Source organism: Gavia stellata, chromosome 16 (genome assembly GCF_030936135.1).
Source record: "Gavia stellata isolate bGavSte3 chromosome 16, bGavSte3.hap2, whole genome shotgun sequence".
In the NCBI taxonomy this organism is placed as follows: Eukaryota; Metazoa; Chordata; class Aves; order Gaviiformes; family Gaviidae; genus Gavia; species Gavia stellata.
In genome coordinates this window covers 4,586,056-4,730,234 of record NC_082609.1, presented here as the reverse complement: position 1 = coordinate 4,730,234, position 144,179 = coordinate 4,586,056, and the positions used below count along the sequence as shown (strand labels likewise).

The following is a 144,179-nucleotide window of genomic DNA, read 5'->3' as shown; positions in this document are numbered from 1 at the left end:
TTTTTGGAAATGCTATAAGTCTATTAAGCTGTTAAAATATGCTATGAGTGTCCAGCCGTGGTTTCCAAAGCAGAAAGACTGTTTTCTAGAAACAGTTTTGCTTGTCCCAACCTGACAAGAGTGTGATGTTGCTTGTGGGTGACAGTGCGAGCTTCGCCCTCACTGGGGAGGGGAAGCCTTGGTGGGAATGACACTGCTTTATATGAACTGTAGGGACTTCCCGCAGGTTGATTTCTGGTGGGTGAGAGCTTACGTGGGAGAGCCCTTGGTATCTTGAAGCTCAAAACTTGACAAATCCAAACCAAAATGAAAAACCTTTGGGAAAACACAACCTGGAGGAAAATCATCTTTCTTATCCCCCTAATCCTTGGAAGGAAAACATAAAATGCAGGGACAAAAGCTGCTTTCCATTGGTTTCAGTAAGTAACAAACATGTGGCCACAATATTTCTTGGTTATTTTCTTCACCTTGCATGGAATGAGCGATGGTGGCAGACCTTTCCATCTGGTCTTAACATGGGAAGGCATTTGCAATGAGACTGTTTCCTTGAGGACGTTGCAGGAGAAACAGCTTAACTTAATAACATGAAAACAAACAATACTGAGACTTTTTCTTCAATTACTTTCCTTTAAGTCATTGAATTAAGGGCTATAGGTTAGTGCAACGTCTCCCATGCTCTACTCCACCTTATTTGTCACTTAAACTAACTGCATGCATGCACTCTGTTTTATCACCCTTCCCCTCCCTCCATGAGGAATTTAATTTTAATCACTGCAGAAATATTAACTGTGATAAGAACAACTCATAGTCTATTAATTTCTTCCTCCGTAGCAGGTTTTCATCACTAATAAGCATTATAGGCAGTTCGTGCAGTGCTAGCTGTAGTAGCCAGCACTTTCCCTGATAAAATCTAGTTTCAGAAGCTTTCCAAATTTGTGAACTTTCAAGTGTTTAGGAGGAAATTATCCACGTGGAACTAGAAACAGTTGTGATTTTTATTGTCAAAACTGAAATATATAGTGGAATTATACCTGTTTTGAGGAAATTTAATTGGGAATTAAAATTGGGCATTTCTCATTTTGGAGGTGGTCAAAAGTAGACAGAGATGGAAGACTGGGAGCTTCAGGGTCAACAACCTTATCCTGATCTGCTCTTTTACAGTCAAATGCCTTGATGTCCATCTGTGATGCATATTTTGGAAACAACCTTTTCTTACATGCATTTTCAATGTCTGAGGCTCTTGCTTTTGTTCCACAGTGGAATGGGGAAATCCTGTGATATTGAAATTACTTTTTACATTGAAATATATACCTCCGTTACAATGATCAGTAGGGTGAGTCCTCCTTAGTAGGTATGAAAGCTCTCACTTCTGCACATTGACTTCATTAGTTGATAGCTGTTTCCAAAAGCCAGTGTTTGAAAGTGTTTCACTGGGTGTGAACTTAGACTTTCTGGACATAAGTTCAGTGCACAAGAGCCTGGTAAACCCTTCTCCTTTTTCCTAATGAAACTGCAGCAGTTCCATTTTTTTCCTCTCTTTTTTTTTATTCAGCAGCTATGTCGTAGAGCTGCAAGATCTGGCCTTTAGGGCTCTGCTGAAGGCTCTAGCTATGTAGTTCAGTAATATTGCTTTATACTCTATAATGAACTGTACTTTTGAGGGAATGAACACACATTTCAAACATAATAATTCAGAGAAAAATGGTTTTTTATGTTTCTTTAATTATAAATGAAACCATCCTCTTTCTATTTGCAATTTTGATCTTAACACAGGAATAATAACTTCAACGAGAGCAACAAAAAATGTTGCTTTACTCCATACTAAGGGAAAAATAAAGTTATAAGCATGAAATGAAAGCTGTCTTGGTCAATCTCTCAGCCAGAATAAATTCTCAAGCTGAAAGAAAATGAGTGAATTACAACTTCTATTACAACTTCCTCACAGGCTTTATCCACATGATTAAAACCAAAACAATCTTCTCAAGAAATGTGTTTCCAATAAATGGTAAGGTTTCATGTTATGAAAAGAGCAATTGGCCACTGAAGTAAGATATTACTGTATGTATTAAAAATTACAGGGTTTGACTTCTTATTCTAAGCTTATGTTTATTTGCATTAGTTAAACAGTCATTTAGTAGCATTTGAAGCATCTGTTTGTAGTGTTCTACCTGATGTACCTAATTCAACTGAGCTTTGTTCCAAAAACTGTGGTTATGCAGACAGGTATTAGAAAAACAGTGCCATCTCCGTCAGCTTTCGCATACCCCCTCTGAGATGAAAACACATCCCTGAAACTCTTGTTTGCCTACGCATAAAGGGTTAAACTTACCTTGCATAGTCAGATGTACCATGGTCAGCTTGATTTTGTAATTGAATTTTCTCAAATGGATTTTTTTATGCTCATTACCCCATGAAAATTAGTGGGAGTTAACATACAATAAGCTGAACAGAAGAATAACTTAGTGTTATTCTAGTCTGCAACAGTTTGGAACTGCCCTAAGAGCAAAAAAGCTGCTATTTTCCTTCATTGCAGTGCCCAGAGAAGCAGAGATGAAGTATGGGGATTTGCTATTTGGATGCCATAAAACAGAAACAAAAGCCAGATCTTTGTAGAAAATACTTTGGGTGATAACATACTAGTTTAACAATATTAGCCATGGAACATTTACATGTATATTTATTTTTTTGAAAGGCTTTCCCTAATCTTTGAAAATAAATATAAACAGAAGTTCACCCCTGTAGGAAAGGAGAGCATTCAGCTGCATCAAAGGATGAAGCAATATAGAAGATCTGCTTGATAATCAAAGATGGGGATCAGCGGTTTTTATCTCCAGCAGGAGTCCATGGGGAGGTGCAGAAACCATCTGCATCCTAACAGTTTTATACAACTCTACACATCGGTTATTTACTCCAAGCTCTTCTTTGATCCTGTGTGTGGTATTACCATTGATCAGAAACCCCCGCTCAGCTCAGGAAGTATTGGACATCTCACTTTCTTCAAAATCAGTCTGGAAACCTTCCCAGGGATGCATCTGCTCCTTTAATTTGCTACGGAGATGAAGACTTTGTGAAGAAAATTAAAGCTGGAATAAACTTTCAGCATCTTGATGCTGTTGTGGTAGAAAATGCATGTAAAAAAAAAAGTGGAAAAACACCCAACAGTTGTGTTACTTTTAACCCTAAACTGTAATTGATGACATGTAAAGGGGACCATTCTGTGTTACAGAAACAATCCTTTGTTTCAATGATTCGTATGCGATAAAATGTTCTTTGGGTGCTATTTGGAAGATTATCGGTTACATTAACTGGGAGAGTACTTGCCTCTCTGAAGGAAGGTTTCCTCACTTTTTTTTGTATTTTACTTTCTATTTTACTTTCTATTCTATATATTGCATACATCCAGAGTCCAACTTTCTGAACTTTCAGAGGCTCTGCTACTTAGTATAGCCAGGGGTACTCAGTAGCAGTCCAAGATACTGTAGTATAAAACAAATAGTGTATGATTCAGTATTGAAGAAATATTTTGCTTGCCTGGGATTTCCTTAAACTCCTTTCTCCCCTGTTCCCTTTGTCCTGTCATCTTCTATACTTTATTTACTATAACCCATCTTTGTTTGGGAAGAGTTCCATTTAGGTTCCTCCGATCTGACGTCTGTAGGTCTACCTCACCTTAGGTTCTTCTGAGTAAAAGTTAATCATTGCATCTTCTTTCCTGAGCAGGGTGGTGCAAGAGACACCTAAATTAGCTCTGCTTTTAGTCCCAGTTCTGAGCTTGCTTGCCTTTTCCTGCACTGCTACAATCCATCTTATTTTTTAAAAGTGCCTAATGGCACTGACAGCCTTGGGTGACAGTGGCAGGGAGCAGTTCCGTGACTGATGCAATAAGCCTTAACCAGCTAACTTGAGCATTAAATCTAGCTGTGGTGTGGACTGCAAACTTTCCACAAGAAGCAGGGGAAATAATCCAGTGGGAGCCTGTACCCAGTTTCATAGGCCCACTGCCAAGGTGTCATTTGAACTTGTGCTACTCGCCTCATCTGGAGCCGCTCGCTCCAGGCTGTGGAGGGAGTTAGCGATCGGATTGTGGCCAGAAATTTATATGCCTCGGGGTGTCGCTGCTTTGCTCTGACAAGGTCTTTTCTTAGTTGCACATATGGGAACACTTTTGCTGAAATTCTCTCTTCCCACTGAGGACATGTTTTGATTCCCTTTCCTTACCCTTTATTTTCTCTATCTCAAAGTCCTCAACTCATTTCTTATTTCCTTTCCTTGTAACTGGCTTGCTGCTGTTCACCTGTAAATCACCAGCCTCCAGAAATTATTTTCTCTGGTTCTCTTTTCAGCCTAACTTATCAGGTAACACTTTGAACAAACAGCAATGTACTTGCTTTGAGTAGGAAATACATGAAATATATCCTTCAGATAGTGGGGTTTTTTTTTTAGTAGTTAGTGGCATGAAAACCAGGATTATTGCAAAAAAATCCTGGAACCTGGCTGTTTATTACTTGCCCTTGACTGCTCCCAGTACAGAGTGGATGAAATTCTTGCTATTTTTTTCACTTTTTTCTCTAACATCAACTACAAGATGTTCAAAAAAGATCTTGGCAAGAGTTAAGATGCTTTAATGCATTTAAAAGAGGAAAAAAAGGTTGTTCATATATGTTCTTTTTTTCTTGTTTTCCTTCCATCTCAGGAAGAAGACCTTTAAAATCAGTTTATGCTCAAAATGATTGTGATGCTGAGTTGTAAGTATATAGTCTGATCTGGAATAACTGTCCTGGGGAAGTGACTGTTTGTAAATGCAGCTGCTGTTGTTGAATTTAATGAAATCTTGAAGGGAAATCAGGGTAAGCATGCCCTCATTCTTTTCTGCAAACTAGATTATTTCATAGTATTATGCAGCTATTTGAAATAGGAAAATTTAATCCCTTTTTCATTACATAGACTGTGTGTGTAGTGGAAGGGAATTGCATTGCAAGTCAAGTAAGTGGCACAACTAGTTACAAACCTATAATCAAGCTCTAGAATATTAAAGCAGTTCTATGCATTATCCACCTCAGTGACCCCAAGAATCAGTGCAGGTTCAACCTGGGTAGCACTGTTTGACAGAAGACATTCATTAAATCTTAGCTTCCTGAGAAAACTTTAGCGCTGTAATCAGGTGAATCAGGAAAAAAACATTTCTCTGTAACAGATTTTGAAGGGGACTAAATATTTCCTAATAGCAGACTGTAGCTGGGGCACTATTACCACATGTATGCCGTATTCTGTATTTTCAGCAATAGAGTTACTACTCATTAAACAGTGTTTTCATGAACCAAGTGCTGTAACCATGAGTATTCTCCATAACCTTGCCCTATCTTCCCAAGAAAATTTGTCACACAATGTGAAATTTCTATAGAGTGGATAATATGAGTAAAAAAGAGGTGGGAACTCAACATTGCAGTTGCCCTTAGAAACTGTATTTTCATCTGACATGTTTTCACGTGAATTTTAGTCTGCTTTGTTTTGTTTCAGTTTTATTTTGTGTTTTATCTTAAAATGATACCTTTCTTGCTCTTCATCCTGTACAAGTACTTTCTCTGGGAGCAGCTTTTGTTTGCAGCTGCACCCACAGCTGTAGCTGCGAATGAAAAGCAGACCAAACATGTCCACTTTCTTGTTTCTGCAACAAAGAGTGAGGATGCACAGAAATGCTTTTATTCAAATTACCACCTTCAGAGCATTTTTTTTTTCTTGACTTGAAGTGCTACTTCCATTTTCACTTTTCTGCTTGAGTGAGAAGATGACTGGTGTGAAGGTGAGCAATGGTGGAACAAGGGTTGACCTCTTGGAAAAATAACTATTCCTTTGCCTGTGTTATTGAAGAGAAAACTTTCAAACACAGTATTATTGTAGGAAAACAAAGATATGAACACCAGAAAATATTTATATCAGTCACTGAAATCCTGGGTCTTGCTGATGGTTTGATATTGTTCTGCCAGTGAATAAGTGCTTTATTTAACAGGCATTTTTTTCACTAAAACTTACTTATGTTTTAAGTCTGGCTCTTGGGGAGGGCAGGGACAAACTTCACAGAAGACAAATCAGAATAGAGTAAAGACAGGCTCTAAACAAAACTTTTTTGCTGTAGAGCTCAGTTAGTCAGAGGGCCGCGAACAAATTGTTGACAACATAGTTTCTTGAATCAAAGAGCACATCCAAAAAATCTGGGTGGGGAAAAAAAAAATCACATTGGTATACATTCTTTTACTTAATACAGCTATAAAGCTAAAACCTCCCTGCAAATCTCCATGTGCCTATTCTGGTTTTACAGCAGGGCAGGAGACATCATGTTCTGGCATTGAAACATGGAATATAGGGGCAAATGTTTTTTCTGGGGAACCGCATAGCTTACAGATGGATAGAGAGGACATGTTCTCACTTGGTTTACAGAGAGTTGGCCTGGCTTTACTAGACAGGCCTCTCTGGTGTTCAGTTCATCTTTCCTTTGGTGCAATCCTGGTTTTCATCTGTAATTATTCTGATTTTTCTCCAGCTATTATAGGGATGTGGTTGGTTCCTGATTTACGTCTAACATCCCATGATATCCGGAATGTACAGAAGCTCTTCAGACTCCATCTCTTCCCTTTTTAAAGGTTTAACTTTCATTTTATGCCTGTGAATTGTTACATGAGGAATAACCATTGGAGGACCCCTAAAAATAACATTCAACTTACCCACTGTCTTCCACTGCAAGAACTTCACTTTTCAAGACCTCCTTTCCCCTTTTTCCTTCTCTTTCCTTCTATATCTCTTGGCTCTTTAAATCTAGCTGTCCACTTTCCACTGGTTCATAAACCTCTCTTTTTCTTTAACAAGTGAATGCCATCATCATCTCAGAGTGGATAAACCAGAAAGGTAATGAATCACTGCCACAGAAATGAAAGTCATAAGGAAGAGGCAGCTTGGATGCTAACTTGCTTTCTAGAGCCTGTGGGAATACTTAAGAATAGAGGCAATACGCTTTTCTGGTTCAGTCCAAGCGTTCAAAGCCTGCCTCGTGTCAGCCTGCTAAAAGCAAGCTGTAGCTTCTGTATGTGCCTCACGTCCCGCTTGGACATGGGGCTTTCTCCAGTGTGTTCAGTGTGTCAAGTCTGTTGCCTACATCTGCCATCCTGCCTGGGTGAGGTCCAGGTGTGGATTGCCTGGATTTAAGGGCTTTCAGCTCCCTCTGTTAGCAGCACCTCTTGCTACTTGGTGAGGGGAAGGGCTTTGCCTCTGGAGACCCTCTCCCCCTCCATCACTGCTGCAGCTACATCCCCTTCCTATAGAAGTGCAAAGCCAAAATAGGAAAATAGGCAGAAGGCTGCAAACTCCTCCTAATCACTGGCTCTGGGAGCAGTGTCTAGGCAATATACCAAATTTTCACTCATGCTGCCTGGGTAATCCACAGGTGGATTATGATCTACTTCATGCCTTCTGGAAAAACCATGCCATGGGCATGCCTAGTCTCTTGTCATTTCAATTTAACATGTGTCATGAGGTGGTAAGAAAAACATCTTTTTACTCCTTAGTTTCCTAGACCACCAACCCTCTTACATCTTTAGTCTCAGTGCGTCTACCCTGAAAGATTATTTATACTTATGCTCTTACTATTTTAAAAACAGTCTGTGCATACACCAAGTTAGAAAAATATTGCACAAAGTGGGATAGCCTTAATTAAACAATTTAGTTTTTGTCTAGTCAGTGTGATTAACTTTTGTCCCCATAACCCCCTGAAATGATAGCATTAACAAATATTGCAAGGCATTTTTAAAATTAAATGAAATGTTCCTTTGATTACATTAACGATAATGCATTTTAGAACTATTCCTTCAGGAGCTGTTTCTCACCAGTGACAGCACCGATCAATTTGCCTTGTCTTTCCCTGCAGGAGTAATCTTTGAGTCTCCTTGAGTCATCATTTGATCAAAGTGCATTTGCAATTGGGTGATTTGAGCAGTCTGAGTCGTAAAGGTCCTAAGGGAAAGAAAAACGAGAGAGAATGTGCTTATGCATAGGGTAATAAATTGATCTGAGTATGTGGATAATTACATACAGGTAGGAAAATCAAAAGGTTTGGGAAAAAAGCCCTGTTCTTAAAAGTCTTGATAAAGAGCTGTTTGAGTTATTATTTTTCCAAGAAAACCAAATCATGACTGCTAATTAGTGCTACCTGCAGGTTTTTGCAGGGGGAAAACAACTCCTGGATACCAAGGGCAGGACAGGTAAGTCCAGTGCTCTTATTTCTTCCACAATTTATAGTTTCTTTGTAAAATTTCCTCCAAAGCAGGAAAGCGTAAGAAGTATTGCCAGTGCTGGTCTGACGAGCAATGGAGGCATGGTTGGTTCATACTCCAGTACAGACATTTGATTAACCAGGGGAAGCTCTGCAGTCCCCTGGGAGGACTTGACCAGAGAGGCAAATACCACTGCTGTCCTCATCTTTAGGGAAGGTAATACTTCATTTGTGAATGGTAATACTTTATTTAGCAAAATCTTGGCTATGCTGAAATATGTCTTTTGCTTCCAGGCCAAACAAGTGGGAATGAGTTTGCATTTACGTTGCTGTAGCTAAAGTTCCTTCCCAAAACCCATACTGGGGAGAGGATCAGTGTCCGCTGAGTATGTTCTTATGGGGCAAATCATGGCTGTAGGGAAAAACTGTTTTCTGGACAAAAGATATATGGCATTAAAAAAAAAAATCATGCCATTATAAATATGTATTTTACTAGTATATGTTAAACAGTTTCTACTTAGAGGGATTTTTGGTATTTCTAAAACAAATAATGGAAAGCGTATTTTGAAGTTATTTATAAAACTTGAAATCTTGATATTCTGTCTCTGACTTGTCTTTTCTTCTTTTCTTTCCCCAAAGATGCCAGAGGCAGATGTTTATTTTTAAGGCGTTCTGAGGTAAAAATAAATAAACAAATAAAAAATTCTTAATCTTGGGACCAGAAGTATGGGAACAGGGTATATATAGAGGGGAAAAAAGGCAGATGTAGGATTATCCAGGGCAATTGCAGACTTGGTATAGCAGCTTATGGTGTGGGTCACCTTGGAGAACATCATACTAAGCTCAACAACTTTCCTGCTGTTGGCAAATTACTAATGAATATTGGGATATAAACTCCTCTAAAGAGCCTCTCAAATATGTCTCAACACTGCTGTTGCACACAAGCAAGTGACTGCAGCATTTCACAGAACAGCACAAAGAATAACTTGCTGAAGAGTCAACAGGATGTCTGCATGAGGGTGTCTTTGAATTCAGAGTACAGTCTAAGAATACAGATGCTATCCCGAAAGCAGGATGGGATTTCCCACAGCTGCAAATCTTGATCAAACTCCAAGAAAAAAACCCAACAAACACCAAAAAACTAAAAGCCAAACAACTTCATTAGCTCCCTTCTCTCCTCCCTGCGCATCCTTCTTGGACTATGTCATCACTAGGAAAGGAAGATATAGATTTAGGAGGTGATTTGGGAATAGAGTTCAATAACAGAAGCATTTTCTACTGCACAACTGCATTTGAGAGATCTTTGGGGGCTATTATAGGACAGCCTTCGTGCAAGGACATGTAAGCCTTCATTTTTCCTGTGTTGCATTAAGCACCTAGGCTTCAAAACCTGTTGCTGTAACAGGGTGAAATAGCCTCGGACCTGCTGCTCCTAACTGACGTTGGGTAGCTCTTTGTGCCAACTCTTACTCACTATGCCAGGCTGAAAGAGGATAGCAGGGCCAGAACCCAGACAGTGTCTTGTAGTATTTGATAAGTTTCATTTTTCTGTGGGCGTTTCTTAATATTTTCACTCATCCTGTCCTTCCCTATCCTAGTCCCCGTTTTTTTGGGTTTATGACTTTTGAGTCAAAAAAACTATGGCAGATAGTTTTAGATTAGCCAGAACCTGGTAATTTGTGTAGATGATATGAAGTCAAGTATATTTAAGATTCATATTGGTTCTGTTGACCATAATTAAAACTGCTAAAATCCTATAAGCCTTGGTTTGAGAATTTTAGCTTTGGGGCTACCAGTTGCCTTCATGATGGAACCTGGATGGAGCCCTTCCTTTCCTACTTTCTTAAATGGATTTGCAGCTTCAAAAGTTGTTAGAAATTAGCGGTTCCATACGGCTTGTCAGCTTCTTGTAATTCAAATGTGCAGTTTCTGAAAATGACTTTCTTCAGTCCTATATTTCAAAATATGCTTTGGCATGTTTAGGAGGAAAGGCAGGACAACTTCATTTATAATTAGAGTTTAGTTTGTAAAGGGTCATTTAAAAAATTGAAATAAAAACACAGGGTATTTCATTTGGGCTGGAGTTCAATGTATGTGAAGAGCAACCCAGAGCAGTTTATTGATTTAGTGCCAAAATATTCATTGACAAGCCAAGCCATTATTTTACTCAGTCAGTTGAGTTATTTTACATGACTGACACCATAAGAACTTGAACTGATACTAGGAGTGAGAAAGACAGCATTTGCCTTACTTTTAACCCTTTCAGCTCTTACTGGTTTGAAAGCTCAGTCCACCTTGGCAGACTCCGTGCATAAAGAATCAGAGAACTTGAGTTTAAAATTACAGTGAGGATGGGAAAAGAATTTTCTGACTACTAGAAGAATGGCTTGTAACAGGTTCTGTTACTCCAGACAGTAACAACAAAGCTTATTCTTCTGCTTTTACTCAACCAAATGTATGATACATTGTGTAATCCCCGAGGTTTTTCTACCTTGGGTAATGGTCATTGCTCTTGTATACTGAAGCCAACTGCAGTAAGTTAATTTACTAAACCTTTGTGTTTTCACTTTATCAGCTTTGAACTTCAAATACAGCTCTGATTAAAGCATTGTGAAATTACTGCTGCTAAGCAAAGGCAAGCTCGCACTGAAGTTCAGGCTGGAAATCTCACCCTCTGTTTGAACACAGAACTTTATTTTTTTTTTTATTCTGGCAGGATGCTATGCTGAGTCTAACAATATTTCAAAGGTTGTTCTAGACACTTACAAAAGTCTCTTTGCGAGCTAGGAATTTCTGTGGACTTTAAATTTAACCTCAAGAGGAATCTGGGTGGTTTTTGGGGAAAAAAAAAAAGGATAAAATGCTGTGCTATGCAATCTGTCACTACATGGTACTTCATTGAAGCCTACTGAAGCTGCAAACTTGCTATTGAAAGAACTTTAAACGTTTTCTGATGTGCTGGGTATCATCTTATTTCACTTATATCCTATGATAGACAGGGTGCAACCTCCAAAAATATGCCAAAAGTTTCATCGCCTGGTAATGTTACTTGCAGTACTTCTGTGCTAATTGCCTGAATTCCTTGTGTTAGTTCTTTGGTTTTCAATATGTTTCCATGAAACCTAGAAATTTTTTTTTCTAATATAGTTTTCTTGAAATAAAACTTTGTATAATAAAAGATAGTTTCTTTGTTTAGTAAGATACATGTTCCAAAGAGGCACAGTCAACAGTTTGGTTTTTTTTTTCTGTGAATTTTCTTAGCCATAAATGAACTTGATAGTAACTTGGAGGTATGGAAATTTTGTATTAAATTATTATTAGCATAATTGATTAACATAAATTTTGTGTAACATTATGTTGGTTTTGATCACAAAATTTAGAAAGAATGCAACTTTTGTGCAGAGCTAACCAACAAAAACTTTAACATCCAAAAACTATCCAGAAAAGCTTTAGAACCCTTTTAGTTTCTTCTTAAGTCTTTCCTTCCTGGACTTCCACAGAAATTAGGTTATTTGAGCAATAACTCAGCCCAGGAATTTTTTCCTTTCTAGTAAGTAAACAATGGTGCCTTTTTCCAATAAAAAAAAAAAAAAAGCTATGATTAAAAACTCTAAGTCAAAGAGCAATTTCCTGAATAATGGGATGTCTGAAAATGTATGCTGCAGTGGTTTCAAATATTGTGGTCATGCAGAGTGAGAGTTTGGTTTCTGTAGATCTGCATTTTCTTACTTAGACATTTGCCTTTTCTTAAATTAAATTACATATATGCAAGATGCTCATTGTAACGGCAAGTATACATAGTATATGTGTGTATAAATCTGTGTGTGTGTATATGTATACTCAGACTAATATATCCATGTTGTTTACGTAATTCCAGTGATAGCTGCAGGGACAGGAGTTTGCTGTCTCCTATCAAACTCTGTTCCCCACCATTCTCAGTCCCCTGGCATGGGACCACAGTCCTGTAATCCAAAGTAGGTGATGTCTCCCCTGTTAAGTGAACCAATACAGGAATCAAAATCTCCTAAGAGCCCTTTTCAGAAGGAAAAGAATCTAGTCAACTCAATTACTGACATTAAATAAGACAATTAAAATGTCAGCATCATTCTGATGCAAAGAAAAAAAAATTAAAACCACATTAGAGAAAAGTAAGGCAGGTTGGTCTGGTATGAGAGGTAAGATTACTTCAAAGCACAAAGGACTTCCCAGCAATAATGCATATTGAACAGAACACGAGAATAGAATTTAAGATGCAAAATAAAAGCCTTTAACAGCTCTTTATAGCTTCATTTTGAATTTACAGACAGTTTTGGGGATGAGAAGTTTAGTATTAAGACTGTAGCTTGACAGATACCAAGGATTTGAAATCTAAAGCTTGAAGTTCTCATAAATCTTTCCATTAAGCTCTTTGACAAGTTCCAGAAATTCAGGCAATTGGATCTGCAGTTATTTATGTGCTACCTGACGGTAGCTAATAAAAGTGTCCTACTTCCTCAGAGGTATATAAAAATGTAAATTGTTTTGAGAATTCTCTAATTTACACATCAGATTTACTGATGTATATTTCACTTTTGCACATTTTTGCTAAATGAGCATTATGGCCTGGAGGGAGGAAAAAAACCCTGTAAAATCCTACACTACTTTATAGATCCAGATAGGCTTTCGGGATGCAATTCTAGCTAATTATTAAAGCTCTCTAACATTGTTCAATATAATACCCAAGAGCCCCACGACTAGCAGAAATTGCACGTTGTGAACATGAGAGCAATTCGTACATTAACTTTAGTTTCCTCGTGCTATGAGATATTTAAACAAATAGCAAACTTCAAGCAGATGAGTAATCCTGTTTAAATCCTGATGCCTTGGTAAATACTTAAGAAAAGCTTTTCACTGAAGGAGAAAAACATGAGTTTTTTAAAATGGAGTACACATTTTCCTTTATGTATATGTTGTGGCTCATTAATTCCTCTCCTCACTTGCAGAGTACAACACAGATGACATTTTGATTATCAGATGCTGCCTTGTGACAAGAAATTGCAGGTTCTCCCCCGAATGCGTTACTCTGTGCTGCAGGAAGGCTGACAGAGCTGAGACTGAAGGGGAATTGTAGAAATTACTCAACCACCTTGAACATTGCAGTGCAGCTTTAGAGTGATCATGATGAAGGGATATATTGAATATTCCTGTGGGAAAACAGCTTTAGAAAGGGCTTATTCTTTGTAACTTACTACATCTCACATTTCTTTTGCCCCTTCCGCACAGGGTGTGATTTCACTGTTGCTACCTGGATATAAGGAACATAGAGATTTTTTCCCAGACTAATTCAGAGTTTCAATTTTTATACTGGAATTTTCCAAGATACTCATGGGATTTTCCTGATGGGATTTAGTCATGTAGTTCCTGTTAAATTACAAAGTAAGTCCTCAAAGTCATTGGATGACTTTCAAAATCACAGGCTTGATGCTCTAATGTCAATAATGATTTCACACAATTGGGTACATCAGTTCCCCATGCAGCATATGTTTTTCTTACCTGGAAAAGGCAAATCAGGTTAACTTTCTTCTATGGGCTGAATTCTGGAAGGCAGATTTGCCTCACAAGATATGACATGACACATTGGAAAAGTTTGAATATGGAAAGCAGTAAACAGAAGAAACTGGACAGGCTGCTGGGTTTTGGTCTTGGGCAGGTATTCCCTATTCCTAAAGCAATACCGATGCATAAATCAAGAAGCAGTTGTATGCTGTTAAGTTGACAACATGTTTACAATGCCTGTTTATAGGATTTTATTCCCCCCTGTTTTCTAGCACAGCGGTTCCAGGTGGTCAGCTATGCATTCACTCTGTGTGCAGTAATCCTCTGCAAGCAGAATTCGTTATGGGAAGACTTTACATATGGCCAATACGAGTAGCAACCAAAAACATGTTTCTGTAGCTGAATCCAGTCACTCCAGCAGGTTTCCCTTGCTGCTGCAACATTTCATGAGGAGGTTAATGCAATTTACAGAAACCCTAAATGCTTTATTATACCCTTGCTCTTAGGAGAGGTGGATTTTGTTTATAGTCAGCCATAAATACAATAGACTAGTACATGTTTCCAACATTGTAGCATATTTTTCTTGGATAAACTAGAGCTTTTTTTTTTTTTTTCAGGAAAAAAATAGGCAGCACAGCTTTCATTGACTAAAAATGTATATAGTCTATTGAAGTACATTCCTATACAATATTGGTTTTATTTTTTTTAAACTGTGGGTAAAGTCCGACAAAAGTAGAATTAATATAAGTAAAGCTGTATTTATCTGCTTGTAGAGGTGGAGGTATTTTCAGTGCCCATGATCTATTTCAATGACAGTTGCAAAATTTAGATTAATGGTCAGATTGTATTCATATATTTGTGCAGATCAAGACTGTTTGGAGTAGTTGCCACTTCAGGGCTGTTTGTTATTTCTGTTACAGAGTTTTACACCAACTAAGTGATATACCTTATTACCTTTTCTTACATGAATAGTCCCCATTGGTCTCACAGTGATTGCTTACAAAAACCCAAGTATTCCTGGCATTGTCACCCACCCCCATCTCTACAAAGGTCAACAGGACTTTGATACATCTCTCACCTGTACACAGGTAATAATCAAAATAAGTTAATTTGTATTGTATTTGTCTTTGTTTATTGACACTAATACAACTGAAGCCAAATTAAAATTTAAAGAGCAATCTCCATGAACGGGATGTGCTCAATCAGTTCACAAGAAGGGGAAGAGATATGCAAGTAGAAAACCTGTAAAAGAGAATGAGGAAAAAATACTGAAAATTCAGTGTGATGATGTCAAATGAGCACTGACTGTTAAACACCATAATACTAAAAAACCCACTTTGTTCATACAAAAAGTAGAGCTGAATGGGGAAAAATAATAAAAAGGTAAAATATAAAGCATTTTTCTTCTTACATAGTTTTGCTACACACTGCGAAAACTCACTCTCAATCTATCCATATTTACTGGTTTCATTTAAATAGTAAAAATCTCACAGAATATGGACAATATTATTGCATTTATGCTGTGTTATGTCCTTTTGGGTTAGATGCCTAAATTTATTATGATGCAAAGCAATTCATTCTGCTTTATTAATGAAAGTCATTTATACAAGCAGTGCCTAAACCTACTCTCAGAGAAATCAGAGAGAATATTCTCCTTGGCTTCAATGCAGGAGGGAACAAGCCTTTACAGTGTTATGCATGTGGAGAGTATAGACATTTCCAGAAAACCTTTTATTTCTCTATACAATGGGGTAAATGAGGAACAGAAAGACTGTGTTCAAGCTTAAATGAAAAACCAGTAGAGAAATATCAATTCAGTTGTCTAACTAGTGGATAGTATTTCTTCCAAACAATCAGTAGGCAGAATAAATGGAATAAAAGCTGAATAAATAAATTTTATGTAGAAAAGATCTCTATGACTGCATCATACAGTATTGCAAACAGCATTGAAAATATGCTTTGCAAAGCAGCTCAGGGGGGAAATATATGTATACTAAAGTAAGCCAATGAAAGGTTGGCTGAATACGAAGTACTGTTTATCTTATGCCATTACAGACTAAAGAAAGAGCATCTCAAAGGCCCCTCTCTGTCCTTACTTCACATACATGTACTCCGTCTTGAGGGCATTAAAACCAGAGGTGTCAGCTCACCTGGACTGGAACGTGACAAACCTCACCTGGGGAAAATCTCTGTCACAGTGTTTCCTACCAGGAAATGTGCAGCTCATGGGTGACCGTTCTGTGATTTATCAGTGGCTCACATCTTTGAGTAAAAATCCTAAAAAACAAACCAAATTCAAGAGAGGGAAACATGGGAAACTACAAGCCTTGAGTAAGAGCCCGGGATCTGCGCATTGCACTGAGCATAGGCTAGTCTTTTCTGAACCTACCTGCTGTTACAACAACTGATGTGAAAACTGACGGTGTTTTCTGTGTTTGTTCCTTTGTTGCAGTTTGGTAAATGTCTTAGTCTTGGCTGTTCTAGGTGTTAGCATAAAATTCCAGAGAAATTACTTGTTTTAATGCTAGACCTTTTCCTACAGCTGTCCATTGTTGGTCGGTCTATCTGTCTAAATGGCTTGCCTCCTTCAAGAGCTCAGGAGATACATTTCAGACCTTAAGGGCTTTGCTAGAATGGACCTGGAGGGAATGAGCGCTATGGTGGCAAACTTTAACCAAACAACTAAAGAAGGTCTTTCCTTCAATCAACACTCTTTGTCCAAAAACAGGCCGAACCAGTTTCACTACATTATTTACTTGTTGCCTGAATTTAAATGGGGGGAAAAAAGTTGCTTTCCAGCATTGTGGAATTACAATAACTTGATATATTCCCTCACCAGAATGTCATATATTCTCTCATCCTGCAATTAATCTTGTAAAAGAGCAAACAATGACATAGAATTAATCAACCACTGTGACAAAAAGATTGTGATGGAAAGATGAACCCAGCTAAAATTAATTTTTTGAGCGACAGCTTGAAGCTTAAACAAGTGGAAAACGTGGTGCAAATTGTACCTAGCTTCAAGAAAGGGATTTTAATGAGAAATGCAATGGCACAGCAATACTAATCAGTTATAAAAACACGATCCACCTTGGACCACTGAGTGAATATTCTCCCCATTCCTGCATTTTCCCTTCTCTTGTACAACACACCGGAGGGAAGCAAAGACTGTGCTGCATCAATCACCCAGAGGAAGCCGCAGAGCTCAAGTGCTGATGCATTTGAGGGAGCAGATGAGTGGATTTGTGCTCCTGTGCAAATGACTGAGGCAATGTCCTTTGGCAAAATCTGTATGATTACTGAGAATGGAAAGTGATTGAACTTTCCTTGTATGCTCTGTTCCTTGCTAGACATGAGATAAGCAGAAAGTGTCCTGTGAGCTGCCTTTATGTCTGTCACACGCTGACAGCTGTAAGGGGAGAAACCCTGCGATCCTCACGCAGGCATCCTTCTGCAGCTGCGGACAGGACAAGCATCAGGGAAATCACATGAATGTCAGCTGGTGTTCAGACCCTTAAGCCTTAGTTCCTGGCTGTAATACAGCAGACACCATCACCTTCTTATATTTAGGGATGTTCACCTTTGTATGTTTTGTTTCTTTGGGTTTTTTTGGTGTGGTTTTGTTGGGTTGTTTTAGAGCTGAGAAGTCTTCTGTGTTCCTTATTTCCTTGAACCTTCAGAGCAAATCAGGTAACCTTTCCCCAAAAATGCATGTTTTCCTGTATTGCCAGGGTTGATGGAAGTCAAGGAGCAGCCTGATTACTCCTCCCACAGGTTACTGGCTGAAGGGAAGTTAACTCATCCCTGTCGCAGCTGAATTTCATCTTTAATAACAAAAGGGGTGGGTAGATCCCAGCTATTTCTCATGTTCTGCTCGACTATTGTTTAGCTGTCCTTACCTCTGCTAGGACTTTCTGAGTAACTAAAATACTGCTGATTTCATAGCAATTAAATAGTATCCTTATTTTTCTTTGTAAGTGTTTTGAAAATACCCTTGTGGGGTTTTTTACTTCCAAACTTTAAGAGCTTGACTGACATGTACAAGGATGCAGTTTTGTTCAAGGTAACTTCCAAACTTTTCCATTTTTGAGGTTAAAGAAGCTGGTTCATTTATTGTTTCAGTTTTTTACAAGTGAAAGTGTAAACCTAGTAAATATTTATGTAGTTGTAGTGATGACAATAACATGATTTCTCTGGGTTTTCAAACCTATTTCAGGATTTGCAAAATCTTGTTTTTAAACAACAAACCCAAGCCCACAAACCTCCTGGCAATAAGCTGTCTTCTTTATCTAAGTTTTGTCTATGTTAGAATTATTCCTTGAAAGAATGCTTGAAAAAAGTATCATGAAAAAGAACAGCTTTAAAACTGTAGGAATAATGAAGTACTGTACTGTGATAAAATATGATTGATTGTCTCAAAGAAGGTTTGCTGTATGCCTCTCTGTCTCAGATAGAAGGTGTGTCTTCAGCTGATTAATGATCATATATTTTTCTATTATTCCTTAGAATGCCAAAAAATGTACTAAAAATGGACCTTTTGTATGGAGGTGAGGATAAGTGCCCGAGATGTGCATGTGATGCATATTGAGAGTGAATATATTGAACCTTACTCCTAAGATAGACTCTAAAAATGGAGATAATCTAGTAGATAACAGAACAAAATGTGACATATGGAGTGATAGGGCTGACTCCCATGCAACACCATACTTAGGCTAGTGAGATTTTACTGACCTCAAAAGAGGTCCCTCTTGGGTACTGTTAGCAGAACAGGGTTTGTAATCAGCTCTGTGCATCTGCAGCTTACTCCCTTCGCTTCTTGACATATTCTTGCTTCCACTGCGTCTTTGCAGCCTTTTTGAGTGATGTTTCATATATACAATTAAGTGACAAAATCTATCTCTTACCCGTCTAAGGTGAGATGAGCCATTACAAAACAATTTCTAAACAAATGTGTCATCATCGTGCTATATTCAGCTTCTAATTTTTAAATCCCAAAATTTGGGAGGAAATGAGACTCGGCTAATTAATGTCCTCCTCCCTCCCTTCCTTCCCAAATGTTAGTTTCTTTATTTTGATAAAAGTCATTATAATCATATGGAAAAAACATTTGTCAAAACAACACATATACTATAGCTGTGGAGAATGTCATGACATACCATTTCCTTTCTTTATCTGAAAGCTACTATTGTTTCCCTTCAAGTCTCCTCTATTACAGGCTAGTTTATTCCGATTGCTTCAAATGCTCACTGTAGGGCATGTTTTCTACTCCTACAGTCATCCACTTTTTTCATTTTTATTTTAAAACGTTGAGAGAGATGAAACAGTATGTTGCAATTGACCGAGACTCGTACACTGACTCTTAGTTAATGCTGGGTAAAAGGGAATTGTTGCTTCTGCCAAGGAATATTCCGGTTTATACATCTGAACATACTGTTACTCATTTTCAACACTGGCATATGTATGATATGAGCCAGCTTCCTACCTTATCTCTGTTACTTCAGAAATTTTGCAGGATGGGTATCTCTTCCTGTTCTTCGCTGTTCCTGCAGCTCATGTACTGAAACTCTAAGAGCGTGATCTCAACCTAACATACCTCAGTTTGGTTGTATTCTGCAAGAATTAAAGTGCTCTTTTATTTTCACTCTTATTTTGGTTTTAGATGTATTCTGTTAACATTCTGATTTTAGTTGTACTGCTTAGACTAAGACAGCATAAGGAAAGCATTTTATTAAGACACAGGAACCCTCTTTTTTAATTGATTGTAATTGCAGAAAAATGCACTCAATTGGATGCAGTTCTTCATAATCAAGGCTGCCTCTAGACTCTCTCACCATAAATAACCAGGTCTGTGAGCCTCAGTACTTCATCTTTCTCCTCCACATCTCTCCCAGGTTGAACAGTTGTACATCCACAGCAAAGCTCATGACACTGTGCACGAAGGTTGAACAGTAACGAAGTTGGGAGAAAGCTGAATTTTTCGGTCTCTATCATACACTGTAAACCATGTTTCAGGAGCGCCACAGAAATGAGTAAGTCCAGTGATACCAGAATGGGGTGAATTATCTGAAACAGTCTAACTTGGGTCAGCTGAAGACAGATGTTGTGGTATATGGAGCTTTTCAGGTTTATAAGGCAAATACAAAGAACCCTGATAGTTCCTTCTGGAGAAATGATAATTCTTCCTTTTGAGAAACAACCGCTGGGTGACTGCTCCTACAAAGTCCTTCCTTAATAAGTACGCCTGTGTTTTCAGTTCAGAAAAAAAAAGACTTACAAAACCCTCTTGATCTTTATTCTCCGAGAAGAACAGGCTTTCCTGCTTCTGTTGGCTAATACCTCCATCCCTTCCGTACCCCACGAGGTGTGCTGGTTAACCTGCCTAACGCTCATGCGCATCTCTTCCCATTCTCCTCTATCTGTCCCCTAATGTTGGCTTGTCAGATGAAGAGGGTGTCTTCTTGTTTTCTCTAATTCTCACTGACAAGCTTTCAGTCATGTGCTATGTCATCTTTATCTAGTGGGGTGAAAATAAGAAACATCTATGAAATTAAAACCATAGTGAGGACGGCTTATAAAGCTTTCAGCTAAAAAAAAAAAAAAATTGAAAATCCAGCAGAAGGAATCTAAATAACTTCTGGAATTGAGAACAAATTTTAGGATGACTAAAATTTGAGTTGAATTTCTACGTTCAAGTTTCTCTCTGGTTTGTAAAACTACTTTGCAGCACAAAAGAGCAACAGATGTGATTATAATCTTCCTGTCAGTTCTGAAACTGAATTTTGCTCCCATGGTTTTATTTTTGTAAGTAAAAAGATGCCATCAATTAAAAATTCTTATCTTTGCTGATTATTTCTGTAAACATCTCTCAGAATTATACTTCAGGTTTACTTCAAAGCTTTAGTTTTTCAGACCTTTCTAGAATTCATCAATAGCCGGACAGAAGTGTGTACATGGTTTCTGGGCTCACAGCTCAGGACAGCCGTCGTAAACGTACCCTGCCCTTCTGAAAACATTGAGGGTTACCAGCTGGCTCAGGAATGGCTACCATCTTCTAGATAGTCCTCACAGTGCCAGATCTGGTAGCACCCTTGGCAGCAAACAGCTGGGGGAAAGGATGATCGGGACAAGATGACCAGATGACTTTGGAGAAAAAAGTTACATCAACATTGTCTGTCCATAGTCCACAAAACCTCAGGACAACATGCAGCTGTAGATCCCCTGTCACTCCAGCAGTGTCAGTAGTTTGGAAGGAGGGAGAGAGAGAAAGAAGGACTGGGACACCCCAGAGGAGCATGAGAAACATCTGCCGCTCTTGTCCCTTGTGGCCCTGGCATATGGACCCTCATGAGTACTGGACTTTCTGGTCTGCTTTTCAACACATATTTGAGACCTCTGGGGGCCCCATTGCTCCGATATGCTGTGGACACCCAGCTGTACATGTCTTCTGCAACAGATGTGCTTTCCAGATGTCCCCAGGACTTAAATGGAAGTATATGTGGAGCAGCAGCCAGCTACAGTCAGTTCCAGAGGAAGAGGATGTTGATAAAAAGAAGGCAGTGCTCCAGGAGCTTGCCCTGATACTGGCTTTAACTTGCTGTTCTCCTGCTGTCATTGAGGCAGACTGGAAGAGTCTGCACTGACAGAGGAGAGACTTTTCCCCACGCCGTCTGTGAGAGCCTAAACACGTCCTATACACTGGTCACCACTAAGCTACGCTAGTGCAACAGAGTGTTGCAGGTCTCAAATCTGACAGCTAGTTACAGGTTGACAGAACAGTGGTTGAGCACCACACAATGCCATTCTCCAGTCCTTTTTTTATTTCCCCCCAAAATTAATTTTAGAGGGGAATTTTTTGGGGGTCAATTATATATGGAACTGAAAGAAAAATCTAAGGTAGTTTTTACTTCCTAAAATAAGATATTCCATGGCAAGCTTTCTTTTGAAATCTGTTGTGAAGCCAGCTAAACACATATTTATTAGTAAAAAGCAAACACAGCTTGAATGCAGTCCATGCAAGGGTCAGCAAACCGGTTACGCAGCTCCCCAGGCGGCATATTGCAGGCCCTTTATTTTGTGTGTAATTGTGAGTACGCTGCTGCTGCACTGCACCCAGGCTCTTCTTGAAGTGACTTTTCCAGGGTCCATTCTCCAGCCTATTAGTATTAATGCCTCCTGGCTGAGTCTCATTTCTTTGGTATATTTTTTTCACCTCTTTCCTGTCTCCTTTACTCAGTATTTCTCCACCCGCCCTAGTCTGGTAGGGTATGGTAACGGCTTTTGCACATAGGATGTAAACATTTTGAGGATGAGAACAGCTGAGTAGAGGAGCCAGAATGATAATTAATGGTGTTCTCGGTTGTTGTCTTTCAAATGCCTTAACTCTGTGTAATTAAGAGCTTTATCTAGCTGCCCTTTTTCATATCTGTATTATTGCTGAGATTGATATGACTACTGATATGAGTGAGGATTAAAAGATCATCCCTAATACCTCTTAGAAGTGCATTTTTAGTGCTACCGGAGGACTGTAGCGTGTAGCTGTAGAATTGCGCTCCGTGTTGCTGACTGCATATTTAATATGTTCAGTGGGGTCTGAACATTCTGGGTAACACTTATCGCCTCTTCTTTGGCAAATATGTTCATAGTTGGTTAACGATGCTGCAGAATAATAAAAAAAAACAACTGGCATGTGTTTTTTCTCTTAAGGCAAGGAACTTAGTTGTGCATCGTTTTTCTACATCTGCCACGAGATCATAGGTGCTGACGCTTTGGAGTTGTTAGATATTTTGCTCTGTGTAGACTTTAGTAATTAGCTGAGCGTGAAAGTATCCCTCGGCAAAAACCAATATGAAGCTAATACATCACTTAAATTTCACCAACACCTCATTTTAAGAACTTAACTTTTTTTATGTGCGTGCTGGCCTTCATATTAGGGTTGGGGGGCAGAAAATGTCTTATGTGGCTAGAAATTGTTCTTAGTCTTAGACCAACAAATTCCTATATACGTATTCCTGAATGAAGAAGGCAGCATTCAAGAAATAATAAATGGTAATCCCAAGCGCATCTTTATTTTTGTTGTCCTTTTTTTTTTTTGTTCCTCTAACTTCTCCTTTTTTCATAAGAACAAGTAAACTTGATTGTATTAGCAGTAATAGAAGAAAGGTAAGAGGAAAAAAACCCACCACACAATCCACACAGCTCGCACTCCAACAATTCAGAATGTCAGCACTACAAACAGACCGAGGGTGGGTGAAGCAAGGAGCTGGGTGATCTTTATTTATTTTTTTCTTTTTAGGATGTAATTTCATGTGAGAAGACCTACATTCCTGCTGTGTCTAAATGCTCCAATAGTTAAAACAAAAATACAAAGAAAATATGGTTCTAGCCCAGAAATAGTTTAGTGGAGTCACTTTGACTTATAATTGCTGCTTTATTTTTCACTGTGCAAGTCCCCAGCAGCCAATCTGGCCATTCCTTCTGCTGGACCGGTTTTCATGTCAGTCATCTGCTAAAAGTAGCAGACTCCCATTTTGTTATCAGAAATCGACTTTATCTTCAAAACAGTTATCTTTTAAATTACCATGATGAAATGGGGGGGGGGGGGGGGGGGCGTGGAAGGTTTATTTTCCAATTTTTTCTCCAAGAGCCTGCCTTTTATGCAGAAAGCCTCTGGAAGGAAAGGCATCATTAATGCAGCATCAAAGAATCTGAAGAAAGAATAACCTTTTCTCAAAGCAAGGGTGGCTATTTAATGAACAATTCACTTAATTTTTAGCCACCTTCTCCTTTCAGTTGAAAAGCAATAGAAATACATGTCAAAGAAACCAATCATGGCAAAATCTCTGTCCAATAGACAGAGGCTAATAGAAAGAGATGATAGTACAAAGGACTGAAAAAAGCAGCTCTTCTTTCTTTTTCACTCTTTTGTTGTGAGCACACAGATAAGTGCATGGCAATCAGATGATTTTAATGAACAATCCAGTTGTTTGGCCTGGATGGTATAATTCCAGATGCAATCTGTAGAAGCTGTTTGACTATGAACTGATTCCTTTCTAAATTTTCACTCGTGGCAGGAGCATACTGCTAGCTGTCAGTGGAACTGCCTTCTCTAGAGGGTGCAGGCAAAGACGTGTGAGAGAGCAGCTGCGAGGAAAAAATGGTTTTGAATGCTTTTTCTTCCTCATGCTTTGCGGGGGTTCGGTTTTATAACAGTGTGCGGGACCTGTCTGGTTTTGAGTAAGGAGTTCCGTCTGCGCTGAATATAACATCTGTGGTGATTATAAAATCCATAAGCTTTGGAGCTAAAAATTCTACTGTGTGCAATCAAAATCATACACGAATACGGAGGCACAATGTGATCTCTTTTGTTGCACTTACTAGCTTGTTTTGAAAATGTGTGGCAGATGTGATGTAGAAGTGGGAGACAGAAGACCACTGGTAGGAGTAATTGAGCGTGATGTTACACAAATTCAAGTACACAGAAAATCTTCAATATTCAGTGAAACTATCTAGTAGTAAGATGGTTGGAGAAGTCATGTGAAAAGCCTTTTTTTACCAAACGCATTAAAAGATCTCTTAAAAGTCCAGGCAAGTTATAAGCAAATCAGGATTTGTAGACAACATTTTCCCCTAATCACTCTCCTCTTTCCCTCAACTTCTCTTTGTTACCACAACCTTTTTGATGATACATTTGAAAAATTGGGCCTCATGCTGTATTTTTCCCCAAGAGTGGCTGCCTTTCTCATCTTTCCACCTCTTCAAAATCCGAACAAGCATATGCAAAACCTGAACGTTACATTTATGTAATTGATCCAATATTGTCTTAAAAGCAAAGTATGAAAAATAGCTCTCTGTATGTACAGAAGTTGAGAGGACTTCAGTGTATGAAGAACATCTATATTGTTGACAGTAATTATAATGTTCTTTTTCTCCCCCTAATGGTTCTATCGCTTGTATTATTACTTCTTTTCTTATAAAATAAATTATGTCCCTGGAGCTTGTGAAGAGACTCAGATCTACTAACTAGACCTAGGGAGGTGAAACAAAAATCTTATTCATCACTTAAACCAGCTCAGAGTGAAGTATGGAAATAATAATTGGAAAATTAAAGTGATTTCTATGGTTAGTATTTTGTGTGTACTTTTGACTGTAACTACCAAGGGCTTATCTTAGACTCTAATGAGAAATTTATAGTTGTATGTCTGAATCCAGAAGATTAAATACAGGCATTACAGGTTGCCTGGATGATTGAGCCTAATTCTCATCTACTGAAAAAGCTGTATTTTCAGCACTCAGTTTCAGTAATTTAGTGTTAAAGGAGCCTTTCTCTGGTGGAGCTTCATGTGAAGAGCACTCTAAACTTTTTAAGGTGCTGGGCTTCCCACTCTCACAGCCGGCTGTACTGAGGTATTGGATTTGGAAAGAATTGGCATTTTTGTGTGTTTGTGTACTACCTATGACTACAATGCACTGGTTTAGCTCTGCAGCCTGTACCTGACAGTGACAAGAACATCCTATGAGTTTGCAGAGATGGGAATCCTAGGAGGTTTTAGGAAGGGACTCCTAGGATATTGTTTCTAAAGGGAGTTCAGCTTTTTATTATTATTATTCTTTTGGGAATATGTATTTGCCTGCCTCTTTTCAGTCAGGATTCTTGTTTGACTGTTTTTCCTTACTGTGAATCTTAAACACAGCATAGTACAGCATATGTGGATTTTAGTTCTTTACCTTTAAAGATGCATCCTCAGATTTCCAGCTGGTAAACTCTAGGGATTGATGTGTGACATCTTATTGATACAGCAATCAGAAGTAATTAAAAAATACAAGTCATGAATAAAAACATAACTTGAACAAAACCTAGAATTAAAATACATATTTTATCTGTTTTATCGAGCCTTCTTATCAAAATGATAATCCTTTGTCTAATTTGAAATGTTAATTGCATACTATAGGTAAAGTGCCAAGGGAAACTATGCGCATGGAAGCGTAGCTTTGCAGGTGATGCATGACCTGCATTTCTCAGTCGTGTGTAGCACTGGGCTGACAAAGCAGCCCGTGGGTTTGAGAGGAGAGCTCCTTGTACAAGAGCAATTCTTGCCCCTCAGCCCTAAACTACACCATGCTCTCCCACCCTCTATCTCTTCTGTTTTCAACCCAAGCAAATGCATTTTGCTTTCTGATGAGAAAATACAGCCGTATTTAATATAAATAATTTTACAACTTCTCTTGTGTTTTTTCTTATCCTGTTTCTACAGTCCTCAATTAAGAAAATCCTGCATTAAGGTTTTTTTTGGTCCCTTTACTAATGAGAGCAACTAAAGTCAATTTACTTGGCTTGGTATGAGCTCGCCTGACCCTTTTGGGAAGAGGAAGAACTCTTAAATTTCACAGCTGTACTGGTCTCTTGAACAGAAGACAGCACCTGCTGAAAAATGTTATAGTCTAAGCACATGAGTGCTGGATATGATGGATGCTGACAGACAGATGAGAGTAAACAAGGTAATAAGCTATCTGTCAGCATGATAGGCGTTGATCACACACCAATAGGCCAACTCCTATCAAGGCTTCTTAAAAGCCTTATGAAGGGAAAAAAAGGGGGAGTTGAGAATGAACAATGGAGTGCTGTAGCAAATTTTTGGGGAGTTAGGTAAGGAAGAAGGATGGCAAGCAAGATGGTATATAGACAGAATATAGATGTCACAGCCACCAGGCCATGCAAGGAAAATGATCTGTGCAGCAGAATTCAGAATGGACCAAAAAATTTTTTTTGTAATGAAGAGATGAAAACTTGAAAAAGAACTTTTAGCCTCAGGAAAGCTAGAAAAAGCTTTATTTTTAGAAAAACCTTTATTTTTGAACATAAGATGCATAAAAATCTCTGTGACATAGAAGGAGAATTGAAGGTGTTACCTGGGAAGTAGGACTTGGGTGACTCTTGTCCACAGTGGTAGGAAAAATGGAAGATTTGGGAAGATTATGGAAACTTCTGGTTTTAGCTATACTGGCCTTGAAACAGTGGATAAAAAATACCAGGGGAAGAATCTATAAGGGACGCAATGAGGTTTTAGATGCATGTGAAAAATGCCATCCTTGAAGTGGAGAGAGAGATATGAGATGGTGTCTGGATTCACTGGTGTTGGAGAACAGAAAAGGGACCAGGGTAGAGCTATGTTTGCTTCCCCAGAAGAAGCCACAGAAGGCCTCCCAGGAGGTAGAGTCAGAAACAAGTAAACCCCTCTGAAAGGCACTGATTTGCAGATTGCTACCAACTATAGCCTGAATGGGGTACTTCTGCAGAGTTTTCCTATGCTGTGTTAGGAAAGAAAAATAGCAATTAACTAGCTTATTTTTTCTCATTCTTGGATACTGGATCAACCTTCTGCCTACCAGCGTGTTAGTTCAAATGTACAGGGCGCTGCCTTGCTTGATGATCAGGGAAAATATATTTCTAGTCACTGTTTCAGGAGTATAACCTAAAAGTTATTTTAAATTTCTGTTATTTTTAACTTGCACAAACTAAAGTCGGCTTCTGTATATAAATGGCAAACATATGGATAACTTCTATTTTCTTGCTTTTTCATTCTCCCATTGTCCTGTTCTCTCTTCTTTAATTCCAAGGTCCCCTCTCTCCCTACTCTTAGTTATGCAGGAGATTTTGCAAAACTATTCAAACTATCTAGGGCATATAACACTATTGCCTACAAGCCATCCCAATGATGTCTCTCTCTTTTAATGTAAAACAACGTGTGTGTCTGTCCCAAAAAAAAACCACTAAGCTCTGCAGCAAGGATCTCATGGTGTGAGAGAAGTGATGAGAAATGGATAGTGACTTTTTCACAGCTTTTTTTTTTTTTTTTTTTTTTGCACAATGAACTCTTTGCCTCTGGCTTAGGAAGAGTTTCTCTGTCTACCTTAACACACAATAGGGTCTTCAAAAGTAGACCTGTATAGTGAAGCAGTTCTTGCTGAGGACTCATGCCACGCATTTCAAAATGTTCAGTAGCGGAAAGCTTTGGTGTCCTTCAGAAGGACCAGCTCAGTTAGCTATGGAAAACTCTGCTAATGTGACGGTTATGTGTAAAGTTTGACTTTTATTTCTACCTTTGCCAGCATCAGGTTGTGACTAGGAGAGTGTCTCTTTGTCCTGTTAGTCAAGCATCAAAAGTACTTCAAGTAATATGTTGTACTAATACAATAATTATTCCTTAAAGAGAGATGTGTGTGACATCTTCAACATTCAGAAATGTTTTTAAGGGTGGAGGCTACATAACGCTGTGGTGTTCTCACATTTGTCATATAGAGCTCTTCTAACATATATGTTTATGAAATAGTTTGGATGAGCCAGTCTTAACATTTGTCTCATAGGGGCTTGGACGTATGGTTTGGTTTTTTTTTTGATCTGGCCACTGTCATTCAGCAATGTATTTTTATAGTGAGGGTTTCGATCTCTATTTTAAGCCAGTTTTAATTTCCTTCTTGGCTATATTTAAAGGGAATCTATTACTACAACTCATTTCCCCGGAGTAACTTGATGGATATAGCTTTTGTAACATTGCATAAATTAGAAATATTTTCTCTTTATTACTTCGTGTATCTGTTTCATTTATGAACTTGTGTTGGGGAGGAAAAAACTTTGGATCTGATTCTTTCACTTGCAAGTAATTTACTGTGAGATGTTTTGCCTTATTGGATTCAGAGTTAGCTTCCAATACAGCAAGGGAGAGAATTAACGATTTAAGGAGAAACATGTATTTTGGCATTGCATAAATTTATTTATGTTTTTACTTGGCTCCTAATTTCAGCTTCAGCTCTTGCTGTTGCTTTTGTATGACAACTAGAACAGTCTTGTCAGAATTTCTTCTGTGGCAGAGGTCTTGGGAAGGGGTAAGCAAATGCTGGTGTATTTCTAAAACTTAAAGGTTCCCTAAAAAGGGTAATCAGGCTAGCCTTATCTAATCAGAATACAAGCACTACCCATGTAGCAGATCTCTGAGGTCATTTGAGACACCTTGAGAGAATCTGAGAGAACCCTCATGCCTTTGCTGCTTCTGATTGCCAGCACTATAGCAGAACAGAAAACAGGACATAGCCCTGTGCTTTACATTAGGTCAACAAACTTCGTGCAGGAGCCAAGTCCTTCTGAAAATAAAAGCAATAATACTGATATTGTTTATCTTATTCTAGTATCTTAAAATATCTGGATGTCTAAGCGATCCTGTTTCTTCCTGCCTGGAGACCCAGCAGTGGGCTGGCAGAGGTAGCCAGCAGCAGCTCTTGTCTTTCATCCATCTACCAGGGTTTCCATCAGGCCTTGGCTCTTCCACTGACAACCACTCCTCCTGAGCGCTTTGCAGGACATTTTGCTGAGCCAAATATTGAGGACAGATACTGGGAAGAGGATCCCCTGGATTACTGAAGTCTGGAGTCACAAGTCCCTAATTTTCCACAGGCTTAACCAAGTACATTGCTTTGGCCAAAGTCTTCAGGCTCCTGCTCCCAAACAGGTGCCCCTCTTCCCATGTTACGAGGACTTGGGCAGGTGTGTGGTGCCAGCTCTGCAGGGCATCATCACTGCCCTCATCCCAAAGAGGAATGGGGCTCCTGACTCCTCTGCTTTCTGGTCAAGAGCTGTAGGAGCTGCTGGTTGCCTGTGTGCTGCTGCTCCCCTGGGCAGCAGATAGTGCTTGTGGGAGGCACGAATCCTTGCTGCCACCTGCTTCTTCAACTTTCTTGCAGTGATGGACCTTGAAGTCCAAAGTGAAGCCTGACTTTATAAGTCAAGAGAAGCCTGTTGCTGAGTTGACTAGAACTTGAACCTAATTTCTTTTCATGGAGTTAATGGATAGCTGACTGGGCCACACATGCTAACGAGTTTAAGTCTCTTTCTCTTTGGAAAAACTGGTGCAAGAATGGTTAACTTCCACGTTGAGAGCACTGGGTTGCAAAGTCAAGCAATGTATTTAGTAAATGCCTTAAGGCAGGGCCATATTCTGTGCAAGCTCTGTAATCCAGCCTTTGAACAAGGTCCCTGCCTCCTTTCATATACAGCTTGAATAGTAATTAAGGCAGAAAGTTTAGGGGAAAAAAAGGCTTCTTTCAGGGTTCAGTGATTGGGAGTGGAGCTCCAGAGGGGTGTTTCTGTCGCTGGCTGTGTCAGTGTGTCTCTGATGCTGGGAGGAGTGAGGAAACGTCTGTGCCTGGGGAGGCTGAAGTGAGATTGCGGGAACAGCTTCATTAAACTCTTTTGTGTGTCTGTCCTTAAATAAGGTTTTTCTGTATGCAATTTCCTATATTGGTTTATAATAAGGAACTGCTTTCATGTTTGCTGCACTACAAACTCCTCCATCTATCAGTGACTCATCTGGCAGTGCAGCACAAAGAAACAGCCTGGATTAAAAATGCTTTCGTGTATGGAGCTGACAGAGATTTGTCAATGTTTGAAACTTTCCCATCATGAGAGACTTTTCTTTCTCTTTTCTTTGGCTGCCACTGGCTTACATTATCATCCCTAATCTTTTAAGACTCAGAAAAAACTAAAGAAGAAAATTAAAGCTCTTTTTTAGTGTAAGAGGAATGAAGCAAAGTTTACTGGTTTGTTTTTTGTTTTTTTTTCAATTACTGTCACATAGTCTGTTCCCATGTGGCTTCTGTTTTTTCCTGCTCTCTGTAAACAGTGTGAACTGCACTCATAGTTAGTTTGATTCCCTTCCCTAGCCTTGTTTGTGGCTGTTTTCTGTCTCACGAGGAAAAGCCATCAATTTTGACACAGTTTAATTTACTTTTATTGGTCTACAATAGTAGAAAGGAATGCTTATGTGTGGTTTTGATTATACAGAAAATTAATCTTTTTTACACTTTCAATAAACATGAATGGTTGCCCAATACTTCTAATCTTATTGCTCGCTCAGTCAGGCTCCCTTTGAAATTCACTGAATTTCACTGTTTATATCAAGGGGACAGGTAAGCATAGAAGCCCTTTGATTTTTTTTTTTTTCTCTTTTGCTGAAGGACAACTACATGAGTATCAGGCACGTATCTAGCACAGAATCTACAATCCTACAGATAATTTCTTACACAAGTAAAATCCTATTGTGTACATTCGATAATGAAAACCCTGCTGCTAGAATCTTTCACAGCTCATTTTTCAACTTAAAATAATACACTTGGGGTGAATGAAGTCTTGCTCCTTAATTAAGTATTATTAAATTGTCTCTTTAAAACTTCTTTCCATTGATGGCCAGGTTAAGGCGCACACAAATAATAGCAAATTATCAGTAAATAATAATATTAAAGTAGAAAGCAACTGGTTGCTCTGCAAACAAACCTTTTAAACTTCCTACGAAGTGACAGTGATTATAGACCGTGTCTTACAGAATCTCACCCACTACGTACAGGGTATTAAGGAGTGTCCTATTGTATCAGATGTGGACATTTCTATCTGCAAGGGGATGGCTGCCACTCAGCTCTATTCTAACGAAAGCATGACCAGAAAATCTAAATTGCAAAGTGGTTAATGCATTGAAAAGGAAAAAATAATATGCTCAGAGGCCACAAATGTTTGGGTTTTTTATTCCTGTAGTTGCTCTGTTTCTCTGTAAAGGATAGCCAAGGTTACACAATGACTTTCCAGAAACTTTGTTTTAGCACAGGATATACCGCTGTTTTTTGCATTGTAACTTATTTTTGTTATCATGACAACGTGAGAATCCTGTAGTTCCACCGCATGGCAATGTACCTCTGGCAAGCATTAAATGCCACTATTACAGACTCTAAATCTACAGGCTGCTTTTCTTGGTATATTTATCTCCATGACTAGACTGACACACGCCAGACACTGTGTTTGGGGCATTCTCCTGCTGTCACTGAAGTGAAAAGCAAAATGAATATTCCTCATGTTTTGCAGAAAATGGGTGGGAGGTAAGAATAGCATAAATGACACATCGGGTCTATTAAAGCAGAGGCTGACGTTGGTGGTAAACCGTAGTTAAATCCTGTCAGGGAGAAGCTTCGTAAATTACTATGTCAGATGTTGATCTCTCTTGCCATGCTGAGAAGCCCTGTGGATCATGAATTTTGGGGTAGGATTCAGCAGGAGTCAGGCTGGTTTTTTTTAATGTCTTCAGAGAGCCCCCCAGTAATCAGGAAAGCCCCGTAACGGCCATGTAGCCTTGTGGCATGAAGGTGTTGTCTTCTGTCTGCTCTCCAGTAGAGCCTGGAGGATCTCAGCCCCCAGAGGAGGGGTCAATGGGGAAGCGGTGGGAAAACCTCTTACTAAACCCCAAACTTCTTACAGAGATGCATCGGTTTTGACGTGACTTTTGTTGGAAAGTTTCTCAAAGCAAGGACATGTGGCTCAAAAATTGCCTGCAATAGTCCACTTAAGGCGTGAGTGATTCAGAGACTTGGGGTTGGATTTGTGACCCGATGGACTTCTGGCCCTCATCCCTTTCCTCAGCAGCCCACCCAAATACCAGTGCCGCTGGCATGGGTCTAACGGGAGATTCATCTCCCCTTTCGTGCTCCCTAGAACCTCACTGTGAATGGCGCTGCTGTATGTATGCAGCAAGGAGCCAGAGATGATGGGAGATCGCCCCGTCATTTGTGCAAAAGCCAGGAAGATTCCTGGTCTCCTTTCCATCATGTTATTCACTAAAAACTTCCTTTCTGCAAGAAAAGTTTTAATAAATTAACTTTGTAAGTCTGTGAGAGAAATTAAATAACAGTAGAAAAGAGAGAATTCAACCTTTCCTAAAGCTTTAGATATGTTACCTGGTATTAACTTGGTAAAACGTCACTGTACAAAAACCAAACAGAGCAACAAAAAACCCTCAACCCCCAAAGAACGCCCAAATCACAAAAAACCTTAGTTCAGAAATTGCTGTGGTCTTTTTTTTTTTCTTTCTAAATAGCATAAAACTGCAGTGGAGTGTTCTTTTGAATGTTCCCATTGCCCTGGTGGTGCTCAACATGATGGGGAAATTTTTTGAAAGGAAATGAAATGCTAATTATACCTAAAAATGGCAGAGTCTGTTCCATCTGCATAACCTAACTTGTATGGCTGTCAATAAAATGTCAAACCTCTAAACAGGCAAGTCTAGTATTTATGAAAATAAACTTGCCTTAAAACTGTAAATAGAGCAAAACTGTTTTAGTTCAGAATAGTAACTGTGTCTTGGAGCAGCTGATCCATTTGCTGGGGACCAGGAGATCAGTGGGGCAGGCACTGCTTAAATGACATTGGGAAAGAAAAAACTTTGTCAGTCACTAAGGAGCATGTATTGCACTGGAAACTGTTACGGACTTGTCTAACCTCATCTTACATAACGGGCATTGTCAATTATAGGTAATCCTTGGTAATTATTGATCTTGTTTGCTTCTTAAGTATGGCAGCAGGAAAAAAACCGTCCCCATGCAGCTGCTCCTGCTCAGTTTATCATTTTAAAAGACATAGTCCATTTGACTAGCACTCCTTCTGTGTTGGTAGGTTAGATGCAACTCCCTGTGGGTCAGCTGTACCTCTTCAGCTGTAAATGTAGGTCAACTGGCTGCCATGGAGTATGTTCCTTATCCGTAAAAGCACAAGTCCTCACACGCAACTTCACAGCGTGCTGCATTTGTCTGTCTTGTAAGAAAGCTCATTTTGCTAGAGCAGAGAGTGGTCCAGCTGCTCTTGTGGCATTGGCAGTCCTAGCAGCCCTTTTTATATCTGTCCTGGACCACCTATGTTACCAGCCCGCCTGTGACACAGCCCCTGCCAACGTTCTGCCTGGTGTGACACAGCCATGACATCACCGGGGCTGGTGCATGTCATTACTGCTGCATCACTGTGACGTGGCTATTATCTTCCACCATTCAAAAGAGAAGAAACAATTAAATAGCAATAAAAAACCAAACAATAACTCCTAAAAAAACCCCCAAACCTCAAAACGTACAAACAAAAAAAAATGGCCCAACTGGTAATGCTGGGGAGGGAAATTAAGTGTCTGTGGCAGCACTTTAAAGAACAGCAGCTCAGCAAAGGTTAAAAGAGAATTAGAAGTAGCAGGTCATACCCACTGCCTGATTTTAAAGAAAGATGTGTGTGGAACTCGCTGTTGAGATTTGCAGGTTTGAAGACTAAATTCCTGAAGAAAAATGCTTGACAAATTGACTGAAGGTAATGTTTCTCACCTTTGGAACGAAAGATGTGTCCAATGCCAAACCTTCATCCACAAGTGGCTGGTAATGTATGAGGAAATGCTTTTTTACGCAGTGAGGGTGACTGAGCGCTGGCGCAGGTTGCCCAGAGAGGTTGTGGAGTCTCCAGCATTGGAGATGCTGAAAAGCTGTCTGGACATGGTCCTGGGCAACTGGCTCTAGGTGGCCCTGCTTGAATAGGGGGGTTGGGCCAGATGACCTCTGGAAGTCCCTTCCAACCTCAACCAGTCTTTTATTCTGTGAATTCAAAATGTGTGACCTAAAATGAACATAGCAATCCCTGTAAAAATTTCTTTCATTAATTGCAGAGTAGTTGTGACTAGTTTCTCTTGGTTTTGTGTCTTGCCTCATTTTTTTTTCAGCCAAGAAATTCCTTTGTTTTTCATCCAGGCTGGTGCTAAACTATTTATGTCAGTTTTTTGCCCCAAGCTGCCTCAGGGTTTTCATACCTGGAGCCAACTTGTTTCTGTCCTCACTGTAACTCTGCCTGACTCGTACACTTCCAACTGCCTCCAGAGCAGACTGGGGGATAGCATGGCCCAGAAAAAATCTTCTTGTCGCTGTAATCACAGTTCAAGAGGAATCTAAATTTCACATTCTTTCCAATCTCTGCATGTTTTCAAAGGGATATTTAAAAAAGGACATTTCATTTTGCTGTTATTTTTTTTCTTTTAGTTTCAAGCACCATTAAGAAGCCTCCTGGGGTTTTGCCTCATCTCCCTGTGTAGATACAGCTGTTGGTTTATAGGAACCACTGTGTCCTTCTATGATCGATGTATTTATCATTTGAAACATGATTGGGAAACTGCAGGCTGTAATTTTTTTCCTTAAAAGCACTTAATTTTTTCCCTTAAGGAACAGACATCCATTGTCTCACATGTGACACGCCAAACCCCTCTTTTAATAGGCATGCTGCTTTCTCTTTTATTAGATAACTACTTCACCTTCTCCAAAATACCCATGTTTCAATACGAAAAAGTCCCATTCATTTGGAGCATTTGCTTGCTCCTGTATGCAGACTCCTTGCGTAGCTTCTCCTGACTGCTTTCCTCTATTCCAATCACTTTGCATAGACAGAAATTCACCAGCAACACTTCAGTTCAAAACAAAATAAGCTCTAGGAGGGAACAGTTTTCTTTTTCTTAGGCAACACATAATTATCCACTCCTCATTTCATATGAAAATTATTTTCCCATTAGGCTTACAAGGGTCTGCAGCTGTATCTTTCCCAAAAATACTGCAATGTTGGATTTGCCTTCCGGTCATTTTAGCAAACCAATTTAAAGCAAAAAATCAGCAAGCTGGCATATCTGGAAACTGCATCCCTCGGTTTATCTACCTATATAGGGATAGCCCCAGGGAAGAGCAGGCCTGAACTTTGGATCTACCTGAAAGCCCACCTCCTTGTCTTCCTAAGCATCTTCATAAGGACAGTTAGTCTACTGGCGTAGACACTCCATTTTACTCACTATAGTCGAAGAGCTGGTTTTATACCCGACAGAGCAGGTACTGAAGTATATTGATTTTGGCCTTGGGAAGTAGCGAGGTTGATGATTTGGATTCCCCTTTCTGCGTAACAAGATGAAGTGTGCAGGCAAGCTTCTAGAGAGGCTGCATGTTTACTCAGGATTTCTGCTTGGAGACAGGAACTGGCTTTGCTGCTACCTTTACACCAACAGACTCAAATTTGATGCAACAAGGATTTTGCCAATTCTGCAAAAACATTTCCCTTTGAATCCTCTTTATTTTTGGTTTTGACATACTGAAACAATCTTGTAATCTCTACATTTTTGCAAGGAAAATTACTCTTTTGTGGCTTCTTTCTGCAGCCTAAACAGAATGACTTGAAGGATTTATTTTGAACAAAACCATGAAATCTTCCTTGTTTAATTCAGTATGCAAAGTGAGTAGGGGTAAAAGATTCTCATCCTTCTCGCAGTTAAAGCAGCAGACTGGAGAAGCAGAGAGCATGCTCACTTTCTGAATACTGAAAGAAATGTGGAAGTATAAAGCTGTCAGTGACCTCTGTACAAATTACTCTGGTTTGGTTTAGGTAAAACCACTCCCTTTTCCTGAAAGAAAACCGTTTTGAAAAGGTGGCATATTTCCTCCATGCGAACCTGAGCAGGACCCTCAGTGCTGCCTTCTTAAGCTTTCCATGGAAGCCTGTTAGCAGAGGAAGCCTTAGACTCTTTGACTATGGTTAGCCTCTTTCAAAAGAAGCATGAAAAAAACATTTAAAAAATTTGCGCTGGTCGGAAATGTGAATCAAAATACATAAATCTGTCTTCAGTTATCAACTCATCATCTTTATTTATGAGAAAAAGATGGACAGGAAAGCTTCAGGAGGAGCACCATTCACACTGTCTTGAGGTGTCGTGGACAATCAGCCTCAAGCGAAGCCCTGTAAACTCAGTGGTTTTTCTACCTACTGAGTTTAGGTTTATTTTAGACCTTTGGTCCTATCCTGGTGCCGCTGAGCCATAGATACTGCTAAATAGTCCCCTGGGCTTCCTATGTACTGCAATAGGTGGACAAACCTAGACAGTATCCCTTGAGTATTCTCTTAAAATTCTGAACTGGTGGAGGAAATAATGTTAGATATCCATTAAAACTTTGAAAGATTCTTCTCCTCTCCCATTATCACCTTGGTAAATCTCTTTAAGATGCACCTTCTTGCCCTTCCAAGTTTCTCAGAAGAACAGTAAAAGACAAATGGCTTTCATGAATCATCTCCTATTACAGGACTGTCTATATGTGTTTTGGGGAGATAAGGTCTTTCTATCTGGCTTTCAAAATTGGTTGTGGACTGACTGCATATAGCAAAAAATTTACAGAATATTCTTTTTCTACTGCTTTGAGATGCACATATACAAACAAATAAAACTAATCATAGAAAGGTGATTTATTTAATGCTGTAGTTTATGAGTCTCAGCTACAGACTTCGTCTTAATACGAAGCCTCTCCTAAAGACTGCAATAAGTCCCAGTTGCCTCATTCAAATGACACCACTGATGAAATCAGCCTTTTTACAGTGATGTTGCTGACACGGTTGACACTGGACTAAACCATCATTTGGAAAACAGGTCTTTGAGGATGACTCCAAGAGCAAGACAGACAGGTCCGTTTTGTTTCCTCCAGAAAGCATTGGCTCTGTTTGCACACTGGCCATGTTAGGGTGTGCTAAACTGAAAGCTGTGTTATACTGTCAGGTTAATCTGTGCCACCCTCATAATGCTCCATTGTTTTGTGTTTGTGAGAAGAAACAAAAAAATTAATCTGGCTTCATTTGAAACTTTACTGATTCTCAAGGACTTTGTCACAAAACTTCTACTGATTCCAGCAAAAGCACAAACAATCCTTGCAAGACTGGGAAAATCTGACCTGCCTGTTTGTTTAAATGATCATTGGAAAGAGGATTTATTCCGGTCACCACCATGAAACCATAATAATAGATAAAACAGTGGCAATCATGTTATTTATCGAGCAATGCAAACCCACAGTCTATCGCTAACCACAAGTGCAGAATCCACGGTAATTAGATTTGGGTGATTTTTCAGGAAATACTTTTGCACAGCAGAGATCTAGCCAGGCAGTTGCTTTGCGAAATACTGACTTGTCACTGGTTGGGGTAAAAGGAGGGTTAGAATAACAAGGATTTCTGCTCATACAGTTAGTTGGGTCTCACTTTTCTAGAACTGAGACAGCAGTTTTTCTGGCTCAGCTTGAAATAGGAACTTAAAAGTGATGGGTCATTGACTGACGGTTTTAACAAGAAGGACTGAAAGCAGTTTGAGGTTTAAAGTTCAGTATCAGGACAGAGAAACACTTAGGGTGAGATTATGGTTACTATATTTCAGGGAAAGGCTTCTAAACTGATCTGAAGTTCTGGAACAAAAGCCAAGGTAAAAAGGAGCTGTCAGGCTTGATTTGGGTCAAGAAGACAATAGGATGGGTAGACTGTGAATTATCTTGTGCTTTTTTTGAAAGAAATTTGGAAATGATCCAAACCTCCTAAGTACTGGGTTCTGCAGTTATGGAAGATGAGGGAATGTCTACATCTGGTGAATAAATTGTTTCTGATTAATACTAGGCAATTGTTAACTCTCCAAATTCAGGAACATTTTGCTGGATGGATGCTTGCAGGACGATCATCTTGTGGCAAGTGTTCAGGCTGCGCATCATTTATTAGGGATTTAGATAATTTATACATAGTAGCTTGAGTGTCTAAAAGTGGGATTTGTCCTTTCAGACTCAGATGTCTATAACTATACCTGAAATCATTGCCTACGTTAATTTCTGGGCAGGAGGAGAATAGGTATGCTGAGCACAGATTTGAGTCATCTAAGCAAATCGTATCCCACCCCAGGCGTGCTTGTTTCTTTCCTTTGACTGCAAAGAGAGACTGTATCGCCAGCTAAGATTGTCATTACATCCTCTGCTCTGTAAAATCCTAAAGTTAGGCAAGATGAATCCCACCCCTGAAAGACATAGAAAGAAGGTAGATACTTGCTCTGACAGCAAGGTTCATGCAAAGCTCAAACTGATTTATAAGGGATCAATGGAAGCTCCTTTCACTAGGTGGAAAAGACAGAAGGAAGGATGACCTGCTGTGGGTGAATGATGGCTGGGTAATTCCTGGAAGATCTCAGTTAATGGAGATGCAGCTTAATTAAACCTCATCATTCATAGCTTGTCTTGCTTGCTTGCTTGAACAGTAAATAGAGGAGAGAGGCAAACAGTACAAACTCTAACAGGCAAATGGCCTATTCGCATTAATGAGCGTGAACTGTGCAGTAACACGGTCAACAGTGGGGTCAGGTGGGGGAGAAAGGGGAGATTCTTGCCATGGTTGTTCTCCCCGAAGAATAGGAACGGGCTGGTCAGGAGAGCGTTTGTTTGTAAGTACAAAGAGCCAAAACCTGCTTAGAATGTGATCTGAAGGTTTTGGAAAAGAATACATAGCATAAGGATGCTCCCAGGCTAGTGTACTGAGGCAGGTTTGGGTAGAGCACTGTGAGTACAGAGTACGTGTGGCACCGTAAACTTCACTCTTTGGGCTCGTTGCTTTAATTTGGGGATAAATTAAAACCCAGGGTCTAATGAGAATGCTCGTATGTAATCAAAACAATGCAGGTGAGAGGAGCATAAACCAAACTATCTAAAAGCAATGACTGATATTTAAAAAACTGACATTTCAAAAGTTTGCACTGGAAAACCAATGCATACTTTTGTCAGGCTATCATCTGCCTGACCTGGGTTTGAGTAAAAGGAATCTTCTTGCATTTTTCCCTGCCTTTTCCACATGTGCGTCAGTCCGCTAACCTACTTGTGTAGTTCTGGAACTGTTTGATCAGTGTATCTGATCTCTGAGTCCAAGCTGAATGGCATAAGAAAGGAAGATAAGCAGGGACACAGAGAACCTGCTTTTCACCACTGTTTCAATGATCACATTTTTTTCCCCAAATAAATGTCTAGTTAAAAAACGAAGAAAAAGTTTTCCTATCTATGTCCTTTAGCTGGTACCATCCCTTTCTGAAGGGCAAGGAAGGCTATATGTAGCAGAGATATTAAATAACCACAGATGTGTTCTGGAAAGAATTACCATTCTGGGCCCAGTGTGTAATATTTTATCTTGCCTTATGCTTGGCACGCAATACACTTTAGTAATGATGTTTGAGAATTTTTTTTTTAGTGTGATAGTCAATCTTGCTCAAAATATTTGCATATTTTTTCACCTATCAACAATGGAGACAAAGTTACTCAAAGCTCAGTCATCTCATGCAGGATTCTTAAATGTCATAGTTGATTACTACACAGATTCTAAATCAGAGTATAAACATGAAGTATTTATCATACCAGTTGGGTTCACGAAAGATACGACATGAAATCCAGAATGTGAAAGGCCAGAGAGATTTCCAAATCTTTCAGCATTGTTTGGAAGGCATGTAACATTTTTACCATTTTCTTGTAATAATGTAGCATGAACAGTCTCTCTCTGTTGTTCATAAATCTGATTTTTCTTGCATCCTTCCTTGCAAAATAGGAGCATGCCAAGTATAACTTTAAGTGAATTACAGCTGTACTTGACACGGTGGAAAGAAAGACCTATTTTCCTTGACTCTCAAAGGTGGCAGTATTGACACTTTGTTTTTGTCAGGAAACAAAGCATGCAGTTTCAAGGATGCTCAAATGCTGCTGCCTTTAAAAAAAAAAGTTCATTTCAAATGCTCTGAGGGGGTCGTTCAAAAAGCTCATTTTCCAGAATAGTAAACAGCAAGAAATATGTGCTCTAGGCATATGAAGAAAATAAAGTATGTCGGGGTAGTAAATGCAATGGAATAGAAACTTATTTGAAGTCAATTGGCATACACACTGATTTACCGCAATGCGTGCCCTGGCCTAGCGATATTACTGGGATTACATTGGTCCCCTGTTGAACCGGCATTGAAGGAATTTGCACAGTATTTAACCCCTTCATCCCCAGGCTGCTAAGGCAACAAAACAGCTACTTGGCATCTTTGATTTGCTTGGCTACCAAGCAAGAACCCCAGTGATACCAATGTGTGGTTGCTTACTAATGATCATGACTTTTTAGAAGTGTAAAACTTCTCACCTAATATTCCTGAGTAGACATGTGCAACATGGTTTCTGAAATGTTCTGTTATGGTAGCATTAAATAACTCCCTGTGCTGAACCTGATGCTTCCCATCCCTGACAGTATCCTGTGGTATATTGGGATATGGTTTAGTGGGCATGGTGGTGATGGTTGATGGTTGCACTTGATGATCTTACAGGTCTTTTCCAACCTTAGTGATTCTGTGATATGTGCTTCGAGTTCATTCTGCCCATTGCCTGTGCTGAATCCATGATGAAACTATGAACGATGAGAGAGAAACAGAGATGGTAATATCAATACTGCAGGGCATGGCATTGCTGGGTGCAGTCCTGGTTTGCAGCGGATAGGGGTTAGTTGCAACCTGATTAAGGTTGCAACTTCTTAATCCAAATATTGAAACTCACTGTGAGCTTAAAACTTCTATCTCTGAGCTCAATTCATTTAGCAGGGACCACATTGAGAGTGATAAGAGAGATCCCGTATAATTTAAGTATTGGTGTACAGTACAAAAGATGAGGTAAAGGAAGAAGAGGAGCTCTATTCCTTTCTTGAGTTTCTCCTATCCAAGACTGAGGAAGCAAAGGCAGTAGCCAAATGAGAAATAGGTGTTTAAGAAAGGCAAGTAATTGACTGCGAGCCTTCAAAAAGAGATCTGATGTGAATTTATTATCTGTAGTATTTCACTTACAGGATATAATAGGACTTAATGTTGGAAGCCAGGTATCATGTATCTAATACAGATAGCTATTTAAATTAGTCTCCAGTTTATGTAATACCTTCATTGTGTGGGTGTGTTTTAGACAGATATGAGGTTATCTTACTGGACAAATAAACTTGTCCTTGGAAATAAAATAGACTTTGCTAAATTAGGAAATACACCCAGAAAGATATCTATCAATGTAAAGTGTCTCTCAGACTGATTATTTTTTTTTTTTAATCACTGAAAGTAAGGACTTTGTTAGGCAAATCTGAAGCTCACAGTCTAGCTGTCCTGACATGGGTATTCTTTATTAAAGTATTTCAGAAGGCCTAGCAATTGTCTCTTTTTTTTGCAAACAATTTCTGACCATTGACAAAAGATGCCTCAACACTTACCCTTCAGAGGATAACCGTTGCATGAAATAAATTCTCAGCCTTTGAGTCATCCCAAATACATTTCAACATATCTGATTCTTTCCTCACACTGCCACATTTTACTTAGGTATTTCAGATGTTTTGAAATTGTTTTTCAACAAAAGAGTGAGATCTTCAGCCTCCCTTTCACCACCACTTTTATACATTCATAAGTGAAGGTTTACAGAAGGCAATGCTCTTTGTTGACTCTTTGTCCATAACAAGACAGGTTAATCTGAATTTTCTCAAGTTTTGGAAAACATTTTATCCACTCAGTTTGTCCTGGGATTTGTTTCAGGTTCTGCCCTCAATGCCACCTATAGAGTATTAATTCCTATTTAGCACTGCTGTGTGGGCAAGGTGGTAGTGCGGAGGACAAAGTGAACTGCTCCCTTTGTAGTGAGGATACTTGGAGGACTTGGAGCCCTCCCCCGAATTTCCCTTTTGTCTTTACCAGGAGCAGGAAGTTTCCCAGCTTTGCTGGGATTCAGCCACAGGCAGGTTCCCCTTTGACATATATGTTTACTACTATTATGTTCATTTTATGCAAGTATCAGATTGGGGGACACTATAAAATACTTTGAGAGCTGGGTTTTTTTGAGATTTTAGTACACCAGTCACATCTTTTCTTCTGTGCTGAAAATGCAGAATAAGATAAGGGGTCCACAAATACAAGCTGCATGCTGAACATGATACAATGTTATATGGAATAGCCCTTCTTTTGTGGATTTTATTTTAAGGAAAGAAAAATTATTAGAGATGAAAGAATTTGGGACGGAAGATCAAAGACAGAAGGAACAAATTAAATAAATACAGTGCCTGGAGCCTGTTGACTTCATTCAACATACTGTGGACAAGGAATTTACTAGGGGTTTTGCGAACTGAGCTGGCATCTTTGCTAATTTTCTCTTTTGTTCAATCAATGAGTAGATATATTACGTCAAACACTTTGGAAAATGCATAGGATTTCTCCAGGCTAAATTTGTTGCACTTAATAAATCTTTCTGTCATCAGCTTTCAGTGGTGGATCTGCTTACCCAAGATCTGAATCTTTTTACCTCCTCCTGTTGACTCTAGAGGATGCTAAGGGGGACTTTATTCTCCTGTACGAAATTGTTAGTTATTTTGGGACTTGTTTCCTTCAGATAGAGATTGATGTGTGTATGAGCCGATCCTTCATCGTTGTCACTGTCTTAAAGCCAAAAAAAGGCCATTGTACGGCCTTGCTCTCAAATACTGCTGATCACACTGTGATATTTCCAATAGTAACTGCTTTTGACCGGTTACTGACAGTGCTGGAAAAGTTTCTAACAACTTTCTTGTTTCTGAAATATCTTAAATGTCTATTTCTGATTTTTTTTTTTTTTGAGATTAGAAGGTTTTTAAGTACTGCTGGAAAGTTCACCTTCAGCTAACATGCTTTAGCTGATAACTCCAAGAGCACTGTCATCACATCAGCATCCATAAGCGGTTGTGCTTTAGAAAAGCTTGGTCTGGTGATAACGTTGTTTACAATAATGCTCCAGAGAGGAAGAAGGCCAAAACCAAGTCAGATTCGGAACAATATTTTCAGATGTTGTCTTTCAGGCCGAGGGCACGTAGCAGGATGCTTTAGGACAGACAGGCTGCTAACTACAGAAGTTCGCAGTATCGGTGCTAAAGTGTACCAACTTAGCTGTCACCGATACAGTCTGAACTCTCTGTGTTTGCAAGTACTGAAGGGAAAATTTAATGGAAACCCTGATTTCAAGGGCTAAGTTTTTTCATTTTGTAGCTTGGGGTATTACCTAAGGCCCTTCTGAATTAGAATAAGATTGACTGAAGCAAATCATCCTCTGTCCTACTTTGTGTATGGTTTCCAATGCATAAATGTTTAGGTGCAAAATCTTCTTTTAGAACCACAATTAACTGTGTTTATCTGTTTCTCAGCTTTTTCAAATGCTTGAAGAAATTGAAAAGCTATCCCAAAGTGTTATCTAATTTCCCCTGTGAAAGAGAGAAGTGTAGCTGCCTCTGGGCTCTCGGGCCTTTGTCTCTGCACAAGAGGCTCATCAGGACCACACTGGCCATAAGGAGGACTTGTGTCCTCTTGCTTGTAATGGTTGGACTTGATGATCTTACAGGTCTTTTCCAACCTTAGTGATTCTGTATGTGATTCTTGCTCTTTGGCCTTAGTGATGGTCCCTGGGGGAGTTCAGAGCTGCTCTTAATTACCTTACAGCACTATGCTACTCCAAATTACCCCTGATGAAAAGTGGGTGAGGAGAAAACCAGCTTCGATATCATGCCTGTTTAACCTCTGATTGTTTCGGATACCTACAGGATAAGCATGGAACAACTGAGGGTTTGGACTGTCATTGGTAGAGTTTGTGTTCATCCCCTAAGAGGCATCAAAGTACAGTGTTTTGAAAGTGCTAGGAACAGTGGATATTTCTGAGGGGCTGAAAAGTCAAAGAACGCTTTTGTGCTCAAAATATGAACCAGAACTGAAAATATAGTGTTGACATAACATTTTTCCATGTAGTGGCCGTTTTTTTAGAACATGTTTAAACATGTTTTAAAAATGTGTTATAACATTGATATGTTGCATTTTTCCACTTTAAAATGATGTCATATTTACAGATTACACTCTAGGATCAGATAGTGATAGTAGGTATAAAGTATCTTGCTATCATAGGCCAAAAGAGACATTTTTGTTTCTATAATTAAAGGCACGTAAAAAATCAGTTGTGATTTTGGAATTCTTTATTTTTGCTTTGCAAGAAAACAATTTCTGAAAAGAAAATTTCCCATTATGTTCTGATTTTTACACGGAATATCTAGTTTAATGTCTTCTTTTTTTTTCCCCCATCTCAAATATTCAGTATATAGAGATTTTTTTTATTTTTTTTTTTTTACTCCAAACAACAAAAAACATATTCTTCTTATTCAGGGCTCTTATTTCAGCTGTTCATTGTGTGTATTAATTCTCATGAAAATGAAGTAGCAATAAGTCTTATCTTGATTTTTTTCTGCATGTACAATGTTTTAGGGAGGAGTCTTATCAATAATATTGTCCATGGAAATACCTGTAAGGAAATAAAAGATATGGGAAAAACCACATGATTACTGTGAACAGTCTCTGTAGTAATCACACAATTGTATGCAATTTTGTACCTTGTGAAGTTCTTTACCATAGGTAGTTATTCCATTTCACAGAGTAGAGGAAGATTTGGCATTAACAGATGTAAAAGTTCTTGACTATGCAATTAGAATAAAATCCTCTTTCCTTGAAATTATGCCAATTTACAACACTGTGAACAAAGGAAGAAAAAGATGAACAGAATGCTATAAAAAACTGGGAAGGTCTGAGAGGGAAATAAACTAATTAAATAGATAATTAACTCTACCTGGACATGAAATAAATATTCATTTTTTGTATTGGAGACAGATATTCTCCTGTTGCTCCTCAGTTTCTCTGTCTTCCTTCCTCAAGAAAAACTTTGCTTAACTAAATCCTTCCAGATTTGTCCTTTTATATGATACTTCTGGAGGGAGTAATATTTAATTGAGATATAAGTAATTCGGGACACATCAGTAGAAATGTTAAGATTGGACATCTTTGTGAGAGTAAGACATATGCTCTGACTTTTAAATGCAATTAGAGTGGGATCCAGAAAGAGAAGGTATCATGGGGAAAAATGGCCATGGGGTTTGTAACCAACCATATTTGGGAAGCATGCAGGAAGTGTTGCATAAAATCTGATTTAAAAAAGACAGCAGAGGGAAAGGATTCAGAAGGGAAATGGGAAGAGTTCAAGGCTAAATTAATATATGCCCAAGTGTAAGAGTGGCCATCTGGCAACTCATCCCTAACCTGTACCCTCAGGAGAAAGGAAGCAATGGTTTAGATGCAGAAAAAATGAGCAAAAAACTAGTCCAAACACCTACCAAATAGAAATGGGATAAAGAAAATTAGAAAGGTTCTAGAAAGCTTTGGTAAAATCTGGGAAGAAGCAATGCAAGCGGAGAACAGAAAGGCTATTGTACAGGCTAAGGGTTGAAAGCTTTAACAAAGCTGCAGGGCAATCTCTCCAGCTGCTGTTGTATGAAAAGAAAATGAAGGAAAGGGTGTTGTACAGTTTTGTTTCCTGCAGAAATCACCAGGAATTCAGAGTGTAAAGAATTGGTGTTATTACAGAGGAAAACTCTGTTCTTCATATTTGCGGTAGTCATATGTGTGCATCTGTGTGGCTTCGAACATTAGCTCAACGTGGTATAGTGGATGACTATGGGTTTGAGCAGGCATTTAAAGTTAAGCATCCGTTCAGTTGTTGTGTTGAATGAGAGTCTAAGCAAACATGGAGAAATAGAAACTTTTTTTTTTGGTAAAGTGATGTCTGAGGTTTGCAGAGGTTCAGCATCGCACTGTTTGGTGGCAAACAGCAGCAAAAGCTCAAATATGTGCACATGCACTTCTTCTACAAGCAGCAAAGGATATACAGCAGATAATGTTTCACACAGAGAATAAAGAACAGTCACTGCTGTTAAAATAGGCATCAAAAAAATACAGGTACAATGCTGCCTGCAGCCATATCTACCAAGATGTGTACAGAAATATCACTGTCTATGATATGACCTTGACAAAACCTAGTCTTAACTTCAAAAAGGAAATGGGTCTGTAATATAAGGAATGCATAGGTTATGTTTATTAAAAGAAAGGAATAGATTTTTTATCTTTCCAGCTTAAATTTCCCTAGCTTTTGAGCTTGTAAATATTTTTTTCCATATTTATAACTTCAATCTATAATGGGAATGAGGTTCTATAAGAAATTAAACACATTTATTTGTATTCCAGAGTTTCTTCTGACTCAAATGTTAACTATCCAATTTATTAACAGAAGACTTCTTTTTTGACATGTAAGGGTCATTTACTTTTAATGGGAAAAAATTGCACCAGATCTGATTATCATATAAATTGTTCTTGAAATAAAATGGGTTAAAAGAAATAGGCACTTCTCAGACCAGTCCCGTTGCTGGTAGTATCTTAAATCAACCCATAGCTTTTGTTCCCCTGCTGCTTCTCTTACCTGAAGGATATCACTTACTTATGATCAAATTTATCTTTGCTGGGGGTAGATTGCTGCTACTCTTAGTAAAGTTATCCTGAAGTAGTTAGGGCAGTAAGAGAAGTAGTTAAAAGAGAAAAAAATGTCACTGAAGTGAATAAAACCATCTTAAATATAATGGTTCACAGCTAGGCAGGGTGAGCAATCAAAAGGTATTCCACTTATTATGTTTTCTAATATGAGGACACTTTGGCATTTACCTCACTTTTTCATATGGAAGGATATTAGATGAGATTGTACAGCCAATGGGGTTACTATTCATAGATACCTTTGTAAGCTGCCAGTCATCAGCACCAATAGCTCTGGAGAATGGAAAATTCATGAGATGGTAAAAGTAATATAAAGATGTAAAGCAATATTTTGCCTTTTGTACCTGGGTCAAAGCTGGTTCAAGTAGATGCCATTCCAGAAATAATTAGAAATACATGCTATATGTATTTTAATTATCTTCTTGAATTTTTACAGATTATGCAAGATAGGCCTATGTGCTAATATCTAGTTATGAGTAGCAAGATGTTGGTACAGCTAATTCTACGTGGGCTTGGTAGGAAATGATACATGCTTTTGGTTGCCCACATCTCTCACAAGTTATAAACGCTGGACGGTTTCAGCCCTTCTTCCTTTTCCACCTTTCTTGCATTGGCTTCTCCAAAAGCACAGCAGAACCCCGCTTCTTTTTTCCCAATCCTTTGGTTGTCATTTCAGGTCTGGGGAACAGGAGCAGGGAGCAGTGCAAAAAGGGAAAAAAGATGGAACCCTACCAAGTTTGCTTGTACTGTCAATGCTTTTGCTTTCTTGTTTATATTTTAGCTGAAATGGTTAGTTTGAAAAGTTGGCGCTCAACATATGCATGTGTTTGAAGGAAGGATCAAGTAAACGTTATGAGTGACTAAATGAAACAGTAGCCTCTGGATCAAAGGGCTTTGTAATGAAAAGACGTTTATCAATGGAAGCAAAAATTCTTCTGAGAAATCATTGCTGAACTTCCACTTGTGTTCAGGTTGTGACAGCAGTAAAGGGGTTAAACAGTGGATACGATTAAGAGAGAGCAGAGAGGACTCTGCTGAATAACTGGAGAATTAACTACTCTGAAAATGAATCAGAAATTTAATACCATGATTTCTGAGTCTTTTTGTTCCATTTCATTTAAGGTTCTGCCCCCCCCCCCCCCCCCCAAAAAAAAAAATAGTTCTTCAGTCTTTTTTGGTGGCATATGGATAATCGTCTGAAACATCAGACCTGAGCAAGAAAAAGTAGAACTTTACATTCATTTTAAGGCCTTCTCATGCAATTATCTTTCTGCGATATGTCTGGGAATACAATAATATTTGAGGATAAAGAATACTGAGCTCAATAAGAACTCAAAAGCTTTTAAAACTACAAACCTTGAGAGGAATTTGAAGTCTCCATATTTCACGCATTCAATGTCATAACGCAACTATACAATTCCACGACTTCTAAAATTGCTTAATGGTTTCCACATTTTTGTTCCTGCAGAGAAATGTGTGCTTGCTTGGTTTTTGTAGGATGCAACATTTACTATGTGTTTTCTTTAGTTTTAAAGATATAGGTGCTATGAAACAAATAACAACTCAGCTCTTTCACACAAGAGTTGTTCTTGCCCCCAGTGAGGTAAGGCCATTTTTGGTACCGTGCACAACAATGCAACTATTGATTATGTGCAGGAAAAAGGCCAAGTTTTCTGTAATTCTTTATTCAATAAGACTTCAATCAGAAGTGTTTTGTATAATATTAGAAATAGATTTCTCAGCACACTCTTTTCATGTGAAACTGTTGCAATAGCAAAATGCAAAGCTAATCAAGACGAAAGGCAACTTGCAGAAGTTCAGAACCTTGTGATAAATGCCTTTTAAGAGAGCCAGGTGTAAGATTTCTTGGTTCTGTAGCTGTGGGTTTCCACTAATTGAGAAGTGCCTTACCAGAAACCTACAACAGTAGTCTCAGTATTTTTAATGTGCATTGATAATAACAGACTATAGACTTCCTCAGTCCCCTTTTTCCCTCCCACTTTTTTGCTTCACATGTGTTAATCTGACATAATTAATTGCAATTGAGAGTGCTGTCAGTATTTTATCAGCTGCAGATATATGGAGTGGGTAAGCTGTTGATTATTAAGATTATTAAGGAGGTCCTCCTGATAACTCTGAGTACTAGACATTGCTGGAGCTTGAGTACTTGGTTTTTTTAGAAAAAAAGATCTGCATGAAAATATAAGTGGTGAAAATTTTCCAGTGGAGTTAAAACTAAGAAGGATCAAGAGACATAATTGCAGCTGTACAGACACATGGAGCAGTAGCTCAGTACATTGATTCCAAACCTGAATTTTTTTCAGGATGTATATGGGAGAAAGATTACCTATGTTTAGTCAAATCAATCACATGTTCAACCCCAAAATGAATATTTTTCAAAAAACGTGGCAATAGTGCTTATGAATAAAATAAATTAAAAAATGCTGGTTTTGTCTAATCTTCACTTCCCATCTACCCAATTAAAAAAAAGAAAGTGAATAAATTGACCTTTTGCAAGTATTCCCAAGCCTTAGAAAGGAAATGTAAATAAATACTTTTAATGCAAGAGCCTGTAAACATATTTGATGCTTAATTAGTTTGTTATGGTGACAGACAAGTATTAAATGGCAGATAATAAAACCCTGAAAGGGGAAAGGCCAGGCAAATACCAAGATACTTGGAGGGATGTTTTTTTGCTTAGAGAAAAAGTTGTCCAAAAGCAAAAGAGAGGTTGCTCTTACCCCCAAGCTGTGTTAGCTACCTAAAGCAGAGATTTGTGTCTGAAGCAATATATAATTTCAAGTTTATTTCAACAGTTTAAGTGAGTATATAGCTGTGGAGTCTCTTTTTTTTTTCTTCTTCTTTTTTTTTCACAGGATGTCTTTTCCCACAGAATGCTGTTCTCCCCTGAGCCTGGTAACATCCACATCCTTCTCATATGTTTACCCATCTGGGCCCTCCTGACTTTCTCAGAAGCCATAAATGGGGCAAGAACAAAGCAGTCAGTGTGTTTTAAAGGGCAGGAGGTATCAGCACATGAAGAGTGTCAAAACAGAGTGCAGTGAATCCTGCAGATATGCGTGCCTCCCACAATAGTTAGACTTTAATAGACTCTCCCCCTTATTCAAGTCAAAAAATCTCTTAGTAGGAGAAGGCTCACCCTCCTCACAATTGTGAGTACAGCTCAGGCTGAAGGTAACTTAGCTGCCTGGGGATGTGGGATGAAAGCCCCTGCACCAGCTGTCTTTAAGCGTTACTGAAAGGCATGGTCTGGGATGCTCTTACAGTGCTGCTACAGAACCCACGCCAGGCTCTCAGTGGTCCCTGCTAAAATGGTCAGTGCCTGTGCCCATCATTTCCCTCCGGCGTTTCCATGAAATAGCATCTTCAGCCAAGTTGATTACACAGATTTGAGAGTGAAAGTTGGTGAAAAACCTCCTTTTAATCAATATCCTCACGTCACCCAGTGCTGTGAAGGAGTGACAGAGGGAGAACTTTGGGCAAATCAACATCCTGCCATCCTCTTGCGTGTGCTGCTCAGAGAGCCCTGCACTGCCTCTCATTGTCACCTCTCCAAGCAGAGGGTTTTCTCCAGGCTTAAACTCCCGGAGCCAGGCCAGGTGAGGCAGCTGGCATTATTTGGTAATCGGCAAATGTGATGTGGTGGGGATCCCCACATCCAGGTAAGGAGGAGCGGGTGGGCAGGGGACTTGCAGGGATTGGGAAGGACAGGGAAGGTCATGAGCTCGGAGAGCCCTGTGTGGCTGGAGCTGTGTGGGAGGTGGGGGGGGGGGGACACGGACACGACACGGGGACGGTAGGGGGGACTCCCAGGAAGAAAAACCTGCCCTTACCACTCTGGATAGAGTGCAGAAGAGTGCACTGGTGCTCCCAAGTGCAGTTTGAACTTGGCGTTCTGGAGGCTTTCCTCTGCCAAGCAAGAGAGGGGATTGATTGTATTGACTGATTATTTTGCGTGTTTGTTTCATTTCCTCCTTCCACTCCCACCACACACACATACACACCCCTCCTTGGCCACCCCCTAAGAAACAAGATCTCCTAGGGAAGGCAGAAAACGATCTCAACCTGGGCATGGCAGACGGGGAGAAGCGGCACTAACCACTCCCAGGGGAGGGGCGGCACAGCCGGATGAGGCAGACGTGCGGCGGGTGAGAGGGATACCCCCCGACGGAGCCCCCCGCCCCGCTGGGCAGCCGGCAGGCAGCCCTGCCCTCTCCAGGAAGGCTCTCTCGCTACGCCTGCTCTGGGGCAGCCCTTGGGAGGGCGCAGGGGCACTCGCCCAGCTCCGGCCGAGAAGGGGGCGCGCCGAAAAAAAACATCAAATCCACACCTACAGGAGGACAACGGCGTGGGAAGAGGGGGAGGGAAGACGGGGAGGACAACGCAACTCACATGCCGACCTCGCAGCAGGCTCTTCCTCCAGGAAGCGAATCCCCGGCGCTCCCGGGGAGCTCTGCCCCAGCGGCGCCGAGGGGATAAGGATGAGACGCCGCCTCGACCGCGCCGGCTGCAGCACCGCGGACAGCGCCCGCCCCGTCCGGCCGCGCTGAGCGGCGTTTCAGCACCAGGGACAGCGCCATGGGGGCCGCGCCTCTAGAGTGAAGCGGACCCGGCCCCGACGCGCACATGTAAGCTGCTGTTCCTGCGGGGAGCGGCGGGCAGCCGCGGGGCTCTGCCTCTTCCAGAGCCGGCTCTCCTTTCAGCTTCTCTGAGAAGTGCCCTGGCTCTAATGCTGGTCCCCAGTTATGTACGGAGAAGTTTTGTTGGGGTTAGAGGTGTCTCGGTGCGACTCGGTCTCCTACAAGACTGTGTATGGGCTGGCGTGAGTGAGGTGGGTGGCTGTGTGTGAAATCCATTTGGCTTCCTACCCTTTAAATTTGTGCAAACGTATTTGGTCTCAGTGTATCTCGAAGGGTTTGTTGTTTGTTACTGGCCACATGGTTTGGAGGCACGCTGTTGTCTTTTCTTGTAGCTGGTTGAATTTTTTTAAAGGTTTATTTTTCCTGGAAACAGTGTCACCGAGGTGGAATGAGGAAAATGAGAGGTGTAAATACGGGAAACTTTATCATGCCTGTTGCAGCTTGCTGGGTCTAAAGGTTGTCAGGAGTCCTTCTCTCCACGTTTTTTCTTGCCTTGAAATAACTATGAAGTGAGCAATGAAAAGGGTGCAGCAATAGGAAAAAATGAAATTTAGCCAGAACTGAGATTACTAGTTCTTTTCAGAGCTTTTTCTTTCTCTTTTTAATAGAGCTGCTTGTTGAAAATCAGCGTTACACTGCCCCCTGCTTGCACAATTAGAAATATTTTTCATTGCTCTCATCCGTAGTAAAAATTTATGAATGAACAGGTATTCCTCTGTTGTGTTCTTGGTATGATTTGAGCCTGAGTTTTGAAGTGCTTCAACAGTGGGGATGAATTATTCCTAGTTCCCAAAGCCTGATTTAAAAAAAAGTAGGACTCATTCTCGTCATGGCAGTTCATTTGGTGGCCAAAAGTGTTAATGAATGGACAATGGGAGAGAATGTAAAAATAGTCTTGATTTTGGTATATCTCTCTCACATGTGTTCTATAATACTATTATAATAATCAGTCGTCTTCACAACCATATATTAAGGGGAAGCAAGCAAGGAAGGAAGGAAAAAAACCCCAGTACATATATTCTAAAACAAGAACAAATTGAATATAAGAACCACGGTGATTATTTTACAGTCTCTCCTGCTGTAAAAGTCTTGTATTGGTGCATGACATTTCTTTGGAATGGGAAAGATAATGCTGATGCTTAGTTTATAGGAAGGGGGAGGGCGAGACAACTGAGAAGCCGTGGATGGGGTTTTGTGAAAGATAGCTGGTAGAAAGCCAAATTCCATTTCCTTTTTTCAAACCACAGAGCAGATCTGCCTCCTTTCTAACAAAGAGCGGGGAGGATGTGAAAATTTAGACTCTGGTAAAGATTTGGTGCTCTGTCCTCAACATTTCTGGGTTATTGGCCTCATACCTTATGCTTCATGACAAGAAGAAGATGGGAGTGTTAGTGTGTATCATTCATCAGCATCCTTTTAATGACATGAGAGGCCCGGTTTGTCTTCCTGAATGTATCTCGCACTGTTATTTCTTAAAGGGATTTGAAAAGGTGTGGTTTTGCTGACTGCACCTGTACTTCCACAAGGAGAGAGGCCTCTTTTCAAACTTTGACCTTGAAATATCATTTTCTTTTATCTATATGAGCAACAGGAATGGTGGGGAGAGGATATTATTTCCTGCAACTGCTTTGTATAACTACTTTGCAGGTGTACAATTATCTTCCTGAATAGAGCTAATATACTCTATTAATTGTCCCTAGATATGTATGCAACTTTTCATGTAGGAGAAGGACTGTGCTGCTAACAGTACTGAATTAGTGTTTTGGGCATCCTAAGAGTAAATAAAATGGTACTTAAACATTGTGAAGCATAGAAGTCTTTGGAATAAGCTGCTGTTAATCAAAAGCAACCACCCTAAATGATATTGAGACTGCATACATACGTGAAAATTCAGCAATATGTGAAAAAAGATACTTAAAACTTTTGTCTTAAAGGATAACATCTTAACTTAAGGTGAGATTTAGAAGGCTATTTAACATACTGGAGAAAAAGAGGGTACCAGAGAGCTCTGGTAATATATGCCTACACAGCATTTGGAATGCGAGAGTAGCCTATTGCATACAGGATAATAAATGTGTGCAGTTTGTGTTCAGTCTGTGCTCCTGACAGGAAGTCTGGAGTCTGTTACAAAATATGTTGCAAAGTTTTTAACTGAAAGATGCGGCGTCCTACTATTTTTGCTCTGAACAATTTGACTTACTCTTTTAAATGGATTAATTTCTATATAAATTTGTGTCTGCTTGTAGAACTTAATTTCCTTAATTTTTGTTCATGTTTATAGCATGTCTCGGAAGATCAGGTTTTCTGTGTGGAAGCAAGGGTCAATAGATGAAAATGGTCTGTTTGATGTATAAGAACTGTGGCAATTCCAAAGAGGCCTCAGGGAGTCTGCAGCCTTTGTGTGCCCTGATTCTTTTTAGAAATATTGGTGTAAGTAGAAAGAAAAATAAGTAAAGTGTCAATCTGACAGTTTCTGAGGCTCTGCAGGAACCAAGGGTAACGCTTTCAAAACAGCTTTCAGAAGCTTACTTTTCAGTAAGACAGAGTCAATGTCTCATCAAAGCCTACTCTGATGGTTGCTTTACCCAATGTGGGGCATAGTAATGCTTACTTATCCTAAGTTTCTTCTACAGTTTCTGGTCAAAGGTGGCCATTGAAAGGGCACAGGGAGACTCCTGCCAACCTCTCTCCACTGAGTGAAAGCAAACCCAAAGTGTAGTCAGAGACCATAAGTTCCTAAACCTGCCTTTGTAAATGCCCTGCTCAATTTTTAGGCTTCAAGAAAAGTAAAGGTTGACATCATCCAAGAATTCCAGAATTGCTGCAGCACCTAATACCTATTGATTTCAATACCTATTCAGACTTCAGATGTTTTAAAAAGTCAAGCAGATACTATTCAGCCTGTCCTACATTCTTTTAAAGTTCTGTTTCAAAGCCACATGTAAAAACTTCAATTTAGCCTTCTAAGGCATTTAGGACTTTGAACATTTTCTCCAAGCCTTAGCTCTAGGTGGTAGCCCTGCCCTTCCATAGGTTCTTGTGTGGGACTAGAGAGGCAGCAGAAGGTCCTGTGTGGCATAGTCTGGAGCACTATGGAGAGGAGTATCAGGCAGAAAGGACATTTGCTGGGGTAGGCTCAATATGAAGGAGCCTTGTTTCCTTCCTGAGTCTCCCTTGTTCTACACATCTGGCAATCAGAGCAGCTAAGAGAGTGTGGCTGCAAAACCAGAGCGCTTCAGCTTCAACAGTGTTTTCAGTGACACCACGTTAAGAACAAATTTCGTGTTACGCCATGTTCCCGTTTCAGATGGTGAGTGTCTCAGCGCCTAGTACCGTCAGTGCAAGTGGCAAGGACCTACTCCTAGCCACTTTAACTAGAAGACAAGATGCTCCCAGAGGATGATTTGTTAAGAGCTAAATCACCTTTCAGCAATTGCTCTTCTCCGCTCCCTACAGGAGTCCAGATATCTTATAGCTCCCTCAGCTGTGTAAAGCTGGATGCGCTTTGCTGCAAGCAGCCCTTAAGCCCTGAAATTTTTGGTTTTCTTTTCCCAGAACATTTTCTCTCCAACAACACTGCATACATTGGCATTCTTTCCTAGAAAAATACAATATTTAATTGCAGTGCCTGATGAGTTTGATCACTAGCTGTCTCAATAAAATATGCAAATACAGAGTCATTTCAATGCAAAGCACCTTTAAACAAAAATGGTAAGATAAATGCAATCAAGTTAATTACTTTTTTTTTAAGAGGGCACATTACACACACTCAGTAAATATGATTAGTTCTAAAACTGCTTGCACGTAACTGAAAAGCAGAATAGAAAAAGGTGCCAAGTACAGTCATGACATTACAGTAGGGTTCAGTCTCCAAGATCTTCAGCTACTGCATCTATTACTCTTTGCACTACCACTTCTCTATCACGATTCAGTGCTCAGGTCAAACATAATTGTAACTTTTTTTTCAGAACAGGAGTTCGTAGCTGAGCATTTCTTGTGAAATTATTCAAAATTAAAAGTATAATTTTTTATTAATCTCCTGTTTTCTATAAAGATAATAAAGTGCAATAGCTGAGATACTGATCTTCTCTGCTCATGAGCAAGACTGGGGGTCCTAATTCATCTGAGGTGAAGCCCTCTGAATTATGGGGCTCTTGCCCTTACCTGAAGGCAGTGGAGATCAACTCTGTGGTTTAGGGACATCCCTGCCGAATGTTTATTGTAAGATGAATGTTATATAGTAATTATCTTTTCAGAGGGCAGGTATGCTTTTCTGTTTCCTCTTTCTGATGCAATTTCTGTTGCTAGAAACAATGTATGAAACCAGTGCGCCCTCTGAATTGAAGAAAGTGAAATGAAGGTCCTTTTTTTGGCATGTTATTTCATATACAACAAACCAGAGTGAATTAGCTCTAGACCAAACTCTAACCTCCTTTCTTGGGCAAAAATCTTAGACTGGGCCAGTGGTAATATTTTATGTAGTTTTATGTTCGGGTATAATTGTAAGGTTACCTGTCCCATCTATCTGGGTTCTCATTTAGAGGTAATATCAGGAGAGGAAAGCTCTTTAAGAAAAAAAGAACAAATTATCAAGAATTATACTTGGACATCAGGAAAATGTCTAATAGATTCCTCACTGCTGGAAATGTTCCATATTTCCAAGCTGCTTCCAGTACTGACCATTAAATATAACAACAATTAGAAGGTTGCCAAATATCTTGCCATACAACATTTTTAGAACATAAAAATATATGATTTTTGAACATCAGAAAAGCCCAGTGGAATTCCTCCAGCTTGACACAGCTATCGCAATTATCTGCCCTAAAATATTTAGGCAAGCATAATCCTGCCACACTCATGGGTTATCACTGAGTAGCTACTGGAGGTGGATCAGTTTCCACTTGATGCCAGCAGCAGTTGCTTAAACCATCACCAGCTCATCCTCTCAGACTGCTTAACATTTTAAGAGGTTTAATTTAACATCCAGGAAATCCCAAGACTGCAAATGTGTAAAGTGCTTTCTGGTACTCTAAGTCCTCATTTAATAAAGTCACAGTTCAGAAGTGTTTATTTGTACGTATGGTCCTTACATGAACTCAGTAAGACTTCAGTGCAGGTTTAAAAGTTAAATGCTGTCCTGAATAGCTAAGGACATGGGCTCCAGTTTAGACGGGTGCTTTTGCATATGGTTAAATACTTCATTATAAGCACGTTAGTTCTCTTGGCCTCGCTGAGACTGCTTCTGAGATGAAAGCTAATTGCTGGGGACATTGTGTGTGTGCATGCGCATGCATATGTGTTTGCAAAATTTGGACTCCACTGAAATCAATGGAACTTGCACTGTTGACTTCAAAGGGGCCCCAGTTTTGCCCCAGGCATTTTGCTCCTTTAGGGACCTCTGTCTCCCTGTCAGTGTTAGATATGTCAATGGTATATTTTTTTTAGCTGTGATTGTTTTCTCTTATAGAAAATATCATGCAATCTTGGGAATTAATTTACTTAACCATATCTCCTTCATTATTATTATGTCCCTCATCTCTGTGTACTTCTTCAACTTTCAACCACACTGGAAGGGATTAGTTTTAAGATTCATACAGCACTTTATCTCTCAGTGGAGCATGGGATGATATGCTCAGTTTCTTCCAGCTTTTATGAAGTTATTATACTGATGCATCAAAGCTTAGGAGGAGAGGTTCTTAATTATGAACCTTGCTTTCAACTTTGTATGGTCACAAAATTGCTTTATTGGGATTTGTTTAAATTTTAATGTAGCTGCTAAAAATTTGCTGTAAAATTTGCTTGAAAGTCTTCAGTACTAGCTTTCTGTTCTAGATCAGTAAAGAGGTGATGAGTTAAAATGATAGATGCATATATATATATTAAAAAATATATAAAAATTAGTTCCATAAGAACAGCTCCCTTGAGAATTTCTGTGTCCTGGCACTTTACATGTTTCAGGTGTTTCTGATACCCTCTGTTTTCCCAGGTTTTTGCTTGATTGCCTTACTCTTTTCTTCTCCCAAAGGACATATTATTGAAGAGAGTGTATCTACTCTGCTTTCTCTTCTGGCACCTTTCCCTTTCGTTATTCACAACAACACTTTCGAACTCCAGGAGTATTTTTTCAGAGCAACACATGAACTTTTCATTGACTGAAGGTCAAAACTGATTTGGAGAACAGATGGAGCGTGGAAAGACAAACCTTTGCCACCCATTGAGCATTAACACCTGCTTATTTGTTACCTCTGCCCACTGCAGCTTAAAGGCTCCTGAAAATTTTAGCCAAGTGATTTAGGACTTGCTATTACTGAGTGCAAATGCTTTTGGTGAAAGAGGTGTTGTTTTTACCTTTTTACTCAGGCTGCACATTCTGTGGGCTTAGGATGACAATTAACTACACGTGCTTAGACTCTAAAAGAGGGACTATGAGTTTTTTGAGATGCTAACTGCAACAAAATGAAAAAAGAACCACAACACTGAGATGGCAGTGAATGCAAAGTATGAATGTTTCAAGAAGACAGACAGATTTAGGATTTCAGTTAATTTAATACAACGGGGTGTTTACTCCCCCTTGAGCCAGGTTGCACATAGCATAGTTTTCTTTGGGGGTTCCAGAGAAGTTAGAATAAGACTAGTTTGTGTCCATCCCACCACCTCCAAGTGAAGGCATTTCAGCCACATAATCAGTGGGGAAACTAATGACCCTTTCTGATCTGCCTTCTGTTTGTGGTCAGATACCTGTGTCCATGTCTTTCTGCAGTAGCTGTCTGAAAGGTGCTTACTGGGGAGTGATGTGACACTAAATCAGGAGTTGTCCCTGTGTTTTACAAGATTGGTCCCTGGATTTGAATACTTGTATTTAGAGTAGCTGCCAACTGTATTTCAGTGAGAAAATTATACATTCATTAAACTGCTCTAGATCAGGAAATAGAAAAATGGTATTATGTAGCATGGAAAAAGCAGTGAATGAATAGGTGGTTTCCTTGTACCAGCTGAATCATAGCAGAATATGCAATATATTTATGCTTGTTACTGTGTGTTTAAAATTAGAAGCATGCTTTTTAACTTTATGGAACATAGTTTATTGGCCTGATTCAAGGTCTATTGACATGGGGAGTCCTAACTTTCTTTGGCTTGCCTCATGCTTTCAAGAATAAAACTGAAGAATAGTAATTGGGAGAAATATTACGTTGTGGGTATCATTCCTAAATACTGTATAACAAAGTTCTAAATAATAAAAATAGAAAACAGTGTGTTCGTATTTTTTTTTTTGGCTATTTCTCAAGTTAAGAATGTGCTGCGTATCCTTGCTGAAATCCAGAAGGGCGTACAAGTCAGAAGAGAACTTGTCTGTTGTTCAGAAAACTAGTCTCCTTTATTCTGCGTGTTTCCTGAATGATTTTAAACAACTGGCCCAAATCATAAAAAACTAACAAGATCTGATCATAATGAGACATTCTAACCTTATTTCAGGTTATGTGAGATTATGACTCTCTGAGAATATAACCAACCTTCCTTTCTGGTTTTCTGCAGGTTGAGAAACAGCAATTATAAAAACATGCATCGGAGGCACACAACCCTTCGGGAGAAGGGCCGGAGGCAGGCCATCCGGGGCCCAGCCTACATGTTCAATGAGAAAGGCACCAGCCTGACTGCAGAAGAGGAACGCTTCCTTGATTCTGCAGAATATGGCAACATTCCCGTTGTGCGAAAAATGCTGGAGGAATCCAAAACCTTGAACTTTAATTGTGTTGATTATATGGGACAAAATGCCCTACAGTTAGCTGTCGGGAATGAGCATCTGGAAGTGACGGAGCTCCTCCTCAAAAAGGAGAATCTCGCTCGAGTTGGAGATGCACTTTTGTTAGCCATCAGCAAAGGATACGTGCGCATTGTAGAAGCAATACTGAACCATCCAGCCTTTGCACAAGGACAGCGTCTCACACTCAGCCCCCTTGAGCAGGAACTGAGAGATGATGATTTTTACGCCTATGATGAAGATGGTACACGGTTCTCCCATGACATTACCCCTATCATACTTGCTGCCCACTGCCAGGAGTATGAAATTGTTCACATCTTACTTCTAAAAGGTGCGCGGATTGAAAGGCCACATGACTATTTTTGCAAGTGCAATGAATGTATTGAGAAGCAGAGGAAAGATTCCTTTAGTCACTCTCGATCGAGAATGAATGCCTACAAAGGATTAGCCAGTGCTGCTTATTTGTCTCTTTCCAGTGAAGACCCTGTCCTTACTGCTTTAGAGCTAAGCAATGAATTGGCCAGACTAGCCAACATTGAAACTGAATTTAAGGTAATTTACCCCTGTGCCTTTTCCCTTGGGCTGAACGTGTTCAGGGTGCTGTGTGTTTTATATGTTTGATCAAGCCTTGGTTTGCCGTTCGAGGGGGTGGGGGAGGAAGCAGAAGCTACAGAAACTGCCGAATGTGTTAACTACGCACAGATTCAGATCATTGCGCGTTCCTTAGTTAATAAATGTTTGGAACTGAATATTGCATGTTCTTGCAGAACCATCCTTACTCTGAGTTTTTATGTTGCACACTGTGATTGCTTAGAATCTCTAGTTTGCAACAGGAATAAAAATTAGATTATTACAAAAATGGAGACTCATTTTTTGCAAGAAAGGTAAGTCTTTTTAATTGAGCAATCTATTTTAGAGGCAGAGCTCTAGAGGTTGGTTTAATGGATTAAGAATCCATTACATCTAGTTCTGTTACAATGCTAAAAAGTATAAATTAAGTAATTTTGTTTCTCTGTAAAATAATTTAAATTACATTGCATCTTAATGGTTTGGTACTGCATCTGTATATGATGAATTTCATGAAAAAGGGGGAGAGAAACTATCAAGAGATTGTTATGAAGTTATCATTATGCCAACCATAATAGTGGAACTTGCAGAATTCTTTAGAAGTTATTCAAGATTTCCATTATCATAATGAGTTTGTAAATGTCCAATGTCATTTGCATTATTTCTCTAAGTCATTTAAATGACATAAATAGCATTGTCTCCCTTTCTAAAATAAATTAGTCATGAAAAAACTCATTTTCAATGGCTCAGTCATCAACACAAGACTGTTTTCTGACTTATGACTATTGTGCAGCTACAATCATGATCAGTGACACTGGGGTAATAAAATCTATGTTGTGAGTAAACGAGGGTAGGATGCCTGCCAGGAATCCATTATTTTTAATTTAGAAAACTATTCAAGCGTTAAAGCATCCATTTCAGGATTTGTAGCTATACTATCTCCAATTTAAAAGTGAGAAAAAAACACGTTCTCAAGCTGTTGCCTTTGAAACTCTGTAGTAAGTCCCTAATAGGAAAAAATACCCAAATCACTGACCATTTCTGGCAATAAAATTAGGGCAAAATCTTGCAAAGTCTTTTTACCCATGTGAATCAGAATTGGAAGGACACAACAATTTAAAAGGGAGTTTTTACTTGCATGGCATTCAGTCCTAGTGAAGCAACCTCATTGGGTTCAGTGAACTTGAGTCAGGGTTGCTCCAATGTGAAAGTGCTGTGGACTCACACCCACAGTTAACAATATTAATAGCTCATTAACATTCCAGCTTCTTTTCAGTAGGAAAACATATATTGTGTGGTGCATGAGCAGCCTCAGTTATTGCATGCCTGCCAGTTCTGATAAAACCTATTTCTACCAGAATCTCTTTCGTTTGTAGAGCTGCCAGCATGGTCTAGACTGGCACTGGCAGGTACATGAATCCTCCAGGAGCAAACAAGCAATCAAAAGTTAAATAGTCCCATGGTGGTTATATGTCCTCAGCATTGGCAAATGGATGCGAGCGAATCAATACCAGAAAATCATTAGAAATCCTTTGCCAAACTGCTGTATTTCCAGGAAGACTTTCCAATCTCATTGCCGTATTGGAAGCTTCTGCGCAAGACACATCCACGTATGTTAGTGAAGTACCTCAGAAGTACCCGTACCACCAGTTTACTTCAAAGTTGTCACATTCCTTTAGTATATTAATGCTTCCAGAAATAAAAAACTTCGTAAGATTATAATGTAATCTCACTGTAGAAAAAAAATCAGATGTATGTATTTATGCAAAAATATTTATTCTCATTAACATAATCAGTGTGATGTGGAATAGGGTATTAATAAAACCGTAGGGTTTTTTTCACAGAACATGACATTTTGAGAATTCATTTCTAGAAATGAATGTGATTGCTGAAAATGTATTTAAGGAGTCCACCAATAATGAAAATTTATGAAATCAGACAAACTCCAGAGGACTTTTTTTTTGTGCCTTAAAATAATAATTTCCTAGACTTTTTGATTTTTTTATTGCTGAAGTTCTGTAATCACAATTGGTCCTCAACAGATTTATAAAATTATCATTTGGGATTATTTCAGAATAGTTATTTATATGCAATCTTAGCAATACAGTTTTCAGGCGGTACAAAAAGTCCTTGAAACGGAAGGACACGAGTAAGATTTTAATAATGTAGGTGGACAAATAGTAATTAAGGGTTAGATAACCTAACTCTGAAGAAACTCCTAGCAAGAGCTAATTAAAATATAAATGCAGTGCCTCTTACCTGCTGCGTGCTGCCCTAAATCTCTTATGCAATAGCACTGTTCAGCACATGAGACTGGGGAGCCAGTGCATGCATGATGATTTTAGAGAACATGAAATTTTTTAGGTGAGTTGCCTCTTTGTACAGATATGAAAGGTGAAACAAAACAGCAACGTGAACCACTTTAAAGGAGAGAAGTTGCATTTGCTGTGGTTGGCCACAGTTTGAGAGAGACTCCAATGGAGATTACTAGGTGAAAATAATTTTATCCATTCTTTTTTACAGCGGCACAAGCTGAACAGATTGTTCTCACCCTAAATTGCTAAGATTCAGTCATACACTGCAGTTCTTATCAAATGTCTTTGCATAAGCACTGCACATCACAAAGTAGTATGGGAATGTTATTAAGGTGAAAATGGGAGCCTGGACATATTCTAGATCACACTGCTGGCCTTCAGCAGCCTTTCTGTTGACCAATCAACAGGTCTTTAATAGCAAGAGTAGATGTTCTGGTTCTCAGTCTGGAGTGGATATACTGCCCTATCGAACGCCTTTCCTGACGTGTTGATTTTGGCTCAAAAGCAAGGTCAAGACAGTCAGCTACTATGCAGCTTCCCACATGCTGAAGAGAATAATAAGAGTGGAGGCTTGCAGCTGGAAGAAAGTGGGAAGCTGTCAGAGCCGATCAATGCCAATGGTTTTACTGGAGCAGATACTTTATTGGGGTAAATCGGTGTTTTTTCACTGAAGCTTAGATGAGGCCACAGAAGATGAGGATCTATCCCAGTATTCAGAACAAATGTATAGTTTGGATCAATCTTGCTGTGCCATTATTTCAAGCAAATGTCAGCTTTTGCAGTGCTTATTGATGAGAAGGAAAAAAAAAAAGTGGAATAACGTTTCATTCATATAGAAATACTTTCATTTTTTTCCCTTAAATTCTCTAGTGTTGAAGTCTTGCAAAAAAGTTTTCTTATTAATGGGAGAAAACAAATTGCTTTGAATGATGTGGTCCAGGAATCTAAAAAATAAGTAATTCAACCCAAAATTCTCCCTTCCCCAAAATAAGATGAAAAATATTGAACTGGTGGTTTCTACTGAAAATACTAGCAATGTGATTGCATTAAATGTCCTGGCAATTAGCCTAGAAATGGGGTGGGTAGGAAACCCCTCAGAGGTGGATTCTTGACATTTCAGAAGAGAAGTACACGTCAGAGTCACCATGCATGTTTGCAGGTCTTTATGCAATGACCACCTTCCACGGTGGAGGAAGCCCAAGTTGAAAAAACAACCTTAACTCAGTGCTTTGCCGTTTTTGTATATCCCATTTGAAAGCCCAAAATTAAGAACCAGTTCATGACTTTCTCATTCTTTCCAGTTTTCAATTTGTGTTTAAAAAAAAAATAAAATCAAAATCCACTGGAGCAAGGGCATTACATATCCAGGGCCTGGTTTAGTCCACTGGATTAGGCCCTTCGTCTGTATTGCCCTTGGAAAGAGAGAGAAAGAGAGGGGAGCCTTCCTCCCTTTGGGGACTAGAGGGATCCTAGCTCTGCTAGGCTGAATCATTTGTTTTCTCCCTCAAAACAGCTTCATATTTTAATCACTGGCCTAATGGCTGCTTTCTACGCTTCACAGAAAACTACAAAGCACATTAATTTTGTCCTGTATTTCTGTTTTAATTTCACTTTTGATTTTTAATTGAAATAAACCCCTCCATTTCCCACCCAGTTGTGCCTACAGTCTGCAGAAGCATGGTCACTAATGAAATGCCATCTTGGAATTTAGGCAAATTGTAGCTTAATACCTCCCAACCAGTTTGTATGTATCTCATGTTGTGTTAAGATATTTTACAGTTTCTAAGTAGAGCTGAGTGTTAAATACAGCTGACTATAAAAGGAGATGTTAGGCATCTGAAACTACTGGGCCATGCTGTGCTTTTACTCAAACTGAAAAAAACATCTGTGTACTCATTTCTTTCAAAGTTGGCAGACCCTGGGCCTGAGTCCTAAAGCAAATAATCCTTCTCTCATCTACCAGTACATTCTGTTTGTTTTGCTCATGCAAGTAAGCTTGATGTCACTTCCAGTGTGAATAACATAGCCAGGATTTGTCCATATGAACAAGTCATCACCCATGAGCCAGGCTGATGAGAGTTGCTCTCCTCTTTGGTCCAGAGAAATCAATCTTCCTCATGTCACCTTGGTGTGAAAACGTATGCAGATGTCTTCACAGTTACCAGCTGTCCTCAGCCAGGTGATGCATTTCTAAGACTGGAATATTAAAAGCAGAGTCAACAGGATCATTTTTATTTGTCCGTCGAACCCCTTAGGAGATTACATTTCTGGCAAGCAGTCTGCAGGAAGTGCCCTTGGAATTGTCTTTAACAGCAGCATTAGGCTTAATGTTACAATACATGTCCTGGGAACAGTGAGTAAAATGCAGAATAATAGCTCTGTTAACTCTTTTTTGAAGCTGCAACTGTGCATTCCTGTTTCTGGTGAGATGCCACTCTGCACCCAGGTCTGTTTTACAGCCTTGCAGGCTCTCAAATTAGACTACATGCTTGTGTATGTCAGGAAATGTCCTTGTGATGAAGACAATCAGCCAATTCATTCCATTTAGCAATCCAGACAAATTAAATTACAGAATTGCAAAGGAGGCTATGAAAAAGATCTCACCAACCATAAGTGGTAAATAAGATCTCAGCTCCTGTTGATTAAAATGTTACTAAAGACATGTTCAAAACCACCACCTGGAAGACATATGGTGTGTGGTCTTTGTTTATCAATCTCACCAACATTGCCAGTTCATTTACTATAGAGTAACACGTTTTGTTTCTGAATTATATGCCTCTTGCTGTCACTTTTCTTTTAACTGTTGTCCTTTCTCTAAAAAAGCACTGGGATCCAAAAGCAGACCCTAGCTGAGAGCCTGCTCTTGTGCGCAGGTGAGCATCATGTCCAGGCTCAGCTGGCTGACAGACTGCAACGGGCTGCTCTGCTGTTTGTGGGGAGTGATGGCTTGTGTGGCAGCAAGTCAAGTGTGTAGCTGCCTAGAGAGATGCCTGCTAGGAACTGCTTGTTGTTTCATTGGGGCTGCAGTAATGTAAAACAGCTGAGGCTCAAACCCCTAAACTCTCATGATGCTGGAAAAGTGGCAAAACAGCCCTGGAGACTCAATGACTTGTATCTGTTAGGGATGATCTGGTATTCCTGCAGCACAGCTCTTGCTCCAGTAAGTAAGCCTCACCTTTTTTCTACCTAAATATAAATTGTTAACTTCACAGGACGTGCTTGGCCTAAACTTCTTAAGAGTAAGACCTTGTAAATTTTCTCAGGATTTCTGACTTTACCTCTGCAAATGAGGCATTGGGAGCAGTGTGCACTGTGAGGATGACACTGTATGGCTGTTGCAAAGTAATGAGCACTGGCATATCTGGTTATACCTTGATGAGAAGCCGCAGCTTTTTATGGTTTGTGGCTCTGCAGCATTGAAGGAGACCTCCCAACCTTTTCATTTCTCAGGCCATCTGCAAATCATGGGCATTGCTGAGGATAAATGCATCAGAGGTTGCAGACTGCTTCCTTTCCCCTTATTGATTGATAAACTTGGTGAAATTTGATTTAATAAAAGAAGTCTAACTCTTCAAATACAAAACAAATAGGGACTTCTATTTTAAAATTTGTAAGAAAATAAGAAAGGATGGTAATATATATAGAGAAAATAAGATAAACATTATGTCAAGGTCTGAGAAAAGTTGGAAAGAAGAGCTGACTGCAAAAGTAGAACTCTGCCGTCCCGACTGGGAAACATCTTAGCATGAAAAATACATGCTGCATGGAGTTAAAAAAATAATTATTAGACTATTTCTTTTTGAAATGAGTTATAAAAAAATAAGAAAGGGCAGAAAACATTGGGAAACAAAATAGTAGGAAGGGGAAATATTTTGTGAGACAACAGTGAACTTAGAAAGAGAAAAATTCTTGAAAACCATCGGGCTTGTAAACCAGTAAGGCTGCACTTGGAAACTCTGTTTCCTACCCAAACTGAACAAACTCTTAGACTTGTTTGCTTTCAGGACTGACTGATTGGAGGTAGCCTCTGAAACTTGTATCCCATTAAAAAAGAGATTGTCATGGGAATCTCCCTAATTAGCCTCATGAACACTCTTGTAAAACAATCAGTTTTTCCATTCTCACCCATTCTTCCTTGAGTGATCCTTTTATCCCTTCATAATCTCTCACCTCAACATACTCTCTGGCAGACATCTCATTTCTGATATTGTTGGGAACACCTTTTATGAGTCGTATTTATTATTTCAGCGAGATGCTCTTTGAGGCTTTAGTGTTTTTATCTGGCCTTACTTTAGGTTTTAGTTTAATTTTCCAGAACTTCCAGCTACTTGGGAGTGAAAACCACCTATTCCCGTTGCATCCCTTTCCTCTGCTCCCTCTTGTGACTCCCATTGCTAAATTTCTAACTGAGAGAGAAGGCCACTGGGTTATTCAGCTTTATCCCAGATTAATGCCTGCTGACACTGGGCTTTGATGTGGCTGGGCCAGAACATTCCTTTCAGACCCTTTTTGTGTTGCAGTTTATTTTCTAATTAGCTTCTCTGCTTCTCCTGTTGGCTCTATGCTACTTCAGCACCTTTGGCTTCTCTAAGGGAAATCCATGCTGCCTTTGAAGCCATCTTGGTACTCAAAAGGATGACTCACTTTTGGATTTTTAAACTTAAACATGCGTGATCCCTGAGAAAGGATGAAAATGTATACATTGCTGAATGCATTTACACTGCTAATGCGAAGTCAAGAGTTTTACGCTTCTGCAGACGTGATGAAAACTGCTATCTCTGAAGATAGGCTAGTAATCTATAATCTTTTTTTTAAGTTTTCTGGAGATGAACTTTTCCAGGCCAGTCTTCAATGAGAACATTATTTTTTCTTGGGGATGGGGTCAGGGATGTGGTTTGGTGTTTTTTTAGCCTGTAAAAAGAACTGTTTGTTCTTTTTTTTTTTTTTCCCCTCTCACCTAAAGGACAATTTTCTCTACTGCCTTGGAAACACGTGTGTTTAGAAGCTACGATGCTTTTTTTCAATTTTCACTTGTGCAAAGCAAACACATAAGCAGATACAACCAATTACCCAACTCATAATACAGGAAAGAATCAAGTCCCAGTAAAGCAGGAAAACCAAATTTCCTATTATTAAAATTTGAACTTATTGTTGGAACAAATTAGGTATTAAAATAAGAGAGGAAATTAAAAATGATCATGGAAATAGCTTGGGAGACGGAGAATATATTTAAGCCTTGTAGTGAAATTTGTGTTTGGCTCAGTGAGTGGGACTGACTCTGCACATGAGGAACTCATTCTTCATGCTGTTCTTTTCAGAGGCAAATCCACTGATAATAGATGCTACATTGGATTCGTCTTGAGAACTAAATGAATTCATTGCAGATATGTTTTGCATGGATGTGTAGCAGAGACCGTGGAAAATGGATGTAGAGAACCCTCCTGACCTTAAAAAAACCCCCAAATTTGTGACTCTTGTATTGTTCTCTTTAAATATTTATAAATTAAGAAATTTTGAGAGCTATATTTTGAGAGCTGTTATTGCAAGTGCTCTTTCTATGTCTGTTCTGTGATTAAATCATTTTCTGCCTGGCACATTGCCCAAACAAAATGGTTTTAAACTGTTGCATGAGAAGAAAATCTCCAAAGCTTTTCAGAGTGGTTTAGAACTGATGCCAAAGCTGTGATGCCTGGAGCTGTCTTGAAAAACATATCTTCGTATCTGCGAATGTGAAGGCATGTTAATATCTGTCTATGTCTATTCAGAGTAAAGCAGAGTAGTGGGTGCTGTGATTCACAGTGAAAGGTATAACTCAGCCATCTACAACCCACATTTGCACCTGGAAAAAATAAGACCATTATTCATGAAAGTTGTAACTCTAGCGACAGCACTAGCCGCCGAGCAGTCATAAAATTGCATCCTGGCCACTGCCTACGAGGTCATTTGACCTACTTTATGGATGATTGAGTGACTTTGTTGTTAAAATCTCCCAGCTAACTTTGGTCCAAAAAGAAAAAGAAAACCTCTTTAAAAGTTGACAAAATACTTTCTGCAGGAAAATGTTTTCTTCACTTTCCCAGAGGAACGAGCCCATGTTGCTCTTTTTTGCCTCCACTCTTTCAAAAAGATTCTTTCAACACATCAAACCAGAGTCAATGTGTCTGTGTAAGAAAATGTAATATTTTAATTATATTTTTTTTATATATATATATAAAATAATAATGCCTTAAGGGTTTTGCTCCCCTCAAAAAATTGTTTGGAGGAAACTTTTGGCATTTGTAGATGACAAGACAGAAGCAACCCTGGAAATATTTGAATCTCCCAGAGACTACAGCTGGGATACTTTTGTTTCCCATGATGCTACTGCCAAGTGAGACTTTTGGCAATGCCAGTTTGCACACCATCAGTGCAATGTTTATTACCCTTTACAGCTCCTTGGGAAGTAATTTCTAGTCCTACTCAGATAAGGATGAACAGCATTGCAACTGCGGCGCTTACAGCTTACTGTTTCCAGTTTGATTGCATGTAACAGCCCTAATTCTAGAGCAGGATTCCAGTTTTGGCGAGCAACAGCCATGATCATAAAAATATAAAGTAACATGGAATCCCTTTATAATCATTAATGGGAGACAAGAGGTGGATTCATGAACTGGGTGGGAAGAGGAGATGGTTCACATAAGGAAGCAGCACAGCAGCTGCCTCACCACTGTCAAGAATTTCAGAAGCATTTTCATGTAAGTAAGTTTTAAGCCAAACAATGTGACATTTTAGCCAGGTAGAGAGATAAGTGCAAAATCTGGAACCAGTTGGAACTGAGCATATTTCAGTTGCTTTAAGGTCATTTTGCTCCTGGGATTTTAGCGTTTCCTTACAAATAAGCAGCCCATCCTCTATCAATCAAGAGCGTATTTCTGTCAAGCTGAAAAATCCCTATTAACAGACATGTTTTTAAGGGACCTGAAGGGCAGGAGTTGGTAAGGGTAGAGAGAAGAGTTAACTCCCTTATACATAAATAATCCTGTGAGGAATCTGTAGCAAAAGAGGGGAAAACCCAGCAATATTAATGTGTTTGTTCTTCCCCTGCCAGAAACATCCAGTATTAAATTTCTGAATCTGAAGCTTCAACGCTCCAGTAAATGGGTTGCGCCGGGGCTGTTAGCGTGCTTTCTCTCTGCATAAATGGCCGGTGACTGTTCTTCTTCCTCTTGTAGCCTGCGGTAGTGATTATATTTAGTCCAGATTTTCCATATAGTTTTTAAACTCTGGGTATGATGAGGAATTTAGAAATCGTTTTCTGTTCCGTAAGGTGACTTTTATAATTCATTCTGAACTGTCAAGGCCCAGTGGCAGCTAATTTTACTGAGACATGATTTTCTGGAAATATATTTTTGTGTGTGTGACATCTTACATAGAGTAACTTGGAGCACATTGAATATATTTAGAAGAAAGGGGTTTAGAGTTGAGAGGTCTCCTTGTCTCCTTGAACCTGAGCTTTTGATGGTGAATACAAGGGGAGTGACATTTACCTTTGATACAGACAATCTCTGAATATTTTGTAGTCAGGGTGAACCATAATAAAGCTTGTAACTTGCTAATCAGGAATGTAGAGTGTTTTGACTAAGTAGAAGGAAAAAAACAACAGACATTTTGAGATAATTTGTTGTATGTGGAAGGGGTTTGTATGAAAGCAAGGTTAAATACAGGACTGCACTAAGTTAAAGTTACTGTGATACAAAAGCAAGTGAAATAAGGTTAAATTAAATGAATATAGTGCCCATGTGTGTTGTGGACTCATATACGCCACATATTCTGAGTAAAGGTCAGTAGTTAGCTGGTGTGAAGATTTAAGTGGCATTTAACTGGCTTTTGGGAGCTCTTTTAGCAAAAGTGATGCCGTGATACCTGTTCCTCACTCTGTTTCTGCTTCTCAGAGGCAAGGAGTTAAGAAAATTGTTTGGTTTTAGCGATGACTGATTTTAGGAATGAGGATGATTTGCCTGCATTGTGTTAGTCCTTTGTGTGCAAGCACTACTCCTCTACAACAGCTTTTTGAGTACAGATGCTTAGAAGGATGAATCTAACAGTTACAATGCCTGTCACAAACCCAGCTGACAGGCAACAAGTAGTTTAGAAATACTTTCAAAATGCAATTAAACATAAAAACTTCAGCTTACCACATTGTTATTAATTGCACATTTTGTATTTTATAATGGGTTTAACCTGGGAGAAAAGCCCCAGTAGTTGGCAAAATCATGGCTCATTTGACCATCGTATCATCTTAGATTTGTTGCAGGCATGTTTTCACCCTCATCTGTTGAAAGAATATGTAAAATGAAGCTGGTGGACTAACCGGTGGGTCTGATCTGAGGCTGACTATTGCTTATAGGTTCCCCTCTTTGTACAAATGAGAAATAACAGATGGCATCTTGGATTAAGAGACCCATCACAGCAAACTAATCGATCAGCTGTTGTATTCGTAGGTAGGATTTATGCTCTACCGCAACCTTTCCCAACGATCTGGGCTATCCCACAGAAATTTACCTTTGATTCTCCAGTCTCTAAGCAATTAAGGGGAGACAAACTCCTCTGTGCCACCTCTCACAGCTCTGCCAGCATCCCAGCCCCGGTGCCAGGGGACTTTCTGCTTGTGCAGGCAGATGGAGGCTGCTGTGGAGGAGCTGAACCGCCCGGGACTGCGCTCAGCCGCGGCCCTCGCTGCCGCTCCGGAGAGGAGCAGCTCGCGTTTCTCTGCCAGGTTTGCTGCCAGCTGCCAGTAGCACTGTGATAAATGGGGGGAATGACTTGGCCAGTTGCCTGCGTTTAGTTAACAGTGACGGAGTGTTTTCCTTCTTACCCACTGAGCGTGCAAGACAAAATGAGTCCTGGTATTCAGACTGGTGCACCTACTCGATGGTAATGCAGAGAGGGCTCCTGCCACCTGCAGCTGGCTGTTTTGAGAGGAAAGACATGTTGGTCCTTTCCATCCTAGTCACTGGATCCTCTGTGACAAGTACAGAGCTTGTGTGACTTTGAGCTTGCCCTTCCTAACACACTCACCATTCAACTTAGAGAGTTTTCTCAGAGCACTTACTGGTATAAAATTACATAGTAATACAATTACCCTGCCTCCTCCCCTCAGCAGTGAATGGTACCAAGAGGGGGTATAGTCTAGAGTGCCAAAGAGGAAGACATTTTTCAGAAAGACGAAATAAAATTATTGGTGAGGAAAGCAGATGGAAAATTACACTATCACTATTGTAATATCAGTCCGATACAATACTGGTAAGCTTTGTGTTTAATTGGTAACACCAAATGCCCAAGGATTCAGCTAATACCAGCATTGGTTTTTAGGGAATAGTTAGGAGCCGGGTGGTTTATTATGAGCAAGATGACTGATTTCCAAAGACTGCTGCTCATTATTCATGTTGGGCAAGGATATCTACTGGAACTACAAATGAGCATAATTAGGACTACTGCTCTGAATAGAATAATACTAGATCAGCAGATGGGAGAATGGAGTCAGGTACGTTTACCCAAGGCACTGTAGGGAATTAATATCATATTAATGAATGTAAACAAAGTAACACATTCTGAGGATCTCAAGTCCAACGTTAAAGAGGATGCAGATGGGAAGCGATTTAGTTTATCCCTCATTGTGTTGTTAATTGTTGTTATTGTAGATAATTATAATGAACTCATCCTCATTGCATCTAGGCAGACTATCCACTGGATTGTGGATAAACAGGAATGGTATACAAACAATTTTATATTGCCACAAAATAGTGCTAGGTACTTCAGTGTCTATGGTTTTTTGGCATTTACATGATCAAAAGTGGCAATTTCCTGGAATATAATTTGTTGCAGGGAACTTTACACCAGTGCAGCATGGAAATTGCTCACTGTCAAGCGTGTCATTTCATTGTCACTGTCCAAGCCCCAGGATCTGGACTCATTTCAGAACAGAGAAATGTAATTACACACTTTTTATATTCATATTTCTGCTTAAGAAAGTGCTGCAACATCACTTCTAAGTCTGCTCTTCTTAGAGAGAGGATGATGTCCATATGGTCAAGAGTGCTCTGTGCCAGGACTCTGCAGCTGGGATCACATTTTTCTGAAGTGCTTGGTTGCTGCTTAGGTGCTGTGGGGACCAGAATTTCATCCACTCTGATGCTTGTGACTAGTTTTCCAAGGCGCCGTTGTTGCTTGACATAGGGAACTGTGGTAGTTGGCTGTTTGAGATCTGGAAGACACGTGGTTATTTTAGTTATCGATCTAAGTTGCATCATGGCTCTCAGTTAAGCCAGCATTCACCTGCAGGCTGGATTTAGGAGGAGTCTTTCTCCTGATATGCAGGTGCAGTTTGTAGCCAAAATTCCCATGAGAGATGGGACTCATAGCGTCTTTGAATATATAAATGCGTTCCTTAAGCAAGCTGAAAGTGCCAAATTTAGCTCAGCTTAGGGGTTAAATGTAGCTGTGTTAAGCAAATAATTGCTTTAAATTTAAATTCATTATTTTCTCCCTGTTTTTCCCATCTGGTTTTCAGGAAACGTAGGGGTTTCAAGCAGCTGAGTTGAAAAGAGCCATACAGTTGAAGGAGAGCAGCTAATGCATTTAGCACAAGGAAACCATCTATTCAGTCTCAAATTGTATAGGAAATGTGGATCTTCCCCAGTGGAGCTTGTAACAGACAGATCAGGAATGTAAAAGACATGAGAAAATGCCAGAGAGAAAAAGTATGGATGACATGTGAAATGAGGAGCTTGGCCCAGAGGTAGTTGTTCAGTCTGGAGAGGAGGGGAGACCTCATCGCTATCTACAATTACCTGAAAGGAGGTTGCAGAGAGGTGGGTGTTGGTCTCTTCTCCCAAGTGACAAGCGACAGGACAAGAGGAAATGGCCTCAAGTTGCGCCAGGGGAGGTTCAGGCTGGATATTAGGAAAAAACTCTTTACTAAGAGAGTGGTGAGACACTGGAATAAACTGCCCAGGGAGGTGATGGAGTCACCATCCCTGGAGGTGTTCAAGGAACGTGTGGACATGGCCTTGTGGGACATGGTTTAGTGGGCATGGTGGTGTTTGTTGGTTGGTGGTTGGACTTGATGGTCTTACAGGTCTTTTCCAACCTTAGTGATTCTGTGATCTGTCACATGAGAGCTGCAGATTTGCTGTCCATTGTCTTGTGTGTAAATGTGTGCTCCGTTGAAAGCAGAATAGGTGGTGAACGAAAGAAGTTAACCCCAACACTGCATTGCACTCCTGCCCCTGTGAAATGCATCTGGGGGTAAAAGAGGAATTCTTTCTGCATGACAATAAAAGTAAGGTTGAGATAAAGGTTCCTCCAACGCAAGGGTCATTTGTGTTTTTAAAAATACGAAAAGCCTTTTCTCAGTGTCATGTTCCCACACAAGGAGCAAGCAAATATTTGAAAACAATGGAGAGGGACTGGGAGTCTTGCACTGCATCATCGTGAGCTTGATTTTTGCCGCTGACATTAACAGATCCTAAACTCTTCTTCACCAAGAGAGTTAGCAGAGTATTATTTTGAAATGTGTAGTTTGTATTTAATAAAGGGAAGTTGTTGACAAGACACAGGGAGACAGACCCTCTCCTTTGCTGAATGTCTGTATTTATTTCCTGCATTTTTCACGCCAAAGCATTTATTTAATACCTCTGTATTGCCTGTCCTGTTTATGTGACATCCAGGTGCTCAATAGTTTATCTTCTGAAAACAGGTGTTTCAGCATAAACAGTCAAATGAGCTTGGGAAAATTTGCAAGAAGGTAAAAAACCACCTTTTAATTAGTTGAGGAATCAAAAGCCTTGTGGTTTACTTGTAACGTGGGTTTGAAAACCAACTGAGATGATATGAAAGAGAAGTACATCAAACATCAAATGCCGCCTTCTGCTGAAAAGCTGCTATGCCAACCTTGAGATATTAAATACTCTTATTTCAAAAATTTGTCAACCAACATAATTTCTGTTCTAAGTGTATTTAAATATCTTCAGAGACTAGGAATAGGGTGTTAGTTCTAGGCTGAATAGGATTGATGCTTCTGCACACGTGCATGCTACAGAGATGCTCAGTAATGGTACTTGTGAGGAAGAAGGTGACATTGTGGGAAAGGAGTGGAGGAGATGGAGGTGTTCTTATGGTAACTTCTTAGATGCATATTAGAAAAAAAGATTGTACTCTGTTCAGAGTGACAACTTTAAATAAGTCAAGTAATCCACTAATTTCAGTGTAGAGTGAGTTCACATGTACAGGAAACTTATTTTAAATTTCAAATAGAAAAAAAAACAATATAAGAAATAAAAGAAGTTGAGAGTGGACTGATTCGGAAATACCTTATGCTATGGAATCTAAAACTTTGGCTAGAGAGTCAGAAATTGTGTTCAGTCTCAGTCCTTAGCTTTCTCCTAGGATGATGTGAATGGATTCCTGGCTTTACTTCCCCAAATAAGCCACCCATTAATTTTAGTATAAAAAAAGAAAAAAAAATACATTTTAAAGAATTTTGTTAAAAAAAAAACCCAACCAAAGTTTCAAGGGGATATAAAAGTGAAGTATTTCGCATTTCCTGGTGTTTTTATTGATGGAAAGAGCTTGCAAAATTTATTCATTGGTTTTGGTCCCACAGAAGCTGTGTTTATCACAAAACCGAACAATTTCCCAAAAGCAATTAATGGGTAGAGTTGGTAGATACATACCAGTCAGAGCGCCAAAGAGTAGAAACAAAACACAGTGGTTCAGACTTATCCTTTCTGCTGCTTTTGACAGTTCCTGCTTTAAAACTCTTGGAATGCTATTGTCGAAGGTTACACGTAAGCCTGGACCGGTGAAGGATGCTGTGAAAGCATAGTAACAAATTTTAAGGGATTTTCTAACTCCACCACAGAAATCATCATTAACACCACCTTGGCTAGCTTCTGTAAGGATCTGATATATCTACCAGTCAATAGGTATAAGGTGAAATCCAGATTCAGCGGTTTGACTGATTTCATACTTGAATGGATATGCTGTCTCAGATCAGCCTCTGCGGTGCATATGAAGAGATGAATTGGAGCTAGAAAGCCTAACCTATTGAGGAGAAAAAAGAGGCACCAAAAAAAATTTCTTATGGTAAATCAGTCAATGCAACTGCAACTGAAATCCTTGTCATGATGCAAGGGATGCTATTTTCATGGCTCGTTGGAAGCCACACTATTTTTGGGCCTCAGACAAAGCATACTTTTGTTTTCTGGACTTCATTGGCCAAAAATAGTGTCAACACAGACAGCACTGTCTGTTTTGTCCTCGGGCTCTTTCATTGGACACATCTCTTGGTGTCTCCTGACACTGCCTCGCAGGATTTGAAATCACCCTTTGCCTGGAGGCACTGCCGCTCTGCTCCACCATGCTGCAGCCTGGCACTCTTCAGAGAGAAAACCGTTGCCGTGTTCATCTTGGCTCCCTTTGGAAAGGTCCAAATTGCTTGGAAAGCAACAGAGTCACACTTTTGAAATGTCAAACTCGTGTATTTTAACAGATTGCTTATTATATTATGCTAGCTGGAGGTGAAGAAGTCAAGATCATTGAAAAAACGACGCAGCAGCATCTGTCACTACCTCCAGACGTACTTAGCAACATGCACCTGAGTAGTGACATGTTTAAATGAGCACTTGGCTTTATTTTCAGAGATCTGCCCACTGAATATGACACAGTACTCCCAAAGCTCCAAAAAGTCACTGATGTGCTGCCACTTAAGAAGCAAGAGAACATAAACCAACTGGATGTTGTGCTTTCTGGAAAATTAACTACAGTTAACAACAGACTGTACACAGCCTTGGCATAGTCTATGCATGTAGACATTTAGTTTGGAAACAATAGAAATGCACTCAGCCGTATTCAAACGTGTCAGCAGGCATGTGCACAGTCAACAGTTCTTTGGAAGGGGTGTTCAGTGCACTTCAGATGATAACATGGTTACAGGAGCAGGATCAGTGCAGGGCCATTTCTTAGCATCGCTTCTCATCGCCTTCCCTCCCACAGGCCTTGTGCTTTTTTTCATTCCTAAGCATATGGCCAGTCACAGACAGTGTAAATACCCAGAAGGAAATCTGTCCAACAGCTTCTAAACTGGCTTGTGCATATTTCATGTGAAATCTAATTGGTAAATATTTATAAGCACTTTGAATATTTGATATGACGGTTTAATTAAAAATTTCATTTCAAACTTAGCATGCAATATTACTGGCTTTCTGCCCCCTTCCTTTCTCTCACCTTCATTTTCTCTCTACAAGCGTTTTTATTTGGGGGACTTTTCTGTTAATTTTTACAGAATTACTTCTCTGTTTTATTTCTTTTCTGCTGCTTCTCCTCAAAATGATAATCTAAGCAATGCAGTATTTCTCTCCATGATATATGTGTATGTGTGATGTAGATTAAATACAAAGGGCCAGGATCTTCAAGGAAACATAAGGAGAAGCTCTGTGCAGCGTGCCTACAGCTTGCATTTGCACAGCAAATTTAATGCTACCCAGAAATGTCAGATTTACTGCCGAGTACACAGCTCCTGCATTGCTCACAGGCAGGAGGTTGGATTCAGCAGATTTGTGCCATGAAGTTAATCTGTGAACGCACTGAGAGTACGCAGAGGCTTTCTGGTGCTGTGATAGCCCCAGTCACAGATGCTGGATGTTCATGTCCATCAGTTCCAGAAGTCTTGGATTTGTGTGGAAACCCTCAAATTCCAGTGGAGCGGATTTAGAAGACAGACGATATACCACAGACAGAGTCCTTGAGAAATGGTGGCTTTAATATATAGCCTTCATCCTGTGTCTGCTCCCCTTTTCCTCCTTTTATTTAGCAAAAAAAAAGTATGTGTGTTGATAAGCAACATTAGGTTGCAGGGTTTTTTTCTGGAAAAAGGTCTGTAGATTAAATCATTCCGAGTCAGATATGTGGTTATATATTCAAAGGGAAACTCACCTGTGATACTAGGTTTTCTGATCCTGAAGCTTCAGTATAGGCTAACAGAACAATTAGTTCTATACAGAATAGCAGTAAAAACTGTGAAACTTGGAATTATCTCTGCTTAGAATATCTATTGGTGGGTTGTGGTTCCTGTCCTGCTCTTTACAGATGTTATTTGGAAGCAATTATTAGAGTGAATTTAATTAAACGTCCTAAATGGTGACATAAGTAGTGATTTTCATGAATAGTGCACTTGTACAGGTTGTTCTGTATTTGTGTGTCATGCACCATCCTGGGGGTCTGTGGCCCCATTTCCAGTAATGGCTGTGCAGTGAATAATCGACAACTATTAGAACCAAAAAAAACCTGCAAGCTGATTGACAAACTCATCCCACTTTGAAACTCCTGAAGCCCAAAAGATTGCTTCAGTGTGCTGAAACACATACTTGCAAGTATTCTATTGGTATCAGCAGGACTTAAACATAAACCCAAGTGTGTTCCTGAATCTGGGACTGGGAAGGCAGAAGGCTCAGAAGCAATTTTGAGGGAGCTGGTGGATGTTTGTAACTGCATATAAAGTTGTTTCACAGAATCATTAAGGTTGGAAAAGACCTGTAAGATCATCAAGTCCAACCACCACCCTAACCCCACCATGCCCACTAAACCATGTCCCGCAGTGCCACGGCCACACGTTCGTTGAACCCCTCCAGGGATGGTGACTCCACCACCTCCCTGGGCAGCCTCTGCCAGTGCTTCACCACTATCTCAGTGAAGACTTTTTTCCTAATATCCAGCCTGAACCTCCCCTGGTGCAACTTGAGGCCATTTCCTCTTGTCCTGTCGCTTGTCACTTGGGAGAAGAGACCAACACCCACCTCCCCACAACCCCCTTTCAGGCAGTTGTAGAGAGCGATGAGGTCTCCCCTCACCTCCTCTTCTCCAGACGGAACAACCCCAGCTCCCTCAGCCGCTCCTCATCAGACTTGTGCTCCAGACCCCTCACCAGCTCCGTCGCCCTTCTCTGGACACGCTCCAGCACCTCAGTGTCCTTCTTGCAGTGAGGGGCCCAAAACTGAACACAGTATTCGAGGTGCGGCCTCACCAGCGCCGAGTACAGGGGCATGATCAGCTCCCTATTCCTGCTGGCCACACTGTTTCTGATACAGGCCAGGAGGCTCTTTTTTTTTGATCCTCTTAGTTTCTGTACCATTGGCCCCACTTCAGTTTCTGGTGAAAGCTCATTTGGACTGGGGGGTTCAGCAAGTCTCAGACCTGCTCGCTATGTGTGGCAGCATCGAGGCCAGGCTTCATGTGCTGTCCAAAATGTACCTGCAATGCTGGCATTTCAGAGGCAGGCTCCCGTGGATGACAAAGTTCCTTTTCAATCCTTGGCTGATTGCTTTTGAAATAGGGGTTGGTTTATTTTTTTTTTTTTTTCATTAACTACCCAAGGTAGGTTGCTGGTCTTACTTTTTCTCATTTCACTTAACTTTTTACTCAGACTGTATTCCTCTGACCTGAAACAGCTCTTTTCTGAAGAAATCTGGGTGGTTTGAACAGATGTGGAGGCATGACAGAGTTCATTTAGAACATAATCAACAGATAATAATAGGGTACTCAGAGAAATTGCAGTGAATGACAAGTACCATCAGCCTTTTCAAAACAGCAAAATTAGACATTTTTAACTCCACATGTACAACAGTGTTAGAAGAAGCAGGAAATGACTAATTTGGAATCCTTGTATTATGTTCTAGTTTTTAAAAAATTATGTTGTAATGTTCTCAAGCATTATCTGATCCTTCTCTGCTCGCTGTCTCTATAGGAAATAAAATATTGTTCCATGTGTTGTTTGAAGCAGACTGGTTCTTTTGGGTACTTAGTTGTATCCTTCATCTTCCTGAGGCTTGACAGCACTCAGCTTGTCAGGATGAGGACCCAGCATCCCTCATGTATGATCTGTGGTTTTCATTACTGTAGAGATCCATCTGTTTTACGAAACTCATACTCCTCAGACTTCTATAATGTGGTAGCTAATCGGAGTGCTCAGGAAGGTTTGGGTTATTGTCATCGCCTGTGTCTGGTTTTGCAACGCTGCTGAGAGGACCGAGATGGATTTCATGTCTCCAGCCATGAGTTTCTTGCTGGAGTGGGAGGGAGAACCCCCACTTGCAGCCCACTGCCTGGCCAGGCTTGCAACCAGGATGGTTCCCCCCAGAAACATATTTAGACCAGGAAGGCCATGCAATGCCTGGTTCGGGGTCGAACCTGGCTGGCAGAGGCAATGGTGAAGTGGGGACTGACCCTTTGCACCTCAAGACACAGTGGCCATCTGCCCTTCTGTCTCCTGGCAGAGTCACCAGGAGTCCTCAGGGCTCTGATCTCCAAAAACCTTGGTGTAACAGAAAATAACAACTGGAAATGTGTTCTGGTTCTCCTTCACCTCTTTCTCCCAACTCTTCCAGCTCTCACTAACCCTTGCCCTAGGGCTGCAGCCTTCTGACCTACGTAAAAGCGAGCCCCGCCACTGTCACAGCACTCCTTTGTGCAGGGTATGCAAGATCTCACACGCTTCCAAATGTGTGAAATACAGGCAATTTATACAGCACTGGCACATACACCAATACAGCTTGCGTGCCGCTTGTCAATCTTCTTGGCTTCCTTGAGTTTTTTACCGTGCGTCATGACTTGCAATTCAGTATCTTAGATGCAGGTAGGTCATTTCTGCATGCGTCGTCAAAACTACACTATGCAAGCTGGGGTCAGGAGAAGCTTGGCTGTCAGTCTCCTGCCAGTCTCAGTTTTTAGTAAAAATACCTTCAATAATCTGTGCTTGCAAAGGGAAAGACACTGACATTAGGAGAGTCACTGAGTGGCTGTGTTCTCACCATCAGACTGAAACGGATTTTCTATGCTGACTGTGAGCATTAAGGAAACCAGAACAAAGATGACAAATAATGCTTTTGTAAAAGGGATTGTCAGAAGACACAGCAGGTTCAGGGATCATTGAGGCTTGTATTAACAGATAAGCAATGTCTCCTGAGAGCAGTAAGCTGCTCTCCTGCCGGGCTGCAGATTGGCTGGGAGTCACATTTTATTTTATTTTATTTTATTTTATTTTATTTTATTTTATTTTATTTTATTTTATTCTTTATACAGCCTGGGTCTTGGGTAGATTATGTTGCTGGTTGTGTCTACTTAAAAATTGGCATAAATCATTTTGAACAGAAAAATCATTCATGGTGTCTGCAAATGTACAGAACCAGTAAAAACATTAGGCTTGGAGATAAGAATAAAGTTGGGTCTTGATGGAGTTTGCCAGCTGGGAGCCTGCCATTTACAGTTGCTTTAGAAGCATTTTCCTAGTTGCTAACTAAACTGCTTTGCTTAAAGAAAGCAGAAGAGGAAAAATAATCTGAGCTAATACATACTGGCTGTTCAGATGATGTGGAAAGGGGGATGAGAATTACCTAAAATGTGCTGGCTAAGAGATAAGCTGGTGAACTTTGCAAACAGTACATAGAGAATGGTATTAAAGCTTAGCACAGTTCTCACCCTAGGTTTTATTAAACCTGCTGGGCTAATTATGTGTCTCCATTACCTGTGGCAGTTAGGCGTTTCATTCCCAGCCTCCATCTATTTTCAGATCTATCTATATTTGCTGTCCTTCACAATTCCTGCAGTTACTTCCAGGCCGATATTTTTGTTTGGGTGTCTATTCTCTCAGTGAACAGACAAGCTTTCTATATATTGAAATTCATCTCAGTATGGTGAAATTTAAAGCACGGAATTGATTAGAGAGGAGAGCTTTGAATCCAGAAAGTACTATCTATCTTTCAATTACATTTCAGACCTTACTTCACCCCATATTTGATAACATTCACTCTACAAACCCTATCTCCATAAAATACTTAGGTGCTAGATTTAGATGCAAATGTACAATCATTTTCTGCCTGAACCTTGAGGACATCTGAAATCTTAGTGCACTAAATTGGCACGTTTATAGAAGTCTCGGTGCCCCAGTTTCTGCAATGGGGCATGCAGCTGTTCTACCAGAGATAAACACCTGCATGTTGTTATATTATGTCTCCTCTTAATGAAGATTTGAAGTTCTTGCCGATCTCCATTTATGAAAACCCCAATTAGAACATGCGGTCTGATTACAGCACTCAAGGAGGAAAAGGGAAACCCAGATTTCAACCTTTTTGATAGATAAGAGGATGTAAACATCCAAATGCCATCTTGCAGAAGGTCTCACCACTAAAATACAGGCTATTCCCCAGCTCTCCTCCTCAGCTCCTTCTCCTAAACACCCATCAGAAATGGCATCTCCCCATTTCTGCGAGAATGCTCCAATCCCAGCCACGAAGGGCTTTCTGTGACTATTGAATTTTTCTGTGCCAAGTGAAACAGCTCTTCACAGCCCTCAGCATCCAGGACAGCGTAGTAAGCAAAGTTGGGACACACAACCTCAAATCTATGACACAGTCATCAAATCAACTTATTTAAAAAATATTCATTATCAAAAGCATCTCAGTTCTGAAGGGGAAAAACTGTCCAAAGAAGTTTAGCCACCTCTAATAACACCATATTTTAGACAGTGCTCTTCTACCTAACTAATGAATGTTTGCATAGTGCTTTAAGGTCTTTGCCTAACAAGAAAGGCTAATATGTTGCTATGTGTAAATGTTAGAATTAATAATTTAGAAAATATAGGAGTACAAAGCCAGGTTACTCTTATCGTTTCATCAAAGGCAGGTTTAAATATCTTCTTTTTTTGGCTGCTTGCTTAATTAGATAAGCTGCTGAATTTAATTAACTCATCAAACCTAATTTAAAAAGATCTCTCAAGTCAGCAAGAGTTTGTCTTATGCTTATTATTTCTATTTGTTGCATCGAGTCTTTAATATCACCGTTTTGTTAGGATATTAATGGTAGCCTTAATTGTGTTCCAATTTACTGCATTTACTTGGATGGTGGCATTTTCCTCATTTTTTTAGTGTCAGCCTGTGAAAATCAATCACAATTTAATTTAAGGCAGCGAAATTGCTCTTCTAGCCCTCTATCAAGTCAGCTACATGCTATCTCTTTTCCCATAAGTGTAATTTCGGTTTGCAAGGTGAAATTATTTCATAGGAAATCGTGTTGAGTTTCTGAAGTCCCATTTACTGGAGAAGTGTTATGACAAAAATTATCCTCTGGATGCTCTTTTGGGACTGTTTAACCAAATTGTTAGGTAATAAATTTGAAAATGGTATTACAACTATATAATTCATTTGAACACATCTGTGTGTGATGCTACAGCTTGTCATACCAGACTGAAACTCCTTCAAAGTCGCTCTCTACAATTTCCTGAAAGGGGGTTGCAGAGAAGTGGGTGCTGGTCTCTTCTCCCAAGTGACTAGTGACAGGACAAGAGGAAATGGCTTCAAGTTGTGCCAGGGGAGGTTCAGGCTGGATATTAGGAAAAAATTCTTCACCGAGAGAGTGGTGAAGTACTGGCAGAGGCTGCCCAGGGAGGTGGTGGAGTCACCATCCCTGGAGGGGTTCAAGGAACGTGTGGCCGTGGCACTGCGGGACATGGTTTAGTGGTCATGGTGGGGTTGGGGTGGTGGTTGGACTTGATGATCTTACAGGTCTTTTGCAACCTTAGTGATTCTGTGATTCTGTAAAGGAAGCATTGCTAGTGAAGAATCTAAATTTCAAAATTTGCTGTAAATTCTAACCCGTTAGCAGGACCTTTGTTTGACCATCTTCACATTCCTAGAAGATATGCCACATAGAGAGAAGTCAAGCGACTGCTTAAAATCAGAATTTCCCTATAAATTATTTACTTGTTCTGTAAAGCATGTTGTAATGTAAACTATGTTGCTGATGAAACATTGCTAATTAATTCTGGAGTAGTTAAAGTATATTTGTGAAAAGCTAGCTATGTCCCCGGTGAAATCAAGTGCTTTCTTACTACTCCAGCCAGTAGTTTTGCAGAAGTAACCTTGCTCACAATTACTGTCTCTTGCTTTTTTTGTTTGTTTGAGGTGTGCTTTCAACCACACAATTAAATAACTCATGTTTCTCTGTTTTCCCTTAGAATGACTATAGGAAGCTATCTATGCAATGCAAGGACTTTGTCGTGGGAGTGCTGGACCTGTGCAGAGACACTGAAGAAGTAGAGGCGATCCTCAACGGAGATGTGAACATACATCTGTGCCCTGAGCACTACCGGCCAAGTCTGAGCAGGATTAAACTTGCTATTAAATACGAGGTCAAAAAGGTAAGCTATTTCTTTGGGTGCCAGGTGGATACATCTTTACATCTAAATTATGCTTCCTTAATGTCACCTGGAAAATAATAGATGAAAGATAGATTTCAGTGGGACCAGGAATTGTAGCATTTTATGACATGATTTGCATTTTCTCACATACTTTAGTGTGGAGGAGGATATTTGCAAGGGACGCATTACAGCAGGTATGGCATTTATTTTCAAGACATGAATGTATAGATGGCACAAGGGACTGCCCATAGTGCACAGTGCTTCTTATGCAGGTCATGACTATGAATCTGTGAAGACTTCAGCAGGGACCGAAAGTTGTTACTATACCAAACTGAGAGTCTTCCTTCCTTCACTGTGATTTACGTGAAGGTAAAGGATAAACCTAGCAGATGCTATGGCATCTTTGGCCACAGATTATAAAAGCAGAGAATTTAATCCAGTTCCTCACCATTCCCCAGGCATCTGTCTTTCCTTCGAACTAGATCTTCTGCTTCGGCTGAGGAAATAGCTGGACTCTGCAGCCTGACTGAAGTCAGCAGAGCAACTCTCCAGTCTCACCTGTCTGCTCTCAAACGCTCCCTGACCACTCAGCTCTGATTCACACCTCGTTTTAGTCTCCAAAGCCACTTGTAACTATCAAAAATGTTACCTTTTCTGTAATGATACAGAAAGAACATATACAAAAAGTAGCAATTTTTTCATAGTCAAGACCCTTTTTACTGCAATGTGATGGAAAGTGGAATTTAAATTTTAAAAAAAGAAGGAGTTTTGCAATTTTTATTCAGAATTAGATCAAAACCTCAAAAATCAATTTCCCATTAACTTGGAATTTTGAAAGTATGTGAAAGTAGATAAACGTTGATAAAAAGTGAAAGACTCCCAGCTTCCACTCTCCTAAAGCTCCAGATCCATATTCTAAGAGTTCAGATTTCCACCAAATCTATGAAACAGAAGGCAAATGTGTATTTTAAGGAAAAACATGAAGACTGAATGACTTTTATAAGTATTTTAAACAAACATTCAGCTTTACGGAAGTATGTTCTGTGAATGGAAAATTTGATTCTGGCAGATCCTAGGCCTGGGTGGTCCCAATTAATTGCTCCTACAATATGCATTGATGGAAACTGGGCTCCTGCTACAGGACTTGGAGAGTGTTCCAAATTTTCAAGCTAACATCTGCTCCCTCTTTCCCCTCCCAAACTCACCACCTGCTTCAGTTTGCCTCTTGACTGTGTTGCTGTGCTGGCCAGAGAAGGTCTTTTCCTGTTATGAGAGCCATTAATTAAAGTGAATCTTAAAACTCTCATTTGAAATGAATTGCTTTCATGCAGGAGCACATGGTATGGAGCCAAATATTTCCTCCTAGGATGTTGTGTCTCTGCATCGTTCCATCACCAAAACTGAGCATAACATCTCAGTTCACTCTTAGTTAGATGCCTTTCAACGCACTGGGTCAAGTTTAGTTATTGAAGCTGTTGCTCTGGTAACAGGAGGCCAAACTTCCCCTGGTACTCTTTCAGAAAATGAACTCATCTGAAAGACACTGGTAGCACCTCATCAAGGAATAGTCCCCAGTGACCTATGGTCTGAGAATTATCATGAAGTTGGTCAGAACCTCAAGCCTCTTCAATCTATGAAGTCTTCTGCGCCATTTTGCTTATTTATTCTTTTAAATATCTGTGACATCCTTTAGATACCAAGACCAGTAGCCGGAGCTAAATTGCTGTTAGCTATTGTGCTGCTTTGAGCACATTCATCCTAGCTTATTTGGTTTCAGAGGATCATTTCCTCCATTTCTTACATTTTATATATGTGCATTATTTCATCATGCATGAGCATTGACTGAAAGCATCTGTGGTAGGTCATATACAGTTGAGCTTTTTATGTGTAAATATCTTCCTGTGCCCAGGAAAGCTGAGCATCCTTTCTGGATCACAGCAACCTGTTGCTTACTGACAATAATTATTAAACTAATTACAGAACATAAACATGAGCATTTGTCAACCTCATGTTGACTCTCAGGTTAGCACTTAGAATATTCTTTTCAGCAGGCTGTATATGTCTATGTGTAAGATGAGCATTTAACTGCTCACTCGAAAGTAAGATAGTTTCATTTGTGGGAAGCAGAGACACATTCAGATAAATTGCTTTGGTTATTGGCAGTGACTTATGATAATAGACTGGTATTTATCACACTTGCTGAACAAAGAGATTGTGTTATGGTAACACAGTAATGATTTCCTTAAGAGGCAATAGATTTCAGGTACAAGTTTTTTATCCAGCTGAGAGGTATTTAGGCTTACGTGTACAAATGCTGTGCTTTGAAATCTATTTTCATTTTAAGAAAAATCCTATAATAGAGAGAGGTGCGATGGAGGGTGAGTTATTGTACATATTTAATAAATCAATTCTTGGGCAGATTCTGTAAATTTCAAGTCACTTTTTCAAAGCCAATGCAATGACTCATAGGCGTAAGCGAGATCGCATGTGGACCTTCAAGTGTGAAAGGCAGACAGAGGTAGACGGACCAAGTGACTTCCCACCCACAGCGCCCAAACCCCCAAGCCCCATCACTTGGTCTGACAGTGCTGCCCGCCCAGGCCAAGTCCGGGTGCTGAGACGTGGGTGACTGTAACTCACCCAGAAACAGTCCCAAGGACATGGAGACCTTTCCAGTTTTTTAACTACACTCTAGAACTGGAATGGCACAGAAATAGTTGTGTTTGCCATTTTTTTGTCCTGGAAGTTTAGTTAGCAGGGTAGGACTAATGAAGGGACTACAGCTGTGCCTGCCACCCCTGCTATAAAAAATCTCCCCACCTTTATCATTAGCATCAATATTCAGATGGTCAATTTTGTATTATCCATCTTGGCAAGTTCTAGACGAGCCAAAGAAATAAAGGTGTGCTTACTTGAATGAGTATAGAGCTCCTGAAGTATTTTATATTCGTTCTTTCCCATGAACAGCAAGAAGAATCCTAGACAAGACAACTTTAGGGACTTCATAATGGTCTGAGAAAATAAAATAAAAGAGGTGTTAGTTGTTACGTTTTTTTTTAAATTAAGTTAGTATCCAGACTAAATATTTGCATCTGCATCTGAAATTCTAAGAAATATTTGATTTTTTTAAAAAAATCTATTTCTACCATTAGCTTCTTAATTCATGTTTCAGTATTAGTAGTCTAAGTGCCTACAGTAGGCTTTCTTTAATGAAAATGTGCAGAGAACAATTTATATTGAAAATTATTATTTAATATCCATTTACAGCTGCTGATACAGTCTGCATTTTATCACACTTTTATTTCCAGAGTCTGGGAAAGATGTCAAAGGCTCCCATCCTCAGGCAGGATAGCAATTGCATCTGTAGAGTTTCATCAGGCCTTTGCATAACTTTTAAAATCTTTCTTGTTCTTTTAAATTTCTTGTTACTTCATCATCCTCACACAGTGCAGTCACCGCAGCCACCATGTCTAAGAATGGTATTTTTCTTTAACTGGAGCAGCTGGTCTACCAGCTTCTCCCATCCCCTGCCCAACTCACAGCCCTCATGGAGTTGTCCTCCATCTCAAAGGCCAGGAGGAGGCAGAGATCGCAGATTTTCGAAACTGAGAACCATCCCATTGCATTGTATGGATTTAAATGGACTCTGCCATCTTTTGTCTTTTTCTTCCTATGTGCCCGTCTGAAAATTTTAGGGATGTAGTTGATGCTACATATACAGTTTACATTGTAGGTCCTAATTTTGGTTCCAATATAGTATCTTCTTAATCTTGAATTCAGCAATTGTGTTCCCCAATAAGTCACACTTGCTCGGAGGTAGAGGCTGCACCTCCCCTGCGTGTAGTGCACGTCATGCCTGCCCAGCCGGGAGCTCAGCCATCAACCTTGTGCTAGCTTTTAGCCCAAAACAATGTGCTTCTTGTGCCTCTGTTTTTGAAGGGCAAATTCTTGCTTGAAAATCCCCAAGTCCAGGGGCAACCTGGCCTTGAGCTGAATGGGAGGTTTGTTCGCTGACCTGTTCATCAACCACACTCTGTCGGTGCAGGAAAACCTTGTTTGCACATGAGGGCTAAAAAGGGGACAGAAGCCTTCTTACCTCCTCTATGCTGTAAACTTGCAGCTGGTACCTACAACAGGTTTTTGTCCAGGCCCTAAATGATCTTTCTCTGCACTTCTTCCTTTGTGCTTCCCAGTAGAATTCCCTGTTACGTCACCCCTTTGCCACTCCAAAAAAGCAGTTCAACTGAAAGGACACTGTTTTATTGATCATTATCTTTTTTTCCTAATTCACAAAATTTGAGATAAATCTTGGAAAGTCATTCAAGAAAGCATCCCAAGTTCCAGACTTCACTTGTCTGTCTCTTTTTTTTCCTTCTTTTCTGCAAAGCATGCTACTAGCACATATGAGATGCTGGCAAGAAAACAAGTTTAAGACTCTCATATAATTGAAGGACTTTATATAGAAGGTCATTGAAGAATTAAGAAACTCTGCTTGTACATGTTTTGCAGCAAGGAGAGAGCTAAAATTACAGTAGTTTACAAAGTGGTCTTTAAAAATGCTCTATTACTCTAATTTTCTACCCTTCCTGAAAGAACTAAATAATGTCTCTATACTCCAAGATTCTTGGAAAACTGCACTCAAATGTCCTCCATTCAAGTTTTCCAGAGCAATTTCTTCCTTCAAATTAGCTGTCTTACTGATTTATGATTCCTCGAAAATTATTACAATGGGAACAGTTTGTCAAGAGCAAAACAAAAAATTTGCAAACATTTGAGCATTTACTGAGTCCTGGATGCTTTCCAAGAAATGGACTTTTAGCCCGTGTTATAGGGTCGTTGCAAATTTACTATTGTCTCCCCTGGTGTAATTTAGCTATGCTTCACGCTTGTATACACCCGTCAAGAACTGATTTCTTTCTCCTACGGCTGTGCAGGGCCTCAGGCAAAGTGAGGGGAAAGGTTGGGTGCAGGAAGAGCAACAGAGCACCCTGCTGATGCAGTAGCAAGGCTGTTCAGGTGGTTTCTTCAGATATTGTAGGAGAGGGCTGGGGAACCATCACAGTGTGAGAGCAAAGACCGTGGCGGAGTCCAGCAGCTACTCATGGAAATGGCAAAATTAAAAGCAGCATTAAGGTGAAATAGAAATTATTTAGATTGGGTGTTTCTGGTGGATTATAGCCAAAAGTGGCTCGAGTTGTTAAATTGGAGTTCTGGTCCCACGGAAAGAAAACAAAACTGATCTTGAGCTTCTTGAGCCAAGGATACTCTCAGCTGTTCTTCATGCAGGCTTACAACATTTAATGAAGAATTTACTTCATGTTCTTGACTGGAAATTGCACAATAATGTTTTTTCTTTCCATGAAACAAAGATTTTGTTTCCAGTCAGATACTGGAAATATAAAGGTGGCACAGGTTCTCCCTGTGCGTGAACTCATTTCTAATTAAGCCAGGGTGTGATTTCTACCAGTGAGAGGCATAGGTACAGAGGCTGGGACAGCTCTGCTTTGGATTCATCCCTTGTACAGCCAATAGTGAGGAAATGCAGCTGCTGATGTACAACAACAAAGCCATATTACTCGTGTATATCAGCTTTACAAAGCACTTCATATTCTCTGTTCTCATTTTTGTCTGTACTGCTATGCTCCTTTCTTGTCATCCTTTAATGTTGGCAGAGGGCTTATATGTCAACATTTAGCTTTAGGTCTAAAGCTGTGCTTCTCTGTAGGAGGTGACATTAGTTCTCTTTCTTCCCCAATGTCAGAATTATCATCGCTGTATTCTTTTAATTGCAAATGCTGACTGGCCACCTCTATTTTCTCAGTTAGCAGCTCAGTTCATAACCATTGCAAAGCCAGAGCACCTTTCTCTTTCACGAGTTTTAATTTAATTAACAGTAAGGCACAGAAATTGGGTTTGAAAAAAAAAATTAATAAGAATTAAACAGAACACCAGATGGCTGTGTAAATCCTATTTAATAGAGAGCTGGAACAGGAACTTTTCTCATAACTGTATTATTAATAATTAACATATGGAGGATGCTCTGAACAGAATACTCATGGCTGCATTAGATTATAATTTTTCACTGCATTGGTCACGCGACTCAGTTACTCAAGGGCATGAGAAGTCCCAGCTCTCGTCAACTGCTGCAACAACCTGTGCTCCCTATTCATTTGCTCAGAGGATGCGGTTTTACCCTGCACAATATCTTGTGCACGAACTGCCTTCCAGGGTACTTCTCACCATTGAATGAGGGCCCACCTGCAGCATTTCCACGCCACCCAGGAGCTAGAGAAGGTTAGTCCCTGAATGGGCAAAAGAACCAGCCCTGCTCCTGCTGAGGAGCCAGCTCTGCCCCTCAGAAAGTGCAGTAACAGCCACTGCCCCGAACACAGGCTGGGGCAGAGATTAGCTAGTGCATCCTTAGGAAGGTTGACTGGAAAAGCTTGGTGTTTGCAAGGGAAGCACAAGAAAATGTGCTGGAGAACAGAGGGCAGGAGGAGCCCAGGGGCGTTGAGAAGTTCTGAAACACCTCCCTTTGGAGAGCAAGGACTATATCTGTGCTGCGTGCCATGGTGGGGTAGCTATGGCTCTGCGAGCTCGGTGTGCTCTCAGTTTGCAGTTATCCTGTAAATCCCTGCAATGCCATGCCCTGGGGTGGGACTGCTGCAGGGGACAGGTGGAGAGGGCACCCCGGGGCACACCGCCCCCCGCCTCGCACACAGCCTGTGCATTAGCCTTAACACAAATGGAAAACTCCATTTCGGTAACCCAAATGAAATGTTTCAGCTCCACAGCTTTCAGAGCTGGGTAGAAGAACAGCCGCAGAAAATCTCTCTTGCGGCTGTTTGTCCTTCTTTGGAACAAAATTAAGTTTAGGAATTTCCCACGGGACAGACATTGATCTTTCTGTACCCCAATGGCTTTAACGTGCACAGATACGGCTGGAAGGGGTTATGTTTTACCATCTAAATGTGAAGCCTCAAGGAGCAGAACTCCTCAAGAAGAAAGGCTTTCAGGAAGTTGGCTTTTTGATTTTGTTTCTGTAATCCCTGGATATTTTTTTTTCCACTCTTTAGCTTCAGGAATATTTAACTGAGGTCTTGTGGAGTCATCGATGGCTTGGACTGTGGTGGTGGGAAGACAAGTGTCTCTTGTCTCCATCAGTGGAGAATCAGTTGATACTGTACAAATGTAATTTAATTTCTCTTTGAACAGTGGAAACACTGTGGTCATTCTGGACTTTTAAGCTTATCCATGTAATTTATCTTTTTACATTTTTAATTGCATATTACAGACGTTTTATGAGATACTGGAAAGGGAAGGAGTTACTTCCCTTCCTCACAGAATGTGTTTCTATGTCTCTGAGTATTTCATTAGCAAGGTTCCTTCCTCCCACTAAAATCTGTAGTTCTGATGATTTCCTTTTGCCCAGATGTTTTAATTTCTTTTCTTTTCCAAGATGAATCTCATTTTGTTATTTCCTGCACATACATCCATCCTCTCAAGGCTTGAATGAATCATTTCTCCATCCTGAGTGGTGTTTGCAATATTCCCAATTTACTGTAATATGCAGTCTTAATTATTTTAATTTGCAAAATGCCACAAGGTCTTAGATGTCCATCAAGACATTGACAAGAGAGCACAGGAACACATCAAATCCATTGCATGGATGCCCATCACAGCTGAAAGGACTTAAAATTACCTTTATTAATAACAAAATTATCTTAGAAAAGAGCAATTAAAATGGTCTGCTACAAACCTGACCTTAGTTGCCCCCAATTTTGGCTTCAGCGATCTCCCCATAGGCAGTAGACCTGCAAATGTGCATTTTGGATGGGAAGTCAGATGGAGATGAGTACAACCCCTCAAAAAAAAAATAAGATTCAGTATTTCAATTTACTGAGGGAATTTTCCTAAGTGGTGTTCAAATTTGGGTCTCTGCATGGGTACTGACCAAGGGTGTGGCTCTCCTATGTGGCATTCTTGTCACACACCTGTAGGTGTCTACATTTGAGCACGTTTTTGGGACTCTATACCTCATGGTGAGGGAGTCTCATCCTATGAGTGAGTATTTCTCTCCATCAGCTCTGCTGGGAGTGAAGCCATCTACAATGGAGGCATCTGAGTTTGAGCACCAGCCCAGCCTTTCCTCACCACATAGCCAAGGGAAAATAGTTTAGTGACTCTCCTTGGGGGAGGAATAAGCTATAGCATTTTAAATGTCGTCTTCTGTGCCCACTGTCTTGTTTTTTTTTTTATAGATACCAAAGGCAGCTTGTTGTTTGGTAGCTTTTTATAGTGGCATGTTTTCAGATGAATAATTAAATAATAAGGATTTCCAAGTGGTTTTCATTCTGTACAGATATGAAAACCCTGGAATGTTAGAGGCTGGGACATCCAATTCATTTGCTTGTTTTCAGATAAATAATTCAGTGATAAGATTTATTCATACATGTAAAAAGAGGAGGAACCAGACATTAGCAACAAATCTCTTCAGAAACCACGCAGCCGACTAGAATACGAAACTGAAGTTTGCTTAAGAGCCAACCACCTTATTCACTACGCTATAGAAGAGTGCTTAGCACAAAAAAGAGCCTCTATCCTTGTCTCAGAGAAGTAAAATTATAAAGAAACTTTAGGTAGAACAAGGTTTAAACTGAACCAATTAAAGAATTTGTGTAAAGTCTACATTTTCTAGTTATACACCTCTAATATATCAGACTTGATTCTATATAACATGAATTTATAATGTAACAGGACAACAAAAATAATCTCCCCTCCATTCCTTCCGCTACTAAAATAATTATTAATTTTGTGTTTTCACTCAGCACTGGAGAGCGTTTCTGCCAATAGGCGAATTGCAGTTGAAATAGTTCTGGCAGTTTTATTTACCCCATTATTTTTGTTTTCTATTAGACTAATTTATTTTTATTGGATTTTATTTTGTGCCTGTTCACCACTCTGGTGCCTGGGCAAATCCTGTTCCATCCATGTTGCTCATTCTAATGGTACCACGCCATCTCCTTTACAGAGCTGTGCCGCACGGGTGATTTGGGGCAGTTACGCAAGCGTTGGGATGCTGGGATGACCTTCGCTGCCTTGGTTTTGTCTTCTTGTCACCTTTGCAAAGTGAGATGTTGATCCTGTTAATGTACTTGCTGATTTAGCAGAAAGCAGATCTATCCCAAATGACACACTTGCTTTTATAGAGCCGACTGAGTCACAGGAAAGAGACATGGTTGAAAACTGTAGCTATGCTAAGGTTTTAAGTGTTCAAAATCAGAATTTTGGATTAGATAACTCAGGTCAACCAGCACGTGGATCCAGATATTGGATTTCCATAAAACTGGGGAATATGTTGGTGTCTTGGGATTTAATACAAGCATGTATTTCCCCACTGCCAAGTGGCTCTAATACGAAAGATTTTTTGGTTCAGAAGGGTGCATGTGGAAGATTTTAAGAAAGGTGTAATTTATTACTAAAACCATAATAAATGCTTCTGGTTTTATGCATTAAAAGTAACTCAGGGAGTCAGGTTGCACAATTTGTTTTTATTTTGTCCTCATAATTCCAGCTCATCCGGCCTCTGCCTACAAATATAAACCTTTTCCCTTTGCTACCAGGTTTATCAACGCTGATGTTAGACTCCAGATATCAGATCTGAATATTCACCAAGACTGTCATAAAGCTCATCTACAGCATGAGCAAGAACCTCATGAATATTTGTGTGATGCCATTAGACAGTCAAATGAACCCCAGGGACAGAGGGAAAGCTGCAGAAATCCTTGGGGCAGGGACGTTTCCTTGCTTTATCTTCTTCTCTGTGTGTGTCTGCAGCAACTGCAATATCTCAGAGGACCTTTTTTCATGGAGTGTTTATTTTTATGCAATGGTCAGATCCCATTGAAACGAGTCTTGATCAGTTGAATTTTCTTTCATTCAGGTTGAACAGGGTTCCATGAAATTCTTTTTTGCGTCTGGGTGAAGGAATTTGGACCTGCTGATTTACTCTCCCTTGTAAGGTTACTCTGGTGCAAAGTATTTTACAAACTGGGCCTGTGACCATGGCTAGAATTTAACTATAATTAGAGCAGGTCTCTTTTGTGAAAAGGTCATAGTCTCACAGCATGGGTATTTGGATTGGAACTTTACTTATTGTTTTTAATTCGTAAATAATGGGGCAAGTAGTTTTCTATTTCTTTCTTAAACTTTCTACAGTTTTACTTGTACCTCTTTTCAGACTCAACAGCCAACAGCGAGTCAAGTTCCAGCTGTAGTTAGCCTCTGACCACCTCATTTGTCATAGTTTAATAGCACAAGCACTTGCTAAAGGCAGGGTTCTTTCCGCACTCCGCATTGTGAAATAAATATATTATATCCCATCTGCTTCTGTTAAGGTGTCTCAGAATAGTTTCTTCAAAACAAAGGGCTCTTTGTTCACTTGGAGGTTCACAGAACAGAGTACAAGGTGAAGATAAGAAAAGGCATAGGCAGATGTTGGCCTTTTCCTGTGCTGTGTATTTCCTAGCAAGCTTCAGTAATTTCCACTGAGCTCTGTCGTCTCCTGCTCTGCACTGGGTGAAATGACTCTGCAAGCAGATGGGTCTTTTACTGGATCAAAAAGCTATTCCAACACATTTTCTTTTTTTTTTCCAAGGTTTTTTTTTTCCAGAAAAAGTATGTTTCAGTTCAAGAAAAGTATTTTATTCCGTATAAATCCAGACTCTTTATTTAGGCTTCAAGTCTTAAAAATGCTTAAAATATCGAATGAATCTTCAAAAGTGAAAAGTGGTTTAAAAGCATGGAAATTATGGGGTTTTTTTAATATTTTCACTGCATTTTTTTTTCTGTCGTGGTCATGTGGGAATATGTTTACCCTTTAATTCATCTGATCCTCTTTGCTGAAATGGCAATGTATCATTTACCCTTCAGGAGAAGAGCAGTAATATCCTGCTTCCACCTTTCCCTGAGTTTCTTCCACCCCTGCCAATGTTTGCTGTTACTTCCACAGCATCTTCAGCAACCCATTGAAAAAGGATGATTTCATATCTCCTTTGAGGAGGGTTCTGAAATGCAGATGGGCAAGCCCAGCTTTCCAACCCTTCCCTGCCTCTGGTTTTGCTCGAGCACAGCAGCGCTGGGAACACCAGCACAGCAAGCTCAGCTCAGGTGTATTTGTCTGTGAGGTGTGTCATGAAATCTTCTTAATAATATTTTTGTACTTTCATTTTTTTGGTTCAGATCCCACCTGAACATTTTCCTCCATGCTCCTGTGCTCCCTGGTGACATCCCCGGCAAAATGGGAAAAGCCATGTGTACAATCCACTTGATGCTCCTCTCATTTTCCCTTGTAATCCAGAGGCACGGGGTGACGATTGACTCAAAAGAGTCATCAAAACAGTTTCGGCATTTTCACTAGGATCTCTGGCATTCGATGCATTACGCATCCAACCGGGGGCTCCTGTGAGCAGGTGCTGCAGCCTAAAATGTGTTAATCAACATAGGCTTGCAGAAGAGATGAGCTACATCAAAACACAGATGTTTTATAATGAACACAGAAAGGTTGTTCGAAGGACATGAATGCAGCTACATGATGGAAAGAAAAATGGCTCATCCCTGCCAGTGTCTCTTGACATTACCAGTGTTCTCCTGAAAATCTATTTACGCAGCTCCTTTTCTAGCTCTTACTCACTGATTAAACACATCGCTGCTCACCTGAATTGCAGCTTTTGTTTGCTGAGGTTTGCCAGCGTTTGTTGTAAGGCTTACAGCGAAGGGACGAGCTGGAGAGGACACGGCAGGAGTATCTCTGTGAAAGCAGGATGTTAAAGTCACAAGTTTGCGTTTTGTTAGTTCCTGCAGGTTTTTAAAGGGTTTTCACTGATGAGTTTTTCCTTCTTACCTCAGCCCCTGGCTATTCAGTGTAGGGTGCGTTAGCAAAGCAAGATGATCCTGCCTGAGTGGTTAATTCTTTTGCCTCAGTGGGAGATTTCTGCACTCGTAAGGGAATTAGAATTATTTCAGTAATAAAAAAGAAACTGTTTTTTTTTTTTCTGCACGATTAATTCCAATCATCTGAGGCTGACCTCTGCCTTTTACGTGTCTTGCCGTAAGTTTCCTTATTTTTTCTGCTGACAGCATTTTTCTGTCCAATATAAATATACTTTTTTCCTTTTTTTTTTTTTTTTTGGCTGTCTGAGCATTGTCTGACACTTTCAAGAATTTTCTGGGGATTTTTTTCGCCTGGCTGTAGCTTATCTGTTATGTGCCATGGGATAAGAGATATGCCCTTCAGGTAGGGACCGTGGCTTATTTTGGACAGGGATTTAAACAGCACCTAACCACTGACAGCTTAGGCAACCACAGTGCTGATACTAAACAGCGGCAGTGACCAGGGTCCTCATCACAGACTCTTTCTCTGTCCAATATAATAGAAAATAAAATATGAAAGTCTCTCTATTACAGTGTTCTCTATCAGAAGTAACTTCCTGTACAGTTATAGAGCTATAAAGGTACTTTACTGTCTGTGTAGTGAAACTCATGCATTTTTGAACAAGTGTGCTGAGGAAAAAATCTCACTCTCTGTCATGAGAGCTGTAAAGTGCTTTCCCACAATGCGTATACATGATAAGCTATGAGAAAGAGCTGTCATACATCAAATTAGATAGCAATGTGGAAAAGTTACTGTTCAATGTGGTATCCACAGTGGTCTCTAAAACATTCTCTTTATTTCTACGTGTAAAACAGTTCCTTTGGGCCCTTTCAATTCCCACTGAAGGCTTTGAGAGATTTTTTCCATATTCTAGACAAATATTAATCTCACTCGTTTAATCCCCTGTAGCACAGAACGGTGGCTTTTGGAGGTGTCAATACTTTGCTGTGTCCTTCAGTGACTCTCAAAAATGCCACTTTGGCAGTTTCATTATTTGAGCTGGCTCTTCAGATTGATGTGTGATTTTTATTATTAATTTTTTTAGCCTTTTTTTAACTTTTTTAAATGTGTAAGTGGTAGGCTGGAGGGAAGTACAATTTCCTTCCTAAATCAGAGAGGTATGCATGGTATAAGGAAAACCCACCATCTGCTGGGGTCCCTGTGCATGGGACCAGAAAAGCTGCCACTGTGGTTTCTGAATGCAGAAGCACCAGAAAAAATTTTGCTTGAGCTCCCAGATCCTTACCTTTATCAGCTTGGAGGGGACTCACTCTGCCCACGAGATAAAGCACTTAATGCTTTTAAATGGCTCTTCTTGGACCCACGTGATCCCCTCCACTGGCGGTGCTTCCATTTCAGCCAGCGATAGCTTGCCCTTCTGCACAGCCCTGGCCACACCGCTCTTGTTGCAATGCTTTCTGCCTCTCTCTTCTTCTGGGATGCAGCCCAAGAGCAGCCACAGTTTGCCCCTAAAAGCCTCCTAGCCTCATTTTCCAGTACTGAAGAAAGGGAAATAGCATTTAATGGGGGCTTTGAAAAAGCATTGCAGCATTTAGGCCTCTGAAATTCAATATACTATATCACCATTTTTCACTACCCTTTGAAGCATTCTGCCTTGAAGCTTTTGTCTCAAACTCTCTTCTCTTCTGTGCCTGTGACACTAAGCAAAGCATTAGTGGAATCTTTAACTTGGTGTCAGTGCCCATTCCCAGAGAAGGGAGAAAGTTAAATGGCTCTGTAATGTCTCTGGTGAGATCTAAGATCAATTTCTGAAATGTTGATAGAGTGAGGGTTGGCATTGTCCAAGGGTCACTGCGTATTTCATTAATAGCTGATGGAGCAAACATAATGAAAAACTGTACTGCTTGCTGTGAGCAAGTAACACACCAAAACTCATTCATGCTTTTATCTTTCTTATCCTGATCTTATTTTTCCCTCTTTTTTTTAATAATCGGAGCAAGATGAACACCATCAAGGCTCTATGGCATGCCGCCAATCTTTATTGCCTTGTACAAAATAAATTGTTCCAAGGAACTGGGTTTTATGGCAATTCCTTCTCAATTTTCCTATATTTGTATTTTCATTGTAGCTGTTCCCAGACAGAGTGAAACAACGAACAGATTCAAATGCCTGATGAATTCTCTGAAATGCCAAACAGCAAAAGTCTTTGACTGCCTCATTGCCAAGGACAACTGAATTTCTTTGTCTGAATCAATTCTTATAATGCGGTGAACAATTACAAGAGCAGGAGGAAGCCTGGCTGTTGCTTTAGCCCTTCGTCTCAGAAGTCTGCACATCTACCAGTGTAATTTTCCTTTCCCTGAGTTGCTACAATTGCTGTTGAATTCATCATAGCTGAAAATAAAATTTACAAAGGGAATCAATTCTCGGTCTAGCTTCCTTCCACTTCATCTTTCTGTCCATTTGCCAGAAAGATAATAAGCCCTAGCAGTGTTAGCACAAACATAAACACTGGGCATTAGGAAATGCCTCCTTGCAATACTGCTGTCATCACCCTAACCTTACATTTTAAATGCTCAGAAGGACTAGGACTGATGATTTATAGATTATCTTTTTTGAAACCTTTCTTTTTCTGAAAGCAGCTTAAAAGAAGGCATGTTAAAATGTTAATATTTCCAGGAAAAATTTCTAAAGACAAAAGAGGTGAAAAGTACCTATCAAATTTCTTCACTCTGATTTATTTAGTGGAAGGGGTAAAGTCTTACTTTCTATTTTTTTTTCTTTTTGAGAAATGCAGGCCCCAAAGCCTAATTCATCTGAAGTAGCACATGTTAAATAGCTGGTAATGTGCTGTTAAAGAAGGAAATGCACAGTTCCACAGCAATCCTAACTGCTGTGTAACTGTATTTTGTGCTGCACTAGCAATAAACCAATCATTTAAACTCACGGTAAGGGTTTTGTTATTACGCAAACACCTAGAAGAGAGACCATTAAATTCCCGATTTGACCATCGTTTCATAGACAGTGAAGATGAAAACACAGTTAGGATTTTCTCTACTTTTCGGTCCCAGTACAACCACAGCTGAATTCCCCCCAGCTGGAGGCAGCTGAAAGGGCTGAAGCGGGACCACGGGGCAGCTGCCAGACATGGGCCATGCCCCCCCCGCGGGCAGGGGCAACAGCGTCACGAAGGGCCCTAGGAGCCTCTGCTGTCCTCCGTTCTCTCTCTGCCCTCTCCATCTTCCCCCTCACCTCCAGAAAGCTCGGCTTTTTGAAATAGTGGAAGGTTTTACATGTCCCTCCTAAGAACATGTATTCACCCACAAAACTCAAGAATGAAACACTCACTTCTGTTAATGCAATCAACTACATTAGCAACATATTTATTTTTTGTCTTTTCTTTCAGTTATTTTGCCTTTTAATTATCTTTCTTTGTAATAGATAAAGATAGTCACATTCTAAATTCAATCACCCTGAAGAACAAGATGAAATAAAGAAATTCAATCTTTTATTATAGAACTCTTCCATGGGATCCAGTGGTGCTGTAATTTTACCATTTAGAAATTGCCCTTTTCATTTCTCTGCTGCTCGCCTTTTCTTTTTCCTCTGAACAATAAACTGAAAAAGAGTCTCAGTTACAGGATACAAAACATGTACTTTCTGTACCAGAGCACCACAGCTTTTTCATCTGCTTTTAAATTTGTCTTTTTGTCCAATCAGTAAAGAATGAGCTGTCATTTTTTGAAAGATAATCTGAGATAAAGCATTTAAAGTAGCAAAATACCAGTTGGATGTCTTCTGGTTTACAGGAGAAGGAGAACCGTGCAGAATGGTTCGCTTTGGGTCCATACGCAGTGAATAGAACAATGTAATATTAGTGCTGTGTGAAGCTACTATTTCAGTGGCCTATGTCTTTAGCAAGTTATCAGATGTTTTTTCAGCTTGATGTCGAAGTGCCTCTCTGTGTCTTTTCTGAATCTCAATGTAGACTGCCTCTGCTGTAACTGCTGACCCCACAGAGGCACTTTGTCAGTGCTGGCCACTGACGGATGTTGGGTTTTGGCCTAGACGGTCTGCTGTCTAACAAAACTTTTATCTAGAGAAGACAAGAAGCAGAAGTGAAACACCTTCTGCCAGTACCTGGGGATTTTGGGGTTGCAGTTTTCTGTTTGTGACACCATAAGCTATGTTGGACAACAACAAAGACATGCCCCGTCTTGCTCTGCTGGCAAGTTCAGCAGGTTATTCACTGAAATCTCATCCTCTTCAGACAATGCTGCTGATAATTCTACTTCTGTTTTTCTTACAGTTTGTTGCTCACCCCAACTGCCAGCAGCAATTGCTCACCATGTGGTATGAAAACCTCTCAGGCTTACGGCAGCAATCTATAGCTGTGAAGTTCTTGGCTGTCTTTGGGGTCTCCATTGGCCTGCCCTTCCTCGCCATAGCCTACTGGATCGCTCCCTGCAGCAAGGTACAAACTCATTAAGGTGCATGGTTTTTATGGTATTGCTATCCAGGGCCTAGAATGAAGTCACAGATTTTTCTGTGATGCCATTGGAAAGGGGTTCATGCTATCCTTTAAGATTGCCCCAGAGGAGAGCAAGCATGAGGTGTTGCTTGATATACACAAATGGAGCTATTAGGCATGGTTTGAGGTTTGTCTTTACAGGTAATAAAGGTGGGGTGATGGGGGAAGGAAACGTTGAGACAGTGAGTGACAAGAAAAGAATAGGAACAAGAAATGGATAGGAGGTTAACAACATGGGAATGAGGTGAAGAAAGAATAGAAGAACCACCAAAATGGGGAATAACTAAAGGAGAAGATCTTTGTTGCCCTTTTAGTTAACTCTGATGTTTAAACTCTCTTTCCTTTTACGTACTTTTTGTTGCAGGTTCCTCCCATCTTCAGGGTTCCTCTCTTCCCTTTCTTTCTATCTGATCTTGTGGTTTTAGTTAGTGGAGCAACATTATGGCACATGTGCCTGAAACACTGGCAAGCCCCAGGGGACTGCTTAGTGCTGCAGAGAAGACTAAACTTAATCATACAATCTTTATGGTTTTGAGGGAAAAGATGATGAAACTTGGAAAGCTGCTGTGTACCTAGATACACAGCATCAGATAGAGCAGGAGAGTTTTGCCAAGACCTAGAGGTCAAAGGACCAGAGCCAACCATTAGCTTAGGTAAAAGCTTGACTTGTCTGTGGCATGAAATCTGTAGTGAGGTTTCCAACCTGAGTGACAAACAGCTTTTTCGGTACTCTCCCCACAGAAGAAAGGGGTGGCAGGGAAGAAGATAATTTCCCATTCAGCAATAGCCAGCAACATCATCTATTACAATGTAGAGGTCTTCAGGAGGAGGCTTATCAGAGATACTTAAATTTGATAAAATGACTCCTGGCGCTGGTAATTTATTCAGTCTTGAAAGCATCTTCTCCCATTTCCTTTAAAAGCCAGCAAGGAATCCTTTCTAAATTTGTCAAGCCCAAGAAATCATATATCCATGGATGGGTTTTAAGGAAAGACTATAATCTGAAAAGATTTACGTTGGTGCAATCAGACAGACCATTTGAAAACAGTCTTCCAGAACATCTGAGATAATAAAACGTGTTTAAGGCTTGTTGTCCTCCAAAATATTTCCAAGTACTTTCTCTTAGAGTAATTGAGAATGTAACTTCATTTTCTCAAGGTTTGTATCAACTCAAAACCCCACAGCTTTTGTGAACACTGGACAGGACTCCGGAGTTTCACACAGAGAATTGCATGTGAAAGCCGGGCTGTGTTGCGGGTGGCTGTGGTTAGGTCATAGAGGGAATTCATGTGTGGAATTACCACGTTGATTCTGTTATGTCAGACCTCAGTCTAGCAGGGCTTTATGAAGCTGTTTAATTTCCTTCAGCTCTGTTGAATGTGCTGGGAGTTGGCATATCAGCCAACAGCAACATTTGTGGTGTATTCTCAGAATTACAGAGGTTGTATTTGAATATAGCAATAGGTGGGGAGAACAATTAGACTAGAAATATGTGGAGAATTTAAATGAAAAGCATAAAAACTAAGGGGAAAAAAACTAAGGCAAAAAATTCAAAATAAATCAGTTTTACAGCAGAAATAAGAAATGATTGAGAAAGGTTTTTGGTTTTAATTTCTTGAGGTAGGTGTATTAAAATTAAAAAAAAATAGAGGGAGAGGGACTTAACTTTTCATTGACTGTGATTTCATTACACTAAACCTTTTGTGCATTCTCATTTTTCAATGTCCCTTTCTTTTCACTCCACTTTAGACTGTGAAAAACCATACAGAAACTTCTGTCATAAAGTCAAATTGAAAGTTCTTTCAGGCAGGAATTGTCTTTTAATGCATGGCTTTGCATTGATCAGAACAATGTAGTCTTGATTTTTCACTGGGGCCGGTGATAGAAATAACTGAATAATGAATGCATTTTTCTCCCGTGATTTGGTACCTCACCCAAAATAGTCATTATTGCGTTCAAGGGCTGAGGGTTGATGCATGAGCCTTGTATGCTCTCATAGTGGTATTGTAGACAATTTTACACAGGCAGCATATCCACTGAAAGGATGGTGAAGTTAACAGAAGATTTGCATGTGATGCTCTGAGCAGCCCAATTTTGTCCTGCTCAATTTTACAAGTGTTTTGTTTGATTTTTAAGTCATGGAAACAATCTTGATGTTACACAACTGGGTAATGAAATAATTTTTCCATAGTAACGATCAGCTAAGATATTTCACTTAAATCAAATCAGACCTGGCTTAAAAGACACATGGATGCCCAGGCATGAGTCATTTCTGGGCTAAGACAGTGAGAAAAAAGAAGGAAATTTCTGTAATGTGGAATACTGTTTATAGGAGCTGTCCTGACCAATACCATAGTGTATCACATTCTTAAGATGCATTGGTCAAATTCTGCAGTTTCACATAGGGTAATAGAGTAATTCATATCTCAGAATAATTCCTTCATGGATGTACCTTAGCAAGGAATATATTTTCAAGCCTTTAATCCCTAACAGAAAATTTTCTGTAATAAAGCTCTGTGGAGTTAGGATATACCATACCAAATACCACCCTTGAAAATTTAGTAAATCGTATTAACTGGAGTTTGCAACTGAACTCTTAAATCTTCTTTTACATTCAGTTCCACAGAGCTGTCTTTATTAAAACCAATTTTAGTGTCGGTTGTTCATTCACCTCTGGATGCACAAACTGCTGACAAGACGCACGGAGTGTAAACCTATCCTATCCCGAAATATCTGTGTTGACTCATGCATCTCATGGAGGCTGTGACTCTGAAATGAACTGTTGCTTTATATGTTGGTGTCCAAAACTTGTTTCACCAGTGATCAAAAGAGAAGATAAGAGATAGAATGGAAAAATTGCACAGTCTGCTGCCCAAAAACGTAATGACAAGAGCAAGCAGGATTGTTTGGGCTGTCTGCAGAACTTCAAGAAGTATTTTCTTTCTTCTCTGGTCAGTTGAAGTGCACATTCAAGTATTACAACACTAACAGAGATCATTTATACACGGCTGTCATTGCCTGGGTTGTTCTCTGGCTTTCATGTAGCTGTGCTGGGGATTTATGGACCGTAGATCCCACTGGGGATTGTTTGAACACTGGATCTTTAATGGATCACTCCACCTAAAGCTGTACCTATACCTTTTTACTCAGGGTATTTTCCTCCCTAGTTAAGCTACATAAAATTATCTACAATATTCTTCATGCTTCTGCTGTGAGCATAGTACTGAAAACAGTGATGTGTTTTTTCTTTATGACATTTTTATCTTTATTTGTTCCTGTCTCTCAGAGCAGAGATTAATTTCCATTTGGAAAACTTTGTTTCACTCTCACATTTTTTTATATTTTCTTTTTGACATGCCTGCATGCTTCATTATTTTCCTATAATACAGATAGGATACTAAGTCATGAAATGAGCTATTCTCTTAAGAATGAACCTTTGTATTCACACATTGGCAGTGTTTCTGTCTTAACAGTGACAGCCAGGCACTTCCCTGCAATCCCGATTTGACAAAAATCGATATTTTGATTTTAAAAAGTAAATGATAAATTGATACATCCAAGTAGTTGCACACCTTGAGTTTATCTGTATCGTGTTGCTTGAAAAATATATCTTATTTTCATGAAACATTAGGCTGATGGGAGGAATTGATGCTTCATTAATTTTTTGCAGAATATCCTAGTCAACACTTTCACCTCCTGTAGCTCTTAGCTAAAAATCAGGTTTCTGAAAAGATATGAAAAGCATCAGCTCAAGAAAAATATTGTAAGATTTCCACAGTAATAAAGGGGGTAAAATGCTGATGTAACACTGACTAAAGGCAGACTTTTGTTAAATCATTAGACAACTAAGTGAAATTACCCACAGAATTCATTTGGTTCTGTAATACACAGGATTATTGCTCTGATAACCAAGGCTGTGCAACTTTAATCTCAGGTCTCTTTTTCTTACGTTTCTATAGACAGCAGAAAAAGCCCAATTATTTGGAGAGAATTCATGATTCGATAGAAAGTGCTTTTTCTCTTTTAGTGAATTCAGGGTAGAAATGAGTCTCGTAGAGACTGCAAATGCACTTCCTTAAAACTTTGTTGGTAAGGCCCCATACTCCTGTAGTTGTTGTTATACTTTACTCTTGCTCTTTGAGCTCTCTCAGAGAGGTCATATAAGGAAAACATCTGAGATGATTATTACTGTATGGAGCATTGTTCAAACATATCCCATCAACCCATCAGGTCTGTACTGGAAATATAAATTCCACTACAAAATGGAAATCTACCCAACACCAGCCATAAAAAGCTGTTGAGAACTAATGTTACACCAAGGTTTACAGCAGAGGAGTGAACCAGCTTCACAAGTGTTGGGACTGGTTTTAGCACACTTCATTTACTCCTACATCTGCCATAATATTCCCAGACTAAGGAAACCTGGGTTTTGATTCAGTGCAATATCTACCCACTTAAACACATCGTTGCTGACCTCAGAAAGAAGCAAACATGTTAATAAGGGCTTGGGGATAGAGCAGATTTTTTTCGTCTTCTTTATTGGAAAGTCTTTCTGGTATTTAGAAACATTCAAATTTTCCAATAGGATTTACTATTCTGTCAACTTTATAAATGATTTATTTGACTTTTTAAAAATTCAGAGAAAAAAAAGAAATAAGAACCAGAATTATAAGTCTTCCTTTAAATTTCTGCTAGACCTAAAGAGCCCTGCTTTTAAAATATTTCCTGCTCTGCAATGATCAGAGACCTGGGCTCCTTTGAACAAAGCTGCTATTGGAAGTAAGTAAGAAAACAAGGAATTTCCTTTTTCAGTCCTTTTTTGTATTTCCTATGAAGTTTTATGATCAAGTCAGTAGATGTTAAGAAAATTTTGAGGATACCTTTCATCAAGGGAAAATAATCAATGAGTAATATACTGCAAAAAAAATCCCCTTTGCTTTGAGGGGGTTTTGGAAAGGGCGCATACAGGACGGCACTTGCTTTGCTGTCTATTGTGTCCAACACCACAGGCACACCTAAAAAAGCTTCTACTCTCACACCTTTCTGGAGCAATGCTTTCTTAGATCACAGAAAACGTAAAATGAAAAGAGTGTTATTTAAATTAATTAACAAACAGAGCTTTTCAAGAAGAATGGAACAAATATTAGCTGTAGTGAAGAGATCTGCTGCTCTGATTCTTGGCTTGATGTATTGAAATAAATCCTTGTGTTCTGGGGAGTGAATCTCCAGCTTTTGTAGTAATTATGGGAGAAGACTATCATACCAAAGTGTATTAAAAGCGTTACTAAAGAATCTTTAAGCAGAAGGCTATTTCCTACACAGCGTTAATGAACCAAGAATTCAGCATTAATAAAAGATTCTAATATATAACAATGATGTAAGGATGAAAAGTGGGCCCATCATTAGGATTTATATTGACCCACGTGAGTACATTCGTATAACACATATACATACAAACATGTCTCTTGTATAAATGTCCTGTCTCTTCATTTTCCACTTACCATATGGCCAGGACAATTAGATATTATATGCGGGTATAAAGGAGCAATATGAGATACTGCCATGCATAGAAAATTATCCAAAGTGTAACTGCAATGCATAATGTCTAGTAATAGCAAAGGACAACTTGAACAAAGCTAAACCCCGTTTAGTTCATGATCTAGAATTCATTTCTGAATCCTTTTCACCTTGGGCAAATGGTTCAAACTTTTATAGGAAAAAAACTTGCAGGAGGTGGATAAGGGAAAAAAAAGGTCTTATGTCTTGTGTATGTTTCATTGCAGTTGGGACGGACCCTCCGCAGTCCTTTCATGAAGTTTGTGGCACATGCAGTTTCTTTCACAATCTTCCTTGGACTGTTAGTAGTGAATGCTTCAGATCGGTTTGAAGGAGTGAAAAATCTCCCCAACGAGACCATCACGGATCATCCAAAACAAATATTTAGAGTCAAAACAACTCAGTTCTCATGGACAGAATTGCTGATCATGAAGTGGGTATTGGGTAAGCAAAACCAAAATGTCTACAAATCTTCCAGGGAAATTCAACATGACTAGAAATAGCATGATAGACAGTGACAAGACAAAGGAAAAAAATCCAAACCAAGCAAAAAACCCCAACAAAACCCTCAAAAACAAAAAAGCCGACCATGAGGCTAAATTAGAAGTTGATGGCAGTATTTTGATTAAAACAGGATCAAAGAAGACTTTGATCTTGTCCACTGCTTTTGAAATTACTGAATGCTGCTTGGCAAATTCTCACTTTTCTGGTTTTCCACTTTCCATGGTGAATGCTATAGATATTGCCTGTTTGCCTGTGTTAGTTTAATCATTGCATCTTAAAGAAGGTAATATAGTCACAGAAACTTCCAGCTTCACTATAGGACATTGCTCTATATCTCAACTGAGCAGAAGTAAGTGTGTCCATTGGGAGGGGAATGACCACCAGCCCGTTTTATTACCCTGCCATGAGATCCTACTATAATTCACTGAACCGCAGTTTCTTTATCTGCAAAATGGGTATATTGTTATTTACTTCTTTGTAATGCACTCTGAGATCTAGTGATGAAAACTGCTAGGTAAATAAGAGTTGGATTTTATGATATTCATAGTATGAAATTGTTACTGGTAGGACAGCATAGCACTCAGATCTTTTAAAAGAAATTGTTATCGAACAATTATAAAGTAGGGATTCATGTGGATGAACCCTTCAACTGCAAAAGTCTGTCACGTGCACAGGTTAAACTTCCAGGGAGTCATAGGCAAATTCAGATGTATTACTTTTCCTATAGGCGCGATTTATTCCTGGCAGGTCAGCTACTTTGAACCACTAATCTAAACAAGTTCAGAAGGATTTATTGGGAAATTTAGCTTATCAACTCTGCAGAATCTTTGTCTACCTCTTCTGTATCTATTTTTGCTCAGGACCATGATTTTGATTCTTTTCTTGCAGCAAATAATTCCACTGTTCCATAAATACTGATGGCATTAAATCCCCATGAAAAATAGGATAGGGCTGCTCTATCTGATGACTTCCTGGTCACCATTTCTTTGTTCCCTCTACCCGCAATAATCAGAATCCTATACAAGATATTAGACTGGAAAAAACTGAATAGATGCCAGACTGGATAGAGTAAGTCTGTAAGATATATTTTTAAAATTGTATTAAAGCAGTTGGACAAGATGATTAGATTTTAGACTAGGTATTCTTTTCTTACAGGCAGTAGGTATCTGTCTGCCCGGTGAGCTGCTGAGAGATGAAGAAGAAAACATTTCATTTAAAGTGAAGTTTTTCACTTTTCTGGGAGAAGAAAGGTGATTCATTGTACAGAGTTCTGAATATAATGAGATTTTCTAATGACTGCCTACATCAGCACTGACAGTCTTCTCTGGCCATTTTACCTGTCTGCCTACATAAAGCTTCAAATAATGTTTCGGCAATACTAAGGTGAAAGTTTGGTTCACGTGGCCCCCAGACAGCTGGCACGGGGGCTTGGGCACTTGCCAAACCCCATATGTGACCCTGAACTTTAAGGACTGTAAAAGCACTAAGGGTGGCGGATTGCCCAGCCTTTTGTTGCAAAGATCGTATAGGTATTATAAATATGTATATATAAGTAGAAATATAATTAAATAGAAGTAAATGCTATAGATAAATATCACAGGTAAAGTTGCCAAGACATGTTTTTCCAAAGAGGCAAATGTAAATAGACAGTAAGAATACGCTGAAGTATAATAAATCTAACTAACTCTTGTGTACTAAATATACATAGCTATATTTAATCCTGCTTGGCAACACCTGCAGTTGCTGTCTTCAGTCTCAACAGTGTAGGTGTGCTACCTACATTTTGATTCATAGTACAATCGAAAAGTGTAATTTTATTTATTCTCAGTTTGTAAATCCCTTCCTTCTCTTTCTGTTCTTTCTCTTTTCTCCTTCATACTGTGGCAGCAATGATGAATGCTGATGACACATTACTTGTTCCAACCATAGCAGACCATTTTTGAGAAATTAGTTTACAGGTCCCTGATCTAGGTTCTTTTTTTGGGGAGAAAATTGGCTGTCTGAGTTATCTGGCTGTCAACCATAAAATTATGACGCATGTCCAGAATCGCATTATTCGAGGATAATGTGCTATATTAGCATAGCATAGTGTGGCCACAAGTGAGCACAACCTGTAATAGCACTCCCTGCAATTAATCTTGCTAGAGATATGAAAATTGACCCACGTGTATATATTTTAAGAGAAAACTACCAGCAGAATTTCAGACTGGAGTTATGCAAAAAGATACCATTGCCATCTCCAGCTCCCAACTATTTGTAATGCAGGCGAGTGATGGAGTAAACCGAGCAGAGGCAATGACTTTCAGCCAGGCAAGCACTTCATTCTGCTCCAAAAATCCGTACCAGAGGCTTTACTTTCCATTAACCTGCACCTCTGAAATGGCTGTAGAGCATCGCTGGATCAGCCAGGTGGTGTTGGCAGCCCATTTAACATCCCCGTGAACAGCCAGATAAACAATAGCATTTTAGGTGGGAGAACGCCTTTTTGGTCTCACTCCTCTTTGTTATGAATGAGCATCCAAGGGCTGCAGATGATAAACCTGTCAGCACAGAGAAATACCGCAATGCTTTAAAAGGAGAACTTGCCCCTTCGTATATGGGGCACGGCAACTTCAGCTCGTGCAGCTGTGGCTCATTGTATGCCTTGGCTACCTCTCCCCTGCGGCCAGATCTTCCCAACTCTTGCCTTCAAGTGAGAAAGGCTGGGATTTTCCTCAGGAGCAAAGCGTGCACTGGAAGAAGGGAGGCTTCATTTAGGGAGACAAAATCCCCACTGCAAAAGCAGCCGAGGTAGCAGTTAAGCTCTGGGTAGACGCAATCTGAGCACAACTCTCACTCTTAATCCAACAGCCTTTGATGGATCTAGGAAGGCTCAAAGGCAGCTCTGCAACATCAGCTGCTCGTGATTTATGTACCAGGCCAGTGGATATAGAAATCTGACAAACTGTTCCTTTTTGTGCGCAGGTGGTGAACAGCCCTTCTTACACACTTCTGTTTTTCTTCCAGACGGGCTGTGCCTGTAGCTTGACTCTCCTTCTCCAGCTGAAACCAGAAATGCCCATCAAGGTGACATTTCTGATTATGCCTGCTGTGGGAGAACAGGCACAAGAGACCTGCAGAAGCGGCTCATGTCCCACCTCTCTGTGCATCAAAATCAGGGAAATGACCTCTCCCAAAGCCGTCAGGGGGCCTCAGAAGCACCATATTGAAATGCAGTCACAACCTGGCAAATCTGCTTTGCCTAGTTGCCTTCCCTTATTTCTGTTCTTACATCCCATATTACGTCCCATCCCCTGAATTTTAGTGTTTTGACTTGAGGAGAAACTTTGAATTACTCCCTCAGAGTGTATATAAAATTACCCAGCAGTACTGACCGAATAATTACTGTAACTTTTCTACTTGTCCTGAATAGACATTTTTCCATATGTATGGATAAAAAATGATTGCCACACAGTTCACAAAAAGAATGATGTAAATTATAGGCCAATAGTGTGATACTTTCATAGAGTGATTCTAATTTTAGTCAGTCTACTCAGTTTTAGATGTTCCTTACTTCATTAATCTGCAACTTCGGTATATTAAGTGACCAAGATTAGAAATAAATTTGGATGGGAGAGTTAATATTTAAACCAGAAAAGACATTTCTGGGTGTCAGTGAACGAGTACTCTGGTTGGCTATATTACCATGCATGTGATATTTCCTGAAGTGCTTTAGTACCTTTATACGACACACATGCGTAATGCTTAGGCTCATCTCTCCTGTCTATCACTTCTGGGATACCTTTTTTTTTAGCTAGAAATGTTTCTTCAATATTTCATCCTCGCTTCAGGGCAGTTCCTGAGAAAGCAGTTCTTCCACCTTCTCCCTTAGACTATTTATTAGTAAATCCTACTCATGGACCTGCCTGGAGATTCCAGGGCTATGGAGGTCAGTGGCTGGCGGTGCCTTGGCTGCCGGTGGTGTCGATAGCTTAGCTTTCCTTTTTCTCTCAAATCCTTCCCCGTGCACAAGGACTGACAGCAGCAGTTCTTCACTCCTCCAGCCTCCAGCTAGATTCACACTGACTTGTTTCCTTCCCTATAACCCAGCTTTCAACTGCGCCTCTTGGGACTCCATGTGCTTCCAGGAGTCTCTGAAGTAGCCGAGCAAATGCATTGACATGCCACACCACGAGAGCTTCCAGCAAAAGGATGAAGAAGAGTTCACAAAAAGGACAAGGTTGCAGGAGGCCACATGGAAATTGGCAGGCACTGCTCCTGCTTGATTAAACGTAAATTTTGCTGCTGCTATGGAAACAGGATTGGGTAGAGTGCAGGAAATATTTATCAGGGGGTTAAATATTCCAATATTTTAGCTATTCAGAAGCAAGATTTTGGGCCTGGAGCCCTGCTGTGATTGAAAGTTGGGCAAGTTGGTGAATTTGACCTGAACTCTTGGCTTCAGTTTGCCCATTGAACTGGCCTGTCCTCCCCAGCACTCCCCAGTAGAACATGGATGTCAAAACATTTAAATTTTCTGGGTTTGGCATTTAGGTTTATCTGTAAGTCTATTGTCAGAAAGATCCTAAATTCAGACTAAACTCAGGGTTTTCAAAGTGGTAGATCAGACTTTAATGTGTGGAAATTCATTATTATTTAATATATAAAGCATTATGAAAAGTACTCCAAGGGCAGAACTTCTGTCTTACCGTTTCTCTAATCATACTGTATTTACCCCTGGATCAGATTTTCTGGCGCAAAGATCTGTTTCCGCTCTCAAAAGAGACTCACCCACTGTTTTAGGGAAGGAGGAAAACATCGGCAGAGCAAATGATACCATCTTCAGTGGCACAGTTTAGCAAGGAGGTTTTTGGGGACAAGAGAGGAAATCTACATTTTTCCAAATAGATCAGCAGTAGGATTTTCTAATGTCTTCAGTTTTTCTGAACATGCTTTTTCTGACATCACCAGAAATCTGCTTTACCATTGACTCATATAGTGAAATCTTGAAATTTCTGCCTCATATGCACAAGTCATACAAGCTTGAAGTTTTTAATGATTTTTAATAAAAAATTACACAAACCATTCTCTTGAGAAATTCAGTATAACTGAAGAGTTATTTGTTTTGATCTGAGAAGGTACTGTTAGCCAAGAAATGGGTCTGGCTGAATATAAAAAGCACCTTCCGTGTTTGCCGGTTAAACGTGCTCTGGCCTTTCCACAGGCATGATATGGTCAGAGTGCAAGGAGATCTGGGAAGAGGGGCCACGCGAATACGTGGTGCACCTCTGGAACCTGCTGGACTTTGGCATGCTGTCCATCTTCGTGGCATCGTTCACCGCCAGGTTCATGGCTTTTCTCAAAGCGACTGAAGCACAACAGTACGTAGATCAGTACGTTCAAGATGATGACCTCAATAATGTCACCCTTCCCCCTGAAGTTGCTTACTTTACTTATGGTAAGATGCTTTTTGCTCTCTAATGCTTCCTGTTCTTTTAGGCTAGTGTGTGGCAGTGCTGAAAGCAGCCTTCTTTTTGTGATATTTATGTTGGTTTTTTTCTAATTAAACCAAATTATTCTTCTCAGATCTATCCATTCCAGCCATCATCCTAAACAGTCAGAAAGGAATTGAGATCTGAGCCTCATTCAGTCTCTGATCTTGTGCTAAGGCTACATTCAGGTCAATCACATCCTGACAAAATAGCTTGAGCAACAAATAATCAGGAACTGGGAGTGAGCAGAATATAATTTAAATTACAGATGAATGAACCTGCTTGGTTTTCCAAATGTGAGAGAGGGTAGATGTGTGAACACACGTAGGATCTGGAGCTGCATTTCTAACTGGTGGTGTGCTGTCCACCTCTGTTACATCCAACACCTGTATAATGGAAATACAAATACAAATCACGCCCATAAGCTGCTGCTTCTCCAAGAGGAAAACCTTTATTTTGGAGAGCCTATACCATCTGTAAGTGCTAATATTTGGAAATGCAAGTGGTAGCAGAGCCTTGACCACAATATTTTTGATGGCTGAAATGGTTTTTCTTTGATAGTCACAAATGAATACAGCTTTGCACCCCAGTGTGGGGACTGGATTCACTGCACGCCTCTGCAAGCTTTAGATGTAACCCTGAGCAAAATCCGTGGGGATTTTTGCTCACAGAGGGACTGCAGGAGCTAGAGAGCTGGGCACAAAGGAGCGCCATTTGCTCCCTAGAGTTGTAAGGTAGTTTTTCTAGCGATGTGCTTGGGCTGGAGAGGAAGATCTGGGGCAGCAGACTTCATCCACTGTAAACATGCACCATGCGGCACCAGGGACACGTGCCCTGACCCCACACCAGGCTCCACAGCCACAGGCTCGCTGGCGAGTCCGTGGGCTGGTCACACCGGCTCAGCCTCTTGCTTGGTGTGTCCCCTCTGAAGGTAAGCTTCCCTCTCCCTTCCAGGTGAGCAAGAGGCCATTGAGATGATGTTGTGGTTTTCCTCTCTCTGGTTTGCTGCTGACCCATTTAAAGTGAGTTCATGATAGAAAGGTGCAAAGGGTCCAGAACAGAATGGCACAACCAGATCCTGCGAATTCCTCCATCTGCTGCTTTTCCTGTGGTTCAGATTACTGCAAATAATGCCTAAGTTTACTGCTGTGTCCTTAAAGATGTCACATGTTTCAGCTCTGAGTCACAATCTTTTCATCAAGAAGCTCAGCTGATGCAAGGACGCTTATAAGCTATATTAATATAAATGTTCAAATTTTCAGTAGATTAAATAAATGATGCAAATCTGGTATCAACAAGAAGCTTTTTAAAGTAAAAATACTGGAGTAACTAGACTGCAAGAATTGGGTTTAATTTAAAGATAACATGAAAATGATACACTTGATGGTTATATCTGCTTTATCCAAACAAATCCTAACTTTCTTATCTAATGGTAGGGATAGAGATCTCAGTTTCCCTAATGCTTCCTTTCCAAATATTGACACAGTGCCATATATCCAAATCTATAGCCAAACTCCACTGTGTTGTGGTTTTGGTTCTCCATCTCAAGAGCTTCAGATGGAAAAGGCACGGCACAGTTGATGTTCAGCTAGGAAACAGAAAATATCAAATTTGTTTAAAGCCACACTATTTATTTGCTGTGTGACTTTGGTAAATCCCAGTGACTTACTCATTTCTCATCTTTACTGTGTGAAAAATACAACTAATTCTTCTTACCCATAGTTGTACAGCATGCTGAGGACTTCAGTGGCCAGTTGTTCCAAAACCTTTTTTTTCTTTGCTTCTGGCCAAACTCAAGATTCAGTCTTGAAAAAGGGTCATTTATCATAATAGCTGCCACCTAACATTTTTTGTTACTAATACCTAGTGTACATGTATTGTTTTAGCCAGGAACAAGTGGCTTCCCTCGGATCCTCAGATCATTTCAGAAGGACTGTATGCAATAGCTGTGGTACTCAGCTTCTCCCGCATTGCTTACATTCTTCCAGCCAACGAAAGCTTCGGCCCCCTGCAGATCTCTTTGGGGAGGACTGTGAAGGATATCTTCAAGTTTATGGTCATCTTCATCATGGTGTTCCTGGCCTTCATGATTGGAATGTTCAACCTTTATTCTTACTACCTTGGTGCAAAATACAACCCCGCGTTTACAACGTGAGTACCTATGGAAAAGCAGGCACTCTTGCAGGGCTCAATCCGTTCTGGTCCATTGCTGCTGCAAGGCCTGGTCAGATAGTTTCTACTCCAGCTGCGTGGGGAAGTTGCATCCAGGTTTTGCCAGGGAAACTTGTACCACAGCCTCCAGCCCTGGCAGCCAGCTCAAGACCTGAGCATAGGGAGGCATGTAGTTCAAAAACTGTTATTTCTGGAAATCAAAATAAGAGATCAGGAAAATGTTTTGTGAGATGTTAAGTTTAATGAGTCAAGAGAAGCAGTGGAGAAGAGGTTAGATCTACTATTATTGTTCTTAAAACTGCAAGCCGAAATGTATGTAAAATAAGGGAAGATTTTGCTTATATGAGGTCTAGTTTAGGACACCACATGAGCACAGCTGTGATTGTAAGGTGCACATCTGCAGAGCCAGCTGCTAGTCATGATGCTGAAAAACAAACCAGGATGCCTAGGCGGTGTTTCCTAAATCCTGGCTGGATACTTTTCAGCAGAGACCATGTGAAAGCTGCACAGAGCATCATGCCGGGTTACTGTCCACGCAGGGCAGTGCTGGGTCATGCTCACCCACCAGCGCTCACTTGGTGGCCTCACAGCCCTGCAGAGGTGGCCATGCTGGATGACGTTCTGTCTCCACCTTGCCAAGGATATTGGGAAGAGAAAGAGGTTGGCAAATGCTTCTGGAATGAGGTTCAGACTGGGGCTGCTTTTGAAAGGGGAAAGCCTACAGCCCTTCGGAGGTAGGACAAAATGCAATCTTGATTCTCTGGGACCCGGGCAACCCAAGCCCCAACCCTGCGGGGGACAGCTGAGGTCCTGAAGGAGCTTTCAGAGGAGGGGACAGCCGAGTGTCCTGCTGTGTCTGAGGGACATGTCCTATGCATCCACAGGAAAGCCTTCTCCCTTGCACTGCGATGCGGCACCAGCATAGCAGCATGGCAGTCAGCTTTGTGTCTCACAAGACCACCGTCACTTGCCTTAGGGACACAGTGGGGACTTTCCTTCCCACATACCCGTCTGTGAGGGAAGAGGAAAGCTTGGCATAATGTTTTCTCCTTGCTGTGATCTGACTTCCAGGCAACCGCACCACGCTTGTAATGCCCGAGCCCACGGTGTTTACCAGATGCAGAGCAGACAGCAGCTGGCATTTGATGTGTCACTTCTCCAATGTGTCACATGGCGAGCTGGGGGCTTAGCTCATATGTCCTCTAGGAGAAATGACCTTTTCAGCATCATTTCTGTTCTGAGAGTGGCTGTTTCCTTCCAAATGCACAGGAGCCAGTTTACCACACCACCCTCCTGTGTGACATGTATCTTGTAACATAATGTTTACTTTCTCTAATTGAGCCAAATATGCCTTCTAGACCTCTCCTCTAACCTCAGGATACATTCTAATGGAAGGATTTATGAGGCCAGGTGTAATTATATTTATCTGTGCTCGGTGGTAAGGTAGAAGAAAATTGAGTGTGTGGGATGTGACTGGCTTCTTATTTGAAGAGAAGGAGATGCCTTGAAGCACAAGACTTAATGAGAAGTTGAGTCAATACCATCCTTGATTGCCTGGTGGCACACTAACCCTCAGTTATGGCATCCCCCAGGCTGTCACTAGAGCACATCACTGACAAATTCCAGTCTCTGATGCAATGCTGTGTGGTAACTCTCTCATTAGCACTCATTACCTAAGTGGATCTTCCAGTAGTTACTATCTTTTGAAGGAAATAATGAGCAAACATTGACTGAAATGATGACTGCTGACTGGACTAAAGATTGCTTAAATGCCAGAGGGATGTCTGGATTGGGGAGAGTCTTGTCAAAAGGCAGTGCTCTTCCTCCTTAACTTCAGCCTGGTGACTACTTATCCTGGAGGGACTTCATGATGTTATGAAGCAAATTTTCCATGAGCATAAATTTTCCTTTTATGAATTTGGAAGAGATTTAAAATAGATTTACTTTCTTCTGTTTATTTAAATACACAGGAGTGTCAAATGATGATCAGTGAAAATGAGCCCTTTCATCATATGAAACAAAGAGAATAGATTAACATTCATCCCGAAAATCCTTCTCAGACATCTCATTCAACAAGCTAGAAACCCTGAGGTATACAGTCTCAAACAATTTTAATAAGCTAATGACAAGGTTATATTGGCAGATGGGCAGCTAGCAATTCTAGCAACGTTTCCTTCTCTATTTTTCGTGAGCTGCCTGCGGGCTTTGCTGAACGTGGAGGGCTCATGCTGCCATTAACTTATTCATGAAAGGAAGGAAAATTTCGATATTAGAGCTGAGTAAGTAGCTCAACTGTTGTGAAAATTCACTGGGACAAAGGAAAAATAACACTTACTTTGGTGTCCTCATAACCGTTCTGTGGCTTCAGTGACTTCACTGAATGCATTTCCTGCTGGGCTTCTAACAAGGATGGGTGAAATTTTAAGTAAGCAAGTTTTAGACTCAAAAATATGACTATTTGACTATGGGACCTGATTCTCAGAGATCACTTGGCTCGTGATCTGACCCATTGGATTTGTGCAGTAATTGATTGTGGCCAGTTTCAGAGGACGTTGAATTGACAGCTCACTGGATAGCCTCAGTGAGACACCTCACAGACAAAGAGCTACTCACTGAAACAACTTCAAATTGCACATTTAAGAAAATCACAGCTTCCCGGGACAGTACGTAGGCAGAAAAAAGAGTGTACATTTGTCCACGTAACACTCAGAGGAAATTGCTCACTTAGTTCTAATGACAATAATCCGTGACTCTTTGGTGCAACTTAGCTTTCACCTTCCCTTGCCATTGCACTTTTGAAACCATGTGCTCAGTTTTACTTGTGTTGCATCTACAGAGCAAGCACGTAGCCACCCCAGTGGCCTCTGAAATGAGTTAACCATGCAAAGCTTCTGTCATTTCTTCCATTTTAATGTTTTGAATGCAAAGGAAATAAAGATGCAGTGGACTTTACTTCACACAATTAAATGCAGAGATCATCTAGCTAACCATGGTATACTGTCAAAATTTTTTTAAAGTTCTTCAATGCTGAAAAGTAAACCATTTCCACGACGGTTGCAACCGACCCCAGTTATGTTTATCTGTTTATTGTATGCTGTGTACAGAACACAGCTCTTGAAGCAGCCTGTAATTAAGAACATGCTATGCAAACAAAATTGAAATGGAGGCAAGACTCATTGCGTTCATCTTGCTTTCTGCATCACAAATCAGGCTGAAGGCTACAACGCGGGTTTTCTGTCTCCCTCTCCCCAAAGGGAAATGTGACTCACTGTTCAGTGCCAATGTTAATTCAAGGCTTGAAGGCTTTTTTCTTCTCATTTTGCTTTGTCAAAATGTGATTTTTTTTTAGACTATATTGACTGCGTTGCTTTTTTGACAGTGTTACATCCCAAGCAATCAATTTAAGGAAATAACTCAGTCAGAAAGGATGCCTTAGCTTTCTTAAAGAGTCGGACACAAGACTGACATGAAATCATAGCCTTGCCGTGATCTTTTTTGATGAACAGTACACTGCTGTTTACAAAAGCGTGGGAAAACTGCAACAAGATTGTTGCCTATGATCTGTTTTCTTCCTTGATGCAAAATCTTTGTTTAACTTTTACAAGACTACGTGCATAGAAACAAAAAAAATATCTCTGCTCTCTCCTCACTGCAACAGTCGGCTCTATCACAGTAGAGAGAGGTGCAGGTACCCGTCTCCCCAAGATCATCAATCTGCCACTGCCAGATCCTCCTGCTGCCAGGAGCTGTCTGTGCAGGACTCCTGACTTCCTCCATTCCTTCATTTGTCTGCCTTTGAGAACGACAAAACACGGGCTGACCTTGCAGGAAGGGGGTAAATTGCTTAGCTGGCAACGATGAGACACATCAGCATCTTGGAATCTTTGAGGAGTTGGCTCCAAACATATCTTGTGTTCTAGTGAGATGTTCTCAAAAGAAGAAACAACGGATGTTCCCTGTGACCTATGCCAATTCTCATGCAATTTGGCAGTAGCTGAAAAGGGAGAGGGAAAGAGCCGTCCAGCCTTTTTGGAGGGTAGGGATGGACTAGTACAAGGTCTCCTTAGAAATGTTTCCACTATGAGGGGGAGACCGGTGTCTGCCTGGGGCATTGCTAAGCACCATTTCAGGGTGCTACGGGTCAGGTCCACCTCTCACACCACCTTTCCAGCCCCACCACCATGGGCACTGGTCCCTCACCCGACCCTGGGAATAAGGACTGTGGGCATTTGCACCGGAGCCAGGCACCCTGGCCCTTGTCTGCCTCCTCTGCAGTGCTCAGGGCGGTCAGGGCCGCTTGCAGTCCTTAATTAACTTTTGAAGGAGAATCTGGCACCACTCCAGAACAAAGGTTAATGCTTAAGCTGTGCAAAAGGAGCAGAGTTGACAGGTTGTATTAAAATCTGCCGACAGGGTGGAAAACTAAAGGAACCTTTCCAAATTAAAAAAGGAAGGTTAATAGCAGGGCACAGCTGGGATCAAGGCTGGGGGTTATGGGTTTTATTAGTTTGATAAGTGACTTACTTAGGTGGTGGGTTTCAAAGCCAGAGATTTTTGGTCTTCGTTAACTGGAAAGTAGAACATTTATAGAATAAGCACTGGCCAGATTGCTACCATAAAAGTGAAGGGTATCTGACACATTAATGCCAGCTACCCTTTACTGCAGATGAGGACAGGACACAAGAGCAGAGTGTTACAGCAGAGGAAATGTCCAGCAAGTGGAAAAGCGATGGCACTTGTTTGCAGTGCAGTCATAGCTCATCCCACAAGTTTATCTATCTTTGCATGGTGTCTCAGCCTCATGCAAAGAAGCAAATGGGAGTGAACATGGTACTGGTGACACAGAGTATCATGGACACTCAATAGAAAGCCACATTTTAAATGAAGTTGTGCAACATCTATTTGAAACACCACTCAGGGTTACTCCCCACAAGTCAAGGCAGTTATACTGGCTGAGAATAAAACCTAAATATTTACTGCAGTCTTACTACTACTTGTAAATGGAATATGGAACACCATAAGTTATGATGGGAGGTAAATACCAGTTTGCTGTGGCAGGAAGGAATTGCCCAGTGCTTTGCACTAGTCTCTCAAAGGGTTGAAATTAATTTCTTTTGCTTTTATGCATGGTGTAATTGATACTGGAGTTGATGTAAAGCTTATTGTTCCCTGAGGATATGTCGTAGATTCTGTCTATAATCTGTCTCTATGAACAGATTTAGCAGGATTAGGCTGCCACCCTAGTAAAAAACATTTGATCAACATAATCTGTAAATGACATTGTTTTCTTAGAAGGCATTTACCTCCTGGCAGGCAGGGGGAGAGGGGAGGTTAATAACTGTTAACATGCTAAGGATTGTTCAGTGAAGGCAAAATTGTTTCTAAGTTAAAAATTAAGCAAACTGCTTCCAAAATTTACCAGCATCACTCCTCCTCCTTCCTTCCTTTCTTTTCAGCTGTGCCTGCTCCGCTTCTGCCTGTTATGGCTTTGACTCCTCTGAATCAGACTCTCCTTTTGACCTGTCAGTCCAGCCACACCCTTTCCAGCCCCACTTCTCTTTGTCGCTGGCTTATTCCCCTCTTTTTTCCTATCTTTCACCTCTGATGCCTTTCTATTTTCAAGCAAGGGTAATAATCAAATCAAAATGTCTCTCTGCAACGTCTTCTACCACTCCTGAATTTCAAATTTTTGCTACAAATGCTTGGGCATCTGACGTGTTTGTAGACCAAAAGCAGAATGGGAAGAAAATCAGACTATGGTCTGGCTATCTTTGCATTCTGTGTTCTTTATATTAATGCCACAAATCAGAACTTTTCAGTCACTTCTCCTGGGTAAAAAGTAATGCTTCTCTTCTGCCCTGGAAACCACATATAAGTAGGTCAAACTAGGTTCCTTCTTCCCTTTCCCAGAGAATCTCTGCCTTTCTTCTCTGGATGAGAAAGGGTGAGTGAGTAGAAGTAAAAAACCCTACACAAAAAGTTTCAAACTGCAAGTTGCCCATGGAGAAGTCATCCTTAATAGGGACACAAAATCCAAGTCACAAATAATACACCTAAGAAGAACAGATGGAGCAAATAAGGGGACACTGTAACTTTATAGTATTAATCAGAAATCATATTTCTTTATCAAATCAGGAAATATGATTTGGCACATCCCAGGGTGATGGTTAATGTCTTACAATGACTGTGCCAAGGCATCGTATTTATATTGGTGGATTGCCACTTTTATTATTAGCATTTGGCCTGGCTAACCTGGTGTCAACTCTATAAAGTGATTGTTTGCTTTATTTTTAGGGTAGAAGAAAGTTTTAAAACCTTATTCTGGTCAATATTTGGCTTATCCGAAGTGATATCTGTGGTGCTGAAGTACGATCATAAATTCATTGAGAACATTGGATATGTACTCTATGGCGTATATAACGTGACTATGGTGGTGGTGCTGCTTAATATGCTAATAGCCATGATCAACAACTCCTATCAGGAAATTGAGGTAAGATAAGAAATTAGATTGCAAACTCAATGTACTTAATTATCACTGATAATGAAAATGTTAAAAAAACAAGGAAGCTGTAGCTTATTCCATATGCAAGATTAGAGTGCTGTTGAAACACAGATCTTACACTGTGTAAGTTAAGGCTGTGTCTGTCCCCAAATTATGATTGAATTAATAATTAACAATGAATCATTTCTAGAACAACTTCAACTTCCTCGTTTTTAACGACCGTCTGTGAGTAAACCCAATTTCCTTTACATGCATTTAATTGAAAGCATTTTGTGATATTTTTTACTCCCTGTGTTGGTTATGATAATTTATCCATGTGTGTTACCTTAGCTGCATTGTTTGCTTATGATAAACTAATATTGCATCTGGCTTTTTGCCCTGTTCTCTACTGCTTAAACACTCAAGCCCATATAGGCCTGAAGCTCATGTATGCATATTTTAAAATTCCATATTTTCCAAATACCAGGTATACAACCTTGATACAGATTTTTTTGAGGAGTGTCTAGTCTGCAAAAGAGAACTGCATGGACATTCACAAAAAGCAACTGTTAAAGGATATGAACACAGCCCTCAAGCGTTATGAATAGGTTTCTGCAGAAAGGCGTTTGCAGGGTTTACCCAACCTTGTTCAGTAGAATGGCTATTAGCAGACTGGATTTGCTAAATGCTTTGGACAGAAACAACTCCCTGATAATGTAAATAAAGGCAGGAAAAAAAAATTTATTTGGATAATGTTAATACTGAGTCATCACTTTCTTCTGATTTGTTAAATGTCAAGCTTCTGTAGTTGGGTTTGTATTAATTATTTGTTCTAATCTCCCCTCAGAACTTGACACTGCAAAAGGCCAGAGCTGAAAATATTTTCTCACTGTAATGTCTGATTCATCCATGTACTGTAGTGCAAATATAACTCTATCTTATGCATGCTGTAACTAAGTCTAAATGTCAGAGAGACCTTACATATGTTCTCTGCCCCAGAAGCCTTCCTGCATGCAGAAGGCAGAGTCATTTCCCCAAGGTTTTCTAGTCACTTAAGATCAAGCATCTTCCTGAATCCTCTTCTATGAAACAAGATTTACTTCTGAAGGGGTCTCAGCTTCTTACTGCATTTTCTAGTTTATTGTAGTAGGTAGAGATGTTCTTGAAAGTTTCCACAGGAAAATCTCTAAAAACACCTGAGTAAGTGGCTTATATTTGCTCTCTAGTCTAAACTTCCTGATGACCATTTTCCTGGGAAAATGCTTTATCATCCTTCTTGATTGCGTAGTAATTTTCAAAACTTTGTTAAAGACTACTTGTAACTATCAGTAAGCAAAAGAAGCGTGAGCTATTTGGCCTAGATCCTCCTACTTGAGGAGTGGGAAAAACTAGTAAATCTCATACTAATTCATTTCAGTTCTCAGTAGCATGGAGATTAAAGACAGAGACATGGAATCATAGAATCGTTTATGTTGGAAAAGACCTTTAAGATCGTCAAGTCCAACCGTTAACACTGCCAAGTCCAGCACTAAACCATGTCCCTAGACGCCACATCTACACTTCTTTTAAATACCTCCAGGGATGGTCACCTAGTCCTACTGCCTGCAGAGAAAGTCCCTTTTGCCAATGCATTTATCTGATGACAGCAACGTCAATAATGACAGAGGATGATCATTACTTAGGAATTAAATTCCATTACAGCGAGTGGGGACATGCGCTACTGTTAGCTGGAGTATCAAGACCATATTCTCATGCTTTCCAGTGAACATCTCTCTTCAGCTACTTCTGTTTTTCTTCTGTGTATGCCTCAAGTATTAGTGCTTCCTGCCAACTTTGCATTTATGGAAAGAAAAAATCCTTTTGCCAGCCAGAAACCAGAACTACTTCCATCAGTAGCTTCTTAACTGCTTAACAGAAAAGCATTAAAACTGTTTGCAAGTGATTTCTACTGTAATTCAGCTTAAGGCTTCTGTGAGGTTCAACCCCAAACAATGAGAAGACCAAATGGCAGAAGTGAATGTTGCTCCACTGGCAAAGACATATCGCTGTAACGGTGACAGAATTAATCTCAGTTGTGTCATGTCAGTTTTTGACTGGGTTTCAGAGGTATGGAGTAATCAGAGGTTATTAATTTCAGCAGAACACAGATGTACATGAGTACAGGGTGTTGGCAGACCCACACTTCTATTGATGCTGCTGGCCTCCATATAAACCACAATGAAAACAGCTGTAGAGCAGCTGTATCTCATCCTTTCTTTTGCCTGATAAATGGTCCTGATGCATGGCCCTGACCATCCTCCTGTAAAAGTGCCAAGCAGGTCCATAATGCATGTACTAACCTTGCCCTTGTTACTTGAAAATGATCCTGGCCCACCTTGACAGTTCATAAAGGACATTCACAGGCACTGAGTGATGGACTTTTTCTCCACCTTCATCAGTGGCAGGAGGTGAATAGTAAGAGAATTAAAGTGTATTGATCTAGGGATGCAAACAGGATCTAGGAGGAAATCAGCTAATGACAGAAGAAATCAGTGACCTAGCCCTTCTACGGGGGATTCCTGGCCAATGCAGTGATAACAGCCAGCTGACAGTTAGATAGCATTGCAGTTAATCAGAGGCAGTCTTTGTTGTTGTTGTGCAGATAACAGTTTCTTCTGCTTTCCATGGCTCTGTGTTTGTTCTGACATGTTCATTTATCAGGATAGCACAAGCACCAGATTCTTACTGAAAGACAATCCCTTTGATATCCAAGGAAATAGGAAATAGTCTAATATTTGGAGGACTTACACTCTTTGTTTAGCCATTGCTTTGTTCAAATTTTCCTTATTTTGAGACTACCACAGAGAAACCTACAAAGACACGTTTTGTGCAGGGGTCTTGCTCTGGCAAACAGAATCTGATTCTAGTTAAATCCTACCTGTATGTTTTCCCCTGTCATAGCTAAATTCCTTCCTATTTACTAATTATGCATTTGGTGTTGGTTTTTTTTTCCTCTTCCCTTCCCAAGGAGGATGCAGATGTGGAGTGGAAGTTTGCACGTGCCAAGCTCTGGCTATCCTACTTTGATGAAGGAAGGACTTTACCTGCTCCTTTTAATCTAGTGCCAAGCCCTAAATCGTTTTATTATCTCATACTGAGAATAAAAATGTGCCTCATAAAACTCTGCAAATCTAAGGCCAAAAACTGTGAAAATGATCTTGAGATGGGGATGCTGAATTCCAAACAACGGGTATGTTGTATCTTCACTTTTCAGCTGCTTTGTAGAAGGGATTCATGCCAGGGACCTTCTGGAGGGGGTTGCATGGTACATGGGTAGATCACGGACAGCACAACCTCTTCCTCAGCCTCGTCATTGCGTGTTGTCTGTATTACGTTGCAGCTAGAGGCCCCTCCCAGGCTTGTGGCCTCGCTGTACTAGGCACTGTCTGGACGCCAGGGAAAGAGCAACTTTCATAAAAGCAGGTACTTTCATAAGGGAGTTTCCCAAGGCCAAATAAGCAAGGTCAAAGACGAAGGGCAGAAGCAGAGGCACGAATAAGCTCCCAGCTTGTCTGACTCCTCATTTACCCAGCAGGCCTTTATACCTCTTCAAAACACCCACCTTCCTTTAAGTGATTTCCAAATTAATTTTACTGTCATTACAGCATTTACTGCCATTCCAGGTTTGGGAACAAGTTTCCAAGCAGGGATTAATAACACCTCCTAAATAGCTAAAGCTATAGTTAACAACCTCCCTACTTACATCTGCCTAGTGACGTGTAGCCACTAATGGGTAGATCCTGCCTCAGCCACCGCCCCTTTGGTCATTTGAAATAGAAATTTGCTTTGGAAATACTGGCTATGCAGCAGCACGCTTTCCTCAGCGCTAGTGAGCGTCCGCATGAGAAAGCAAGAGAGATATGCAGGAGTATGCTTAGCATCCAGACCCTTCGCCACAGAATTAGCTTTGCTCCTCCATGGATAAACTCCAGAGAAATTAGAGAAAATGATGTTGCCCATGGAAATTATTATCTGCAACACTGTGCAGAGCATCACTGGGATGAAGTGTTCCCAACACATAAATTTATAACAAACACAATCCCACTCACAGGGCAAATCCACCTGCTTTACACTGGAGAAGCAAATGCCCAAAACATTCGCAGGAATTCAGCCACAGCTGTTCGGCTGCTGTCATTAAATCCAGTGGATTCAAAGATGCATGGAGGCAGCTTTGCTTAAAAGTGTCCTGGCCTTTATTTAACTTTCTCAGCTCAAGCTGGGTTTGAAACAAGAGAAAAACACTGGGAACCCATTCCTGGGGGAAAAGAAAAGCCCTCCGAAATGTGTTTTCTCTTATTTCTTACAGCCGGTGCATATAAGAGGTCGGTGTGGCTCCTTGGCAGGCTGGCCAGCCTTTCCAGGACATGTTGCTATTCCCTCAGCCTGCTCTCAGACCCATCCATCCAGGCTTTAAAACCCTAGCTGTGTGGCACTGCACAGGAGAGGGAAGAAGGGGGTGACATTGAGACCCTCCAACTGAGACGCGGGCAGCCTACCCTCAATTTTAGCCCTGCAAAAGGGAAGAGGTGTAATAAGAGAGATGGAGGAGAAGGAAAGGAAGGTTGGAGGAGGCTTTGCAAAGTTCGCCTTTGTAACGTGCAGCCTGCTTTTGGGCTTTGCCTGGATCTCTTGGCTCTCCTTGAAGGAGCAAACAGCTGAGCAATACAACTCATGGTGAGCCATCCAGCTCCAGGCAAAGCCCATGGCCTTGGAGGAGATTATGCTCCCATGAATTTAAGAGAACTGCTCAGATCTGATGTTCTTTCAGCCTGCCAGGAGCCTAAATTGAAGTGAGAAGTATATCCCTGGGGTCTACCCATGTTATCAATTTAACTACTCAACACAGTGAGCATTGCCAAGCTAGACAAACATTTGGGGGAATTTTAGTCTATAAATTCATTTAACACTACTATTGATTACTGAAAGACCCACTAGAACTGTGGAGTCTTGAAACAAAATAAATGTTTGTCCTTTAACTATCTCAGATAATGATTTTAAAAGGTAATATTTTTAAAACGTTATTTGCATCTAACCACACAAAGCTTGCTTTGTTTGAAATTTAATTTCTGCTTCAGAGCATAAACCAAAGTAATAAAATTTTCTCTAAGCCCCTCCTTCCTCAAGCCTCATGAGTGAAAGAGTCTGGCTTGCCCTTTTTCATGGAACTCATGCAAAATTCATAGTTTCCATGGCTTTAACATAAACAATTAGGAGTACCACTCATTTCTTGCTTGCCTGTTGATTTTGTTCACAGATCATCCTCAAAACAGGCTCTGTAAGACCATGGCACACCTGATGAGTAAGAAATAAAATAAAAAAAAATCACATGATTACTTCAGACTTTTAGTCCAATTGTTATCAGCATCCTGATTTAAAAAAAAATACTAATAATTAAAAAAAACCCACCTATTTCTCAGGAGCTCTGGTCCAGTCAGGGAAAATAAACCCTTAACCAGGGCCTTCCCTGTACATACACTTGCATATAGGTGCAGAAGCCTATGATGTTTTCTGGCTCCTCTGAGTCTATGTTATGAATTAATTTCTTTGAATAAGTGATCTTTTTTTGTTAGCATTTGGACCAAAAAGTTCAGAGGTGGATAACAGAGTCAAAGAAACCTCTTACAAATGTTGTGTGTAGCCTCCAGAAAAGTCTCCTTGGAAGCTTCTAGAGTACAAAACCAGTAGCTGTGATCTCCTTTGATTAAAAATGACTGCTCTATTTTTAAAAAGTACATATTTTTGCTGAGCTGAAAAAGTAGCAAATGGTACTGCTGTTTTAAAAGGACCAGTGAAAATCAATTCTGTTTCAGAATTTGTTTTCATATCACATATAGACTTGTTCACTCCAAACATAGGTATTTATTTTTCTGCCTTTCCTAAACTGTGTTCTAAATTGATAATCACCAATCCAAGATTAATGTATTTTGTGCCTCTTAACACCTTATTTAGACTTTATTGTCTAAAACTTGTGTGAGAATACCATTTTTGTCTGGATAATTTAGAATCCAATTTTTTCCAGTAATTTGTGGGGTTTGCCCCTTTTCTGTCTTTCAGAAGTTTTCTTTTTAGGCCTGAATGTGCTGACTTTTATTCTACTTGTACATTGAACAATTTCCTACAGTTTTTATAAAGCTCTGTTTAGTTTGGGGCTGTCTGGGTATGAGAAGCTGTCATTGATTTAATTATATCATGTTTTATAATTTCAGAAAGTTCGTTTTCACTCTAGCACTCGAAATACAGAAAATTTTTCTGGGAAGAATGCTTATAACAAGCCCACAAGATATCAGGTAATCACTGCATGAAAGCAAGAGCCAGGGAAGAGATCTGTCAGTGAACAGCTCTTACCTGCAAGAGTTGTGTTTGTCTTCTTCCAGTCAATGCCATCCTGTGACGTGCCAGGCTGCGGCTTAGCACGGGCAGGGGACTGGGCTGGGGCACTTCGGAGGCAAACGCAGCCTGTCACCCGTGGAAACAGACACGGTGTGAGCGTCGGTCATGCTAATTAATTCCACTCAAGGAAATTTAATTTAATACAAGAAATATCATTCAAGCTTTAATCCTCCAGTCTTGCATTGACAGCATTTCATTTGTCATGACACAGCGTCATCACTCCAGCTTTTGCATTAACATTTGCATGTGCTTTCTCTGGCAGTGACTTGTCCCACCGAGCTAAACCTGCAATGTGGTACAGTTCAAAAATACCTGTGGCTGCAGCGGTGGCACGGGGTAGCCCAGCCATCGCAGGAACTAACACAACTGTCTGTCTTGGCTGGAGTGTTCGTGCCAGCAGATGTATTGTTTCTTGTGCAAACATGTGTAGTAGGGTGGCACAATATGCAAAATATGCCCCACAGGATTTTTCCCTTATTTTTTTAACACAAAGTGAAAAGGAATCTGACGGCAAGTGATATGTCTGAAGGAACCAACATTAAAGAGAATTGAGGAAAGTAATAGTTAAGTTGGATAAAATTTGCAATGGCAATTCTGGAAGTGGTTTGTCCTGTGTTGGTACAGCGTCCAGCACAATGGGCTCCTAGGCTGCACAGCAAACCAGTAATAAATCTATACTGGTTTTAAAAGTTGTTCAGGCTTTTGTGCCAGGATAGGAGGATTATCTAAAAATATAAGTTAGAAGTGGGACACGCTCACTCTGGCATCTGGGGTTAGTTGGCTTGATACCATCAGAGGCAAAGCGAAGAGATGATTGTGTCCCGCTCAAAATGGCATTTCACCATTTCTGACATTGTCCCGTTCATTCCAACCCACAGGTAACAGAAAGATAAGTCAGCCTCTGCTGGACTTGTTCTCTTCCCGTAGCTATTATTTCTATATCAGACCGCCTAATGTTTGTGGTAAATTAGACCCTTATTTCCAAGGTTGAAAAAGCCAAAGGCAGCTGTGAAAAATACATAGAAAAAGATAACTACCTTTTACTTTGCTTTAATGATGCTCCTACTAGGTTTGTCTTCAAATGATCGTAGAAAGTTTCAGTTGCATCAGGAAGAAATTGCCCAAATAGTATAAGGAGAGTGTAATAGTCTTGATTATCTAAATATAAAGAAGAACAAACAGTTTGATAATCTGGCCAGCAAGCTTTCTTCTACAACTGGGAAAAACTTTGAAGCAGTAGCTTCTTGCTGAACTGTTTTCTTTAGTGGTGTTTATCAACTGATGTATCTGCAGGCTGTGTACTTGGACTACATACAGACAGTGCTCTTGAGGGGTAACAAAAATATACAGAATCTAAAAACACAGTAATTTGAAAAGTAGGAAAAACAAGTCAACACGCGTCTGCCGTGATTTGGGAATAAACTAGTCCAGGCAAAATGATACCTTTATCAAACCTTTATCTCTTGAGCTGAGACTTTAAGATGGAACATTGCTAAAATTGCTAAACTCACAAGTTTTTCCCATTCTCAGCACTGCAGTCTGTCATGCTATCAACAACGTCTTCATCTACAAATCTCAGGACAGGATTTGTCAGGGAAAAAAATAGAAGGAATAGTTTGTAATTCTAAAGGCTCAGAAGTATATTTCTTTGCTGCTTGGAGAGACAAAATAGCAAAGAGGTGAGAAATGGGCAAATTCCTTTGCTCGATTCACTCTCAAGCTCTCCTACTGCTTAACTGATAACATGCACATTTGAGATCACCAGGTTTGAGGTCTGATGCTCCAGCGAGTAGTTGTCCCCTCTGATCACTGCTGACTTGCATCTGATTTTGATCAGGGACATGAAGGTGCAAAGCATTTCCTCCCATTAGTGCCACCCTGGGACCTCCCTCACTCATGCCAAATGACATCTGCAGCGTCCACAAATACAGCATCAAGAAGAAACCTGTGAATTAAATAACAGTATTAAGGTCTGTAACAATGTGATCTTCAACGGTGGATTTAAGTGAAGTCCAGAATAAAACAGTATAAATAGTGAAGTGGGAAGATATCATGGCCTCCACATTAAAGACAAGCAACTGAGTTCCAGCAGGACTTATCAGACCCAAAAAGCCTATGGCTGAACCAGAAATTGAGCACCAAATCTCAAGAGTCCAATCTCAGTGCCTCGGCCACAAATCTGTCTTTTTCTTCTTGTTTCCCTCTATGCCAGAAGGTATAAAGGGTGTTCAGATAGCTGATGGCAAATGCAGAGCTTGAAGTTGTGCCAATAAAGACATAAAAAAGATTGAATTCAGTGCAGAGTTGTAATTTACAAATGCCTGACCTGTTCCTAGAACTTATTCTCTTAAGACCATCTTAAGACCAACACTCAGTAGTTGAGTGTTGCACAGTATAAAAGACCTCTAAGACCTGAAGAATTTTCATTAACTTTTAGAGAATGGGGGAACAGTACTTTATAGAAATCAGACATATTTGAATTATTTCAAGTTTAGCATTCATTATCAAGAGGCTGTCTGTAAATTTTGTTCAGCATTTCCCTGCAGTAACCAGGATTATTTTGCCAAGAGGCTATTTCATTCATTGTAGCTAAAAGGAGCAGTACTGGAGAGAAGGGGAGAAGCAAGGCTTAGAAGCCACAATGCAATATTGAGGCAAAAATTAATTACTTTCCTAAAGCTATTGGCAGAAATATCTACTAAGTGGCTAAGTAGACTCCTGTTAAAAAGTGGTCACATCTTTAATATTTAGTTTCCATAGACAAACCTGACTACTACGTGTATTTGATAGACTAGGCAGCCTTAAGCTTGTGACTTCTATCACACATAGTGGTTAATATAGGATAACATTTGAGCAGTGTCCATCAAAAATACAAGCTGTACGGGAACTGGAGTAGATAGATGTTATGTTACCATATTTTTCCAGGTAATAAGAGCATTCACTGTGTGCTGATTCCTTGTTTTAGTCTAAATTTCTTCTGTCGTCTGTTCTGAAAAAATAATTTCTTTTTGGATCCAGGATTTCCCTACTTTCCCCAAACATTACTTCATTTATGTTTTCTCAGGTGACAACCCTACCTCCCTCTGGATTCTACTACCTTGGCCATCTTCAACACACCGTACGTGCGCTGTGCCTCATCTCTGTTGCCTTAATGACTCACCTGGTTAGCCAGATGCCTCTTTGATACAAGGACAGACTTAGACATCCCATATTCCATGACTGCATGACCTATATACAAATGACTGGATCCTTCTTTGATGTTCACATGCCTTTTGCACTGCTATAATCCATATTTGGCTACTAAGAAAAAAGAGCAGGTGTACTGATTTCTTAATTCATATTTCACACTCTTTGCAACGTTTTTCAGTGATATTCAAAGCAGAGATGTGCAATTGTTCTGCGAATAAGTGAGCCCGTGCTGGGAGAGGCTTTTCCCTTGACAGTGGCCGTCTAGTCAATGAAAGACATTTGTGTGTCTGTTGGTGGATGGTCACTGAGCTCTCCTCTCTTTGCAGAGGATGCACCTAAATCATTGTCTCTGATAGAGCAATCCTTCCTATCTTTATCATAGTTGAGATTTTTTCCCCCACTGATGAGTGTCTTTTCTGTAGTGAAGAACTGGCAACGATGCAGGCCTTCAGCTGCAACCGTGTGTAGCCTAAGACTGCCAAGTTACTTTCCTTCTAGATAAATGTAACATGCATTTTTGGAACAATATCACATTGCAAGATCATATCTATAGCCATCTCCTACTATTTCCATACATGCTGTCCCTTTACTAACAATCATCTCCCATTTTATAAGTCTACATGACTCTATTTTTATCCTGTATGTGTCCCTCAAAATCTGCCATTTCCCTAAGAAACTTCTCTCACTTAAGCCAAGTTCTCCACTTCTGTTCAAAGTCTCTTTTCTCTGTCCTTCACGAAATTTATTTTCTCTCCTAAAACCATAATTGCAAGGCAAACAGAGTCTTTCTGTTAATCTCGGGTCAGATGTTCAGCTCATCATCATGAATGAGTTTGCTAACAACATTAATTAACCACTTATTTCTTCCTGTAAAGTATTTCTTATTGATGCATGAAACAGCAACATGCTAAAGGAAGGGTCTGGATCCTATTTCTTAGCTTACTATTGGATCATCTGTGTTTTCTTTCTGTCTGTGGGACATACTCTACATTCATGTGCATCCCACTAAATACCCCAAGGTGCCTTGTATGTGGGCTCATTATGGAATGGCTGTCAATCAACTATTGTAGTACAAAGTTCATAATATAAAGTATAAAATAAATGGGAAATCAATAAAAAATTCTCTTTGCATCCTCTGAAGCCAGGTTTTATCCATAGTGAAATCAGGTGTTTCAATTGCTCATAATGAGCCTAGAATTAAGGCAATGTGGATAAGCTCATGTTAAGATAAGTGTTTCTGTTCTCTTTTCAGAAAATAATGAAACGTCTGATTAAGCGGTATGTACTGAAGGCTCAAGTTGACCGAGAAAATGATGAGGTCAATGAAGGCAAGTGGATTTCTATAATTCACACAGATTAGAGCGTGTAATGTTATTACTATTGATGTGGTCAGTAAGAGGGTTGAGCTTAGATAACATCCTCTGTAGAGAGAGCATGCTCATGCTCACACTAAGGTGAGCAGCAGTGACTCTGAGCCACCTTTATGCTCTTGAAATTCTGGGTCCTTAATTTTCCTTAGCAGAACACGTATATCATAACATCTGTCTTTACATCTGTCTTTACTCTGAGCTGCTCTGCCCCATAGCTCTACCTCTCCTCGCTTTACAACACTCGCGATATTGCCAACACCTAACCTTGCCTTGGGGTCTAAGTAAAGGAATTTCTGACTGTACTGCCCATGCCTGCCCCAAGGACTTTTTTTGAATCGGATAAGGATATTTCTGGCCATGCTGTCATGTAGGATTTGTACGCAGATGGAAAAGAACCTCCTTCTAACACCTGTTAACTGCTACCCTCCTACAAATGCCCTCTGTAAGTGGAGATCTGTATGTGGAGAGGGAATAGACTTGAAAAAAAAGATTAACTTTCCATACGTACTTGCTGTTGCTGTCAGTACCACTGCTGCAAGTGCAGGTTATTTCTTATAAGTCAGATATTAAGTGCATAAATGCAGGGACATCATATGGAGCTCCACACACATTCATGACCAAGGACACGGAAATTAATGCTTTCTCGGGCATAAAAACATAGGGATTACTTATTCGGTTCAATATTGCTGACACGAATATTTTCTTCCTTTTAGGAGAACTTAAAGAGATTAAGCAAGATATTTCTAGTCTCCGCTATGAACTCTTAGAGGAAAAGTCACAAGCTACTGGCGAGCTGGCAAGACTAATACAGCAGCTGAGCGACAAATTTGGGAAGAACTTAAATAAGGACATTTGACGGAGAACACAGAGAAAGGCAACTCGTTTTCTAAACACTATTCAGTCTCAACCAGCATCTTCGGAGGGCAAAAACCATGCAAAAGATGGGTACCGCACACTCAGCTTTTGCTAACTGGCAAGTATTGGTAGGAGCACTTTGCATTGCTCCTGTGCTTGGTGAATTACCAGTTAAATCTTTTATGGTACAAAAGTGACTTACTGGTAAAAATATATGCCCTTTGACATCAGAAACAGATGTGCCATGGGAAAGGCACCTGTAGTTAAAGGCAAAAAAGCCAGATTTTCACCCATCTGACTCTGGTCAAGACAATGAAACTGTGCTCATTTATACTAACTGAGACTGTACTGAAGAAAAATGTGCCAAGCATATTCCTTGAAAAATTTTTAAAATTCCTATCCTTGGGTGTGTAGTCTCCTTTTATGTTTACACGGGCATCCATGAAGATAACTTTGAACAGCACTGTGGTTAATGAAAAGCAAATGAGAAATCTTCTACTGAAATCACCAAGGTAAAGTATGGCAGGTAGAAGTCATCTGCTTTTGAGACTGGATGACGGCATTGGAAAGAATGAATCAACCTTGTTGGGTAAAACATCCTTTTGACCCTCTACTGGAACCTGATAAAGAGATTCCCAGCCAAAAACTCCTTTCTGCCTTTTCCAGCTATGTTAGCTAGTCTGCTAATGGATATGGTCTCTTTGTACACACCTAGTCTCTCTTTTATCCTTAGATGATCCCAGCTTCAACAACAGTGTACTGAAATATTATAACGGTGTGAAACTCACTCCCCGGGAATACCCAGAAATAACATATATTGTGCTAATGTGTTCAGTTCAAGGAACAACATTAATCCAGCGACAGCGATGCAACTGAGCTCAGCTTTTGGATTCCAGAGGTCAAAGAGCAAGCCAAAGGGTGAGATAAATCACAAAGAACATAGCCCAGTAGTTTCTAACCTTTAAATCAAGATGAAAAGGCTTCAATTTCACTGAGAACATTCTGACAAAAGAAGGAAAAATCATTGCAGAAATTATTGTTTTATGTGTTTGGCTCTTACAGAGGAGCAGGAAGGGATTAAAACTGTTTTAAAGGCCGCAGTAATACAAGTACGCAGATCGCACTTTTACAACTGGAAAGTGATGAGTCTGCGCAACACAACTGCAAACTGGAATTGCTTGGGTTTTTACGTTTAGCTACATGATTTCAATTCCTTAAAGCACACCTTACTACTTGGGAACCACTGAACTGTACTGTTTGTTTACAAGAGACCCCTATAAGATGAACATTACATCTGGGTGTCAGCTAAGAAAAACAAGCAGAACCAGAAGGTGACCTGTGATCAGTTCTTAAGTGCCAGATGAGAACACAGATAGCCTAATAGAATAATAGTTATATTTGTACAAAAAAAAAAAAAAAGAGAAAACAAATAAAGTGTACTGTACGTAGATCTGTTTAGAGAAAAAGCAAAATACTGTATTTTTACCTTTAATAAGATTATCTTGTATACTGTAATATTTTTACCTAAAAATGGGAAAAAAATAAAATTACCTCATAATATTTTGTTGTACATTGAGTGAAATATTTGCCTGATCTTTTGACTATCCAATACATGGACATTTTTTTGCTTTTCTGCAATGTGTGAACAATGAAATCATTATATGAAAGAATTTTACCGTAGGAATTCTGAAGCCCGAAAGAGTCAGAAAGCAAAACTTAAACTAAAATACATTTAAAAGGAATAAAACTAAGAAATTAAAGGTTCTGTGACCAACTGTAGTCTGCAAAAACAGCTCCTTATTTGTGGTGCTTAATTTGAAATTATTGTATCCTTATTCATGCATTCATAAAATTACCTTCTAAGAACAGAGATTCAGCTCAGCTGGCTTCAGACAAGCATGGTGCTGGTCCTGAGTGTGCAATCAAAAGTCAAATGAGTCACATCATTGAAGTTTACAGGCTTTATTTAGCTGGTAAGACAACTGAAACAGTATTTGGCCCTGATTACCCTGCCGGGGTAAGTGGTACTTTACAGCGCTCCAGCACAGGGTAGAGTTTCCCATAGCTGTTGTTTGCAAATGTGGGAAATCCGTTGCTTTTGCACGATAGTTCTTGCAATGTGGTGTCGTGATGAAACACTTAAATGTCACCGTTCAGCAGAGAGTACCAAATGCCACTGTAAGACAGACACTGCAAGGAATAATATTCTCAAGAGTAACTCATCGCTTTGGGCTGTCTTCCACTACTTAAACCAGAAAATGTTGCTGATTTCAAATATTCAGTTTTCCTCATAAGAAGAAGGACTATCTTTCCTGGTAATACTGCTTTTTTTCCACTCCCCTTTGCAGCCACTGTGTAAAACTTTTTTCAGTTTCGGAAAATCAGCCCTGTTGCCACAGCACTGTCTTAAAAATTGATTTCATTACAGCTCTACACCTGACTCTTGATCAAAGCATTGCTTTACCCTTCCCTTTCAGTGTTTTAGCATTCCCTAGGAATTTGAGCAGAATTATTCTAGGTAGAACATACAATAACCACCACAGTTTCCATCTCTCATGATATTGCACGGCAAGTCGCATGAGAAAGTCAAATGGAAACTCCATGCTACACTTTCATTTTGTATATTTAGATGCAACCCAACAAAAGGCCTGTCCCAAAGTCTAACAAGGCCAACAGGAATGTTCTCCTACTGCTGAATGTTGCAGTCAACGCATGTTCTGGTCAGCACAAATAACATCATACTGTGAACAGCTTGTTGAATTATGTGGGGCAAGGTGGAGGTATAGCTGTGCCCCATCAGCTACTGCCTGCTGCCCTTATGGCACCTGCGTAAGTGAAGCAGGGCGTTCCTGCCACAGTTAGTTAGCGTGCTGCTCTGCGTTCGGGAATTTGCTATGAAAGGACGTATTTTCTAGGACTTCGAAAGGAGACTAAAAGAGATATTTAAAAAAATACTGTTTAAAAAAAAATCTGCTTCCTCCCCTTTTGCATTTACATTCCAGGAACTATCAAGGCACTGAGACTTCTTATATAAATATTCATGACAAGCAAAATCCCACTTCATCAGAGCGCTTCTCTCATCTGGTCCCAGGACCGCACCCAAGGAAACTGCACACTACCTATTAATGTGCTATCAGCAGAAGCAATGTTAAATTCATGGTTTATTCTCCAAGCTCTGTTTATAAGAAATTAAAATTAAGAAGCCTTACTAAAAGATCCCTGAGAGAACTTAGAGAGTTTGAAGAGGAAAAATCGAAGTAGGTGTGTCCCAGACTGGATTAGACCTGAGACGTGCAGGTCCCTCTCCCATCTCCCGTCACCGGTGGGACCTCATGGCAGGCCAGCGTCACATCAACCCACCTCATGAGTTAGATGTGATCCAGACTGTAACAGCTCTTACTTTTGGCTTTTAAATATAGGATTTAATATTCCTTGGACAAATTCATACTGAGAAGGAATGGAACTTTGCCCAAACTCTTTGTAGATACAGAATTACGACTTTTTATGGGAAATATGTTAGAAAAGATGAAACTAACCTGAAGTTGTCCACACAAGGGTGAATATTCTCCAAGAGATCGTCCTAATTCTGCAAATCCTGCAAGCCAATCAAGATAGAATTTAAATAGACACCCTGAGGAAGATCAGAACAAAGCCATTAGCTAGCCAATATTGATTTGTTGACTGCCAAAGTCTTCAGCCAATTGTTTCACGCCTTGCAAAGACCAAACCAGTCAGCTGCTGCTAAGAGAAAGGGAGGGAACAGCAGAAACAATTAAGATGCCTTTAAATAGCTGAACTGCAAGGTTTTAAGCCAGGAACCCCTGCTGACCAGAGGTGCAAATCCTGAAACAAAGGAGCTGCCCGAGGGCATCTGGCGTCGTGCCACTGCTTTCAGCAGCCCAGAGGGTGGAGGTGATGTTTCATACACAGCTTTACCCTCACAGCTGGACTAAATCTACCTGTAACTGTACAGAGAACATCTAACGACTACTGTCCCCAGCTCCCACAAAACATGGTTTAAAAGTAAATAAGAAGCAAGAATGGTGGCATGAATAATGGCTTAGAAGAATGCCTACATCCTGACCAGAGCTCGCAGTGCATTAAATTGTCAGAGCTAGGCTTCATTTTTAATTAATCTACATGAGAAAAGCATTTCCAGCAGGCCAAAAGAAATTGCCCTGATTAAAAGATGTAAGAGATTAAGGATCACTCAGCAAGGACAAGCTGGGACACAGTCCATCACCACAAACGCCGGAGACTCGAGCAGCATGGATGGGGTTTCAAACACATCTCCAGCTGACAGCGGCTCTCTGCCTGCACCATGGCTGGTCCTCAGTCCTGCGTCCTGGGCAGCACCGTGCCGCTGAGCACCTCTGTTCCCCTCCTGCCCCAAGCAGGAGCCTGGCAAACAGGTCTTTCATTCCGAATTTGGCTTGCATTTGCCTGCCTCACTAACCAACAGGCAGGGAAATTAAAGCCGAGACTTCATAGCCAAGGCTACCAGGAGTGTCCTGCAAGATGGCTTTCGGAAGGGGAGGATAGATGTCTCCTCTCTCCAGATATCATAAATACTTCCCTTGTGACCCAGCCTGACCCCTAAGAGCAGCTCTGCCCTCGCTTTGGCCACAAATCTCTCACCACTACAGAGTCAGATGTTACGATCAGCGGGTCCCATTGCTCCCTTCTGCACCCACTTGGTTCATGCCCATCGTTTTACCCTGCCAGCGACTGGGCTGTACACCCTGCAGGAGGGAGACATGATGCTGGACACCAGCAGCACAAACTATAGCCTCAAAGAAAGAACTTACATTTTTAGTGAAAAAGGATAGAGAGGAAGAAGGAGAAATAACCCTAGCTTCCAGTGAGGGAAGGGAGGTGAAGAGAAATTCAGGGATTTGCCTTAACGAGCTGGAAGGCAGGGGCCAAAAATGGATCTGTGGCTCTGAATCTTATTTGGGGCTATATATACCCATTAGCTTTGCCCTCTCTTGCTCCCTTTCCTGCATCTTTGAAGGGCACATCCTCCCATGCTAGGGATAAGATCTGCCAACGCCTGGTGCAAGCAGCACAAGAACAACAATGGGAAAAAAGAATCATTGCCTCAATTACCATATAGCATTTTGGGAAGTGATTCCCTCAATCTCTGGGTGGTTCTAATGACTCCATATCAATAATGAGATAAGCCTTCACTATAGTTGAATTTAAATAAAGCCAAATAGAAAGGGAGATAATAACCAAGGGGGCAAACCAACTAAACTGGTTCTGGAATTTGTAATGCTTTTAACAGCAAGCAAAAGCACACTCCCTTAAGGTCATTTGAGACAGATACTTAACACAAACCTGCAGTGTGATAAAGGGGATTTGGAAGGGCTTAAAAGGTTAATAAATAGCTAACGAACTTGTTAATATATAACTGATGTTTACTATAATACAGACTAATATTTAATTCCCTTACTAATGATTAATTATTCTGCTGCAAGGGTTTAATTAGGGCTTACACAGCACGAGTGCGGGGGGATCTGGTGCTGAGATTAATTTCTGTGCCGTGGCTGCTGGCCCCAACTCCGGGCTCTCTCCGGCAGCAACGGGCACGGCTTTAGGTGTCACAGCGTGCACGCGTGTCGAGGAAGCAGGAGACTGACGGCTGAGATCTTCCTTAGGATGAAGGTTGTTCTCTTGCACATCCAGATGGGTGGCACACAGACTCCATAGCAAGTTGCTTTTGAAAACAAGCAAACAAATCCTGAAAGGAAACCTCTCCCTGTACCCCAGCGGCTGACTGCACCGTGCACTGCAGCCGTGCTCTCGTCTCGTTATACTGGTAAGCAGCATCACTTCTGATTGCAAGGATTGTGGAACAGGGATTGTGATAACACACTCCAAGGTTTTCATTTGAAAATGAGAGCTTCTACCAAATTAAAAAGCTGCAAAAGTGGTTTCCGTACAAAAATGCGCTTTGGGCCAAATTTGCATGATTCCCAAACACAAATAACAAAAGTGAATTCATCCTATAAAGAAGGTCGTTGTGCACATGCATTCAGAAACAACACCGACTGATTTTATCAGTCATACCTGCAGCCAGCCTGGACAGACAGACAATCCTTCAGCAAGCTACTCAGAAGACCATACTCATCTTCCCAACTCTGCTTTTGCAGCCAGCCAAGGGAGTTCACAGATTAGTCACTTTTATTTCAGCCTTTTTTCCCCCGAAGTCCACACTGACACCATATCCATGTCACAGCTCTCAGGGCCATCAAACCTGTTGAAATAACTTGTTGAAATAACACTTAGGCAAGCCTTCAGCTAAAGAGAGGTCACCAATCTCGTTTGAGGGGCAGTCACTAAGCACATCTAAGAGCAGTACTCCAGCTCATGGCTTTGTGGCAGTATGTGATTTCTGCAAAGAAATGTTGTTGAGGTTAAAGTACAACAGTGAGCAAATAACAGGTACCTCATTAGAAGCAATATTCACTGCAGGGTAAGAAGGCACAACTTGAGGGAGAGTTTTGTACTTATTATTTGTACTCTTAACCATGTGTTGTGTATTTAACACCACCTCACTCAGCCCCTGCTACCATCTAGCTGTTACACCAGAACACATTTTTCTTGATGCTCCATAGTCACCATTTCTGCTGTGACAGGTATTGTCGTGGGTAATCCTGTGCGGGTACATGACGGCAGGGGTAGCCTATCACAGGCGCAGAGGGGAAAGGGGTCCTGGAGAAAACCAGCTACCGCTTTCCTAAAAGGGAGGATGGAGGAGATGATGTTACAGACCTGAATCCCAAACCTCCAGCAGGTTTTGCTTTCAGAGCAGAACAGGGTGGGAATGGGCGTCAGGCAGGCAGGAAAGCCAGAAGAATGAGGGCAGGAGATCTGCACCCACAGCAGCTGAGCTGGAGCCTGGAGCCTGCGGTGTACATCACCTGGCTGTGCCTGATCACCCTTCTGCAAAAAATTGCAGCCTGTGCGGTCTGGGGTCTACTTTTTTTTTTAAAAACCTTCAGGAAAAGATTTGTGGCCTTCCAAAAATTATGAGGAAGCAAAGGTGCAACTAAAAGTATAGTGAAATGAGAGGAAAAAGTGTTACAGATGGGTGTCAGCAGGCATAAGTTAAAATAATAGCCCTGCCTCGGCTGGAGTTACAGCTACACAGCATGAACTGCTGCCTCTGAACACCTTTCCCATGAGCTGTGCAGACATACAAGCCAGCTCAGAGCTAACTCAGGGGTTTAAACATGGTATAGACATACCTCAGTCTGCTAAAAGGTAGCCCTGAACCTAAATGCTGGCTACAGCCCAGAGAAAGCGTCATAAGGTAAAAGGAATAATTGTGCCTGGTAACGTCAATTGATGCCACAGCCTGCGAGAGCCCCACAACCCCTAATACCCCCAAATAGCCTGGCGCTCTGAGCGGAGAGGAACTATTTTCCATTGTTTCAGAAGGGTTTTTTTCTGGCTTTTACCTGTAAAAGTTCAAACCTCTTGTCCCTGCAGAGAGCTGCAAGGTGTTTCCCTATATATTCTTCACGCTACGGCGGAAAGGCCGTGGGTATCTCATAGGGATTTCAGTGGTCATGCCCATTCCCAAGGGGAAAACACAAACGAAAGTGTTCCCAAATTCACACACAAACTCTCGTGAGTGACGGAGGAGGGAGGAGGACCCGTCCCGGCCGCTGCTGGAAGCGGTGGGAGCCGGCAGGCTGTGCTCGTGAACAAGCAATCCGCAGCTCTGCCGCTCTGATGCTCTCCAGAAAAACCAAAGCTACAGGAGAGAAAAAAAAAAATAATCCTCTTTCTGCAGGGTTTTTCTTCAGCTCATTATAGCAACCTGCCTACATGTTTTAACAACACATAGAGCCACAAGAATCTGGCTCTTATTAAACTATATTACTAAACCAAAGAAATGCTGAAGTGCTGCTTTCTTGTTAGAAGGAAAGACAGTATTTCTTCACCTGACTTTGATGCACACTTAGATAGGTTTTCTTCTTTGTACTGTCTTACTCCTTTTTTTGGTAAACATCTACCTTGCTCCCAGGGGACAACATCTTTCAGGATCTCACACTCATTCACACCTGCACAAGGTAAAGATAAAAAGCTCCATAAGCAAAATTTTCCCTTAAGATCGGTTTTGTGTTTAGGACTTACTGTGGCCAAATCACCACCCGCTGCTTCCCCAAAGTGGAGATTCACCTATTTATAGTTATTTAAAAAATATGACGATTAGGTTCTCCTCCAATCTGTACCTACATAAGCCAAAACCAGACTGCTTTAAACTTGAAAACAAAATCAGGTTTCTGCTATCATCTCACATAATAAGCAGGGTTTTCTTCATCCATCATTCAAATTTTAGTCGTATTACTAACAAAATGTGGAAAATACCTGGATCTGAGGTACCAGGACACTTGTGATAACAAAGTGAGTGCCAGCTCTTTTCAAATTCTAATAGGGAATCCCTCCAGCATGCATCCTTCTTGGAGCTGGAATTTAGCCTCTAGCCTTTACTCTTTCTAGGCACAAAGTCTGTCCTTGATTAAAGACAACACTTCAGTCATAACCTAAACTTCCATAAGTACAGTAATTTATTTCTTGCTTTTCTTCTTGCAGTGGTGAGTCAGGAATCTTTGCGTTATGACAGCTTAAACCAACGAACTTGATGCTCCCAGATGCAATTAAGAGACAGGCAAAAGCTCAAGAGTCAAGAGCACCTCTCCTGTGCCCAAGCCAGTGTAACCTCACGCCTGATATTTAGGTCTCCAGTGATACCAAGATGCACTGTCAGTAATAAGGGACTCCTCTGAGGGCTGGGTGAAAGACAGGAGTGATACAGAATTATTGGGATGGCACATCCACCACACTCTTGAATTTTAATTGGGATTTCACGGTAAAAAAGCTGAGTTGTCCCAGATAAGGAAGTTCAACTGTTTCTTGAAAAAAGAATAAAGCAAAGACACATAAAAAGCATGTCGTAACTGAATTAGTGAATATCAGAAAAATCAGAACTAGTCTATCAACAGCTCTGTGTGTCAGTCCCACTGCTTCACACTCTCCCCACAGCCCTTTTGCTCTCCAGCACTAGCACTGCAGGGACCCGGCGCCAGCCCCACGCCATGGGCACAACCCTGTACCCGTGATGTGCATAGCATAAACCACAGCCTGCATCCCGTTCAGGCAGAGGACTGCGGTTCAGAAACACATTGTTATCATCTAAGACAACCCTCTAAGACAACCAATTCCAGCAACTCGCTTTCAAAATACCACCCACGTTCTATAAAAATTCAGATTTGAGATGCAGCCCACAGAGATTAATGAGGGTTTGAATTTATTCCTCAAGAGCTTCTAATAGTTTTATTTTTCCGCTATACCACTATAATCTTCCTATACATGAAGGTTGCTCACATACTTCCAGCTAGGGAAAGGGCTTGATTTCACAGCTAATAAAAATTGCATTCAGGAAAAAAAAATAAATAAAGCAATTGCTATTACTCAGGCTGCATTTTAGAATGAAGTTTAGTTATGTAAATTGCCGTGTAGTGGACAAACTGAGTTCCAGGTGATATTTTTCTCAGCTGAAGCTTCTGTGATGTGCAGGTGGGCCCCGTGCAAGGGACACAGCAGGGCAGCGCGGATGCACAGCCCTCCCCTCTGTCCTGGCGCTGGGGGGGCCCTTTGCAGCAGCCTCCGTAACGTTGTGCACTATGGGGGGGTGTTCCCTGCGGAAAACTTTTTGCTCGAGGTTTGAGGAGTGAAGGCAGGAAACGTGAAGCACTGGCGGTAGCCAGCAAGACCCTTCCAGCATTCCTCAGCTGGACAGACCTTGTGACGGTGCCTCGCCACTCAGGCAGCAAATGCTGCTGAAAGCCATCCCACTGAGTGTGCCCATTAAAAGCAATCAAGCACACCTCTCTGCGCTTACCAAGCACTTCAGTACTAAACAAGCGTGTTAGTTTGGGCAAAGCCAGCTGGAAAACATCGCTGTGAATTTATATTTTACTCTATTACTCTATGGACATAGGCAGCCCTAGCAGAGCACCTGGGTTTTGCCTTCCTCTGATAGCATTGCTCTACAAATTTCATTTTTCCATGCGTGAATTGGACATCCTGGGGGAAAGGAGGGGAAAGAACCCCAGTATTGCCTGAAAAGCCAAATAACCTTTTTCTCACAGACTATAAGAAAATCTCTCTGTCCGCTCCACCTCCTCTCAAAAAGAAAAGAGAGAACATTTATCTTCACTTAGCACTGAATAGCTCCTGTTAACTTCTGAGTTATTCCAGTACCTATAAAGCTGTAGGAGAGAAAAGCCATTCTTCCTCTCTACACATTACATGTTAAACACCCTTAAACAGCTCTCGGGACTGTCCCATAGACCAAGGCCAGAATGACAGCATGAACCACCACCATCTGAGATGTGTGATATTCCTGCTTCTGCATGTGCATCTGTTTGAGTTGCATTGTGCATAATTCAGCTCAATTGTACACATTTCTTCGTTAATGTACTCAAAATAAGCATTACTCAGCTTGATGACTAGGTCTTCGCTTACAGCCATCTGGATGGTTTATTTTAGAAAGTGATTTGGAAGAACGGTGCTTTATTCACAATTATTATGAGGGCTCCGCAAGAACACGAGGGCTGCAGGGATCCAGCTCCTTGGCTTGTCTTACCTTTCTCTCATTAGCCTCCAGCTTTAGGTTTCCCTTAGCAGTTCCCACATTTTTTGAAGGAGGAAGATAACATTTATCATTAACCACAACATGCTTTTACCATCAAACTTTGAACAGCAACACCATAAAGGCCACTTGGCTCCAGAGACAACTCACCACAAACCCACCGACGGGGAGTCGCCGCTTACACACCACCAGCACATGCCAACCTGCACTGGGCTGCAGCCAGATAACAGAACTACACTTAACATTAATACCAATTAATGTTCAAATGACTGACTCAGACCTTTTCTGGAAGTGTTGCCTTTCGGTGTACCACTTGCTGCGGCTGGAGCCGTGCCCGGCAATGGCAGGAGGAGAAAGGGGACGGTGTTCATTAGCATTAGAGGGCAGCCTCTGGGACCCTGCAGTAGCAACTCAGGGCCTGAGATGGCTGGGAGACATCACCTGACATTGAAAATGTTGCCGCTGATGGATGCACCTTAGATATATCAGCAAAAGCTGGTCCCCATTCAGCTGAGCTCAAAGGATGTTCGGTGGAGCACTGAGAAGGGTTGTGCTGGTCTTGTGTGGCTGCCTTACCCCGGTCAGGAGAGGTGTTCAGACAGGGGACGGGCTCAGGATGCCACCCACGTAGGTCTGAGAGGCTGCAGACCTCCCGCAATGCAAAAAGAGAGAGGCACTGCAAAATTAGGAAGGGTTCTTCTGTATCTCAGCCAAGCCTCGCAGTACCTAAATGATTTACTGTGCATGTGCTGCATTATTTATTGTGTCCCTCTTGCCTACACATGCAAGGAACATGTGGCTCTGCCACAGATCTACATCATCCTAGATCCAATGCTTTCTTCCAATTTCTTCCAATTTTCCTCCATAAAACAGATTACCATGCTATTTTCAAGGTAAATATGTTGTCCCTTGTGTGAAGAAGTTCCCCTGAGGTGAAAAGGTCCCAATCAACCTCTGGAGAGGCAGGAACATGCCCAGCAGCCATAGCAGAATGAGCTGAAATGATCACAAAAGGTCACTGAAAGAGTTTTCATTATAAGCATGGTTCTGGTCACTGTGAATAAGCAGCCGTCTTGCTGACCACAGGGTATTTACATGCCCCCAAGGGTACTGCTGGACCCTCCTGCAATGGCTTTCTCCTTGGAAGAAGCCATCGTGGAGAGTTTTCTGTCTCTGAACCACTGAAGGCTTCGGGGAATGGCTTTGCTCTCCCGCACCGGTTCCTGCCATGTAGGGCAAAGCCTCCGTGCCGCTCGTCTCCCCCGAGCCAACGCTGCCTGTTTAGAAAGCGTTTCCATCTGTAATTACTGCACAACGGGACAAAGCAAGGGTGCTTTGATCACGTCTTCATTACATCTCCCCTGCTTTGAAGATAACTCTGCAGAGTGACAGCATCTGTTTTAATCCCCAGGTGGTGCCAATAAATACAGGAACTGGTAGTTTAATACAACGCTCTCCATGGTCTCATATTCCTTTAATAGCTAATAATAGAACAAAACTACAAAATATAGCAATGATCCCACAGCTGCAAACTACCCATTAAACCAACACAAGATGTGTAAAGGATGGCTGTTAGCACCCTCAAAGCCAGTGAATCATCTAATGCCCTCCCATCTGCACAAAGGATTGCAGATTTCACTTATTTCTCCAATACCTGTCAGAGCAGAAAAAGAA

At 40.4% G+C, this 144,179-nt stretch overlaps 1 protein-coding gene across 1 annotated transcript; it reads left to right on the top strand.

Moving 5' to 3' along the window:
• The first annotated feature begins 59,055 nt into the window (after positions 1-59,055).
• TRPC7 (transient receptor potential cation channel subfamily C member 7) lies at positions 59,056-131,837 on the top strand. Its single transcript, XM_059825305.1, has 12 exons — positions 59,056-59,829; positions 83,203-83,385; positions 99,588-99,752; positions 105,593-105,809; positions 111,073-111,306; positions 113,227-113,491; positions 119,807-120,002; positions 123,001-123,222; positions 126,239-126,319; positions 129,487-129,540; positions 130,864-130,939; positions 131,695-131,837. The coding sequence occupies exons 1-12, from the start codon at positions 59,077-59,079 to the stop codon at positions 131,835-131,837; spliced, it is 2,589 nt and encodes an 862-aa protein (XP_059681288.1). The 5' UTR covers positions 59,056-59,076.
• The last annotated feature ends 12,342 nt before the right edge of the window (positions 131,838-144,179 follow it).

Coding starts and splice junctions, on each gene's coding strand:
- TRPC7 (XM_059825305.1), top strand. CDS start 59,077: ATGCATCGGAGGCACACAACCCTTCGGGAGAAGGGCCGGAGGCAGGCC. Junction 105,810..111,072: donor GATCATGAAGTGGGTATTGG/GTAAGCAAAACC, acceptor GCCTTTCCACAG/GCATGATATGGTCAGAGTGC. Junction 123,223..126,238: donor TGCTGAATTCCAAACAACGG/GTATGTTGTATC, acceptor TTATAATTTCAG/AAAGTTCGTTTTCACTCTAG.